Raw genomic sequence first — 143,544 nt, 5'->3', positions numbered from 1 at the left:
GCATTACAGGCCAAGATCACTGTTTACCACACTAAGGTTTACAGTTTTAGAAAATCTGAAAAAAATAGTTTTACCCAGAACCATTTTCCCTTTCTAGCTGACAAAGCAATGTTATTAGAAGAATTCCTAAGTTGGTTGAGAAATATACATCAGAGGTTCAGAGTCCTGGTGTTACTTTGCAGGGTCTGGGGCAGTGCAATGCTGGCTGTCCCTCTCCCTGGTGCCGCCAAGCTACGGGTAGGTCTTTCATTTTGTTATTACACAAAGGCACATGTCCTGCAAAGCCTAGCAGAGAGCATGCGTTTCCTTTCCTCTTTTTTGCATTCATTTAGTACCCTAAATATGTTTTGTTAGCTAGCTCAGAATACACATTAATTGGCTCTTAAATAGAAGCACGGTAACTATGAAATGATGGTGATGAAGCTGCCCCTCGGCGGTGTGTCCTCGCTCAGCGTGTGCTCCAGTCAGGGCCAGCAGCCTGGAGGACAGGTCACGTGCCTGCCCTGAGCTGGGGTTCCAGCCAGAGACCAGTTGTCTTCAGTGGAAGATCCGATAAGACTCAAGGCACAGCAGGAAGAGGGGCTGAGAGGAGAGCAAAGCGTCCAGGGCGGGCTGTGCAGCTGCTCTCCAAGGCGTGCGTGGGGGGCCAGCTGCCAGGAACTCAGGTGGCAGCACAGGCCGCTGCTCCAGAGCCTGCTGCGTGGGCCTCAGGCCATCTCCAGCTTCTCATCTCTGTCTCTGGCTTGCAGGACCCCAGTGTGGTCCTCACTGGGTCCCTGCACTTGCTGGGCTACTGGCATTACCTGGACTTGCTGCGGGGTATGCCAAGGCCATTGCCACTGGTGCCTCTGGAGTGCCCAGGCAGGCAGTGGCGGGGCCCTGCTGCTGCCCAGCCAGTGCCCACAGGTTGTGCTGTGTAGCACCAGCATCTGGCTCTATTTGCCTCCCCATTCTGGGCTTCCATGGCCTTCCAGCTCCTCCGTACGGTGTGGGCCACTGCAGTGCTACTGTTAGCTGCCCTTGGACAAGTGCAGCCACGCAGGCTGCCCGCTTTGCTTCCCCTGCCAGGGATTGAATGACCCCAGGTCTGTCCTGAGGCCCCGGCCCACCACAGGGCCCGTTGGCTCCTTCCTTGCTGTGAAGCCAAGAGAAGTGCTGTAGTGCATGAAGGAAGGAACTGAGGGTCCTGGGCCTCCTCTTACCCACCCCCAACTGCCACCCCCTCTAGGACAGCTCCTGAGCCTCAGAGGCATCTGAGAGAAGGAAAGCTGGCTCCCTCTGGGGCCGCTAGGCTGGAAGGGGACCTCGCCCATCTTGAAAACACAGGTTCTAGGGGCCTGTGCGGACTACCAGAGTTGCGGCTTGGTGGTCAAAGGAGGGAGTGTGTAGAAACCCCAGAACCATGGGCTTCAAGAACCTGGACTCCACAGAATGGGGGCACAGTAGGCCAGACCAGTAAATGGCTTCTAAGGGTGTCAGGAGTTGTAGATGGCCCTGAAGACAGGGCTCTGGGGCAAATAACCCCATCTCATAGGCTCGAGAACCAAGTTTCTCTCAAAGCTGGGGTGTCCCCAGAAAGCAGAAAGGCAAACACTGTCGCCACGGCATGTGATGTAGAGAGGAAGACTCACTTTTCACTCTTCTTTACATTTCTGCACCTACTGGACTTCGATGATAGCCTATTGCTCTTGCAATGGCCCATTTCCATCTGAGAATGAGATTATCCATTGTAAAAGGTCTTTTGTACGGAACAGGTCTTGAGTTCCTTGTTGGAGAGGTGGAGGGGCTGTGTCCCAGCCCTCCACCCAGGCCCAGCTGGGCAAGATGGCTGTCCTCCAAAGCTGGGAAGGCTGTTGTCTTAGACTGGCAAGGCCTAGCGATTAGCGGTGGGTAGAGGCTGAGTGGTCATGTGACTTGCCAGTCCCCTTTCTCTCCTGCAGGGCCATCAGGGTTTTTGCAAGGCCATATAACTTAGTCTCTGTACTTCGCGATCTTGCTGGAACTGTCTTTTCTGGCAAACCGCCTGTGGAGAAGCCGCTCGGAGGCTCACCCAGTTCCACAAAGACCTTGGAAGATGATTTGTGTGGTTGTGGAGACAGTACTGAGAAGGAATTTGGAGCTGGGGCTACTTCTGAGGGCCTCTGGCTGGGAGCTTGGGGGCAGGGCACTGTCCTATCTGGGCCATCAGAGAGCAGGTGACTACAGCGATGACTCAAGGACTTCCTTCTCCATAAATTGGTTCAGAGCCGGCTCTCTCCTGCTCTCCCAGTGATACCAAGGTTTGGTCTCGGAGCCTATACTTGCTAGGCAGGTGCTCGACCACTTAAGCCATGGCTCCTGCCGTTTTTAAATTAGTTATTCTTCAAGTTGGGTCTGGTTGACTTGGCCCCTGATCCTTCTGTTTACTCTTCCTGAGTAACCGGAACCCCAGATGTGAGCCATCATGCTTCACTCCAGAGGCTACTTTTTCTTTAAAGTTTGCAGGACAGAAATACGTGACAGAGTAGGAAAAGAAGCACAAAGACCTTGAAACCTGAAACCCTGCCCCTGGCTGGGGAGATGAAGGTGGGTGGCAGGCAGAGCCCAGCTCCGTCCTGTAGGAAGTGGCGCTTGCAGGCTGCTGGCAAAGCCAGCGCTTAGACTTCCCATGCACGCACGACACCCATCTCCGGCAGCAGACGCACGCCAGCCACCCTCCTCTGCCAGGACCCGCGGCAGTGCCAGTGCCCTGCGGAGCGTCCCAGGGGCTGACCTGCCCTTCGGGGCCAGCTGGAGGCTGCCCTGGCCGCTGAGCCAGGCAGGGACTCGGAACTGCTGACAACCCAAGTGGGTGCCACAGGAACAAAAGCCTGGCTGGTACGCGATGGGGCATTGCAAGCAGAACTATGAAGGGGAAGTCAAGCAGCGCGTCAGGTGCTGTGGTTTGCTGAGCCCATTTTAAACAAACTGATGAGCTTTGCTTTCATTACGTTTTTTTCTAAAGGAACCTGGGTCAACACAGAGTAGGAAGAGGCCTATAAATATTATTTTGGAGAGCTTCCAAGGCATTTATAGCAACTGTCCAGTTCTTTCCAACTGACACAGCTACTCTCATGTAACAAAGTGTTTTTCATCTTCAGGACAGGAAGTGTGATGCTCACGGGCAGCTCGGCTCTGCCAGCTAGACCTCACGCCCTTGGAGAGGTCACAGGCACTGAACCAGCCAATGCCCGAGGCCTGGCGTGCCCCCTCCTGCGGAGCCCGAGGCCTGGCATTGGAAGGAAGCTGGGCAAAGCCATGAGCCGAGAGCTCAGACAGAACTTTATTTTTTCTGTGTCCCCGAGTCCAGAAGTCTAGTGTGATTGTTCCAGGGACAATGCTTTCTAACCTTACAGCTTCTGGGGTCCAGTATCTGGGCTCTTGCGTGCACGGCCTGTCCTCTGCCTTGCACACACAGTGTCGTTGTCTCTCTCCCCTTCTGTAAAGACACTCCTGTTGGAGAGACCCACAGGACCTGTCCATGTCCCCTGAGTGTTCTGGTGGTGGATGGGCAGAGCTGGGCGAGACCCACAGGACCTGTCCATGTCCTGTGAGTGTTCTGGTGGTGGATGGGCAGAGCTGGGCGAGACCCACAGGACCTCGTCTATGATGTCCCGTGAGTGTTCTGGTGGTGGATGGGCAGAGCTGGGAGAGACCCACAGGACCTCGTCTATGATGTCCCATGAGTGTTCTGGTGGTGGATGGGCAGAGCTGGGCGAGACCTCGTCTCCCACAGGATCTCGTCTATGTCCCGTGAGTGTTCTGGTGGTGGATGGGCAGAGCTGTGTCTCCTGCAGTGGGGTGGCTGGACCTGGCTTCTCCTCTCAACCCCGGCCCTGGAGCTGCCTGGCTGGTCTGTCCTTGCATCCAGGGAAGAACAAATGTGGCCTCTTAATCCTCAAGTCCTGGCTCTTGAGAATGTGCAAGTGCTGAGGACTTCCTGGCTTTAGTTAATGGAGGAAGCAGAAAGCAGGTACAGCCAGTTCCTGGGGTATTTAATGAGCAGAGTGCCCTCTGGCACAGGTAAAGAGGGTGAAAGGGTCACAGTGCTTGGCTGGACTCCACAGCCTCTGTTCTTCAAAACATTAAATGGCTGGGACAAATCTTTTAGTAGCTATCTTTCCTTATGTGCCAACGTGATTTGCCTTTTCTCTGGGAAAATACCTGTGGGCTGATGTTAGCGGGTAGACTCAGGGTTAAAAATCATGGCAAGTTGCCAGGGAACATGGCGCTGGCCGGTGGCCAAGTCCATGGGGAGGCTTTTGGAGTTGGGCAAGGCATGCCTCCGGGTGCCCCACCCACTCCTGCCTCCTCACCCAGGAAGGGCTTTCTCGATGGGCACCAAGGTTGTTTTGTAAAGAGACCATCACACCTATCACAAACTACATTTTGTACATGTCGGGGATTATGGGAGTCCCGTCTGTATCCTGAATGATGGAATCAAGAATTCTAGACAAGAAAAGACTGTTCACAGAACAAATTCCCTCACAACAGAATTCCTGATGTCCAAGTCTTAGGACTTGGTCATCCACTTGGTAGGTTCAAGCATGGCGAGTCTGGAGATGCCCCTGGGGGCTCCTCCACTCATCATGAGATTCTTGGTCAAAATCCCTGCTGATAGCTCTGTTGGAGACCAAGGCAGACACAAACAACACCTTAAAACAAAACAGCAAAACAACTGCAGTAGGAAGTCCAGGACAACTTGACTGGGTCAAGATCTCAGGACCCTGGGCAGCCAGCCCGCTTGGTGGGCACACAGCTACCATGTGGCAAAAATGTTCCCTTGTGTTTGTGGAGAACGAGGAGGAGAGAGCAGCTTCCATTCACTCAGCCTCCTGCCGCTGTGGACACCTCGCCCCTCAGGCCTGATTCCCCCCAGGATCTGTCCTTCCAAATTTTCTCAGCTGGAAGGGAAGTGGACAGTGCCCTCGTGGACTTCAGAAAGAGAACGTTCTTCTGGGAAGAGCACCTTCCCCTCCCCGCAACCTCGGGGCCCAGTCTGCGGCTGGAGCTGTCCTGAGGACGTGAACACGTGGAGCAGGTCTAGCCGGGACAGTGGACCTCTTCTGTCCGTGTTGGTAGTGCAGTCTGCCCTGCCTCAAGCCACCAGCACCAGTCTGCAGGGAGGCCTGCAGGTAGCCATGGGTGTGGCAGCAGCTGTGCGCCGGGCGGTGGCCAGGATACATCCTCCTCGCTCAGCTACCCGCAGAGATCAGTCTTGGCAGCCACCCACCTGAGTCTTCGTGGGTGGAGATGACAGGGACTGGTGGGCTGATCTTGGCCACGGCTTTCTTACCTTCTCATCCACAGCCTCGGCGACACTACCAAAGAGGGGCCTGAGAGAGGAAGAGCGGCCGGCCAGGGGCCAGACTAGCATGATCAGTGGAGCAATGACCCCCCCAAACCCGCATCTCTGACCAGCATCCGAAAAAAATCCAACTGGGTGCCAGTGGCTCACGTCTGTGATCCTAGCTACTCAGGAGGACCACAGTTCAAAACCAGCCCAGGCGGAAAAGTCTGTGAGATTCTTATTTCTAAATAACCACCAAAAAGTCAGAAGTAGATCTGTAGCTCAAGTGGTAGAGCACTAGCCATGAGCAGATAAAGCTAAGGAACAGCACCCGGGCTCTGAGTTCAAGTTCTAGTACCAACACAAAAACACAGAAAGGAAACATTCCTCCCCCCAGAAGACTGTGTGTGAGGTCTTTCCCACTGGCCCTGACTATTTGGCGACAGGGCAGGGGAAGGAGCGCGGAGGCTCGGGGCTGCTGCCCGGGTGGACCCTGGGGAACTTGACGCCCCCAGCTCTCATCCCGTGGCCAGCAGCCGGGGCCCACCTTGCTGGCCGGCTCATGGGAGTACCCCAGCCTGGGCCGAGCCGCCGGGCAGCCTCCACCGGGCCTGCCACGACGCAGCAAGGCCGGCCTTGGATGCATTGTGCCAAGTGTAACTGAAGTCCTGTCTGTCTGCAGGTGCTGCAGACATCAGAGCTGCATCCTGACCCATCTCAGACATGATGCTTCCTGCTTCTGTTCTGAGACCAGGCTACGCCCGTCAAGGGCCTTAGTCCAAGGCCATGTGACATCTGCAGGACAGGTGACATCTGTCACACTCGGCACAGCAGAGGAAGGCAGGGCAATCTCCACAAAAGGCCATAAAGGCTTTATGGCTTGATTGACACTGTGGGTGAGGTTTTTACAGCCGTGGTGGCAGGAGCCCATGGTGGTCCTGGGACTGGGCCCTGACAAGAGCTGGACCACATCCTACTAACAACCCACAGCTCAGCAGCTGCACACCCTGCGGTCACTCCTGGAAAACGAAGTGGCGAATGGGTAGAGGAAACTGGGGATAAATACAGCAGCTTCCAAGAGCAGTTCTGACAACCCAGAGAAATGAATTGAATTTACTTCTGAATGAGACAAACCAACCAAGAGGACGAGGCCTAACAATTGTGAGCAGGTGTCCAGCCCAGTGCTTTGCCCTCAGGTCCAGCCTCTGTGGTGGAGCGGCTGGGCTGGAGTCCAGTCAGAAGGCTGGGGCAGACCTGGCAGCTGGCTTTGCTGTGAGGACAAGGTCAGACATGGATCGCCGGAGGCTCAGCCCTCTGGTGTGCCGCCTGGAATGTAGACGTGAGGCAGGACTTTTTATGCTCCACGGGAGGCCTGGACTCTTGTCCCAATGCTCTCAGAGTGCGGATGCATCCTTGCTCATTGGTTCTCAGGCCTCAGCAAGGCAGAAGGCTGCTTTATCAACCCCCACCCCCACCCCACCGGCCCTCACTGGAGGAAGGTGAAGGCAGCTCTGCTGAGACAGGAGCCGCAGCCAGAGTCCAGCTGCACAGCCTGCCTCAACACCTGCCCTCAAGATCAAACTCTGATCGCACTGGCGGGAAGCTGTTCACCCCACCCTCCACACGCCAGGCCCTTCTCACCACCCCAGTCTCTGCAGAACCTCAGGGTTGTTTCAGGAAGAAGAGTGAACCAAGCTGCACAATCTATCTAGCAGCAGTAAACCCTGAGAATCAAGCCCAAGCTTCCAGAAAGAAAGGCATAATATGATCCCGTGTCTTTCATGGCCTCTTTTCTGCTCTGTGAGTGGACCGACAGCAGGCCCCCGGTGGCCTGTGGTGCGCGGCTGAGCTGTGGGCTCTTCCTGCAGGAAGACAGAGCCCTTATCACCTCCCGGGGTGCCACTGGCCAGGTGGCCCAGGTCACCCCTGTGCCATCCCGTGCCCTGGGCAGGACTTCAGGAACCGCGAGATGCTGTGGGGGACTTGGGGGCTTCTTCCTCGCCCTCCTCCAGTCCCAGGGAGTGGGAACGGGAGACTCGCTAGGCCCCCTGGTCCTTTGCCCTTTAGGGGATTTTGTCCTGCTCTTCCTCCCAAACAACAGCACAACAGGACTGTTGTAGTGTCTCATAAATTTAGGGAACAAACTGTAACATCTCTGTAATTCAGTTTGATAATAATAAAAAAAAAAAAAACAAGAAAAAAATTTAGGGAGCGGTGGACTCATGCGAGGCTGGTGATCGTACTTGCCAGGAGTCCTGAGGGTTGTCTTCCCAACCTCTCTGCTCTGGGAATTGATCCAAAGGAAAGAGTTCAAAGTGTGGAAAGAAGTCCTGCTGCCTCCAAATAGCCACTCTGGTTCAGCATTGCTTGTCTTGGTGAAGAATGTAAACAAGCTGGGAAATTCCTCGTGGGTAACCATAAAGAAATGAAAACCAACAGTTATCAAGCATCAGTATGCATTTATCTACCCATATGCAGGGTAATGCAGTCTGTGTGGTAACTGCTCCAAAAGATATAAAATTGTATATACAATGTGAGAACTATTCTTTGAATTACAAGAGACTCTCAAAATATTATGGCAAAAAAAAATCTCCTGGTTTCCTTGAGCCATGTAGCTCTAACCATTCCCTCTCCTCTTCTCTCTTTTCTCCCCTCCCCTTTCATCCTCTCTTTTCTGTCCCTCTTCCCTCTCTCCATCTTGGCCTGCCTCTTTCCAAATCGTATAATAAGCATATTATAGAGAAAAGTAGATATTGGCTTCATTGCACATATTGTTTTCTGCTTTATCCTGTTGAATTCCATCACCCCATTATTTCCTGTGTCTGTTCTACGTGAGAATTCCTTGAGAAAACGGGCGACACCAGAACTCTGAGCCCTGAGCCTGCCTGGGCCCCACAAGCTGTGGCCAGTTGTTGTTCTACGCATTGAGACTGAATTATCGCCTGGCTCACTTAGCTGCGGAGACAGACCGGAGGGCTGCCCTGCCTAGCACCCAGCCTAGCCATGCCTGCTGCCCGTCCCTCTTGATGACTGAGTCCAACGGGTGCAATCACCATTCTTTCTGAGCAATCGCTGCACTCCCAGGAACAGTGTGGGGACTTCCAGGCATGTCCAGGGTTCCAGTCACATGCTCTTGAGACGCCCATGGAGCCACCATGCTGTACGCACAACGGTCAGGAATTTCTTAGCCTTGGTGCTTAGGGTCTTTGGCCCTGGCCAAGAACAGACCTTTACAACTGGGGTGCTTTTTCCCCAGTGTGAATGCTTTCCATGACAGTCACCTGCATGGCTTCCACGTGGGGCCTGAGAGAGCATGACACTCCTACAGCAGGTGAGCAGAGGAAGGACACCTGGGGGGGGGGGGCAGTGAGACACACCCCAGGAGATGAGGGGCACACAAGGACAGGGAGCCAGCCAGGAACCCCGGACCTACAGGGGGCAGGCCGAGGCCTGAGCAGGACCCCAGTGCCTCAGGGCAGGAACAGTGACAGGTGGCTGTTCCAGCTACCCGCTGGTCTACATTGAGACAAAGAAACATGCCTGTCCATAGATGAGACAGGTGAACGCATCTGAGATGCCAGCCACCATAAAGACGTGTGTGAGGACCCAGCACAGGGGCCGTGCTGGCCAGTGCTCTCCGAGTGTGGAGACTATGCCCAAGGGCCACCAGAGCATGGACAGGCCCCACGTGGAGGCCCTGCTGGGGAGTGTGGGGGAGGGGGTACAACGATAATGCAAAGGGTAGATGCAACAACAACCCATTCCCAAAGAGAGGAGACCGGGCACCGCACCCCTCATAATCACAGCTCCCCAGGAGGCTGGGACCTGAGGATTGAGCTTTGAGGCTATCCTGGGCAGAGAAGTGCATGAGATTTCTTATCTCCAACCAACCAGTGGCAGGTCAGAAGTGGAGGTCTGTGGCACAAGCGGTAGAGAGCCCTCCTTAAGAGAAAAACCCAACCTGATTCCAGGCCTCAGGACAGGCACAAAAAATAAACTAAACAAAAAGAAAGCCAGGCCGCATTCAAAGATCAGCTATAATGCCAAGCCTTACCAGCTGTTTGTAACTAAACAGCTGCTTCTAGAAAGCTCCCCGACAGTGAGTGCAGGTGTCATTGTGGCAGGCAGGACAGACAGCGGCCTCACCAGAGCCATTCTACAGGACCGCTCCACCGCCCACCACATACCTGCTGGTGGGGCTCTAACTTCCCCCCGGGAGGCATGGGGCGATGTCTGAACATTCTGGAATTTGTCCCAAAGGCTCAGAATGAGGCTGTGTGGCGCAAGGGCAGGTTCGTTGGTCAGCAACTCTTCAGTAGCCCCCTAGGTACGAGAAGCATGGCAAATCGAGCCATGAACCCTTTGGACTTCTGACAGGAGAGCTGGCGGTGTGCTGGCGGGGCACCGTGTTTTCCCGGTGTCTCCTCCAGCAAGGAGGTCTCCAGATCGGCAGGCTGTCTATTCTGATGGCCCGGGAGCCCAGTCGTCCCCATGGGATAGAACCCTTGGACCTGCAGAAGCAGCCTGTGGCAATGACTGGGCTCAGCTCCTGCTCCTGGCCAAGCTCTGGAGTCCCCAGGGTGTGTGGCCTCCTCTGCACTCTCTGCAGCCACTCCCTGCCTCAGCCCCCTTCCTCCCTCCTCCCCAAGACCCCAGGCCCTAGGAGCTCCGGCTTCTCCTATTCTGCTTTAAATAGAAGTCGAAAGGATGCCGTAATGTGATGGGCAAAAACAGAGCCTGTCTTCACTCTGGTTTAATGATGTATTCACCCTGGGTTAATGTCCTCACACTGCGTTAATGACGTGTTCACACTTAAAACAGCAAAGCCAACAAAGTTCCTTTATTTCTAGCTATCTTTTTGTTTTGTTTTGTTTTTTTTGCCAGTCCTGGGGCTTGGACTCAGGGCCTGAGCACTGTCCCTGGCTTCTTTGTGCTCAAGGCTAGCACTCTGCCACTTGAGCCACAGCGCCACTTCTGGCCATTTTCTGTATATGTGGTGCTGGGGAATCAAACCCAGGGCTTCATGTATACAAGGTGAGCACTCTACCCCTAGGCCATATTCCCAGCCCTCTAGCTATCTTTTTGTAGGTAAGGTTTTACATTCTTTTAATACCGTCTTAGTATTAGGTAACTGTTTTCTTTCTACTGATTTACTTCCTGTTTCATTGTGTGACTATAATACTCATATTCTTCTATTGAACCAGGCTTACCATCCCAAGGTAAACACAGATTGGTTTTATATGTTGTTCTTTTACTATGTGATAAGATGAAGCTTGCTAATATCATGCAATAAAATTTATTTTTTAAGTTGGTTTACTGATTGATACTGGGATATATAGCTCAAGCTGGCTGCCAGCTGCCCCTGCTCCTGCCTGAGGCGCTCTGACGTGGGAATTGCCGTTCTACATGACCACTAACCTTTTAAAGGTATTTACAACTCTACTGAAGTATAATCAATGTACAATCAACTCTATCTCTTTGGTGTGTGGCTAATGACAACTGTATGTGCCCCTCAAACCACCATCCCAGCCGAGACAAAGAATGTCTCACAGAACCTGCTGACCCATCACTCCCTTTGCCTGGTCCCTGAACCGTGCTGGACTCTGCTATGTGTTGGACTGGATTTTTCCACTGGCTCCATTGCATTCTGTTTGTCTCTTTTCTGTGGCAGGCATTTAAGTCTCTCTAGGTTTGGACACTTGAGAATTTAGACATTGTAACCATCATATGAACATACTCAGGTGAATGAGTCCTTTCACTGCTCTTGAGAATAAACGCCATGAACAGAATTAGCTGATCATTTAATAAGAAACTTCCAGACTGCTCTCTAAAACTTCTATACCTCCTGCTGTGATTTATAGCTGCTCTATATCCATGCAAATACTTCTTTGATTCGTATTTTCAGTTGTGGCCACTTCTGATGCTTGCAGTGGCATATTCCAGTCGGTTTGTGTGTGTGTGTGTGTGTGTGTGTGTGTGTGTGTGTGTGTGTGTGTGTGTGTATTTCATAGCCCAGATTGGCCTCAAACTTGTGGTCCTACTACCTCGGGCTCCTAACCTTATAGCCATGAACCACCATATCTGGCCTTAGTGATGGTTTTAACTATTATTTTTTCATAACAAATGTGGTTGATCATTTTTATGTTTATTTAGCATTCTTATATCTTTTATGACTATTCAAATAATTTGTTTCCCCCATTTTTAAATCAGGTTCATTGCCATCTTGTTATTGATCTATGAGCATTCTTTATCTGAACACAGGTACAGATCCACCTACAAATACTTTCTCCACAGCCATAATTTCTCTAGTATGTTATCTGTCTTTTGCTTATTTGATGGTGTCTTTCTCAAAGCAAAGTTTTACATTTCCTTTTGTGATTCATATGATTTTTGTCTTGTTTGGCTCAATGAAATAACCCTAATTGATATGTCAATACTGAAGCAGCCTTGTTTCCATAAATGAATTCTACTTGGTAATAGCATGTCCCCCTTTCAATACACTATTCATGTCAAGTTCTAATGCTTACTTTTTTGTGGTGCCAATGATTGAACCTAGAACCTCAACAAGGATAGGTGAGCACTACCACCAAGCCACCCTGCCTCAAATGTACTAGTAAAGAGCACCACTTAGTAGCTTTCTTTTCTTCTGTATAATCTTTGTATGTTTGGTATTCTGGTACAACAGTTGTTCACTTTGGGTTACAGATTTCTGGCATGGTTCTGTTGTAGTCTGTATGTGTTTTGGTTCTTACAGGCCTGCTGAAACTTGCTTTACAGCCCAGGGTATGGTCCACCAGGGCACTTAAGTGTGTCATTCGAGTGGGTTCGGTGGATGTTCTACAAGTGCTGAGCCCTATGTCATTGCTGATTCCCTGGCTTATTTTATCAACTTGCAAGAGAGAGGTTTTGAAGCCTTCAGCTATAACTGTATATCTGTCTACATTTCCTTCAGTTCTGCCTATTTTTAACTCACATATTTGTTAGCTCTGTTGTCAGAGCTAAGGATTTCTATGTCACTGTAGTCAGTTGAGATTTGTATTGCTATGTGAAGTCCCTCTCTGTCTCTGACAATTTTTTCTAATCTAGAATCACTGTTATCTGATGTAATATACACTTCCAGTTTACTTTGGTTAAATGTTTCTGAGAGGTCCTATGGCATTCTTTAACTTTCAACTTGCTCATGTTGTATAATAACAGTGAGTTTCTATAACTACCATATAGTTGGGGGATTGTTTTTAGTCCATATTGCTAATTGTTATATTCTAATTTATTTTATTTTATTTTTTTGGCCAGTCCTGGGCCTTGGACTCAGGGCCTGAGCACTGTCCCTGGCTTCTTCCCGCTCAAGGCTAGCACTCTGCCACTTGAGCCACAGCGCCGCTTCTGGCCATTTTCTGTATATGTGGTGCTGGGGAATCGAACCTAGGGCCTCGTGTATCCGAGGCAGGCACTCTTGCCACTAGGCTATATCCCCAGCCCCTGTTATATTCTAATTAATATATTTAGGTTGTTTATATTTAATGTAGTTACTGATACATTAGGGCTATGTCTTCCATCTGACTTTTTATTTTTGTCCTTGCAAAGAACTAGCTTGCTTTCTTCCTTTCTCTTCTCTTTTTTCTTTCTTCCTTCCTTCCCTTCTTCCCTCCCTTCCCCTTCCCCCTCCCTCCCTCCCTCCTCCCCCTTCCTCCCTCCCTCCCTCCTTTCCTTCCTTCCTTCCTTCCTTCCTTCCTTCCTTCCTTCCTTCCTTCCTTCCTTCCTTCCTGCCGTCTTTCCACCTTTTTGTCTTTCTTTCTGTCTGTCTGTGCTGGTCTTGGAGCTTGAACTCAGGACCTGGGCACTGTGCCTTAGCTTTTTTGGGTTTTTTTTTTGGCTCAAGGCTGGCACTCTACTCTTGAGCCACAGCCCCACTTCTGGCTTTGGGTGGGTAATTGGAGATAGAAGTCTCACAGGTTGGCTTTGAACCATGATCCTCAGATGATGGAATTTGGGGTGGTCAGGAAGGAGAAGGTGTGAGAAGCAACAGGAAGGTACCAAGCAAGTAGTACACCATTTATGTGGTCTGTGGACCACCTAGGGGCCTCTAGTGTCAACCCTAAAATATTTCAAAAGAATTTAATTTGGCAATGGTACTGATAGTTGTACAACATTTCCAGTGTAACTGAAAACTGTACATCTACAAACTATAAAAGAATGCCACATCGACAGTACTAGATCTTGAACTCAGAGCTCTCACTCTCCCTTGAGATGAGAGTCTCGTCTCCAAAAAACTGGAGACAAGAGGGCCTTGGGAATATGTCTGCCTGGGCTGGGTTCAAACCGTGATGCTCAGATCCCAACATCCTGAGCAGCTAAGATGACAGATGCCCAGATAAGATGGTACATTTTATGTGGTATATATTTTGTTTTAAAACATAGAAAACAGATTATTTGAAGTAGTTTTGCCTTATCTATGAAAAATAAACAGAACCAACTTTAGAATGACCAATAAAGGTAATGTGGAAAAGCCAGCAGGAGAGAGAGGTAGATATGTGTGTGTGCGCACACGCGCGTGCACGTTTCCCATCTATTTATAGGCTTGTTTTATTTTTGTTTTGTTTCTTCTGTTTTTCTGCCTTTGTAGGCAAATTTTAGAGTTGTTTTGTCTATAGAGGGGTGTGTGTGTGTGTGTGTGTGTGTGTGTGTGTGTGTGTGTGTGTCCTTATGGCTTTCTTGGTGGTTGCTATAGACACAGGTAGACTTGACAGCATAACCCAACAGGAGGGTTGCATACCTTAAAAGCAAGGTTCATGGAAGAATTTGAGGAAAATGTGTGGCTGTGAGAAGCAGCTGGGCGGCAGAGATGTTACTTGGTGGCCAATTCTTCTTTGTCCCACCCCTTGGTACTGAGTTCTCACCTGAATGGCTCTTCCTGCTTCTGATAAATCTTCTGCGTGGCTCTGCTGTTTCCTGGCCAAACTTCCTTGTACCCTTGGATTGGAGCCCACTCTATTGCAGGCAGCCTCCTGCCAGTGATGAACCATGGAGTCTCTCTTCCCAAAATAGACAGGACATCTGGCTTATCATTGCTTATTGTTGTTAACCTCTGGCATTTTGTTGTTGGACATACGATATGCTGTAAGACAATTCTTTCCTTCTAGGTTGTTTTGTGTTAGGAAAAGTCCTCTGGACAAGTCTAGGCTGTAGTTCTCTCTCACACACAAATGTGCCTCCTTCTGTTCCAGAGCCCATGTGTTCACAGCCCCTGCAGAGGAGACCAAGGACAGCAGTGTCAACATTCATTCTGACCCTGGCCAACACAGGCCCAGACCTCTGGCCCTGGTTCCCTGCACAGGCCCAGGGGACAGATCCAATGGACACCCCCCCACACACACCCTCTGGCCCTGGTTCCCTGCACAGGCCCAGGGGACAGGTCCAATGGACACCGCCCCCCCCCCGCCCTCCCGCAGTGGCCACATGCCAGGAGAAGGTCTGAGTTTGATTAGGACTTTGAGGCTACTGTTTATCCACTGGGTAGATTACAAGGAATGCGGCTGGCTCTATCCTTCCATTCTGTCATCTTAGTGTCTTGGCATATCAAAAGTTTAAAGCTGGGGCTGGGAATATGGCCTAGTGGCAAGAGTGCCTGCCTCATATACATGAGGCCCTGGGTTCAATTCCCCAGCACCACATATACAGAAAATGGCCAGAAGCGGCGCTGTGGCTCAAGTGGTAGAGTGCTAGCCTTGAGCAAAAAGAAGCCAGGGACAGTGCTCAGGCCCTGAGTCCAAGGCCCAGGACTGGCACAAAAAAAAAAAAAAAAAAAAGAAAGAAAGTTTAAAACTATCAGCTTTGAGAGCCACAAAGTCAACACTGCATATTTTCTTAATCCTTTCTACCATGTCTGTGCAGTGTGCTGATCGTGTTCGATGGAAGAAGCCATGCTGGATTCAAGGAATTCTTAGTTGGGAAGAGTAAGTCTCTACAGGGCCGGCGGCCATGCTGATGGGCTGGCTGAGCGTGGCAAGACCTGTCCTTCATACAGCCACAGAGCCCCTCTGTGCTGCGCCCCACATTCTCAGAGGTGTGGGCCAGGCCTGGGCCTGCGTGGAGGTTTGGGCACAGTACCTCACGCTCCAAGGAGGCAGAACTACAGTCAAACAAAGGTGACATCAAGCTAACTTCAAAATGTGGGCCTGAGAGACCTTAAGCTGTTCCTGCTGTTTAAAAAGTACTCCTAATTTTCAAAATGGGATGTGAACTTCTCATCCTGCCAGGAAGCTCATACGAGCCCTCCTTGCATGCTCCTATGAACTTTAGTGTCAAAGTCCTGGAGCCCCAAAGCCTGGAATCACCTGGGTGTAAAAACTACTGTGTGCTGGCCACTGCCTGTGCTCCCTGCCACGTGTGCTCCCTCCCATGTGCTGGTCACTGCATGTGCTCCCTGCCGTGTGCTGGTCACTGCGTGTGCTCCCTGCCATGTGCTGGTCACTGCGTGTGCTCCCTGCCGTGTGCTGGTCACTGCGTGTGCTCCCTCCCGTGTGCTGGCCACTGCCTGTGCTCCCTGCCACGTGTGCTCCCTGCCATGTGCTGGTCACTGCATGTGCTCCCTGCCGTGTGCTGGTCACTGCGTGTGCTCCCTCCCGTGTGCTGGCCACTGCCTGTGCTCCCTGCCACGTGTGCTCCCTGCCATGTGCTGGTCACTGCGTGTGCTCCCTGCCATGTGCTCCCTGCCATGTGTGCTCCCTCCCGTGTGCTGGTCACTGCGTGTGCTCCCTGCCGTGTGCTGGTCACTGCGTGTGCTCCCTGCCATGTGCTCCCTGCCATGTGTGTTCCCTCCCGTGTGCTGGTCACTGCGTGTGCTGGTCACTGCATGTGCTCCCTGCCGTGTGCTCCCTGCCATGTGTGCTCCCTCCCGTGTGCTGGTCACTGCATGTGCTCCCTGCCGTGTGCTGGTCACTGCGTGTGCTCCCTGCCTGTGCTCCCTGCCGTGTGCTGGTCACTGTGTGTGCTCCCTGCCATGTGCTGGTCAGTGCGTGTGCTCCCTGCCATGTGCTGGTCAGTGCGTGTGCTCCCTGCCGTGTGCACGTCAGTGCGTGTGCTCCCTGCCATGTGCTGGTCAGTGCCTGTGCTCCCTGCCGTGTGCACGTCAGTGCGTGTGCTCCCTGGCATGTACTGGTCAGTGCGTGTGCTCCCTGCCATGTGCAGGTCAGTGCATGTGCTGGTCGGTACATGTGCTCCCTGCCGTGTGCAGGTCAGTGTGTGTCCTCCCTGGCATGTTCTGGTCAGTGCGTGTGCTCCCTGCCATGTGCAGGTCGGTGCATGTGCTCCCTGCTGTGTGCAGGCTCGTGCGTGTGCTCCCTGCTGTGTGCAGGTCCCTGCTGTGTGCAGGTCGGTGCATGTGCTCCCTGCTGTGTGCAGGCTCGTGCGTGTGCTCCCTGCTGTGTGCAGGTCCCTGCTGTGTGCAGGTCGGTGCATGTGCTCCCTGCTGTGTGCAGGCTCGTGCGTGTGCTCCCTGCTGTGTGCAGGTCCCTGCTGTGTGCAGGTCGGTGCATGTGCTCCCTGCTGTGTGCAGGCTCGTGCGTGTGCTCCCTGCTGTGTGCAGGTCCCTGCTGTGTGCAGGTCGGTGCATGTGCTCCCTGCTGTGTGCAGGCTCATGCGTGTGCTCCCTGCTGTGTGCAGGTCCGTGCGTGTGCAGGCTCGTGCGTGTGCAGGCTCGTGCGTGTGCTCCCTGCTGTGTGCAGGTCCGTGCGTGTGCAGGTCCATGCGTGTGCAGGTCCATGCGTGTGCAGGTCCGTGCATGTGCTCCCTGCTGTGTGCAGGCTCGTGCGTGTGTTCCCAAAGCACTGACTGTTTTTGAATTGGGTGTTTGATTTTCATGGAAGTTACTTTGCACTTTGGACACACTCTCATTTTCTCCCATTCTTCTGGTTTCATCTTGATGACTTCTTAGATGCACAATGTCTTTCATTTTTACACAGTGCAGGGTATCAGTCTTTGATTGCCTGTACCGTTGGTGTCAAATATAAGGGTCCATTGAATGCAATGTTATGAATGTTAATCCTTATTTTCTTCTAATAGTACTGTGATTTTGGCTTTTATGTTTAGCATCGGTCCATTTTGAGCTCATTTTTCATATGGATTGTGGAGGATTCCAAATCCACTGTTTTGAACGTGTCCTGGTGTCCCAGAACTATTCTTCCCGTCACATGGTGTGGCTGTACTCGCTGAACATGGCTAGGCCTGGCGCACGTCTGTGTCTGCGCTCTGGATCCATTGCCTTGGTCTCTTGGCCTTTCCTTAGCCAACACTGCACAGCTGCCACAACTTCAGCTTTGAGCTTGGAAAGTGTGAGTTGTCTGCTGTGGTCTGGAAGCTCGAGCCTTCCCAGTTTTCAGAGGCGGAAACCGCGCCTCGTGGTGGTTAGGTCCTGAGCTCCACCTGCTTCTGGCCGTCTTGTGCTCATACTCAGGTGTGGGAGGCCCTCTGTGCCGTTCCTCCATTGAGGGCACGCGGAGGCGGCTATCACAGGAAAGGCCCTCACCAACACTCAGTCTTTTGGTGCTTGGCTGTTGGTGTTGAGCTTGGGTACTCTTCGTTCCACACTCCCTTTCACGCCCTCTCCCCTAGTCACCCGGCCCGCAGATGAAGCTAGGGTGAAGCGGGGGAGTCAGCATCGCCTGCCGCGCGCGTGGCCTGGCCGAGAATGTGTGCCCGCCTCCTTACCAATAGACAAAGCCAGGCGTACGCATGTCTCGGGGTCAGCTTCTTAGAGCGAACTAACTTTATTGAGACAAGGGTAATGGGAGATGATTCCGAGGGGACGGGATTGGCCAGGATGCTGATAGGCTGAGAGGTATCACCTGGTCCCCGTGAGCTATCATCACTCGAGAGCGCTGAGCCAGGGCGGGGCTGGTAGGCGCCGTGCCTGGGCTGTCTGGAGAGTTGGGGGCTGGGTGCAAGGGAGGATTCAGGAGAGGGCAGCCTGCTTCCGCATTCCCCCAGGGCTTGGGGGAGGGGTGTCAAGCCTAAGGGCCAGATCCCAACATGTTGGGTTTCACAGTCTCCAGACCAAGGCAGGCCTAGTAGTTGGGATGTTCAGAACTCTACCTTTGGGAGGGCACAAGGACATAGGGGAGAAAGCTGAGGACTGAGTTAATCATGAACAGTAAAACACTTCACTTCATAATGGAGTCACCCTAAGCCTTCTGAATGTTCCCGGTTGGTGTACCACATGCCAAGAAGGTGGCCGGACTGGCTCCCTGGGACAGACCCAGTCCCACTCTATGGGCCTCTTCATTGACTTTTCTGTGTCCTTTGTGGAGACCCAGTAAATGTGAGTAATGCTTCTAAATGTGTGAGCTATTGTAACAAATGATTGGAACTGACTGTAGTTACAAGTATGGGGCCACTGGAGACTCAGGCACTGGGAACAAGGCCCCTTGGCGGGAATGGGCCCTTATCCTTGCAGCAGACAACTCCAGGGATTTAGTGCCACGTTGTACTGAATTACAGGATATCCAGCAATATCCAGAATCAGAAAACTCGTTGTTCAAGAGAAAGAAAAAATCCTATACAAATGGTATCATAAATGTTGTAAGTATAAAAATAGAATGGTAGAACAGGTAGTAAGGATGTGGCGAAGAGAGAGATATGGAGAAAGGAGAGAGGAGAAGGCCTTTGGTGTCTCATGGGCCCCACCCTCATGATCTCATCAATACTTTTATCTTCCAAGGCCACACCTCTTGCCAGGATCTCAGAACATGAATGTGGGAGGGAAGCCTGTCATGCAAAACAGTGCTCATGCTCCCACGTGTTGCTTCCTACCTCAGGCTTTGAGTCACCACGTCTCATGGACGGGTTCACTGTGAATCTCAGTCCAAGTCCATTGCCCTAACACAAGCTGTCAGTGGTCCACCGGTCCCCACTCAGGTGACAAGAATTCACGGAGTACGGACTGGCCCCCCATCCAACCCTGGGCAGCACAGGGAGCAGGTAGACTGCATTCCCTGCACCTGTGGGCTTTTCCTGCTGTAATTACACCCTGCAGTGCCAGACTATAGGGATGACTGCCATCTATGATGGTGAGTCCAGTAAGGGCTTAGAGATTCTTCTTAAGGCTCTTCACAGGGTAAGTATGTAATTTAGCCTTCATCCTCCAGCTAGTTCAGCTATGTTATCAGACTTGCTATGGTCTGCTCGGAGGTTCCCCGCAGGGGGCTATTAACCTTTGGGAGACAAATGAGGCCTTGTTGTGTCTGCCTCAGGTCCTGGGTGGGGGCTGCAGAGGTCACCTCCGCTTTTCTGAGCCCTTGACAAAGGAAGCCTCTCTGGTGTCATCACTCTGTACCCACTCCAAAGAGCTCTGTGGGAGAGATGTCCCTCTCCTCATAGGGGTACCTATGTGGGTGTCAGGATGCTGAGACAGGTGGCCTGACACCCCCATCTCAGTGTCCCATGTTCCCAGTGTTGGTGCACTGTTTTGACTTGGTTCAGCCTTGGAGCAAAGAAAACAAAGCGGATGATGTGTCTCAGGGATGGCAGGAAGGGACTAAGGAAGCAATGCCCACTGAGAATTCCTTAGGTGACCAGGGATCCATGTAGACAAACAGTCCCCCCCCAGCCCCTAGAGAAGATGACTATGCCCAGAAACTGGCCTCAGCAGTAGCCCACTACATACTCATCCACATACATTCTGGTTGCCCAGGAAAAGTTGCATGTCAGGCTTAGTATCTGGAGAGAAAATCAACTTTAGGCTCAAGGCAGAGGAAAGAAAGCAGACAACGAACGAGCAGAGGCTCTAGGAGGCAACGTCTGACCAGAGCACACTGAGTGTTGGCCAGTGATGGAACAGAGAGCCCAGAACAGGAGTGGAAATGGATGATGAGCTGTGGAGGCCAAGACCAGGAGTTCTGATGCTGGACTTGTCTTTGCTGTGGTGGCTCCAGACTTTATGCATCCATCAAAATTCCCATGCCTTCCAATGCAGGATGAAAAGCCAAGAACTCAACTTCATGTGGAATTGTAAGGGATCCAGAATCACCAAACAATATTGGAAAGAAAGTAGAAAATGTCTCAGCCCATTAGAAAGACTATAACAGAAACCTCAGACTGGGTAATTTATAGTGGTGGAAATATATTGTGCCCCGTTCTGGAGACTGAAACCCAACAGCCAAGCACCAAAAGACTGAGTGTTGGTGAGGGCCTTTCCTGTGATAGCCGCCTCCGCGTGCCGTCAATGGAGGAACAGCACAGAGGGCCTCCCACACCTGAGTATGAGCACAAGACGGCCAGAAGCAGGTGGAGCTCAGGACCTAACCACCACGAGGCGCGGTTTCCACCTCTGAAAACTGGGAAGGCTCGAGCTTCCAGACCACAGCAGACAACTCACACTTTCCAAGCTCAAAGCTGAAGTTGTGGCAGCTGTGCAGTGTTGGCTAAGGAAAGGCCAAGAGACCAAGGCAATGGATCCAGAGTGCAGACACAGACGTGCGCCAGGCCTAGCCATGTTCAGCGAGTACAGCCACACCATGTGACGGGAAGAATAGTTCTGGGACACCAGGACACGTTCAAAACAATGGATTTGGAATCCTCCACAATCCATATGAAAAAATGAGCTCAAAATGGACCGATGCTAAACGTAAAAGCCAAAACCACAGTACTATTAGAAGAAAATAAGGATTAACATTCATAACATTGCATTCAATGGACCCTTATATTTGATACCAAAGGTACAGGCAATCAAAGGCTGATACCCTGCACTGTGTAAAAATGAAAGACATTGTGCATCTAAGAAGTCATCAAGATGAAACCAGAAGAATGGGAGAAAATGAGAGTGTGTCCAAAGTGCAAAGTAACTTCCATGAAAATCAAACACCCAATTCAAAAACAGACAAAGGGCTTTAGCAGCTATTTCTTTACAGAAGACATGCAGATGGCCAACAAGCACACAGAGAGATGCTCAACACCATAATTTTCTAGGAAATGTAAATAAAAACCACAGTGATGTATTACTGCATACCATGCAGACACCATCACTGCTTGTTAAGTGTAAAAGGTGAGACATAGAGAAATAGAATCCTCATGCTTAGGGATGCAACACGGCATAGCAGCTGTGGGAAAATTTGGCATAACCTCAGAGCAGTAGATACCCCAACAATTCAGCTTCTAGATATGCCAAGAAAGGAAATCATGTCCCCAAGAAATGTGCACATATTTATAGCATCACTACTCACAAAAGTAAACTCTACCAACAAATAGCTGAATAAACAAATTGTTCAATTCCAACTCTACCAACAGGGCTGGGAATTGTGGTCTAGTGGCAGAGTGCTTGCCCAGCATGTATGAGGTCCTAGGATTGACTCCTCAGCATTATATAAAAACCTCTACCAACAAATAGCTGAATAAACAAATTGCTCAATTCAAACTCTACAATGAAAAGCTGAGTAAACAAACTGCTCAATTATACAATGGAATATCATTTCTCTAGAAAAAGGAATAAATTCCTACTAGTTACAACTCTGATGAACTTTGGGAGTACTATGCTCACTGAAGAGGCTAGACACAAAAATTTACTTTGCACAAACCTTTTATAGGATATATACAAAACAGCAAAGCCCATGGAGATGAACAGCAATGGTTTCTGGTGGCTCAGGAGGCGGCTTAAGAGTGCCAGGTGTTCTCCTGAAGTGATGAAAATGCTCAGAACCTCAAGAGAGGCCATGGTGGCGCCTGTGGAACATGCTAATGTGGCTGGACATTGCACTGAAGGTGTTTACGTGGTGTTGTGAACTTCACCTTGGGAAAGAAGTACGACACAGCATCTCTCCAGCCGAGCCAGCCTCTCATCTGCAGTGGAGGTGCCCAAGGTTGCTTCTACCTCCAAAGCAAGCTGATGGCTCTCACCTCTCTGCTCTCTGTACTCTTGCTCTGCTGCCCTAGCTGGAGCTTGCAGACAGCCAGGGCTGTGGACAAACTTACCTTTCTACTTAGCACCCTCCACCCCAGTGTCTCCTCCAAGTCTTCACCCTCCAGGTCTTGAGCATGCTGACTTTGGGCATTTACAAGGTCCTGACTGACAAAGCACAGCTCCACTTGCCCGTGGAGGAGCACGTGACCCCAGGGGCCCTTGTTCCACAGGAGGACATCAGTTTCCAGAGAGGATCTCACGGCTCGTGGCGCTGAGCTGCCTGTGCCGAGGGTAGCAACCATGAAGGTTTGTAGTAGAGTCCTTCATTGGGCCAGTGGTGGGTGGGACTTCCCTGGGGTGAGCAGTGTGGTGATGCCACTGCTCCAGGCCTACTACCTTCAGTAGACCTGTCAAGCCACTGAACAGCAAATGGGGTCTACAGAGCTCTGCCTGCTCTGCTCATCCTATCTTCAGGTCTGCAGGCCACCCCACCCATCCTCCTTTGCTCTCCAGACCTGGAGCTCAGCCCTTGCCTTCTCTCCTCTGCGTCTGTCCTTAGGGGCTGCTTGTGGGAACTGCTTGTCACTCCCCACCACAGACCAGGGCTACTTACTGGGACCCACCTGTCCCCAGCCCACCACATCTCTTGATCCTTCAGAGGGGTGGAGTGCTCACGAAGGCATGCGTGTACGTCAGCAAGCACAGAATCGTTCATGACTGTGACTCAGAAGGCTCAGTCATGTCTGGATCTGCCAGACTTTCCAGCTCACTGGCCAAGTGTGAGATGAGCTGCCTGGCTCATGTCTTTCTTTCCTGGGGGCCTTGGATAGACGGAGCCACTCTGGGCTTTCAGCTCTGCCAGCACCCCAAGTTTCAAGTACACACACAGCCCAGCCTGCATGAGTGCCTCATGCGACTGTGGCAGTCCCTTTCCCTTTCTGCTGATAAAAGAATGTGGTGAACGATGGTGACCCACAAAACTCCACAAGATTCTTGGAAAAGAAAACATTGTTCTCCTCCAGATGTTTTGAAACATTAACTCTAAAAGTAGCCAAAGTATTTTGAAAAGAAATGGAGTTTTTGTTTTTCCTTTGAAGCAATATTCACTGTGTCAATTCCAGGACGAGTGAGGCACAGGGATTCTGTCCCCAGTCTCTGAGGAGACACACTCGGCCATCCGAGGAGGCGATTGCATTCCTGAAGTGGGAGGCTGGGACTTTTGTTTTATGGGCTGTATAGAAGCCAAGAATAAATTTTTGTGGATGCAGGCAGGTGCCAGAGGAGTGGGTGGAGCCGACTCATGCTGAGGCCATGGCCCGCTGTCCTGGTGAAGGGGCTTCATGGTGGCCCCTTTGTGTGGCAGATGAGCTGGGCCCTCCCCAGACACTGAGGCGTGAGCCTGTCTTGCTCATGATGGACAGAGGTGAGGAGTCTAGCGGAGAGGATCGAAGCTGAAGAAACTGGAAGCTCCTGGATGCCATCCTCCCTTCCCCACAAGGGTGACTGGCACGGCAGTGTCTTCAGGCTGTGGCTGTCCACACAGGCAACTCACATCATTGTAGCAGTGGTCTGCAGCAGCCTTCGTTTCCCCTCTGTGATATGGGATGGAAAGTATAGTTACACCACCCAGTGTGCCTTGAAGTACTCCTGGCACAGAAGAGGGTCTCTTTGGCAAGCCCTATTTTCATGCTGATTAGCGTGCTTCCTTTTACAAACCTTCACACATCTTCAGTGCCCAGGAAGGCCTGTTTCCAGTCTTGATACCAAACTCTCTGCCCCAGCATGGGGCAGGCCATGCTCTTGGCTAGAGAGAACTCAGGACTGGGGCTTTGGCAAGCTTCAGACAGTAGATGTCTGCCTGCTGCAGGTCTGGGGGAAGCTTTGCCAACCTGGGTGTCTGTCCTGCAGCCATCTCTCATGGAGCTTTCAGAGACAGAGTAAGCTGAGAGCATCTGACCCTGGGTGTTTGGGCAATGGTAAGCAGGCCTCAGGGGAGGTAAAGCCTTCCCTGTCCACTGCATTCCCAGGCTGCCCAGCTCTAGAACTGGCTGGCTATCCACATCCTGGTTCTATCTGCACAACCCCTGTTATTGCACACAACCACCCACCTCACACACAGGTTCCTGCGCCTGCCTGGTGTCTTCCCAAGCTGGGAGAGGCACTGTCCAGGCTGGGCTATGGCCACTGTGCAGGGCTGCCTCTTCCTCACAAGGAACCAGTGGGTTTCCAGGAGGGCAGGAACCAGCTAGGAAGGCAGAGTCCAACAAGACATGGGAGCAGAGGTCCGTGTAGTCCATCACTTGGCTGCCAGATGTCTATACAGAATAAGCCAAGTGATTTTCTGTTGCCTTTTGTGTGACATCCAAGCAAGATGGGTCTTGGTGAGTCTGCCTCTTAGTCAGGGTGCCCATGTCCCAGGACTGAGTCCCTGGAAAGCCCAGGCCTGACTAGTATGGCTGGAGAGCCTGTATTCTGCTTGTTTCCAGGACCTGCTCCTTTCCTGCCCCTCCTTCCTTTCTGGCACCTTATGGAAGAGTGCTTTAATTTCCTGACATTGTTTTGAGATTCATCTAGTAATGCATTCCTTTTTAAATGCTGTTGGATGGGCCACTTGTAACCATTAACTACTAGCCTGATGCTGGACATTTGGGTCGCTTCCAGATTTTAGCACAGTAAAGCTGCTGGGAATATTTGTGGTGGTCCAGTCTCTGTGTGGACAAACCCAGAAAAGGAATGTGTAGGTCAGAGGAGAGCTCCTGTTTACTTTGGTTTAAAAAAAAAAAAAAGCTTCCAAGTTATTTTCCAAGTGTTGTTGCTTCACACCCAGCCAGCAACATCCTGGTCAACACTTGCAAGGTCCTGTTTCCAGTGGATTTGGAGTTCTATCTTGTAATAGATTACCTTTGCATTTCCCTAATGACCAAATGACATTCTGCATCTTTTGTGTGCTGCTCTGCTATCCAGACATCCTCCCTTTTGCCTTCTTCACAGAGCAGTCTACCTTATTACTGGGTTATGACTTCATAGTCTAGATAAAAGCCCTTGTTAGGGACATTCTGCAAATATTTTCTCCCATTCAACTGCTTTTTCTTTCTTTTTAGAGTCTCTTCAAAGGCCAAAGGTTTAAGTTAATGAAATTCAGTTTATTGGATATTTCCATGCTTTACATTTTGTGTCCCATTAAAAAATCTTTCCCAAGCTGAAAGTCACTATGATTTTAGATCCTAGTCACTTTAGAAATTATTATTTTAGCCACAGGTTTAGATTATGCTCATCTCAAGTTGATCTTCACTGAGGATGGGGTTTAGAGATTTCTTCTGCACTTGGCTGCACATGGATGTCTAAGTAGTCAGCCTCTCAATGAGTCGGCTGTTCTTCCTTCCAAACTGCCAGCTATGTTTGCTAAGTTCACCGGCCATGCACAGGCAGTTCTATTCCTGGGCTGTCTTTCTTTCTTTTGTTTCTGTTGCAGTACTGTGGATGGAATCCAAGACCTCACACATTCTAGACCAGCACTATGAGTCACACCCCAGCCCCACCTTTGTCTCCATCTATGGTAAGCCTTCAAGTACAGTAGACCCTTGCTATCCACCATATGTACATGGTCACAGGAGTTGGTCACTGAGGGAAAAACCATGAGTGCTCAGGACAGAGTTCATTCTGTATGGTAGATGGATTTTTCCCCAAAGATTCCGAACTTCTACTAAAGATATGCCACCTAAAACGTTTACTTCGTTTGAATTAGGTATGCAAGTGCCCTTTGTTCATTGGGAACATTACCATAGTTTTGTTTTGCAGATGTTCACAAAATAAAGGGCAGGAAAACACTCAGCAGCTCGCCCCTCAAAGTGAGCACAACTGGTAACACGTGATCGACTAAGACTGTGCAGCATGGACATGGGGAGATTTCTATTTATCTTTGCCATGCTTGGTCAGAACCATATGAAATCTGTGAATGTCTTACTCTGATGTACTTCAGTTCTGTTCTTCCTCCTGCTAGCTGAGTCATCCCTAAGCCTTTCCCACTTTTGATAAACCTTGGAAATAGTTCATCACTTTCAACAAGGCTTGCTGAGATCTGGGTTGGAATTGTGTTGCTCAGAGATCAACTTGGGAAGATTTGGTGCCTTAATACCCAAGTTTTCAAGTCTTGAACAAGGTATAGCTTTGTCTTCTCAGCCACCTTCTTAGTTCTTAGTGTGTGGACTTTGTGTACCTTCCAAGAGTTATTTTCTTTTTGGTGCCTAGAATGGAGCTTGAACTAAGGGCTTGGGCAGTCTCTGAGCTCTTCTGCTCAAGGCTAGTGCTCTACAACTTCTGGCTCCACAGCTCCACTTCTGGCTTTTTGGTGATTAACTGAAGATAAAGAGTCTCATAGACTTTTCCTGCCTGGGCTGGATTCAAACCATGGTCCTCAGACCTCAACTTCCTGAGTAGCTAGGATTACAGGTTTGAGCTGCCAGTGCCCAGCCCAGTGTTTTTTAACTCTGTATTTTGCACTAGTGACTTCATGATAGCAGCAGGATATTCCAGACAGGTGCTGTACACCTGCCCTCCGTGCAGCTTCCAGACAGGCCCTCTCACAGCCCTACTAGGAAGAGGTCTGACCAAACAATGGATTGGGGAGCATATTTGTATCTCACCAGGGCTGTGTATACTCACTGCGTTTACTAGTGTGTCTCTAACACCATACCATGTGCGCAGGTTCCTGGAGCCTTGGCATGAAGCCAGGACTGGGTGTGGGGCATGTGCCTTTAATACCAGCTTAATACCAGCTTAAAAGGAAGCATAGGCAGGACTTTGAGATCACTGAGCAAAAATATATGAGTTCCTACCCGAAAAAGAGGGCTGAGGTGTGGCCCAAGTGGTAGAATACCTCTCTAGAAAGTGCAAGACCCTCAGCTCAATCCCCAGTAAGGTAGGTGGAAGGCCAATAACCCTCCAGGACAGCCCAGTGCTAGGTGTTGGGCATTACAGCCTATGCCCCACAATTTCTCATTAACTTGAGGTCAAATTCCTTTTTTTTTTTGGTCTGGGACCCAAGGCTTGTGTGGTCTGGCAGGGCCTCAGCATTCCACTCAATAGTCTGACTGCTCCCCAGGAGACCCTCCAGCCTCAGCAACTAGTTGGCTCCTTCAGCTGTGTTCCCTGTGGGCCTAGCCATCTTGTCCCTGGCTTGACCAAAGTGTAAACGTTGGCATTCTGTCTTCTCCAAAACCCTAGCAGAGAGAGCACGGCAAGGGCCTCCCAGGCCTATCACCTGCTATGGACAAGAGCTACCATGGTCCTGAAGGTCCACTCATGAGCGTGGCATTGCAGTGGGGACCCCACCATGGGCCACCATGGCTGAGAGTCTCTGGAAGACTCAGGCAAGGGCGTCGCACAAGGGGACCCTGTGTCCCTGGAGGGGCCTTGCACTCCTTGTGGGGACAGCACACCCCACAGGAGCTGACAGGATGGTTGCCTTTTGAGGAAAGCAGGCTTTCTACACTGTCCTCCCACTAACTCCAAGGAGTCCCTCCGAAAAGCCACTTTCAGGAATACACACAGGCAAAGGCCTCTGGTCCTGACGGTTATTTTTGTATGAGCAAACTTGGCAGTCACTATTAAACCAAAAATGTTTGGCCTCTTTGCCCCCTGCTGTGAAAGGCTGGGCTGGAGATCCAGGGCAGCCAGCCACAAACTGGCCTCGGGCTGAGCCACCACCTGGCTCTGCCAGGCCCAGCTTCCCATGCGCTCCAAGAGGTCCCTTCCAGTGTCCCCAGACCTCAGGCTTCCTCCCCGCCGTGGGAAGCTGGGGAACGTCTCCCTCACTGCAGGGCGGGAGTAGCTGCTAACAGCACCCCAGGCTTCCTGTTACCCTTGGAAACCACTGTTTGGGTAAACTGTGTCCATGCCCTGGGTTGGCAACAGCTTCCAGCTGGAGCTCAGCATATCCCCTTGCCTTGCCTTTCCTTCCCTCTGCTCTGACCCCGAGGGCAGCAGCTGCAGAGTAGCTCCTGTATCTTTGAAATGGGCATTTCCTACCTGCCTCCTAGTGTCATCTGTGAAACAACTCAAGCCTAACAGGGCAGGGAACACTTGTCATCCCATCCCTCAGGAAGCAGAGGCTGGGGCATTGCAAGTTCAAGGCCAGCCGGGACTACATGGCAAGATCTTAAAAACAAGCAACATTAAAAAGGCAACTTTGTAAATCATGGTCACAGAGAAGCCTAGTGGCATGTGGCTCAGGCAGTGCGGGCTGACAGCCTCAGAATTCACAGGTACTCAGGCTGAGCCGCCCTCCCATGGCACTCCCAGTTCCACAGGGCTGGACAGAGGGCACTCAGGAGTTGACATGCAAACATAAAAAGGAAAAATGAAGGGCCAAAAAAATAGGTCAAGAGATAGCCGGGTGTCTGGCTGCTTCTAGAAGCAGGAAGAACTCTGCAGGTACCTAGGGGGCCCCCGTCCTTGTCTGTGAAGCTTGGTGGTGAGCAGCTCACATATCTTTCCAGGTGTCAATGTCTTGCTGGTGCACAGGTTCTCCGAGGGTGAACAGGGCAGCAGGGCTCAAGCGGCCTCAGAACCATACCAGGCCCATGCATGGCTGAGGGGCTGGGCTCTTTGGAATTCTCAACAGGTTGTCTGAAGCTCTCAAAGACCCATTAGCATTTCTCAAAAACTCTTGCTGATACTTCACATAGGCCTCATGCTCGTAGAGGAAGCAGCCCCAGACCCTCAGTGAGGCAGGCAGGCAAACCACACAAGAATTCATCCATCCGTCCTACTGTCCAGTGGTGAAGGAGGGGAGAAGAGCCTTCCAGCAGCTGTTCCTGGCTTCGAAGTCAAATGTTGAGGGATAAAGCTGGCAGTAGATGGGATGTTTGCAGTAGAAAGATAACTGAAGTTTACCCCTTAACTCTAGGAACCACCACTGAGAGAACTAAAGATCTAGATGAGCTGACCATGTAATGAATCTGGCCTTTGTGACCAGGTCCAGACACAGGGCTACAGGAATGTATATTTCTTGAGTAATAGGGTGTTGCCACAGCAAGTATGGAGGCTGTATTTGTCTAGCCTAATGAGGTGATAGTGGGGACCTTGAGATTGTTTGGGATGGAAGCTAGCTTCCAGAGGACCCAGCCTGAGCAGGATGAAGCAAGCACAGCTCCCTGGGCACTGTGGGGCAGTGACAGCTGCTGCTGTCAGTACAAGGCATGTCCCCGTGTGCTGAGAGTTTAATGAACCTAAGGGGACTGTGAATATGTAAACTTTAATGTCACCGTAAAGCAGCATGGGTTTGGGGGAGGGGGGGCTGTGTTTGCATGTTCAGCGTGAGTGGGATGGAGTCCCAAGCTTCTGGATCTGTAGTATCTACAAGAGGATGACAGGGCTGTGTGGGGACCTGGTCAACTCTCAACCAACTCGGCTAACGGTGGCAAGGGGCAGGAGGGTGAAGCCTCCAGGATTGGAGGGCTGGTAGCCCCATGGCTCACTCTCCTCAGCATGTTGGGCCAGCCTGATGCTGGCCCTAATGTCACTGAGTCCTTGGTATACACCCTCTGATAAACATTTCCAGGGGCCCAATGGGGTATGGGCAAGTGGGAGGGGGCCCCTGGCTACATTCATTCATGGGTCTGTGCTGGTTACTGGTTTGCCTTTTATGAAGCCAGCTGAAAATTCTCCTTAAGAAATCATGGTGACAAGTAGAGCCGAGCCAAGCCTCATACCCTACAGAGCACGATCTGATGGACCGGAGTCCAGCCTCACAACAGCAGACCCCAGGGTGGCAGCACTGGAGGCTTTAGGATACCCTGCCTCATCCCAACCTCTCCTCCCAGGCTAAGGCCCAAGCCACTTCCTGAAATGTTTCCATCTCAGGGGCAAACTCATGTGGGCCACATGTGGGTTCCCTGCCAGTTAGTCCTCAGTCTCAGAGGTGGCAGCCTGGGGAGGCGCTGGGAGACTAGGCAGATCCTGGGCACACCTAGGCCTGTCCTACAAGTTTCTGCTGACTTTGAGAACGCCCCTTGCCCCTGAACACCTGTTACTCTGCTCTGAAGCCTCCAGCTAGATTCTGGGGAGCAAGCAGGGGATCCTCTTGGAATGGTACAAGGCTCACCTGGGCTGACAGTCTGAGAGAGCACCTGGTACTCAAGGGTGAGGCCCTTCCTATCTCACACATAGCCTGGTGCTGGGTCTGGCCTCAAGACCCATGGTCTCCATCTAGTGAGGGCACTGATGATCTCATACTGATTTCACTCCCAAGAGAATGAAAATATGTGCTTAGGTCTCAGTCCCTGCCCCCTGCTTGGACATTCTTTGTCAGAACTCCACATAGCTGTGATGTTCACTGAATCCTAAAAATGTGTCCCAAAGCTGACACAGAAGATACTGAGATGTCAGCCCTTTTGGGCCCCCAAGGGTCAGCTTGGGGTCATCTCTTCTTGTGGTCCTCTCCAATTCAGTATTAGGTCTTTTCTCTTCCTACATATGCCCTGGTCCCATTCTGTCATCCCCCAAGCCACAGACCTTCATTGGGCCCAACATGTCTCCCAGTGACTCAGTACCTCCTCAAGGCCTTCAGCCCCCAGGGCCTATCTTGGGCTCTAAAGCCCTCCATACCCACCACATCCCTGAGGCGGCCACACAGGAACCTTGGATGTCCACATTTAAAGGTTTTTTTTTTCTTTTTCTTCTGTGGGGTTCAGGCAGGAAAGTGCTTTGGGGGCCCCACACCACCAAGCACTATCTGAGGACAAGGGTCCCCCAATGAGAGTCTGTGTCCCTCAGGGTACCAAGGATAGCACGGTGGAGTTGTTGGCTGCCCCAACCTCCAGCTACAGCCCAGGACATCGTAATTGATGGCTCAGCAATGCATGTTCACATTTCTAGCTTGTCCTCTAGAGAATAATTAGCCGAAGGGTTTAAGTTCTGCGACGGTGATGAAGCTCCAAGCCACCAACATCCTGGACGGTCTATTCCTAGGACTGAAAAGAGAGGTTTGGGAAGTCTGGCCACCAGGTGGCACTGTGGGAGAGGTGAAAGGGGCCACCATCCCTGCTGGGAGTGCACTCATCGTCTGGGGTGGTGACTGCTGCACAACTCCCTCCCAGAGCTGACAGAAAAGACTAATATGGAGCACGTGCCCTCTCTGGCTGAGTAACCTCCAAGTCCTCATATGTACTCCATGAACACGCAGGGGAACAGCTGACATGCAGACATGCAAGTCACCTGTGGCTTCTAACTTACCTGCCTCTACTCTACACACAAATGTAGGGACTGCATGGTTGTGGTAATGTCCGAGACCCTGCATACTTGAAACTGTGTCACTCTGCATATGCCAACAAGTATATGTACACCTGTGCACAGGTACACAGACTGCTGTACTCATGTGGCCACACATAACTGTGGACATGCATGAGATCATATGTGCACACCCCTATGTACACATGTGTGGTTTCTGTATGAGTTGTGTGGCTATGCATGCGTCCCTCTGTGAGTGTGCTTGTATGCATATGCTGTAAGCATGTAACACCCCTATGTGGGAGTGCCAATGTGTGCTTGCCTCTGAAGGGTGGGTCCAGAGTGAGGCTCATGCCTCACTGATAAGGCTGACTCAGGATGGTGGTGCTAACTTGGCGTGTTAAAGAAGATGGAACCCTGTCCCATCTCTTCATCTGTAGCCCTCTTCCTTTGGATCATTGGTTTCTTAAGTGACCGTTCTGGTTCCGTCGTGTCCAGGGTCCCTGTACATCCTGCCATTTCTCATTGGGGCCACGACTCCCTGGTTGCAGCCACATCATGACTCTGGCAATTGCTAGGAGAGGAGCTGGCTCCAGAGCTGGATTGACACTGGGTGCCTTGGCCCTTTTCCCAACAGGAGACTGCCAAGAGCATTAAACAACGTTCCTGAAGCCACCTAGCTCCTTCATCACACCACTATCTGCCCCTTGTTATTCGCTCTACCTCTGGCAATTTCCATGAGATGAACATGGGAATCCTGGGAATGCAGGTAGAGGGCTTTCAGGTGAGCACAGGTGCCTGACCATCCCTGTGCTTCGTCCCTGGCCTTTCCCTCTTCTCCAGATGCCAAGTACCTTCTCCAGGGATGCTGGGTTCTCTCTTGCCCTCCTCCTCATGGGGTATGGGATGCAGCACACCCAGCTGGTCCTTGTCCTAGAGGTCAAGAGTGCAAGGCGGTAAGCCAGGCCACCCTGGCACCATTTCAGGTGCCTTACCAGGAACCCCGCCTAGTGTGCGCTCCATCAGTGCTTCTCCAACTTCTGCCAAACCTACCCCAGTCCCAGAGCAATGAGACTTGCCCCCAGATAGCCTGGGGGTTGTAGATTTCTTCAGGGTCAGCCAGTCTTCTCTTGTCCTTTGTCCTTGTTCTCTGACCAGAAAAACCCTGAAAACACTAGCAACTAACTGAGCAGCCCATTCCTGCAGCCTCAAAGCCTTGAGTGCAGGTGAGAACCACTGGGAACATGGTAGCCCATACTAGGCCACTTTGAGGTGGTGGGTCCTAGTTGTCTGTGCAGTGAGTGGTCACCCTAGCTCAGGGCCAAATCTGCCCAAGTGGGCAGCAATGGGACCACTGACACACAGCTGCCAGAGTCCACCATCTAAGCAGGCCCTGATGGAAACAGAGCACATAGATGGTCAGGGTAGAGGAGCAGCAGGTGAACTAGTCCCAGTATCTGTCCAGGCCAGCTATAGACTCATCCACGTGGCCTCCAGTGGCTAAGGATATCCCCTGCCCCACCATATTGGACAGTTTCCCTGCAGCAGTGAGTCCTGAGCCAACTCCGGACCAATACAGAAGATCTGGCTGTCCAGCCTCTGCAGCAGAAAGCAAGTTCCCCAAGTTGTACCCTGTGGCCAGCCAAGAAACAATGTGAAGCGTGCTTATTTGGAAGAGGCCAGTCAATCAAGAGGCCTGGATTTGGAGAGAGTCGATGTCCTGGTGAAATCTGGTGTGGCCTGGTCATATGCCAGAAGCCAGAGACAGGGGCCTTCTGAGTGATGATGGAACTGTATATCCCCACTGAATTGCCCAATGATGATACATAAGTCTGAAGCAAAGGTAGTTTAAAAAAGTAATAACTTCTCAAAAAGTGAGGACTGAGCAAATGCCAACCCTCCCAGGGATCAACATCAAGGACATCTCAACATCCAGAAGACATTGCATTCATCGAAGACAATGTACCCCATTTGTTTCTAAGAAGTGGATTTGGGAATGATTCTAACATTGTCTTCATTGGGCTACTCCATACAGCTTCAGTTCTTTATAAAGATGTATCAGTTTTACAAACCCAATAGAGCAAATTTTCTTCTGAAAAATCTGTAAGAAAAACTATGAATATAGCTATTAACTCAGAGCTATTAATTTGGATAATTCCAATTTTCCCCTTTGTATGTAAATTATTTGAAATAGAACAAAACACATCTATGCCTTTCTTTGTGGCCAAGGCCCTGGGGCTTCAGGAAGTCTTGGAGTTTTGCTAGTACATACAGGGTCTGCTTTAAAGGGGTCTGGGACACCAACACTGGCACATTCTCCTATCTTGAAAGTCTGAAGCCTGCCTCAGGAGAGCCTAGGCATCATGGATACTGCCTTCCATAGCCTACAGAACCCTTGGGCTGGAGCCTCTGGGCTTCAGCTAAAATCCCAAACTAAAGATGCTAGTGCCACACAGTCCCTTTGGCTTATTCTGTCCCCCTCTCCATTTAGTCATTTGCTAGCGGAGGGCATGGGGAGAAGGAATGGTATGGGGTTCCCGGAGAATGTCCTTGAACCGTGGAAGCTTTGCTTCCCTATTGCCTGCTCCCAGCCTCTTCACCCCTATGAATGGTGGATCTCTGCACATGCCCAGGGGCCACAAGAAGGAGGGAAGCTCAGTGCTGCCCCAAGCATCACTCACTCATCCTCTGACAAGTCCCCTGTGTCCATCTCAGGCCTCTTCTCTTCTCCTGTGGCACAGATGACCTCCTGTCGGGAGTGGCAGGAGAGGTTCAGGGGGCTGAAGGTGTCAATCTGTGGCATCTGCCCAGGTAACAGGTAGAGAGACAGACGAGGCATGGACTCCATCTTGGTTCCAAGCATCCCACCACCACACAGAGCTCTGCTGAGCCGTAAGGTGCCCTAACTAGGGACTAAGAATAAAGAACCTACACATTTGTATGGGCCTCCACCTCTGCCACTGGCTGACTTCCTGGAGTCCTAAGAACTCAGAGCCATCTTGAGTAAGCTCTGGGGAAACTTAATAACAAGTCTTTTCATCTGGTCTGATCCAAGGGCAAACAGGGATAAAAGTTTTATCTGAAAAATAACCAGCCCTTGGGTGAGAGCAAGAACCTTGCAGGGATGTGACGGTTCACTACAATGAGGAAACAGAGGAAGCTAACAGTTCATTGTGCTGGAAGGGTCCAGACAAATCCTCAGTCAACCTTTTCTTAAATATATAATCATGATGGTGATGATGTGGTGATGGTAATGATGGTGATAGCAGTGATGGTGGTGATGTGAGGATGGCGGCCATTGTGATGGTTGTTGTGGTGGTGTGCTGCTGCTGCTGGAGGTAACAATGAGGGCAGTGAGGATGGTGATAATGGTGGTGGAGGGGGGAGTAGTGATGGTGATGGTGATGTGAGGATGGCAGTCATTGTGATGGTGATGGCTGTGATGTGCTGCTGCTGTTGCTGATGCTAGGGTAGCAATGATGATGAGTATGGTAGTAATAGTGATGATGGTGATGATAATGATAGTGATACATAATACTAAGGCTTTCAGGGCACAGGGCACCATTCTAAGAGGTCTTTGAAACAACCCTGGTCTGTGGGTGCTATGAGCTCCATTCTACAATGAAACAGCCCACGCAGAGGCAGTACATGAGCTTTTAAGCAGTCACTGCTCTGACACTGCTCTGATAGCTCCACAAGTCAAAGCCTGATCTCCTTGCAACCCAGTGTACTTTGTCTTCTGTCCCAGCATGATCCCATAAAAGACTCTGGGGCTGGCACATCGCTGCCAGGATATGCTGTATGTGTGTGAAGGGAGGGTGAGGGCCCCAAGGACAGACTTCAACACCATGGGTATCCTGGAGCCATGGCCCTGACTGAGTCTTGGCCTCAGCCTCTGGCCCTGCCCAGATACTGCAACTGCTTTCCTGGTGGGTGATCCGGGGGGTGGGGGCGGGGGTGGGGTGGGGGCGGGGAGAGGGAGTTTGTCTATACCTCCTCCACGTGGTCTCCCAGGTCAATCTCCACAAACACTGATGGTTTCTGTGGGCGGAAATGAAGAGGTATGAATGAGTGGAAGGAAAACAGACTCCTTAGGAGGGACTGTAGTCTCAGGACTGCAGAAAGCCAGGTTTTGTGTTACCAAGTGGCCCCGGATGCTGGCGATGTGGGTGATGTGTGTGAGGGATGAGGTCAGGTGGAAGATCAATGGTGACATGCAGTCTGGAGAAGGAAAGGGAGAAATATAGCCTTCCCACTCCCTCCACTCACAGGGAGCACAGTGTCCCTGAGACGGATCTCTTCCAACATTTGAGGGCCAAGGCCTCCAGGAGACAAGGCAACACTAAGACTGGAAGAAGCCTCCACCCACCAGGGGCCCGTTCCACAGTAAAGCACTTAAGATTCTGCCTCCAGACACCTTTGTTTTTTTTTTTTTTTTTTTTTTTTTTTTTTTTGGCCAGTCCTGGGGCTTGGACTCAGGGCCTGAGCACTGTGCCTGGCTTCTTCCCGCTCAAGGCTAGCACTCTGCCACTTGAGCCACAGCGCCCCTTCTGGCCGTTTTCTGTATATGTGGTGCTGGGGAATCGAACCTAGGGCCTCGTGTATCCGAGGCAGGCACTCTTGCCACTAGGCTATATCCCCAGCCCCTCCAGACACCTTTGTGAAGCCACTTGGCACTAAGGTGGTGGAGACCCAGGCTGGTATGGGGCAGGCCTGGCAACATATCATGGGCTTCCCTGTGGTTTCTATCTGGGCATCTTCACTGACCCAGAACCACAAGGCCCCTATGTTGTAAACACTGGTGAACAGTATGCCCAGCTGTCTCCACCCCTACCGGACTGTCTGAGAGGGAGAGTCAGAGCCACATTCCTTTGTAACATGCTGTAAGAACTCCTAATGCAGTGTGATGTGTCTGTGGCCAGCACACCAGGGTGAGCAACTCCACGGCATGCTCGTGGCTGCCTGAGGGGAACCCTGCTTAGTGGGCCTATGCATCTTACTCCTGCTACTATAGAAAGCAGCTCTTGCCTCCTTTTCCAGAAGGCTGCTCAGCCTCACAGACTCTGAATCTTGATCCTGTTAAGTCAAAGAAGATGCCAATAGGTGAGTACAGGGGACTCCATTCAGGAGAACAGAGTTCAGAGCTGATGGTGGTAGCCTGACCTCAGCCTCTGGGGCACATCTTCCCTTGAGTTCTCCATCCTGCTCCTCCTTGGCGCTGGCTTCAGAATCATTCTTCTCACTCTCTGGCTCTATTTTCCCACTCTTGTGGTCCAGCTTTCCCAGTGCATCCAGACTCGTTTCCTTCTTGTCTTCCTCTAAGTTTGCCTGGCTGTGAAGTATAGAAGGAGTGGCTTGGAGCAGATGACACAGACAGGAGGAATAGCTTGGAGAAGATGACACAAGACAGAGGAGTGGCTTGGAACAGATGATACAAGACAGGAGTGGCTTGGAACAGATGACACAAGACAGGAGGAGTGGCTTGGAGCAGATGATACAAGACAGGAGGAGAAGTGGCTTGGTACAGATGACACAAGACAGGAGGAGGAGTGGCTTGGTACAGATGACATAAGACAGGAGGAGGAGTGGCTTGGAACAGATGATACAAGGCACTCCCACAACCAGGGATGTGACCTGGATGGTTGCCAGCTTTTGACTTGGTAGGTAGATGTTTCTGGTGGTGCCACCAGCAGGGCTGGTGGTCCTCTCAGGTTAACCATGGGGTTCCCTGCTCCCGACCAACCTGGGAGGATGCGCATGTGGTGTGTGGGCACCTAACTATTGTAGTCAACAGCATCTTTGGTGGTGTTTTCATGGACCAGACACTGCTTGGTCTCCACTCAAGAAAGACCATTTGTGAGTAACTGCTGTGGCCCATCTGGTCCGTGGTGGGGTTGAATGGGATTCTAGTATCTGAGAAAAGCCCTTGTGCCATTCAATGACTTCTAGCCTCCTTGGTGACAGGAGTGAGTAGGTGGCTCCCATCTGGGGCTGGTCCTCCTTCTAAACCATCACTGTGGTTATATCCACAGTACAGCTCTGCCTCCCTTCTAGCTGGAGGTGAAGTCTGCACTGAATTCCCCCTAAGCCTGGGAGAAGGCTTGGGGGCACCTGTAGTTCCAAGATGCACACAGGTGGCCTCTGTTTCTCTAACAAGTCTTTTGGACCGTCCTGCCCTCCCATAGGGTCCTCAGGCAGATTCCTTTGGACTCTCCCTCCTGTGAGTCCTGAGGGAGGGCTCTGCTCCCTGGTCCTTCTGTGTTGAACCACCTCTACCGCTTACCAGATGATGTCGTCTACTTCACTCTTTGGGTCTTTCCCCTGGTCTTCAGACTCTGAGAGGAAAAGACAGCTGGTCAGTACCATCAGCACTTCAAGCCGCGCTGTTCCAGCCCTAACGCCCACTTTGAGCTACACAGCTCACCATCCCATGGTGCACTGCAAGGGCTGCAGCCACTCAGGGCGGGCCTCACAGGAGATGGAAGCAGCAAATGGGAGCCTCTTTCCTCAGCCACACTTGTCCCCAGAAGCACAAGTCCATCCCTCTCCATTCTCTCTGCAGAAGTCAGGTTAGCTATCCACTGCATCCAATAGCTTGTGCAAGACCCCAAGATCACAAATGCCACTGGCCCATCACAGCTGACCGAGAAGCAGAGCGGGGTATGGGGAGAAGGAACCTGTTCCTGATCCTCCGCCATACAAAGACAGAGGGAGGAGATGGCTGGTGCAATGTCTCCTGGCTCCTCAAGGAGCACCACATAGTTCCTCTCTGTCTTAGGGAGCAGAAGGAAATCTGAACCAACTGTCAAAGGGTGAGGGTACCCTGCATACAAAGCATGAAGCATGGAGCATGAAGAAGAGTTCTTCCCTGGCTTCTCCTGATAATCCTGGGAGACAGAGGCCTCTTTAGTCACATGGCTCCCCCAGGGTGGTGTTTCTGCATGCTCAGAGCACAGCAGCATCTCCATTTCCAAATCTGGGGAAGAGCCCTACCCAGGGGACCTCAGGATCTGTGGAGAGCCTTGGGTGGTCCTCCCCTACTGGACACCCAGGCAGAGCTTCTCCTGCGCCCATGCTGCTGCCTGGGCCAGACCTGAGTCTAGAACAGCTGGTATCACCTGCTCCCTGCAGTGGCTCTGGTATTCAAATGGAATCTGGGAGTTCCAAAGTTTAAATGGAAGTGCTTGAGAAGGAAACGCACATCTTGGAGATGTCCTGTAAGAACTGGCCAGATTTTTTGTCAGGCTCAGTCTGGGGACAGTGTTAGCTGTCTCCCACTCTCCAGTCCATCCTTGCCCATCTCCCAGCATCATCCTTTGTGGGGCCCTCCTCCTGCCTCTGGAGAAGCACACCTCCTCACATTCCACACTTTGCCCTGTGCCATTTGTCCCCTGTCTTTCAAGACCTAGTGCTGATTTCTTTGCTGACTGTGGTATTGGACTCGGGCTTGTGAACTCCGGGTGGATGGTAGCTTCTAGCCCACAGAGAAGACAGAAGGCGAAAGTCTTTTGCTGGGGCAGTTACAGGGACTTTTTGCTTCCCAGTAGAGAAGCTTTAGACTTTGGTAGCTCTCAAAGTCCCCGAGGGAAAAAGGGCAAGTTGCAGTCCAGTCCTGGCCTCAGATAAGAGGTCCCTAGAGACTCAGAGTCATTTCCATGTAGGGGTTTTAAATTAACTTCTAGAAGATCCCAGAAGCAATCAGTCTGAGTGTGCACAGTGTGGATGTGTTCTTAAACTCATGAGCTGTCTCCAGGCTGGTCTTCCAGCCCTGCCCCTTCCTGTAAAGTACATCTGGCAAGGAGAGGGTGTCAGGATGGGAGGCAGGAGTACTGCTTTAAGGCAGTGCTGGAATTAGAAGCCACCCACCTGCTCTTCACTAGAATGCAGTTACTGGTGTTTAAGTTGCCAGTGCCCCTAGGCTCTGTCCCTCCCTGAGGCAGGGCTGGGCCTTCTGCCTGTCCTTCTGGCTCTCCAAGTGGAAGTCTCCTACCTGGCTCTTTGTGCAGCTTCCTGACATGGCTTGGTGGGTCCCCTTTCTGGTGCAAGCCACCCATGCTCCTGCTCCTGTGGAGCTCTGCCCCCTCACTGGCAGCCTTAAGGTGTCCGGGGGCCATTCCTGGGGGCAGGGTCCCGGGGCCTGGCCGGTGTCTCCTGTGAGTTGTGGCATCCTTCTCCATCCCGACCCCACGTGGAGGAAGGAGCTCCCAGCAGGACCACCTCAGACCAAGGGCATCATGGCCACCTCTCACCCTGTCTCTTCTCCTAGAATGTGCTCTGTTGCCATGGCACAGCTATGACATCACCACAGGCTAGAGGGTCAAAGGTTGACTGACCAAGGTCCCCTGCAGCCCAAGGGTTGGGAGATGGTTTGAGTGTCTCTTCTACCTCCCCATACTTATTGGTTTCTTCAGCAGAAAAAGGTACAAAGGCCAAGCCCAGCCTGGGGCTTTTCAGCAGAAACACAGCTGTGTTCTACCTATAAGCTTTGAGGACTTGAACCCAGGGCTTCATGTATGCGAGGCAAGTGCTTTACCACTAGGCCATATTCCCAGCCCTGTTATTTTCATTGTTGAGGAATGAGTGCTAGGGATAAAACTCAGAAAAACAAATGAGGGACCCAGAGGAGGCTGTGGTCAGACTCTGGACCTAATCCAGCACTGTGCAGGGACAAAGTACCCCAGAAGGGTTTTGGCTTTCAGGCAGATTTGAACTGTCCACAGTCATGAAAACTAATCCATGGAGGACCACAGCCTGGCTGGTCCACATTCATGGTGTCTTGGCCTCTCTCAGCCTATAGACACCATCTTCCCTGTGTCCTTATATGGCCATCCCTGGTGCCTGGGCCTGATCTTTCTCATCCGGACACTGGCCACAGTGGGTCAGGCCCTCCCTAATGATCTCATTTGTTTCATACCTCCTTAAAGCGGCCCACTCACACCTCCCCCGCCCCACACACAAGTAGTGACTGTCTGTGATGCAGCTGTTGGGACTACAGCATATGACTTTTAGGGTACAATTTAAGTCCTAACAGAATATTCCTGTCCACTGCTCTAGCTCATAGTCATCTAAAACAAAGAGGCTGAATTTTACCTTTATGCTCTAGGGTTTTGGTTGGGGAAAGAATTAAAACTGACTTAAACATAGATTAGCAGGAAAAAGTTAATACAAATTCAATGTTTTGTTAGGCATAGAAGCCTCATAAGAAATGTGGCTCAAAGTGACAAAATAAATGCTTGTCTACTCATTGGAGAAAGTCTTTGGACAGTACACAACAGGTGTGTGTATGGGGCTGGGGGTAGCATGCAGAGAGTGGAGTTTAGTCATCAAGGTCTGTGTGCAGAATCCCTCCTTCCATGGCTGATAGTGACAAGCCATTCTTCTGGCACAGGTAGGGTGTTCATGGGGGGTTTAAAATCCTCTGTGGAGGGCTGGGGATATAGCCTAGTGGCAAGAGTGCCTGCCTCGGATACACGAGGCCCTAGGTTCGATTCCCCAGCACCACATATACAGAAAACGGCCAGAAGCGGCGCTGTGGCTCAAGTGGCGGAGTGCTAGCCTTGAGCGGGAAGAAGCCAGGGACAGTGCTCAGGCCCTGAGTCCAAGGCCCAGGACTGGCAAAATAAATAAATAAATAAATAAATAAATATAAATAGAATCCTCTGTGGAGAAGAAAAGGGGCAGTTGATAACTCTCTATATGCCTGCTGCATTTTCCACTGCCTTTGCTCAAAAAAACTTTTGGCCAAAGAGGTTTATTCAGTGTGGAGGGGCTGTTCTGTCCTTTCAGCGTACCCACTGATGTGTGTCTGTGAGTGTGTGTGTGTGTATGTGTGTGTGTGTGTGTGACTTCCTGACAGCAGCTTGCCTCAAGTACACTCAAGGACATCCACAGACAGGCAAGGTAGCTACCCAGACATACCCTTCTCTTTCTACCTGTTTGTTCCTTGGAGTGGCTCTAGCATCTAAGCCAGGAGCTGGCTCAGGGACCCAACAACCAGTGTTGGGTGGCAACCCTAACCCAAACTCAGATTACTGTGGGATGGAGCCCAATATGAAAGCCTGGAGGTGGTATGTGGAGACAGCTTTCTCTCTTCTGAGACATACAGGCTGTATAACAAGAGGATACATCACTCGCTGGGATCTTCAGAAGCCTACTGTGACCACTCACCAGGAGACTTGCATTCCCTGGAACATGCCTCCTACCACCATGTGCAGCCTCATCAGGCTCCCAGTTCCTTCCCACTTGGCCTGCTCCCTGGTGAACTCAGTGTGCACTAGGCCTGCTAAAATGTGATCAGAGTTAACTAGGCATGTTCCAGTGAGATTCCAGTGTAACTAGGCCTGCTCCCCTACATGATGAGTGCTAACTAAAACTCCTGCTGCAGTGTAAGTCGAGTATTAATTTGTCATGCTTCATTGTGAGCTGAGTATTTCTCAGCATGCTGCTATGTGTACCTTCTGCAGTGTGAGCTCAATGCTATCTGTGCATGCGTCAGTGTGACCTGAGTGTTAACTAGGCCTGTGACAGTGAGTTAAATGCTAACTAGGCCTTCTGAAGTGTGACCTGAGGGTTAACTAGGCCTCTGACAGTGAGTCAAATGCTAACTAGGCCTGCTGATGTGTGAGCTGAATGTTAACCAGGCCTGCTCCCCTATGCTCAGTGCTAACTTCATTTGCCCCAGTGAATCCTCTGCCAGAGCTTTCACTGATACTCAGGCCAAAGTGACTTGAGTCAGGACAGGTAACCATGGGCAGAACAGCTAAGTGCTACTCATCTCCTCACTTGAACCACAGACCAGGAAGTGGGTATAACCTTCTGTGCCCTACTCTATGCCCTTCTGTGGATGGAGGAGGCTCACGAGTCCACTCCAGCTTCGTCTTACCTGGTGCAGCCTGGTGCCTTCGTCTTTTTCCTTGGTATGCTCCTAGAAATGTTTACTTTGGTATTAAAACCAAATCCCAGGCTTTCCTCCCAATGAAGGTAGCTCTAGATGGAATCAAAAAAGAAAAAAAAAGTGTAAACCAGATGGAAGACAAGATGAAACCTATGAAAGACACTAAAGTAACTGAAGAAATGGGAGGTACTTTGGCTTGAGCATAGGGCCTCTGCCTGATACTCCTTCCACCTTCCCTGCCCAGACATGCATACCCAGCCTTGGGCTGCTACTCCTTTCTGCTCAGTCATGACAGCCCATCACATCCTTGGGGATGGTGGTATGGGTGTGGTTTGTCTTCCTTACCTTCTCTGAGCCATCCCCAGCTGCACAGGAGCTTCCAATAGCATCTGCCAACACAGCTCTGAGGGCATTATGGGACTGAGCTCCTTCCCAGAGCCCCACAGGTAAACACCACCTGTCATCAGAGATGTTATCTGTCATAAATGTTACTGACAGCCTTCGGAGATGCCACCTGTCAAAGTGACATCATCCATCATCAAAGAGATGCAATCTGTCACCTAAGAGATGATGCCATGGGTAAGAGTGAGATCACTTGTTATCAGAACGCAGCCACCCCTATTCCTAACTGTGCCCTCCCTGCACAGGGACACAGCCCCTCCCCCCCCTACAATTCAAAGCAGGTCCCTCCAGAAAACCAATCCAGCCCTCAAAAAGAATAAAACATCTGTTTTAATTGGCCAGTAAAATACATCGCAAATCATTAGTATTTTATAAACAGAAACATTAAGTTACAAATCCATGTTAAAAATTGCAGTTCAGTGCAGCAAACAGCTGTGTATCCCAAAGTGTTTATCGCACTTCCCTCCACTACTGCGCGACAAGTACTGTTATAATATGCCATCTAGACTAAGAATCTGGACTGCACTTCTAAACAGGAGTGGAGAAGCTGGTACCAGGATGAGTGGCATGTCCTTTGGCAGCACCTTCCGAGTGCCTTCGGCCTCCACCCCATGGTGATACTGTTTGGGACAAGATTGCAGCAGCAGTGTGTGATTAAGCTGAAGTGATCTGCCTTGCCCCATTTCAGGACCCTCCCACCCCAATAAAAAGTGACCCAGCCATTGCCCTGCCCAGCTTCCTGGGGCTCAGAGATGTGGGTGGACACAGCATCAAACCCAGAGATCCTCCCTCTGAGGACCTGCAGTCAGCTGGTGAGACACACCATTCCCTTTATATTTGTTCTCTGCAGCATCTCCTTTAATGAGTACATTAAAGAGCTAATTAAAAACAATCCTTTAAAAATATTACAAAAAACAGCTTGAAATATGAACATTTCTGGTTAAAAAATCCTCCCCAAGTTTCTGTTATGTTGGCTAGCATATGAATTCTAGTTTTAAAGACACCGTGTGCTCCAGCTGCGGGTTAATGGTCATCTACAGAAGACTAGACCTGCTCCCCCCACCTAGGGTCTCTGCAGAAAGGAGCTCATGTCCCTGAAGACCAAATTTGTACTTCTCTGCTGTGTCCATGCCCTAATATTGACCCTTCAGGCAGGAACAAAGCCAACACAAGCTGAATGGTGAGACTACCTGCTCACGGCAGCAGATATAGCAGGTTTTAAAAATACTGTTCTTAAGGTACCAAATATGATAAAACAGGGCTAGGGACGGAAGGCTACATAGGTGTAGGCCAGACCAAAGGGCAACAGCAGGAGACAGAAGTGCACACACTGCAGAGTGCACACTGCTATAACTGGACCAGCTGTATTCCCCAAGGAGGGGCTAGGCAGGGTGATGGGAAAGTCCATGCTTCCCCATCAGCCCATGGGTCGCTGGGTCCCCATGAAACCAAATGAGTAAAAGGATAAATGACTGCATATTCCTCAACAGCTCAGGTGGCCTGCCTCCAGCAAATGAGTAAAGTGAGTAGGGTGCAGGCCCCAGCAAGGGCTCTCACAGGGGAAGGGCTTGCTCGGCTCACAGATGCGCCCGCTGGGGCCTGCACAAATGGGCAAATGTGGAGTCCCTCTGTCCTCTCTTCTCTGTTCTCTATGTCGTGGGTTTCCTGAAGCCTCTGGTGGCATTGGAGACTTTAAATGGAATGGGTGGAGACCTCAGACTGCTGCCTGATGTAGTTCTGGAAGCTCTTATCTCCGATGGGGTGCTCCCTGGAAAAGCAAGAGAGAGCAAGCATCACACCAACACCTGCAGTGTCCCCATGTGTTTCAAATGGCACTTTTACTTACTTTATAAATGTGGAATATATGCATTGTAATAAATATGGAAAACGTAATTTTTTTCAAAAAGAACTAAGCACAAAGCCCTCTGTGAAAATATCCACTACAACTGTGATCTATCATGCATGCAATTGCACATAGCACATTGCACACATGTGCACATGCACATGTATAACGCACATGAATGTGTATAACTGGCAAACCATGTGTCACAGTCATGCATAGATAATGTGCACACATGTAGAAATACATGTGTATGCAAACACATAGCGATTGTGGGTGTGTGCTGCAGGGTGTGCATGCTCTGAGAGGATGTAGTCCGGTCCCCCCATATGCTGCAGGATGCTCTGCACTGAGGACAGTGCCTGGGGAATCATAGCACCCGTCTGCTGTTTGGGACTGTAAGGCTGGTATGTGTTTACTATCACAACACAAGGTTTTTACAAGGTAAATCTAGGTTCCCCAGTCAGAGGCTGTCCAAAGAGAGCTGGTGTGATGCTGTGCTAGTTAGGAGCCAGGAACAGGCAGGTCTGGGATATAGCCTCACCCAGAGGCTCAGTCCTGAGTGACCTGGTACAGTTGGGATGTAGGCGTGTTTGCTCCTAAGCCTCACTGGAAGACTCCTGAGGGCTCACTTGCAAGTCTTTCTAAGGCTGTGCCATGGCTCTGTCATGGTGGTCCCTGCATACCCACTAGCTGGGGCCAAAGCCATGCCACCCACTGACTCGGGACCAGGGACTGTTCTAGCCTTCTTTGTAAAACTCCACCTTAATTTCCCCCCATTCTTCCACCTACTGAGGTTGATCTTCCCAAGACCATGATCTAGATGTGGTAGTGACTTGGAATGCTTGAGCCCTCATCTTTGCACACCCCACATTTCCCTCTCAGAGGACAAATGTGCAGCCAGTGCAGAGCTGGCCTTGCCTTTGGCACCTTCGTTGGCCTGAGGACAGTGGCAGGGTACATGTGACACCAAAGCAGACAGGGCTTGGGCCTGCAATACCATGGATGCTGGATGCCCAAAAATAGTGGAGATGGGGGCTGGGGATATAGCCTAGTGGCAAGAGTGCCTGCCTCGGATACACGAGGCCCTAGGTTCGATTCCCCAGCACCACATATACAGAAAATGGCCAGAAGCGGCGCTGTGGCTCTAGTGGCAGAGTGCTAGCCTTGAGCGGGAAGAAGCCAGGGACAGTGCTCAGGCCCTGAGTCCAAGGCCCAGGACTGGCCAAAAAAAAAAAAAAAAAAAAAAAACAAAAACAAAAACAACAAAAAAAAAAATAGTGGAGATGGGGGAGGGACAACTCCCTGGACACTGGCTAGTGGGCTGATGGTTCTAAGGAGAGAGCAACTCCTAACCCTGGCTGCCACACAGTACCATCAGGCCTGTTGCTGGGCTTACCTAGCAGCCTCCTGCTCAGGTGGGTACTCACATATGAAGGAAGGCCTGGGGGGGCGGGGCGGATCTGGCCCCAGAGGGAACAGCCCACATCACACCCTGCTCCCACAGCCTTGCACAGCTTCACAGCACTCACTGGCTGCCATATCTCGTCTTCTTGAACTTATCCCTCCGGTACTGGGCATGCTCCTGCTCCAGGGTTCCCACCCCGGCAATGACCTGCTTCAGCGTCTTGTAGGTCTCCTGGGGGTCATCGATGATGAAGGTTGAGTATTCTTCCTGCTCTGGGCCATCATACACAGACTTGCTCCCACAGGCCTCTGCAACCACAAGGTGAGGGTCAGTGTGGCGAGTGGCCCAGGGCTCCAGTGCCTTAGCCCTCTCTCTTGTCATTTGTACAGCTCACCCAGGGCTCCCTAGATCAGCCCTTTCCTGAAAAGGCTAATCATCCACAGCCTTCATGTGCAGACAGAAATAGAAGCCACTTGATGGGCAAGTCTTCCAAATGGAATCTGGGGGTGCCTCAGGGAGCTAGACAGCCAGGGCCTGCCAGCCACCCTCCTGAGACCTAATGGCCCCAAGCCTCAGTCCCTCCTCCAGCTAGCTCTTCTCACAGGTGACTCACACATCTCTCTAGAGCCAGGAGAGAAGATTCTACACTTAGAAGTTAAGCTAGCTAGCTTGAGGGCCCTGAATGAGTCCCAGTGGGACATTCATCTTTCCTGTAAAGGGCAGAACTTGGCACTCTTACCCACCTAACCCTTGGGTATGCTCATGGCCAGGACACCACTGGCTCTGGGGACAGAAGGTCAGATAGACAGCCTAGCAGTGTCCCAAGACCTGTCACTCCCATGCCCTTACCCCACCCAACTCCAGAGAACATCAATGCTGGGGAATGCTGTGTTGTGGTCTCTTGCCATTCACACAGTCCATTCAGCATGCCGGGGCCTCCCACAACCTGTCCCTTAAGACCTGCTCAAAGCCGAAGGCCTCTTTTACCATCCCCAGACACTCAACCTAGGCCCTCACCTATCTCCAAACATCTCAGCAGCTGCCACCTGTACCAGGAATTGTACCTAGGCTCCAGTACTCAGGCCTTGCAATTCCGAGCATCTGTTGTAAATTGAGTGTTTCACCACCAAATTCATATATTGAAATCTTAATTTCCAAAGTCCCATAGTTAGGAGGCAGTTGAGCAATTAGTGGGGACTAGGAGCCTGCTTGCTCCTTTTCATATATTAAGAATAAAATGAGAAGTCTGCAACCAGGAGACCTCACCAGGGCCAGGGGTGCTTGTTCTGGTCTGTGATGTCCCAGCCTCCAGTAACCACAACACCCAGTGGAGGGCACTTTTCAGTGGCATCCCAAACCAACTAAGGCAGAAATGGGTGCCAAGAAGCAGGCAGCTGTTTTAAGAGTGGCCTAAGGGTGTGAAAGTAGTTTTGGAACTAGGTAGTGACAGTGTGCAAAGAGCCTGGAGGGCCAGGCTAGCAAAAGCCCATGTTTTGAGAACAGACTTGGTGAGGACAGGACAGCAGTAGGGGGCTCTGGTGAGGAAAGAAGGCAGTGAGGGACTCTGGTGAGGGCAGGATGGTGGTAAGGGACTCTGGAGGACCGAACAGTGGTAGAGGACTCTAGTGAGAACAGGACAGTGGTAGGGGAGTCTGTTGAGGACAGGATGGCAGTGGGGGGACTCTGGTGAGGACAGGATAGCGATAGGGGACTCTGGGGAGGACAGGATGGCACTGGGGGATTCTGGGGAGGACAGGATGGCAGTGAGGGACTCTGGGGAGGACAGGATGGCAGTGGGGGGACTCTGGGGAGGATAGGATGGCAGTGGGGGGACTCTGGGGAGGACAGGATGGCAGTGGGGGGACTCTGGGGAGGACAGGATGGCAGTGGGGGATTCTGGGGAAGAAAGGATGGCAGAAAGGAAAGCCCCAATGTTCCTGGAGAATAATGTTGGTACCAATATGGACAACAACAACAACAAAAAAAAGCCTTTCTGCTGAGGTCTTACACAGAAGTGAAGGGTGGTTCTCAGTTGAGAAAAGGTAGTCCTTGTCAGAAAGGATTTGACAAGACTGTGCATTCTGTTCTACGTTCTGTTCTACGAAGGGCAGAACTTGCTATTGAAGGTATGTAGTGAAGACTTCTAAGCAAAGCAACATGGCTCCTCTGGACTGCTTACATCGAAGTAGTAAGAGATGTTCCTATCGGTCTTCCCTCCCACTTGTCCATCCATCCATTAATCACCCACTCCATCCATCTTTTCCTTGCCATCCCTCCATCCATCTGTCCAACAGATGATAGCACCTTTTCTGTGCTAACATAAATAAACTTGCTCTTTACTTTAAAAAGGTCACAGAGTTTGGAAGGTGAATAAAATCAGAGGCAGCAGTAATATGAGGTGATAGAAGTAAACCCAGGCTATTGGGATGGAGAAGGCAGGAAGTTTCTGGGACGACAATGCACAGGAGAAATGTTCACCAGTCAGACTGGAGCAAGGAGAATGTTCCTGGCAGAGGGAGGTGAGTGTAGGCCACGCTGGTCAGAGCTTTGGTTGACCTCACCCCTCACGGGACCTTCATAATGATCTCAAGCTCTCCTCCTGCTTTGGTCAGGACTGGCCAGATCTTCTTTGCCTCCTTGAGGCCTTCTGTAGCCTCAGGACCTGGCTTCATGGCATTGTAAAACTTTAGAGCCATGGACTATGTGGCATGCTTGCTGGAGGAAAAGATGCAAATAACATGTGTGCCTTATGTATACATGTAAACATGGGCTGTGTTCAAGAGCACACATTGACAGGTACAGTTGCCTTCTGTTGTTCATGCATGTGCCTGTTGCTTGTGCATTTCCTGGGCCAGTGAACTGCAGCTGGATAGGGCCTGGAAGGCAGAAGTGGCTAGGCTTACATATGGGCAAAGACACAAGGCAATCCATGCAGGACTTATAAACTGGCAGCCATAGCACAGGAATGCTTCTAGGTTAGAACAGAATTAGAAGACATCTAAAAAGGCTTCTTTCAAGAGCAGGTGTGGTTCGCTGGCCTCCAGGGAGCTTTCTGTCTGCCCCTCCTGAATCAGAAATTCAACCTGGCTCCTGTGGCATCTGATCCATGCTATCCCCAGATTGAGTGCTTTAACTTTGTAATACAATGAATCATCAAGGATGAAAGAGCTGCATGGATATCTGAAACAAGTGGTGTGCCTAGAGCTGCTGAGCATGTGGCACACACGTGTCCATATGCACATTCAGGTGTTCACACTAACACATGTCCACACGCACAATTCACACATTTGTCCACATGCATACATGTCCATACATATCCACACACACCTAATCATTCACATGTGCCTACATACTCACATATCTATATGTACACATGTGCCCAAATACACACATGCCCCCACACAGCATGTGCCAACATGTACAACACACTTGTCCACATGCATACACTCACACATGTACCCATACTGTACTCCCACAGTCACGGGTTCAAATGTCTGTACACTAACACATTTGTCCATATGCACACACTGACACAACACACCCACTATCACACATTCAAATGCATGCATACTCACAATGTACACATACAGTGACATGATGTCTGCACACCCAAGTGCATGTGAATCTGCTTATACTCACACATCTTTGGCTACACATGAATATATGTGCCCACATAATGCTCACTTACATGTGTCCACACCTGTACATACTCACATTTGCCTACATGCTCACATATACTCACAAAATGCACCCACTAACATGCCCATCCATTCACATACATGTATATACACATGCACACATATTCACACAGTGCCCCATGCATCCATATGCCCCACACATACACACAAGCAAGTTTCCACACTTATACTCACAATGAATACTCACATATAATTCACACTGAACACATGCCTAGTGTCCACACACAAACAATCCACACATATATGTCCATGTGTGTTGGGGTCCATCCTCCCCCCTAGATGGAAGGGGCCTGAGGCACCTCCCCCAGCTGGGGAATGCGGCCTTTCCATCCTCTATACATTGGAATCCGGAGAAACCGGTCAGGCAAAGAGACCCCCAACTTAGCTGGCAGCCAGCCTGGCGCCTACCAGCCCCGCCCTGGTTTGGCGCGCTCAGAGTGACGTAGCCCCTTGGAGGTCAAGTGACCAGCCCCTTGGAGGTCACCTGACAGCTCGTGGCCTATGGGAATCCTGGCCAACCCCCTTCCCCCGGATCATCTACCCTTGTCCCTTTCTCAATAAAGTTAGTTCGCTCTCACATGTGTATACACACGCACTCACACATGCACCATACAAAGCATACTCATATACATGTTCAGTCATAGATAAGTACATATGTGCATATATACAAATGTATATATGTAAATATACAAAATGCACATGCATGAAGATCAGAATATTATGATTCATGTGTACATCCACACATATATATGCACCATGCATGTGCCTAAAATATACATGCATGTCCTCCCACTCATTTGTGTACCCTCCTACATATACACATCTACAATATGACCACACACTTGTATATACATTTGTGGACAAACACGCATGCATACCTATACATGTCTACATATCCATGTACACTCACACATCTCTCTATAAAATAAGAAAATTCTGTCTGGTGGTATAAAAAGTTATTAAGAAATAGACTCTGAAACAATATGGCACCTTAGAGACTGAGCGTGAAATTCCATCTAAAAATCTTCAGTATAAGAACATGTTGTCAAAGTACTTTTCCCCAATCGATGCCTAGCCTGTACAAAGCTTTCTACCCTTCAGTGACATAACAGACACCTGCAGGTGCTGCAGGGCCCCGAGGCTTTGGGCAGTGTCCTGTGTCCCAGGACCTTGCCAGAAGCCATGGCTTGTGGCTCCCTGTGGTTATATGACCTGGGCTGCACTCACCCTGCATTTTCTCTAGCTTGCTCATATACAGGTTGAAGAGAGAATAGATACGTTCTGTCTCTCGGTCCCCATCAATGTCCAGCTGGATGTTTGCAGGGAGGCCACTGTCCAAATATAGCAAGAATAGAAAGATAAAAACATTTACTTAAGCAATGCTTTTAATAATGTTGTTTAAAAGAGAATCACTGAAGAGAGAAAGTGGAGAGACCTGAATTAAAACCTCACCCCAAGCTGAATGCCAGTAGCTCACTCCTATAATCTTAGTTACTCATGGTTCAAAGCCAGCCCAGGCAGACCAATATTTAATTAACTAGCAAAAAGCCAGAAGAGGAAATGTGACTCAAGAGATAGAGCATGAGCTATGACTGTGGGAAAATTCTCAGGCACAAGTCACCAAAGGGTTGGCTGTCCCAGGAGGCAGGTTATGATTTCTGTCCTCCCTGGAGGCCATAATCTCCAGCTCCTGTGCTGGGCTGAGGATAGAGGGGCCCGTGATCCTCTCCTGACAGGTGGCTTCACTTAAACTTTGGCTTCTGTACCTAAGAAGCTGAGTACAAAAGCGCCTCCTCCTCAGGCTTATGACAAAGCCTGAAGGTTGAATGACCAACACACATGAGGGTGTCAACACTGCTTATCATGTATACAAGTCACATGAGGTATAACAAGGGTACCACCAAACCCCAGGGCACCCAAGGAGGCTTGAGCACCTGGGTCACCTTCCAGGACTGGTAGAAAGGGCAGAATCTCAATAAGTGCAGCAAGCTCAGCTGGTAACAGGGCCAGGCAGGCACCAGCTGCCTCTGTCTCTGAGGAGGGGAGGATTAGAGCAGCGTGGGTGAATAAACCAGGTGTCTGTGAGCAGGTGGCACTATCAGATACAAGAGCAATGTGCCCAGGCTCTTCTTAGAAGGAACAGCCTCTGCCCTGGGTCCTCCTTGGACCAAGCCCCTTCTTCCCTTCCATCTCCAAGGATAGCTATGCTCTCAAAGGACCTGCTAGCCTATGTGGAGCTTTGGAGAGAGCAGGACCCAGGGGTTTCCTAGGCAGGGCCACTTACAAAACAGCAAGCGTCCTGGACCACAGTCAGTATTCATATAGCCCCGTGGCTAAACTTCCCTTATAGCTCACAATCTAGATGACCGTGCCTGAATGAATACGGACTGCAAAGGCACCTACCCAGTGCAGGGTGTGCAGCCGGTGGCTGTGTCAGAGGAAGCCCGGCAGCATAGCCAGTGGCCATTCAGGTAGGCAGATGGGTGGAAGACAGTGAGGCGCTTCTGGTTACACTGGCTCACTTTGGTGAGGGTGTCGATCCAGTCCTTGGCCTCCACACAGTTGTTGGCCTGAATGTATAAGGCACGCTCGGGCTGGATCACCTGGAACATCTGAATACAGAGGATGGGCTCAGGGGACCACAGGAACCTCTGGCTGGACTAAGAATCCAGCAGATGCCAGGCCATCATTGATACTGAAGCTGATGCAGGCCCAGAAGGCCTGGGTCACAACCTGATACTTGCTTGAGACTCTGCAGCTCTGAGAACAGGAGATGCAGCCTTGAGTGCCAAGGGTTTATGCACCCTTAAACTGAGGGCTGAGAGGGACGACAGAGGTAAACAGCACAGAGACAGTCTCAGGGTTCAGCTGTAGCAGGGAACTTCCTATCCTACCTTCACAGGTCTCCACCAACATGTTCAGGAGGTCCTTACCTCATCTGAGCTCTTAAAGATAGCTACAGGTGTCAGCAACATGTAGCATATTTCTGAGTCCTCTTGTTTAAGTGATCAAGAGAAGCACTGGGACCCGAGTGCCCATCTTCTTCGGCCTCAAAGCCTAGGCATGGACACTTTCACCATATAGCAGCTCTTCTCTCTCCCAGCTTATTCAGACTCCTCCTCACACCAGGTGTAACTTCCTCACAAGGCCCCTTAGGGACTGCACTGCCTTTGGCATTTGTTGTTCATTCAGCAAATATTGCTGAGGGCCAGGTACTGTCCTGTCCTAGGTCTTGAGAACAGTGTGGATCAGAGCGTTTGTCCTGATGAATTTCCAGCCAGCAGGAAGGCAAAGTGAACAGAAAGTATAGGTGGCTGTATAGGGGTAAAATCTTAATGGGGTCAGGGAGAAAAAAACAGTCCTGTAGCCAAGCTCATATGGGGTATAGAAAATTAAGCGGATAGGATATGAAAAGCAGGTGGTGGAAGGTATCCTAGGGAGAAGAGAGTGAGTAGGCATATGCTCCTGGGGCCAGAGAGGTAAAGTATTCCAGAGGAGCAGGCCAAGATGCACAGAGTAAGTAGAACAGGCCTAGTGGAAGTCAAGAGCCCCAGAAGGAGAATCAGAGGGGTAGCCAGGAGTTAGGACTTTCACAGTGGCCCTCCATAAGAGTACAAGACTTATTGGTGGATTTGAGGAGCTCAGACACTAGCTCCCCAGGGGAACAGCTGGGGTCTCACCTACAGGGCACCTCCCAAAACAGCCCATCAGGCCTCAAAACTCCCAAATTCACAATGTCCAGAAAGAGGTGTAGAGAAGTTACAGGCCAGGAACAAAGAAGCAACGTGCAGCCTATGCCTGTCAAAGAGCAGGGCTCAGCTGGAGTGACTGCAATGCATGGACCTGGGTAGGGTGGGTGGACATTCACGTGGTAATAGGGTGTGGACTAGGTAACAGCACTGTGTTTCTAAAAAGAATGCCCTTGTTTTAGGAATGTGTAGTGCTCCCACAGTCTGAAAGGACACAGACATACTGGGATCATAGAGGGGCTTGCTAGCTCAAGCCAATGGGACAGAAAGGGAACTGAGTAAAAAAGAGCCAGGATCTTGATTCTGATCCTATAAGTTACATTACATTCAGAACTACACCACAGTGGAAAACCTTTGAGGAAGGATCTTGACTTCAGAAAGCTGCCAGGGAGGCCCCAGGAGTTTGATGCTGGCTTAGGGCCTGGGCAGGGTATGAGGTTTAGATGGATAAGCATCCAGACAATGAGGAAATTCAAATTTGGAGATGCAAGGTGGTTGGAGGGCTACACTTGCAGCCCAGGTGGAAAAGAGTGTGAAGACCGGTGCCCAGAACAAGCTAGGCAGTACTCACATTTTTCATTCTGAAAGATTCCTCCTCCAGCCGCTCCACAGCCAGGATGTTCTCAATGGGAATGCTGCAGAGGGGCTGGTCTCCTGCAGCAGAGAGGGTGTGGAGCTGCACTTGGAGGCAAGCCGCCCTGCAAGAGCCCTGCAAGTATGCTGGGCTCTCCACAGCATGGGCCCCATCATTACCGCTGGCCCAAGAGGCATGCCTCCTGGCTCCACAGGGAAACTGACTTCCTGAAGACAGTCTTCTTCACTCATGAGAGGCAGAGGGGAAAAGAACTAGGTCCGAGGGATACCCAGCTCATGGGGCCTGCCTGTTCCCCGCCCCACCCCCACCCCGGCTGCAGGTGGCCTGAACTGAGCACCCAGGGACAGACAAACACCTTGTCTAGCATTTCTCAGAAAGCAAAGCTCCCCCAGTCTGGACAGGGCTCTTGACCCTCCGAGTGAGGTAGCATGGGAGACCTCATTACCTTTGCTTTTCTGGTAGGTGAATTCATGGTTTGTCAGGCGAAACCATCTCTTCTTGAAATTCTTCATCCCAAAGCGTTTTCTTCCTTGTGCCCTCTTAATCATAAACCTGCCATGAAGGGCACATGGTGATTAGTGAGCATCCTCAGCTGGGGTACAAAGCCCTCTCTTTCTGTGCCAAAGACAAGATCAGAAGACTTCTCTTTTGTGTTTGTAATCTTAGGGTGGGTGGGGGAGGCTCAATATCTTCTTTCATTTTCTGGTGACAAGAGAAAACTTGAAGGACACATGCTCTGCTTGGAGAAGTGTGGCCTCCTTTAGTTGCCAGCCTTAAGCTACCAGGGGACTGGCATGGACTTCGGCAGACCTCCAGTGTCTCCCTTGCCCCAGTTGCCAACAGTGCACTACAGAAATCACCAGTAGGCTCACTCAGGAGGATGTGGCAGCCCCAACCCATGGGGCATGGAAGGCTTGTTCTGGGAGCATGGGAGATGGACTGGAGGCCAGGGACAGAGGAGGACATGGCACAGCTGGGGGAGAAGGGAAACAGGAAATAAGGATGCAGACCTGCGGGGAGTGGGAGGGAGCGAGGGGAGAGTAGCTCAAAGACACAGACCTGCTTGTAGAATCTGTCACATGCTAAGAACCTGGCACACCTCTTTGTCTAGCCCACCTGGGCTGCTACTCCCAGACCTGGCCTTCCCTGCTCAGGGGATCAAAACTATTCCTGAAGCTCCATGAAGAATGAAGCTCCAGTTCTTCATTCTTAGTGTGGGATCTCTAATCAGATTTAGTATGTTGAGCAGAAGAGAAAGAGGGAGAGAAAAAAAGACCAAAAGCATTAGAGAGCAGGGGACAGGTAGAAGGGAACAGAAAAGCAAGGCTGCAGATGAATATTCTGCCAAGAGGAATATGGATGTAGGAAACCATATTAAGGAACTGTTCTTGTTTTCTTTTTCTTTCTTTCTTTCTTTTTTTTTTTTGCCAGTCCTGGGGCTTGAACTCAGGGCCTGAGCACTGTCCCTGGCTTCTTTTTGCTCAAGGCTAGCACTCTGCCACTTGAGCCACAGTGCCACTTCTGGCCATTTTCTATATATGTGGTGCTGGGGAATTGAACGCAGGGCCTCGTGTATATGAGGAGAGCACTTTACCACTAGGCCATATCCCCAGACCCCATACTAAGGAACTGAAAAGAGGGTTTTAGAAGCAATGGGGCCTCATAACGTAGGCTGGAAAACATCTTTCCCCTACACTCCCAAGGGCCCTGGAGGAAGTCAAGAGTAGCACTCCCAGCCACTGTTGGGGACAAAAATGAGGTAGACTCAGCTTAACATGAGCACAAGCAGAAAGCTGCATATCCTTCCACATATGGAACCTGGGGGCTATGAGATCTGGCAGCTGGAGCCCAGCCCAGAGGTGTTATCTTCAAAAGTGAGAAGATACTTCTTAAACAGATTCCAGATCATGTGATCATTGAATTGGTAGGTAGAGGGTCTTGCAAATGTTTTTACTGCAGTATTTCTTGGAAAAAGTTTTCTTACAGCTGTATATAAATGAAGTTTTATAAATTCTGGACTGTACACTGTGAATTCTGCATTGCTACGAATTCTAGTCCAGTGCACAGGGAGGAACTGCATAGTGTAGAGTTACATGTAGAAAATTTGGAGCTGTCTAGAAAAGGGATTCATAGGAATTCATTTGCTCGAGACTTGGCTCAGGCCGAGTCACTCATTCATGAATGACTTGTTTCTGACTGCCATTACACTTCCCCAGTAGGAAAGAGGAGAGCTGCTGTTGCTGGTGCAGAGCACCTCTGTTTGCAAATGAGGCATTCTGATCCCATGTTCACATTACTGGCTGAACCTGGCACACATGCTAAGCATGCAGGGCAAGCTCTATGGCTTTATGTCTTGCCAAGTGTGGGTGTATGTGGTACATATATGTACCTCTACTAACATCATTAGCACCTTGAATAAAACTGGATGGTCAGGTAAGATGTGGTGATCCCTCAGAGCCAAGATGACCAGTTTCCAAGATGCCCCTGCAGGTTGCGTCCCTGAGCTGATCATAGTTGGGGACACAGTTGGAAGGAAGAAGAATCAACAGCTCAATCTGAGGTAGAAGCTCAAGGGTGTAAATGACCAGGACCTCAGCAGGAATGGCATGTGGCGCCACCATTTGGAAAACTAGTAGAATTTCAGCTGTGTTGGCAAAGGCCCAGGAAGAACCATAATCCCCTGTGTTGGCCAGTCACTCTGCAATGTATCCTTGCATGTATGCCCATATTTTCATATACTGGATGGTTAGAACATGCCTATGGTTAAAAGGAGGTTATCTGAGTCTGGTGCCAATGACTCATGCCTGTAATCCTAGCTACTGAAATCTGAGAATTGCAATTTAAAGCCATCCAGTTCAGGAAAGTCTGTGAAGCTCTTATCTCCAATTAACTACCAAAGAACTGGAAGTGAAGCTGTGGCTTAAGTGGTAGAGTACAAGCCTGAGCACAAAAGCTCAGGGACAGCATCCAAGCCCTGAGTTTAAGCCCTAGGATAGGCGCGTGCGCACACGCACACACATACACCACCACCACCACCACCACCACAACAACAACAACAACAAAACCCAGAGGCTTAGGGCAATCCAGTGCTGAGCCAGGATGGCCCAATAGGGCCCTATAGGAACACTGGCCAAGCTAAGTGGAGCAAAGCCCTGCTGGAAGATGGGAGCTGGGCCATGGGACAGGACTGGCAGTCACTGGGCAGAGCTATCAAAATGTATGCAAACAAGGGGCAAATGTATTCTGCTGTTCTGGAAGGAAACCTCAGTGCTCAGAGGCAGGGCACTGAGTGGTCATAGAGCATAGAATGCCCATCAACAAGACCACCAAGGTTCAGTGGAAGACCTCAGGGAGCAGGAACCTGGCGTGGCTCCCATTGCCCACCAAGCCTCAGACAGGCCTCAGGAACACAAAGTAGAGGGCAGGCAGCCAACCATGTGGAAGTTCTCACCACAGGCTGATTGAATGGACCACACCCCAGTATTTCTCCACTCTGAAAAATCCACAGGCCAGCAGAGAGCCATCAAGGGTGTGGGACTACGCTTCCTTCAGTAGAGTCCTGGTAAGAAATGGATGAAGGATGCTACACTTCTCCTACACCCACAGCTAATGGTAGGAAAGGGTCTAGGCTGCCCCTAACCTGGGAGCCATGAGGCATCTGACCAGGCCAGAACTGAGGGCATGATGCAGTGGCACTTCAGTGGACTGGAAGCCCACCACCTTTCCTTGGCCTGTCCTATCATGTCTCTCCCCTGCAGCAGGGCCCATCATTTCCACTGCTTCTCCTCTCACCAGTGTGACTCAGCTTCCCCATGGCCTCTCCCCATCCAGCAGGACTTGCAGCTTACCCTTCTTTAAGCAGGATTGGGTGCTCTATACTCTTGGGGTCCCTTCTCCCTGAAGATGAAATCAAATCCAAGAACTGAAATGGGAAAAGGCCAGACTGTTAGGTGGAAAGCATACAGGTCCCTTTGTTCCAATAGAACCCCTTCTCTGACACAGCGGAGGATTTGGGGATCTGAGTCTCCTGAGAGTGATAATAAGTCCTTATCTCCACCCCAGAAATCCACCCAAGCCTGGCCCTACCAGATCTCTATCCCCTAGGGCTTCCTGAGGAGCTGATGGTACCAGCCAGGACTTTACAGGGAGCCCAGGTTGGCCTCTATTGGTGCAGCCAAGGTCAGGAGCAAGGGAACTGATCCCACCAGCTCTCCAGGGTCTGGGGCCCCGTGGCTTGGCCCAGGACTCCCCTACTCTAATCAACTGTCTTGAGACTTCTTTGGATTCTCCCACAAGGGCTGTTCTGAACCATAATCCCTTCCTTCTCTTCACTGTACAGTGCTTTTCTGAATTCTGGGCGAAATTGTGGAGACTGCTTCTGATCAATAGAGAAAAATAAAGTTTGGGGTCAGAATCTCTTCCCATGCACATCCCTAACGCAGGCCCCAGAGTGGGTATTTGGGACAACATCTGGGTGGGAACATAACACATAGAACAGTAGGGTTGCTTGGATTGGAGCAGTGCACATGGGCCTTAAGGCCAAGTTGGCCTAAGGCTTTAGCCATAGAGACCTGAGGAGGAGGAAGCCTCCAGACACTGACTCCAAAAGGAGCCACATCTCAGGGCACAAACAGTGCTGGGTTTGAAGAAGGCATTTGGGACCACAGAAGCTGTCTAACCATACTCACTAGGTGATGAAGTCCTGGGGGGAATGTTTGTATAGATGGTCTCAGACTTACATTTTTTACAGCATCAGCATACTTCTGCTCATTGAAGAATTCATAAAATGCTGCCATGTATGACTCCTTAAAACTTGCCTAAAATGAAACGAGTAACTGATGATGGACAGCTGGACCTGAAAGAGCTAGTGTATGCAGGAAGACAAACCCAGTTCATAGCAAATGAGGAGACGCTAGTTCTTGTAGATAACCTATAAGTATGCAGGCCCATCCCTGCCTGAAACTGAGCCTCTGAGCCAGGTACACCATTAGATGTTCAGACACGAAAGTTTCTGGCAGCATGTGTTAGAGCCCTTTGATAAAAGGACCCAACATGTCCCTGTATGTCACCAACATCTGGGTTCCAGGTTTACAGGAATCATAAACAACCTGCAGATGTTTGCTAGGGTCTGGGGCCATGAGCCAGGCCAGAGCTGACACAGGGCCATGGGAGTAGGTGGTTGGTAGGGTGGTGCTTCAGGGGACCTCCTGGCCTACAACACCAACTGAGTTGAATGATAATGAAGAGGAAATGAAGATTCATCACCAAAGAGGGAAAGGGTGCACAGCCTTCCCAGCACAGAAAGTAAAGGCTGCATGCAGATGAACTGTTGGCTGTCTTTTGGCAACTGGCAAATAGCCTGGGATGCTTAAGGTCAAGGTGCCCTCCCCAGTTGGCTGTGGCTAGGGTTTCCTGGAACAAAGTCAACTTAGGACAATATTGAGGAGGTGTAGCCACCCTGCTCATCCACTGACATAAGTCAGGTTGGCCAGTAGCCCACCACAGGGAACAACATGGCCTATGCTCTTTCCCAGGGCAGAAGCAGCTGGGAGATGCTCCAATGCTCTGCTTCTGTAGCTGGATGCCTTTTCCTCAGATGTGTGTTGAGTACACACCCTCTTTATGTGAAGTACTTCATTTAGAGTTTCTGAAGAGATACATAAAAATCAGTGTTACTAAAGAGAGAGAGAGAGGATAGACTCACCGACTTCGATTTGGACAAGCTGCCAAGAGTTTGGATTGTTTTTGAGATAAGTGTCAGGGTTCTGGATGTCTGTGGATCCTGTAAGATGAGAAAAGAGAAACATTGGACTTGATTCAGTCCTACAGAAATGCTGTAATCAATCCCAGAATCACAGATAAAAAAGCTGTTACAGTGTGAACACATGGACTAAAAGTAACTAGGATTCTGAAAAGGTCCTTGGGCCAGGTCACACCCCAGACCAGCCTACTGCAATAAGACTCTAGGTTCTGCTCAAAGTGAGCAAATTGCTGTCCGGCTCAGCCTTATAGCTGACACACAAAGGAATGAGAGGCATCTTGCAAAGTCACAACTGCCCCAAGTGAGATGCTAAGACCCAGGCTATCGACGAGCTTGGAAATTTTAACTAAAATCAAGGAAAACACTAGCCTTGAGCACAAAGAGGCACAGGAACTGTGCCCAGGCCCTGAGTTCAAGCCCCAGCACTGGCAAAAAAAAAAAAAAAAGGATGGATTAGCACAATAACCTAGCTGCCAGAGCAGAAAGACTGCTGAAGAGAGAAAGGCTAAGCTGGCTGGTTTACAGGCTGGTTCACTTACCGTGTGGTGAGGTGTCAACTGGAAGAGGTTTGGGGACAAAATAGCAGGAGCAAAGAATCTCAGGAAGATGAAGCTACTCACAGCAGTGTACCTCACATCCAGGTCATCTGTAGATGGAAGATTCGGCTCCATCAGGAATGGCAGTGGCCATGTGTGGGAGCTTCCATGGAGAAAGACTCTGGTTTTGGGGCCCCACCCCTTCTCGTCTAGCTCTCCATTTTTCCCCTGGTTCTGTTTCTCTATACATGCCCATATTTCTTCTTGTGTCTCTGTATATTTTTCTTCTATATCTATGACAGTATTTCTCTGTTTCTGTCCTCAATTTTTTTTTTTTACTTTTATTCTTAGAAGGTACTGAAGTTTAAAGTCAGGCTTTGTTTTTTCTTTTCAAACCATGACTCCAGTGGCTGTATAGTGAGGTCCTGGAAGTCAGGGAAGCCCATGAGGTTGGACGCCTGCATCTCCAGGAGCTAGCATGTCCAAGAAGCAGGTTCTCCAGGCAGATATACAGGTCACAGAAGCCCTCCTTTCCTAGTCCCTCTAAGGCCTGAGTCACTTGGTAAGGGAAAGGTTCCCTCTGAAGGGAAAGGTCTTTCAAAATGGGTTCTTTTTGACAAGCATGGTACAGAACTCATAATCCTGTAAGACAGTGCACATGGGGAACAGGCCCACACAAGGGGACTGATGTTCCTCCCACAAACTAGCAACTCTGGTGCCCTAGGTGGCCAAGTGGCTGTCTGCCAGCTTAGGCCCTGGGGAGGGTGTAAGGGGTGAGGGCTTACCTTGGAAGCGCTTGGCAGCTGCCTCCCTTAAAGAGAAGAAGATGTCACACATGACAGTGGGGCAGCTCACCCCAGACTTGGTGATGACAGTGAAGATACGGTCCACATATTGCCGAAGGCTCTCCTATAATGATTGCATGATTGGTATAGTCTCCCTAGGGCCATAGCAGTGCCATCACCATGCCCAAGGAGTGGTGGTTCAAAGAGTAAGCAAATATAAACCTCCATGAAATCTGTAAACAACCTCCCTTTAAAAATGCGCTGAACAGGGGTGAGAATGCCACTTAGTGGTAGAGTGCTTGACTAACATGCATGAAGCCCTGGGTTTGATTCCTCAGTGTCACATAAACAGAAAAAGCCAGAAAAGGTACTATGGCTCAAGGGGTAGAGCACTAGCCTTGAGCAAAAGAAGACGCTCAGAGACAATGCCCAGGGCCTGAGTTCAAGCCCCAGGCCCAGCAAAAAAAAAAAGATTTCAATGAACAACTCATGGTACAATAATCATTCCCTTGGTCTGGGAGAATGGGTCCCTCTTCCTGACAGCACAGAGTGGATTGAAGTCCACTGGCATACAATTCTGAGGGTTAGAATCTGCCTTTCGGCTTAAAAGTATGACCCAAATGGAGCCTGAGCTGCATGAAGATATCACAGGATGAAAATACTGGTTTTGCTGTTATGAAAAATGGAGGCCAGCTCAACAGCAGTCTGAGTGCCTGGTTTGGAGACATGTGTTTTTTTTCCCCCAGAAGGAAGCTACAGGGTACACTGGTCAGGTCAAGCCCTCAGAGGATGGAAGTAGGAGGTGAGTGAAGACACAGACAAGTGTGTTCAGGATTGCGCCCAAGGCTGAGTGTCAAGGAAGCAACTTGGTGCCCAGTGGTCCTCCCCCTTCTCTCTGCCCCCAAGATCTCAGAACAGTGTCCGTGTGGTTCGTGGTAGAACCCCCTGGAAAGCAGCTTTGAGAAGTGGCCTCACCATGTTATTCTCAAGGTTTTCACCATCTCGCAACTTGACAGGGTCGATTTCACAGGACCTGTGGCTCTGGCATATCTGGAAGATGTGAATGAAGATGGCATTGCACATGGTGCAGAAGCAAAGCCTCAGGATTCTGGAGAGGGTTGGCTTGCCTGGATGTGGCTGCCACAGAAGACCCTGTCCAGCCAAAAGCACCAGAGTGTGTTTCAGGTCCAACTTAGACTTCAGTAGTATAAGGCAGGCAGGCCTTGCCTAATGCAACAAATGCAGCAAGACAGAGCTGGTCACTTCCATCCAGATGACTGAGAGGAACTCAAAAAATGTATACACAAGCCAGGAGGCAGCACTTCAACAGAGCCAGCAAGTTTAGGGCCTTAGGACATATAAAGTACAGAAAACGGTCCCTGGGAAGATCAGGGTTCTCTTGAATGTCCTTCTATCTTTGGTAGAGTAAGGGATTTTCTTGACTATTTTTTTCAATTTGAGAAGGTAAAAAAGATTTTGGAGTTCACGTAGAATATTCCCTCTACAAATCCAATAAAGGTCTCTGCAGCGGGACCTTTTGCCAACTTCCCTTGTCTGTCTCACAAAGAAACCCATCCACCACACAGCGACAGACTGTCTCACCTCCTCTATGGTAAACTTCAACAGAAGCCCCATCCACCACACAGCGACAGACTGTCTCACCTCTGTGGTGGACTTCAACAGAAGCCCCATCCACCACACAGCGACAGACTGTCTCACCTCTGTGGTGGACTTCAACAGAAGCCCCATCCACCACACAGCGACAGACTGTCTCACCTCTGTGGTGGACTTCAACAGAAGCCCCATCCACCACACAGTGACAGACTGTCTCACCTCTGTGGTGGACTTCAACAGAAGCCCCATCCACCACACAGCGACAGACTGTCTCACCTCCTCTATGGTAAACTTCAACAGAAGCCCCAGCTACCACACAGTGACAGACTGTCTCACCTCTGTGGTGGACTTCAACAGAAGCCCCATCCACCACACAGCGACAGACTGTCTCACCTCCTCTATGGTAAACTTCAACAGAAGCCCCATCCACCACACAGCGACAGACTGTCTCACCTCCTCTATGGTAAACTTCAACAGAAGCCCCATCCACCACACAGTGACAGACTGTCTCACCTCCTCTATGGTAAACTTCAACAGAAGCCCCATCCACCACACAGCGACAGACTGTCTCACCTCCTCTATGGTAAACTTCAACAGAAACCCCAGCTACCACACAGCGACAGACTGTCTCACCTCCTCTATGGTAAACTTCAACAGAAGCCCCAGCTACCACACAGTGACAGACTGTCTCACCTCCTCTATGGTAAACTTCAACAGAAGCCCCAGCTACCACACAGTGACAGACTGTCTCACCTCCTCTATGGTGGACTTCAAGGTGACATGTAGGTAGTGCATGCCTGCCAGCTTCATCGTCTCATCTATGCACTTGGATGTCAGTGAGTTTCCTCGGAAGATTGTGTTGGGGTCTCTGGAAAATACCATCAGGGAAGGTATTTGTCTCCTAGAGGTACTGAGGGAGAAGAGCCTTCCCTGAGCGCCTGCGCATCCGATGGGGACTCGAGTCTCCAGTGTGTCTTAAGTAGAACCCAAGGTCCAGGACTGTGCTGCAAAATAACCCAGTCCCAGCAGTGTGCTACTGAGTGTGCCATGGGTCAGCTCCCAGCTGTCTCTGCCCTTTGAAGGATGTTTTCTGCAGTGAATTAGGCTTCTTCATACCAATGCCTCAAGCAGGAGGAACAGTGTCCCCTTATGCTGGTCACTGTAGGAGCCTTCACTAGTGACTATCCCTGACAAAAGGCATCCCAGAAGCAACCTCAAATCTGGAGGAATCAGCACCCACCATACAGCTTTTCTGTTAAAGATGTGGGCTCTGGAGTTCTCTAGAGGTGACAGGGCCAGTCTCTAGGCCCCAGAGCCTATTCCCTTTGCATATTTCTCCTCTGATCTCCTGAGAAATGGTGCTTTCTGAAAGAACTCATAACTGCATCTGTGCAAAGACAGCAGGAATCTATGGGGCTCCTGGAGAGCCCCATCACTTCCCACCAACCTTATACTTGAATGTGGTTTTGGAGGGAAACATGCTACCTTGACAGCCCCCCTCTTGAAGCCCAGCTTCTCATGGTGGGAGAGGGGCAACAGGAGGAAAGGGAGCGCCATAGGGTGGGATATAGACAGAGTCACAGGGGGAATAGGGCTGTGAAGAGTGTGCAGCTGAGACATAGGCATGGAGGAAGGGAACAGAGCAGGCAGGGTGGGGGTGTAGTAGTGGGTGCGCACAGGCACAGAAGGGGAAGGGAAAAAGTGTGTGGCAGGGCATACTCACTGGGTCCTCTTCACCTCTGCACTGGCGATGGCACTGATGAAGGGCACCACCTTGCCATAATGCAGCAGCAGCCGCACCAGTGGAATGGCTGCCTCTTGCTTCTCTCTGCACACCTCACCCAGAATGTGAGCCGCTGAGGCTGAGACAGGCTGGGCAAAGGATGGTGTGAAGGGTCAGGCCCTTGGGGGCACTACCTAGAGAACTCAGGCCACTCCACAGGGGGTGGGTCAGTTTAAGTGGGGCACAGCAGGGCTACCTACCAACCATACTAAACACTCCATAGCTCTCTGGTAAGACAGGAAAATACCACTTCATGAAAGCTACACCAAGACCTCCAATGTGTACCCTGTCCATCTGTGCCTTAGGGTGGGGTTTTTCTTCCTCCTGCTAACCCCAAAATCCAGTAGCCCTGGTGCACCTGGCAGACAGTCCCGTCATGCTGAGCCACAGCCAATCACATTGAGAAGTCTGAGCAGGTTCCCATGGCCCTAAACTGAGTAGGACACGATGTCCCTGCCTAGCCAAGGGCAGTAAGCAGGACAGGAAAGACTCCAGGGGGTATCACCAAGGCATTCAGGGGCCATTAGCAGGCAGACGAGGCCTGGACAGGTGTCAGGTGAGTGAGTGGTGATAGAGTAATGACTGGATAGGGTCTGGTTTGTGAGTGGGCTTGATAGGACTCTTGGCAGCTGAGAGAGAGCAAAGCAGTGAGTGGGCATGAACATCCCTCCCCCCCTTACTGCCACTGGTGAGTATGATGCCCACAAATACCTCCACATCTGCAGACTTCAATAGCAGGTCCCGCAGCGGGCTGTAGTAGTCAGAAGAGAAGACATGGTCTTCCGTGTAAACTACATTCAACCTTAGAGAGCCAAGGTCATCAGGCTTCAGGCTCTTGCCGCCATTGTCCCGTGGCTGGAGGAAGTACCTGGGATAGAAGGACACAGGGAGTACTGAGAATAGCCCAGTACCTGTGCATGGCCACCCTGCCTCAGCACTGCCATCTGGAAAGAGGCCGTGGCAACAGGGCCATTCTGCAGGATACTCCAGGTGTGATCACCTTGGCAGTTCACAGAACCACAGACTAAGAAGCCAGCTGATGGCAGGAGGGATGAGAAGTAGGTAAAAAAAAAAGAGCAGAATGAACCTGGAACCTCCCGGGAAGAAAGACGGGTAAAAGGCTGGGGAGCTGTCAATGTGATTAGTTCCAGACCACAGCATCCATCAGCTCAAAATCTGAGCAACTCTAGCAAAAGTGTGGGGCAGGTCAGCTTGTACAGAGGGCCAGCAGTCACTCAGGCTTATTCTGAGTAGAACTCTTCCCTCCTCCTTCTGCCCAGTCTGGTCATTCCTCTCCACCAGACATTCAGGCCAGGAGGCTCAGGCAGAGCCTTACCTGAGGCCCTTGGCATGGTGCTGTTTGGTGATTTTCAGACACGGCTTCTCACAAGTGTCATGGCTTATAAGCACTGTTGGGAGATGGATTTAAAGGATGAGCCTGAGGAGGGTGCCACCATTGTAAATGGGAAAATGATTTCTAGGCTGTAGGACACTCCTTCAGTACCCAAAGAGACACAACAGCATGCCAGGCCATTGACAGGACACTCAGCTCCATGTGCCTGTGTTATGAAGAAAATGTATGGGCTAATCACGAAATGCTAATGCAAAATCTGGAGGAAAATTATGGTACAGAGTTGAAAAGCAAGTTTTTCATGCACTACAGTGGGCCCCAAGGCAGAGAGAGGCTACACGTGAGGCAAGCCTAAGATGCAAGTATGGACAATCCATACCCACGAACCCACGAACACTGAAGACCATCCATACAGTGCCTACCCTGATGACAGCCACCCACTGGGTGGAGCCAGTTTCTGCCTTCCCAGAAGAGACCAGCTATGTCCAAACTTGTGTTTGCCTTAAGACACTGAGTGTCACTTCCCTTGCTTTCAATGTGCTTGCCTGCCACCTTCCCTTATCTGCCATTTCTAATGTGCTGTAAGAACAGAAACTTGATTGACAAGGTCAAATGAGCCCTAACTACCAATGAAGTAAGAGCAGGTGGTGCCAGGTGGGGCCGAGGCCAGTGCAGTAAAGCGTCCTCCTGTGGCTCGAGGCTGCCCGTGGATACTCCATCCCCGACATGTGCACCTACCATGCTTCGTAGGAACTAGACTGCCGCAGCACTTTGAGCGGGATCCTTAGCTCCCCTAAAAATTCGTCTCCAAACTTCAGGTTGCTGGCATTCCAGAGGTCAACTCTGAAAAAGATGCGTGTACTCAGGTCAGCCTGATGGGTAGGATGTGGACTGTGCCTGCCTCCAGGCAGAGTAAAGAGCAGAGGCCTTCATTTCCAGAAGTCAGTGCCTGTGAGGATCTGCCCTGAGACGGGGCAAGTTAAGCTATGCTCTGGGACAGACAGGCAGTGTCTGATGCGTTGGATAGGTGGCAAGGGACAGGGCTCTATGTCTGGGTGGCGGGGGGGGTAGCAACAGGGACTCTAATGACCTGGCAGTGGAGAGAACTGCTTGGAATGCTATGCACAAAGAAGCCAATAGCTGGTCCCACTCTCAGCTATGGTGGCTTGGGCTCCTTCACTCAAAATCAGTGTATGGTCCCGAGGTGGACAGGTGTCAGGGATATACCAGGGTCCAGGGATGCCTCAGCTCTGCTCCAGCACACAGCCTGGCTCTTTAGTGTGTAGGCTCAGCACAGTAGATGGGGAGAGCACCTCAGAACCCAAGCAGCTCCCTTGCATGAAGCTGGTATGTGGTGGAGATGGTTACCACCCTCACTATGTTTAACAATCATAGGAGGACCAGTGGGTTACCTTGATGCACCTGTCAGGACAGAGCCCTGCCTCCATTGGCTCCTAGCCTAGACTGCTGGGGTGAAGCATGATTCTAGGGGTATCACCCACAGGTAGGCAGACTGCAGCTGGATTCCAAGGATCCACAAGCCATACAGCTGTGGCATCTTTGGGAGAAGTCCACACAGGCATCTGCAAAGTCCAGCCCTTCCTAGCAGGACAGGGCCAATCATCTGATACTTTTTACTCTCCCATTTGGGGCCATAAAATTAACAGTATCTGACTGGCAGTGACAGATGCTGTCTGCCAGTGTTCCGAAGTGTTTTGCAGGTCCTACAACACTCTGACTGTCAAAGTACCAGTCAGTCTAGAGGACTCAGATGGCTCTCCTGCTGTCCTTCCCCATCCCAGTGACCATAGTCACATCACAGAGCATAATACTCCACTAGGAAGAGGTGCCTATCTGAGGGTAGAGATGGCTGCTGCATCTTTTGTCTTGATTGTTTTGCATACTGAGAAGCCTGATCATGTGATGGCTACCACATTCTCTAACAACAGACCAGGGCCAGGCCACAAACCAGGCATGGAGGGAGGCCAAGAAAGAGACGGCCAACATGCTCTCTGATACCTCCATCCTTTCTCCTTTCTCCAGTCCCATTCCTTTCCTTTCCTCTTTCAAATCCTCTAGATGATGAGTGGAAGGCTTAGACCTGAGCTAACCCCAACGTCATTGCCCTACAGGTCCAGCTACTGGGAACTAGGATGTCACAGAGAAGGGCAGAGTGCAGGTGAATGCTTAGGAGAATCCTGTTTCCATAACAACATGCTTGAACAAGACAGGAAAAGACCTGCAGCGCTAGACAGGACAGGAGCTATGCTGAGTCATCCAACCCCACAGAGGCCGTGCTTCACGGATCCATGGGGCATTCTGCACAGAGCTGCAAGCAACAGACGGGCCGGCTCTCAGTAGGATTCCCCTGGGGCAGTACTCGGACCCTTGATGGTTTCAAAACAAATCCTGCATCTTGGATGGTAGCAAGCCCAGGGTGCACACTGAGGGTTTCAGGAGACCCCAAACTACCCATGGCTGTAGTATGCTAAAGCATTACTTTGACAGTTTAGGTGGACAAGTATGGAGTCTCACAGATGCCAAATTATAATCTAATGCTCACCTCACCTATTAAATGGTACAAAGTGAACCATGGTGCTACACTGGCCCTTTGATAAGCACCAAATATTTAAGTGTACAATTCTTAACACAGAACACTGGATTCTAATTGCTACCAATTCTGGTGTTGAAACAGTCAAGAAAAGGACATTCATTTCTATCTGTACCTCTACTTTGAGAACAAGATAAAAAATAGATGACAAAAGCTGAGTTCAAACCGAAACTTTTCACTGGGAAGCATGGGCCCTGAGTGCTCACTCACCGAATTTCAAGTTTGTCTACATCTTCCTCTTCAAAGTCAAAGTGGGACTTTTTGCTGTAGCTGCAGGGTCTGGTCACCTGAAGTGAGACAGAAGCTGAGTCAAAGGACAGCAGAGAGAGGGTGGGCTGAGTGGCAAGCACTCGGGGTCCTGGCTCTAGTCATCATCTAAGGTATTACATTAATCAAGGGGGTTGGGACCACTTCCTTGGCAAGCACAGAAACACCGGGCCTCATTCATGATACGAAGGGCAGAAGCAGATGCAGGCAGCTGGGATAGGAGAGAAGCAAGCAGGGCCTGTTTCTTATTTCTTGCTGTATTAAAACAGCATGGGGGAAAGAAGATGGAAGAGATAATATTGATCAAGACACATGGACATTGATCAAGATAAACTGCCATGCTGAACTAAATCCTTTTGTATAACTACTTAAAGATAATAAAAATATAAATAAAAATGAAAATGAAAACTCCAAAACCATGGGATTCTCTGGCCTAAACCACTCCAAATAGCCCACACAGGAATATGTTGCTGGCTTTGATTCACATTTCTGACTATGGAGACTTTCCTGTTTTGGAGATACTTGAGGCTGGAGTGAAGCCCAGCTGCTTCCTGTCTGTCCCTGCTCTATGAAACCTTAGTCTCAGCTTGGCTATGGAGTTAAGATTTTTGTAACTACACAGAGCACAGCTCCTTCCTGCAGTACCAGTGGGCCTTCTCTGAAGACCTGCCTCCAGACTTACCCACTGTCCAGCGTTTCCACCTGGCCTCCTCTATGACCTGACGCTCGATCTCCCTTCCATAATTTAGCCTGTGGTCATCCATAGGCAGACCACAGGGCTTTCACAGCTGACACGCACCTTTCCTGTGTTCTTCCCTCCTCGATGTGCTGGCATGAGACGAGGCCTCATTTGAAACTCACCTTAATAATTATGGTCCACATGCCACTTGTGCTTGTGGCTTTCTCTCTCTGTATGGGGCAGGTTCTGAAGAGCAGAGCTGAGGTCTTGCCCACCTCCCCTCCCAACTCACAGGGTCACTAGGAAGAGCGGAGGCTCAAAAGAAACGTGCCTGCCTAAATCACAAGCTCATAGTTGTGTGTCTCCAGCCTCACCTGCCTGCCTCACACGGCTCCATGTCATATGAGGCAGCTGCCTAAGGAAGCTGGGGTGAATAGCCAAAAAAAACCAAAGAATCCAAAAAACCCTAGCACAGGGCCCCTGTCTAGTGGTTTGGATGACCCTGGCCTCCCCTTTGGGTTTACAAAAGTCCCCAAGGAGGAAACCCTAGGGAGCTGACCGCCTGTGGAACCCCACACTGGGGGGCACAAGGGTTCAGATGGAGATTCTGTCAGAGCCTTGGTGCCGTATTTTAGCATCACCACCCTACAGCACTAACCTCAAAATAAAACACCTCATCAAACTGGGGGTTGTTGGTCTTCTTCTTCACTTTTGTCTTCTTGGCTTCTGACCTTTAGTCAAGAGAGGAAAGGTTAGTGTTAAAAATAACCCTCAGCTCCCAGAGCTATTGGAAAACAGAGCTAACTCAACATAGAAGTTTACTGCCTTATTTATCTCCTAAGTATTTCTGTTTGTCTCCTCCTCCAGATGGTATGCAAATCAGGAAACTTTATGGAGCCCAAAACACCCCAGTGAAGATCAAAAAGCTTTCTGTCTCACAAAGCTATTTTAGAGCAATGAAGGAAACAAATAGGAGCTAAAGAACACATTCCATCCCACCCCACATCATCCACACACCCAACAGCCTCACGGGTTCTGAGCTGGACCAGGAGAATCCCATGCCTCAGACCAGACACAAAACCCTGCAGAACAGGAAGGTGACTTGCCTGAAGGGCCCAGCCAGTGTCACTGTGGCATAGGGGTCACACTGCCCATTCACAATGGGGAGTCCTTGGCACTCCAGGATGCTGAGGGATAAAGCAAAGTCATGAGGGGCGGAAACACATGGGCTACAGGGAACCCAGCACAAGTCTGTGGCTATCTATTGCGATGGAGATGAACAACCAGGAAATGATGGAGAGGGAAGGAAGGGACTACCACAGGCACAGTTCCCCCACAACACCTAGGCTACTTGGCAGTAACATGGCATCACTCCACAGTTGGCACTGCCTTGCTATGTACAACTCCTCACACACCTCACATATATCTGCTGATTCCCTAATTGTGTCTGCAGTCAGGACCAAGGTTGAGGCTCACAGTTGCCCTACACTCTGGAATAAAGTCCCCTTGCTACTTCCCATGCTTGCCTGCTAAGACCATCTCCCAGCTTACTGGGTTGCCTATTCGTTCTCCAGGTTTTAGATCACACTTCCCACTTCTTGGCATGGGGTTTGGACAAATACTGGATATTGTGAACTTTATGTCTCCTGCCCAGAACTGTTGGTTGCTATGTAGTAAACAATAAAGCTAACAGGAACAGCCTGTCAGCTAGGCCATAGGTTAAGGTCCTTTTGGTTTCAGCTAATCATATCAATTCCTGTTTTAAATTACCTTTCCATATAGGGATAGTCTGGCCCCTGCTACAAAGTTGAGCCCTCCTGCTGTGTGCTCTGTATGCCCTGGGTGATAACAAGGCTCTCCCCGGTGTAAGAGAGGATTCAAGTGGCCCTTTGGTGTTGAACTCATACCCAATGCTGCAGACCCCTAAATGATGGCCATTTTGCTGTGTCCTAAACCTCCTCCTTTCTGGCAGGAAGAAGTAAACCTCAGAGGAGCTACGTCCCTTCTCAGAGGGACCAGAGCTATGCCGAACAACCCACATCTGAAACAGTTCATGCACACAGAATTCTGTGTTTTGCTGTTTGTGAGTAAAGATCTAGTGTGGTGACTCCACTACCTGGGAGGAAGAACCTCAACCCTGAAACCTGTCTCCTGGGTTCACCACTATTTCTATCAGCTTCGTCCTGTACTTTTCAACTCTGTCCCCTCTGATCTTTGAAATAAGGCTACTCATCTTCCACAATGCCTAAGTATCTTTGGTTACTTTCTATCCTTTCATTAATTTATTTACTAGATAATACTCACTTATCCCCTAAGATACCCACTGGAGACATATCTGCCCCGCTCTACCACTTCTAGGCTATTCTGGGAATAAAACAGAGCAGAGCAGGTCAAAGCCATCTCTATGAAGTTCGTGTCTGCTTGGCTACCATGCTAAATGTGAGAGAGTTGTAAAAAAATCACAGGGGGGAAAAATCACAGAGTTATCCATATATCCACATCTCCACATAGAACTGTGTGTAATAAGCACAAGGGAGGAAACAGACTAAACAGCAACAGTGGTGGCCAGCTTCTCAGGGTGGCTCAGACCTCTGGATGAGAGGAGGAGGCCCATGGGTATCTGAGTCCCTCTCAGTAGGTCAAATCTAAATAAACATGCTTCGCGAGACTCAGCTGTCAGACATGTAACTGGGGGCAAGCTTGGGCAGTAGGCATGTCCGAATTTGATATCTAGGGAGGGAGTAGCCTTCACACCCACTAGTGTGGGTGGTACTACTCAGCTCTCTTCATGTGGCCTGCCCAATGCTAGCACCCAGGTATGTCTGCAGAGTACCTCCTGCTGCTACAGAGAGCCCCAATCACCCATCTCTTCTCTAGTCCAGCATAAGCTTCTGCTGTGGCTGCATAGACATCAGAAATCTCAGAGCAGAAAAAGGACAGTCCCGAACAGCCAGCAGAGTGTATCCACTGAATCACATCTGTGCTGGCCTCCTTCATGGTGGTTGCATGGTATCATGCAATGGTGCCTCTACCTTGCAGCTTTAGAGTCCATGAAGATGTATACAGGGACCACTTGAGATCATAGAAATTCAAGTTTTATTACTTGAAAACAGGGATATTCACCTATAACTCTACATAAAATAAGTTCCATGAACACAGAGGCTGTCAAACACACAAACAGGTAAAATGCCTACTACATTTCTTCTCAGTCGCTCATAAGAAGCACCTGATGTCCATAAAAGGAAACTCAAGTCACTGGATCTGGACTCTGAAGTACAAGTATAATATTTTGTATTTCACATTTAAAAGTGTTGTTAGGGCTGGGAATATGGCTTAGTGGTAGAGTGCTTGTCTAGCATGTACAAAGCCCTGGATTTGATCCCTCAGCACCACATAAACAGAAAAGACTGGAAGAGGCACTGTGGCTCAAGTGGTAGAGTGTTAGCCTTGAGCAAAAAGAAGCCAGGGACAGTGCTCAGGCCCTGAGTCCAAGCCCCAGGACTGGCAAAAAAAAGTGCTGGTATTCAGCCTAAGCCCCAAACAGTAGAGCTGTTGCTGCTGCAGTGGCAGCAGCAGCAAAGGCAGCAGTAGCTAGGGAAACCCAAGTAGACTTTCCTCTCTTCCTCATCCAGGAGTCTGTGCTGGTCTTTTCCTATCCACCAGTAGGATATGGTGACTCCTGCACTGAGTCAGGACCTCAGGACCAGTGAGCACATACTGTGTGGAGTAATATGCTACCTGTTACCTCTCCTGTCACTGCCCCTCCCCTGGTCCTGTGACATCTCCCTGGGCTCAGAAAGGAAGTCACAAAGCCTCATCAGCACTCCTTCTCTTCAAAATAATAGGATAATAATAGGAAACAAATATTTGATAACATTAGGAAACATACTATTTTGTTAGAAGTCTGAAAAGAGACTTCTTATTTTGTCTCCTGTTCACCTGCACCCCAGCTGAGGTGCTCTCAGAAGCACTCTGTTCTCTAGTTCAAATGTGAGAGTGCTTTCTTGTAGGGGATGGCTATTCCTTTAAGACCTGGGGTGGCTGGTTGCTGGCCCGTCCCACCACCTTACGGGTTCTGCCGGAAGAGGCAGCCAAACCAGCCCCCCGCCTCTCGGTGGTGAGCACGTGTGTCGTGATGGCGCCAGGCTGAGCCAAGAGGCTGGACCTCTGCGGAAAGTTCCGTGACATCACCGTGATGGACATGCTCATTAGCCTATCGTTAACACCTGGCCAGTCCCTCTCCTTCGCGTGTCATTACTGCTATAAGACTGTTAGCCCCTCCCCTGAATAAACAGAACGCTCATTGAAGCTTCTCCAAGAGCCCACGCGCCCCGTGTCTTCCTTGGCAGGTATAGGGAGGGGGAGGACTTCTCGCAACCACACGCTGACCGAGGCTGCTCGCCTCCGCAGTTAATTCCTACTGGCCAGAGGATATGCGTTGAGGGCGATAGGGGACCACACGGAGGGGCAGATAGGCCCAGGATCTCTACACGGACGGAGGTATAGAGCTTAGCCCAGCAGGTGGTGGCCAGGGGTTAACTCCATAACTCAGGATTTCCCACAAGACTCTAGCCTGCAGGTCAAGCTTGCACGGAGAACACAGTAGACCTTAGTTCACAAGAAAGAGGGTCAGGGTGTCAGGAGAAAGACCAAGCCATAAGGAACAGCCAATGGATAACAGAATCTCTGTTCTCCAGGTCCCTGGTCCAGGAGGGTGGCATGTGCAGCTGCTGCCTGTTTCTCCCACACACATCACTTGATAATGGAACCGTAGGCTCACAGCAGTGTTTATAAATAAAGTCCCTGTTATTATTTGCCCAATGTTCTTTTTACTCAATTGGAAACAGACATCAGAAACAGGCTAATGTAGCCTGGATGGGGCTTTATTGGGGCTTGTACTTGTACATAGGGAGATAGCACAGGGAACAGAGTTCCCAGTCAGGCAAAGAAGAAAGCTGTGTAGTCATAGGTGCTCACTGTCACCACCAAGAATAGTTAAGAGCTGGACACTGTGCATGGCAAGTGTTGAAGGAAACTGGTTAAATAAACAGGGCCGTCCTAGGATAGATAACCTGAAAAATCCTACTTTTTTATTATAAAAACAGAAATGTAATTGAGAAATGAGCCTTTGTGTCTCCTCTTCTTGTACCCTCGTGCAGGCCAGCGGTCAAGGACAGATCTGTGCATTGAGCCACGATCGTCGCCTGCAAATGGCCTCCTCATTCAAACCCAGGCCACTGGTTTTTCTGTGCCTAGAAGCCACTGCCCTGAAGACTTTCCTGATAATTTCCAAGTCCAGCATGATGCATCTACATGCAGGCCCAGTATGAACATTAGCCCCAGGAGAGTTAGCATGTGGGAAGGTCCATTAACAAAGGCTAGGTCTGCTCAGTCAACTATCATCCCCCTGAGTCTATCCCTTCCTTAGTCCCTTCCCCTTATATAACCTCATCATATAAAATAAAGTCTGGCCTCTGTCCACTATATGTTTTAGTGTTATAAGAGTTGCCTCTCATTGGGCACTGGTGGTGGGCTCATGCCTGTAATACTAGCTACTCAAGAGACTGAATTCTGAGCATCATGGTTCAAAGCCAGTCTGGGCAGGAAAATCTGTGAGACCCTTAATCCCCAATTAACTACCAGAAAACAGGAAGTAGTGCTGTGGCTCAAAGTGGTAGAGTGCTAGCCTTGAGCAAAAGAGCTCAGGACCAGCACGCAGGCCCTGAGTTTAAGCCCTATGACTGACAAAACAACAACAAAAAACAAAACAAAACACAAAAAAAAACAAAGCTCACTCTTGAGATATCATGCTGGTCACTCTCACTTACAGACTGTGCCTGCTGCAAAGGCCACAGGCCAGAGTTCTCAACATAGCCTATACCCTGTATCAGCCAGGCTCTTGTTCTGAGGGTCCTGGGCCACCCAAGTCCTGGAACTAGCCCCCACACTGTCCTTATGCTCTTGGAGGAATCGTGAGAGTTACCAAGGTGAAGTACCATGGTTGGGGTGTTCAGCAGGTATTTATTACTGAACAGATGAGATGGCTGACCTTTAGAACATGTTGTCATTGCTGATCATCACCTAAAGATGGCATCCTGTCACATCAGCTTCTCTCCCCCACCCCCCATACACCTGCCTTGCCTCACTCACTATTCCATCTCTCCTGCCCTCCTAGTTGATCATTCTTCATGATAGAAGCAGGAAGCACATGTTGCTGAGACAGAAGACTTCAGCATTATCCCTACCATGAGCATATCAACACTTGTAAGAATGCTACCATGAGCTTATCAATGCTTATAATAATGCTGCCTTCTTAGTGAGACGCTGTTCTCCAGGAGGGTGGTCTGAAGGTGGTAGAGGTATCTATCCTTGCCTAGATATGTGGACAGACAGCAATGCATGTATCAGTAACTGCCACTCAGGCCTACTGGGACAATGCTGTACATAGAGGTGGGCACTGGACTGAGGCTACCACAGGAACCTGCCTGGCCCGCTGTTCTTTCTCCCTACTATTGATGTGGACTTCTATATGAGGCCTGAGTTGAATATTCTATAAATAAACACAGCACCCAGGCACAGCAACCCTGCAGAGCAAATGGGCAGAATCCTCAGTGAGAAGTTGGGTCATTTCACTTGTCTTGCTATATAGAATGCCTCCTCCTCATTAAGACATAGCATAAGCATAAAGTCCTCACCATACAAGCCTCTATTCTTCATAAATCACCCAGTCTCAGTTACTTCATTATAGCAACAGAAAGTATGTGACAACAGTCCCCATCACCACAACTCATTTCTGTTTGTCCAATAGCAAGATGGACTCCAATTTCCCATTCACCAAAGCAGTGACTCCCTTACACACACACACACACACACACACACACACACACACACACACACACACACACGACATGTGTAAGGACAGAGAGTCATTGAGAACCGATGACAAGGCAGAGGTTATACGTGCCCATTCTGCAGAGGGGAAGCAAAAAACCTGCCAAGCACATTTGGGGCCATCCACACACATGCAAAATAAAGTATAGGCATCAGCACTGTCCTGGAACCCACGGTTTCCACCAGATTATTACAGGGGCCTGCACAGAAGGAGGCCAGAGTCCTGAAGTAAAGTCTTGGAACTAACTTTAGCCAGGTATAGCACATGACCAAGCAACTCTGCCCGGGTGGAAGACCTTAGTTCCAGTCTCCAGGCCCCTCTTCTCTAGCACCAGGAAGTAGTACTCACCTCTGCTGAAGTGTGGCATGAATAACTGGACCATTTGTGGAATCACATACCATCCTGGGCATGACTTACCGTGCTGCAAGCTTATGGCAGACAATGCCTGTGTCTGTGATGACCTCACTCAGCCTCAGCTCCAGGTGGACCTTGCCCTGCAAGGCACAAAGACAGTTTGATGAGATACAGAACTTGGAAGAGCTTACCTGGTCCAACAGGTGGTCAGTATTTCCAGGGTACTAGGCTCCAACTTGGACTCAAGCACCAAGAGGGCCTCTTTTAGGAGACCTGCCATACCCCACTGGCCTGGTCCTGCTTCAGAGGTGAGGTACTCCAAGTGTTAGGAAATGATACTGCCTACACTAGTGTCCACTCACAACACCATGGCTAGGCTCTGCACCCTATAGCTTCAGCAGGGAAAACCCTTCCGCAAGGTTTCCTGAAATCATGTCCTCCTTGGGAGGTCAGGGAACCTGGGTCCTGTTCCTCATCCAGGAAGTTGACTACCACAGATGCTTCAAGAAGGGCAACAGATGAACAGACTCAAAATTCCTGCTGAGTTGAGATAGCCCCATCAGTCTGGTACACACAAATGCAGAAGAGTAGTAGAAAAAAAAAAGGGGGCTCAGCTTAGAGGTAGGACACACAGGGGACTTGGGACTCACCAGGTATTGTGTATACTTACATATTAAGACATCTGTTACTACAAAAGGGGAAGGTAAATTGGAAATTTTCTGAGTTCCCTTCCAGCTAAAAACCCTAGACTCTTTTCCCACTGTAGGCCTTCAAACATAGCCTTCCCAGGAGAATCAAGAACCCAAGGGAACTACCAGGGAAGAGGCACAAGCCTGTTCATAATAAATAACTAGTAGGTTGAGCAATGCCTGCTAACAAAGACTAGGCAAACCACTCACATGCCTGCTAACAAAGACTAGGCAAACCACTCACTACCTAGGGACTCCAAACCTGTATATAACATTGCTGCTATTTGGCACTTTAGGGAAGGAGGCTGCCTTCAGAAATATGTTGTGACTGAAGGGCTGCAGAGCTGGGCTACACCAGCCTGATCTTAGGAGAGAGAATACTGAAGCCTCAATCTCCTCAGAAAGTAGATGGCATATCAGATTTGGTGCTGAGCCTGATATTTGGTGCTAGAGCAAGGTCTCTCCCATTTCTGATCTAAATACACCTCCTCTTTCCGTGGTACCCTAAGACCACTGTGCCTCTCAGCATCACCCTTTTCTGTCCCATGCAAATTAAAGCTCCAGAAAGCAGAGGAAACTTAGGCCAGAAATCAGTGAAACCACAAACAGTAAATCAGAGAAAAATCAAAACCCACATCAGATTCTCTAAAAAGATCAGTGAAAATGACAAGCCCCTTTGCCAGGCTGATCAAGACCAAAGCAGAAAAGGTCCAGCTTTCTACTGACCAGAATGAAGAGGTGCCGACCCTGGCCCTGAGACTGGGCTGTGGCTGGCCTGCATGGCAAGTCAGCAGCCACAGCTCCCACACACACTGAGGGCAAATCAGAGGCAATCGAACAGGATTCCAGGAGCTGAAACCTGGCAGTGCTCAATGACCCTACCTTAAAACTCTCAAAAAATATATAGTTTATTAATTAAAACAAAAAAACGCAGGTGGTCCCCATCTATTTCTCACAGAAGGCCTTACCATCGAGACTACCCTGCAGAGCAGGGAACAGTCCTCCAAGGGGAGCTTGGTGATAGTGAGCACCATCTCTCATCCGCCCCCAGTAGAGCACCGACAGGCCTGGGAGGCCACAAGGTCAGGGAAGGCTAGAGGAGTCTGGACCCAGGAGTAGAAGAGACTCAGGCCAGGGAAGACAAAGGAGAGGAAAACTGAAGACAAGAATGGCAGACAGGCAGACAAGGAGGGAAGAAATCCAGCTACGATTTGGCTTCTGAGATACTCCACAACCTCAGAAATCAGAACTCCAGGCTCTAGGTCACAGATTACACACTCCTGCCCCAACCTGGGAGCCATGTGACAACTGAGTCTGTTCCCTGTCCTGAATACAGCTTACAAACAGAGCATCCTAGAGGGGAAGAGGAAGTGAGGGTCCAGGTCCACTCCACATTCAGAACCACAAGACCCTGAAGACTTCAGAGACTAGGCAACCCCAGCCCCTACCTCCTGGGTGGGTCCTTGTACCCAGTATTTGTGCCAAATTAAGTCCAGAGGCAACGGATTATAAAAAATAAATTGGCTTATCAGAGCCCTTTAAAAGCTCCTGTTCCAGAGGAGAGCCAGTTGGCTCGCATCTATAATTCTAGCTATTTTAGGAGGCTCAGATTTGAGGATCATGGTTCAAAGCTAGCCATATCTCCAATTAACTACAAAAAAAAAAACAAAACAAAAAAAAACACCTGGAAATGGACCTCAGGCTCAAGTTGTAGAGTTCCTTGAGTAAAAAAGCCCAGGGACAGCATCCAGACTCCGAGTTCAAGCCCCCTGACAGGTACGTAAACAAAACAAAACAAAAAACATACCAGTTCCAGAGGAAAGCAAGATGCTTCTAAACTGTCTTTTCTCTACTTCTGTAGTACAAATTTTCTCAAGTGGGCCCTGTTTGCAATGCTCTTTCCTGATACATGTATCTTTCAGAGCCAGTTACAGAGCAGGTGGACCTAGGAAGCCCTCTGTCCTTCTGAAAACTGCAAATACGACATTTCAAAATGTGCAGTAGCTGTTAAGTAGAGATGGTGATTAAAATATGAAGGTCAGACTAGAAAGGGTATCTGCCTCCCTGTCTTAGCCACTTTGTAGAAGAGAAACTTCCAGAGCTATGCACATCAGAGCAGAGGTAAGTACAGTGCCCACTGGGGCCTGCAGGCATTGTAAACTCTCCTACCTCAGCCTTTTAACAACAGCTTCATTTCTCTGTCACAATCTACATTTTTCTGGAGGCTAGACAGAATCTGAGGTCAGGATCTACATTCACAGACATGAAAGCCATACTTCACCAGGGAGGGACTTGCCCCTGCACTAGCTACCTTCCGGCACGTGTTAGGAAATTCCCCTCCAGCCACAAGACTCACATGTGCATCCTTATTTATAGCTTTGTAGTGACAAAACAGTTTTGAATCTTGATCATGGTGGCGGCAGTTACACAAATTTACACATGGGATAAAGCTGCAAAGAATATCCAACAGCCAAATGGCAGTGGAGATTACTCAGCTTCATGAAGGTCAGAAAAGCCTGACACATACTACAACACTACACTGAATGAAATGAGAACCTGCTGGTATTTTTTTACTTTTATCACACATAGGAAGAAATAGACTACAAGGTCCACTCAAGGTCCTGAGAGTAGCAATCTGACAGACAGCAGAGTGGCAGGTAATAGTCGGCATGTAGTGGGGACGGAGTTTCAGTTGGAGAAGATGAAAGAGTTCTAGAGATAGTTGCACAACAGCATGAATGCATAGGCCTCTAGATTATACTTGTGAGTGTTTAAAATGGCATTCTTATTAAACATGTATTTCATCACAAAAAAGAACCACATATGTGTACATGTAAACTCGTGAGATCTGAGTCTATGTTGTGCAGACATCAGCATCCTGGCTGTGACCTGTACCCGCCACTTGAAATGGAGCCACTGGGCAAGGCCCTTGCTGATTGTTAGGTACAAAGAGAACATACAAACTTTCTGATCTCTATTCCCTGAGAAATTAAAAATCAAGTAAAAAATATAAATAAAAGAAACGCAAAGGCTAGACAATAAAATCAAACAAACCCATAGAACAAAACCAGAAAAGGTCTAGGTGGCCTCTCTCAGGTAGCTGAGAGGAACAGATTACAGGTCTGCAACCAATGGTGGACGCCGTTCATCACCACTTCTCAGAGGAGTTTGTGGAGCAGGGGTGGGGGGTGTCCTGTGCTGATGTGCTAACATTGTGATCTCTGGTGCAGGCTCTGCTCTCCTAGCTGGTTGCTTTTACTTCTTCTGCCAATGATTACAGAATCTTTTAAATTCCCACAGCACCTGGGGCTCCTGGGAGGCAGAGTTAATCAAGTAGGGAGTGCAATTAGATGCATCCCTCCAGGACCAGGGCCATCCCGGGGCCCCTTCTTGGTTCAGGCTCCACACTTCTCCAGAGTGAGGCACATTGCCAACTCTGTAACATGTCATTTGACCTCTGCATGTGGAAACTCTGCACCCCTGACCTGTGTTCAACCTGAGGAGGGCCTTGAGGGTGTGAGGTAGGCAGGCCTGCCAAGCCTATAGCTTAAGAGTACCTGGACATATGGCACAAAGCTCTGTCTGGCTCCAGCCATGGAGCAGTTTTTCGGGATTTAAGGTCATGTCCTCCTGGGGTGCTTACTATGAGGAATTTTCCCATGACTCCCCAGACCTGATTTCAAAACACTAGCTATTCCCACCACCCCAACACGTACCCATGGCTGAGCTTTATGGCCACACCTCTCCCTGCCTGCTGGAAGCTCACTTCACAGGTGAGGAAACATTCTTGCGAGGAAAACCTCACTACTGCTGCCCTCACCTCTCTACCAGTCACTTCCCCAATGCCTTTCCCTATCTTCTGCATTTTTAAAGCTGCTTCCATATGTTTGAAACGTATATCAATAATCAAAAGAATGAACAGAATTAATAAGCCTACAGAGTTGGAGTTTGGACAAGAGTAAGTGAGCTTACAATATGCTGAGCATCCTTCCCTGTTGAGGCCCCCAAGACACCATTGCTATATCCTATCCAGGACAAGATTCTCACCTCCACCTCTGAGTCGGCCTCACCTGTACCTCTGAGTCGGCATCTACATGCTGCAGTTGGAACCATGTATCCCTATTATGGTACTTCTGCAGGTCCTCCTTCTGGATGGCCACCTTCCCTGTGACACAAAGGCAAAGCAGGTACATCACATAATGGAGACAGGCGTACAGACCCTGCAGACACCGCTCAGTGAGATAAAGAGGTCATGCTCTATACTTCAGAGTTTGCTCATATCAGGGTTGAATGAGGTCATGAACCTCCCTGCTTGCATGGGCGGTGCTGCCTGGCATGCTGGAGGAACACAAGACCCCATTTTCACACAAATGCCCTTCCCTGCCTCATGGGCTCTCTAAGGCTGTGGTGCAGGCCAAGAGGAAGGGGTCAGCCTCGTTTTCTGAGGCCAGTAGCTCAGGATCGGAGCAGGACAGCAATCACAACTTCCCTTTGAGCTAGTTTTTCCTCTCTACAAACTACAACAGATAGGATCAAAACTCACTTCATAGATTTGTGAGGCTTTGGTAACACATGAATTTACTGTCTGGAGCTTTAGCAAGGAACATGTGTGCAGCTTTGGCTCATGAGGTACACTTGTCTGTGTGTGCGCAGTGGTTTTAAAGGCTCATGTGGGCACTCAGATTGTTTCCAGAGATAGGGAGTGAGGGTCAGCTAAGCAAACTACCATTGCCCCATGGTGGTGGGGATGTTGTTTATATCCATGCCTCACAAAGTGCTTGGCCCCAGGGGTCCTTGGGGTGATAGGCAAGTGTGCTCATGAGCAAGGAAGGACAGCACTAAGGTCACTAGGCTGCACTGATATCCACTGAAGGGAATGTGTGTGTGCCACAGGGCTGTGGCCTGGAATACAATAGACCAGCTGCCCTCCCAGGACGTAGGTGGGCACACCTGAATCTGAACACAAATAATCAGGATTCCTTACTCACTGCAATGCACCTCAAAACAGAAACCCCAAAATGAAGAAAATACGTTTAACGTTCTGATGCTGCTTTCTGTACCCAAGGACTTCCACCTTCTGCAGGATCACATCCAGCTTCCACAGAGAGAAACCCTGAGTCCTTCTGGCCTGCTTCCCTCAAAGTGTGACCCTGTTCTTACACCAACAGCCACCCTGCTAACTTCAACCTGACAAGGGATCTCTTCTCATAAGAAGATTATATTTTTTGTAATGCTTCAGAAGCCTCAAGCCTTCACAGGCCCATCGGCACAAGTCTAGCAGCCCCCAGTGTAGCCTGTCTCTCTCCAGCCTAGTCTGTAGTTGCTAGAACATTCTACCTGCCATCTCCTATCATCTTGCAGTGGTACTGGAAGGGCAGAAGTTATTATACAAGCACTATAGTGAAGAAATGGTGGCTGAACGTGGAGAGGTCACCACTGCCTCTTTCCAAGCATTATCTTACACCTTATTACCTCTAGGGCCTGGATGGCACCACAAGGCCCAGACCCTTTCTGTCTCAAAGGCTAATTGGTGTAAGCCCTCACAGAGACTCCGTGTCTATTCCTCCACTAAGGAAGCCTCCATAGTAAGCTTCTGCCTTGTTTGAAACTTGATTGGTCTTGTGACAGCCATCTGCTGTTCTGGCTCCAGACCCCAGAGATTTTGCCTGGTATGAGGGTCCTCATGCCCATATGGCATAGGGGAGCCTGGAGGGTGAAAAAAAGGGCAAATAAGCTTTCCAAATACCTGAGAGAGGCCTAGATGGAGCACCTGCCTTCAGTCTTGGTGTACCTGACACTTGTGTCACTGTTTACCACCTCATTCACATTCTGGCACATTCTGGAGAGAGGCAGCTGAGCCCCACACTTCTCCACTGGGACAAACTCTGTAACAATCTCCTGTCTCAGAGATTCTAAGATCCATGGCTCAGTAAGCAAGGCTAGTCATTCACATGCCTAGTCCACTAGGAACAAGGGGCATCACAATTGGCCATGGTGAACTCCTCAGCTCAGCTGCTGCCACACACAGATTCTGGGGCATGGAACTCTGACAATCACAGCCACTAATGAGACCACCAGGCCCCTGTGAGCCATCACAACTGTGGGAGAGCTGAGTGCGAGGCAGAAGCAAGGTATAGGTAGGAGAAAGATACCATTACACCCATACAAGCCCAATCACCCACCATACCTCATTTCCACCCAATAGCTTCATCACAAGGACCAAGCTTCGCCATGGCCCTACTCTCCTTCTGTCATGCTTTCCCTCCTGGGCATTCCTTGGATTTCTCCATTACTGGGCTCCATGACCTCTTACCACCGTCTAGGCTATTCCAGAAGGCACAGACCAATCCCTCTTCCCTGTAAATAGCCACATGTCTTTTGCACAACACACTTTTATCCACAGTGGGACACTCTTCACACAATGATCACAGGAATCTCCTTGAAGAGATTCCCTCCTTGGAGGGAAACTGAGGCTCAGGGATCAAAGCGGCTCAACTGACCTTGGTGCAAGTCTGCCTGGGTCCAAAGCCTCTCATAGCTCTTCTGCCTTTCGACTACTAGGTTGGAGTCAGGAACGAGAGCAGCCTGGAGGCAAAGAGGATGAGCTCATGGCCTTCACTCAAAGGCTCTCCTTGTGGGATCTGGAAAGGAATCTACCCTCAAAAGTTGTCTGGAGACAGTTTGGGACATGCTAGGCTCCAGCCTTGGAAGTGTTGCTTGGGAATGTTCTGAACTGAACTCTCTGACTTGAAATTTTGGTAGGTGGCTACCAAGATTCAGGAAGACATGGGAGGCCACACACACTAGGATAAGACAGCAGGCACCTGGTCAGGGGTCATTCAACTCCATACTCCCACCCCAAAGGCTCCAGACTAATGCTAACATTCCCTTTAGTAATAGAATATAGGGTACTTGGGAGGTTATAGAAGAATGAGAGGAGAAAAGCAATAAAGGAAACAGCCATTTAAGTACCTACCTATGATGGAATCCCTCCGGAAAACGTCTCTATCAAAAATGTAAAACGAGAGGTGACGAAAACTCCGAGGAATTTCACAGTAAAAGTCTTCTCCATAAAAGGGACTGGACAAACAAACAAAATGAGTATTGTTAGAATTCATGCTGTAGTCAACTTGTGCTAGACTGAGCAGTGGCCTGGTCATTGCTAAGGGGCCTCCCTGCCAGCACTGTTCTCAGAAGCACATCTGTGGTCCTATTTTCACATGTGCCATGGGAACAACCCTTCTGAGTTCCACTTGTGAGACATGAAACTGGCTCAGTAAGCAGACTGCCCAAAAGCATGGTGGGATGAGGTAGCTGGGCATTCTTCTCAAAAGCTGTCATGTCCAGAGTGCTTGCCACACATGCATGAAGCCCTGGGTTCTATTCCTCAGTGCCACATACACAGGAAAAGGCAGAAGTGATGCTGTGGCTCAAGCAGTAGAATGCTAGCCTGGAGCAAAAGCAGCTCAGGGACAGTGCCCAGGCTTTGAGTTCAAGCCTGAGGAGAGGAGGAGAGAAGAAGAAAGAAGAAGAAGAAGAAGAAGGAAGAAGAAAGAAGGAGGAAGAAGAAAGAAGGAGGAGGAGGAGGAGGAGGAGGAGGAGGAGGAGGAGGGGGGGGAGGGGGAGGAGGAGGAGGAGGAGGAGGAGGGGGAGGAGGGAGGGGGAGGAGGGAGGGGGAGGAGGAGGAGGAGGAGGAGGAGGAGGAGGAGGAGGAGGAGGAGGAGGAGGAGGAAGAAGAAGAAGAAGAAGAAGAAGAAGAAGAAGAAGAAGAAGAAGAAGAAGAAGAAGAAGAAGAAGAAGAAGAAGAAGAAGAAATGTCCAAAGAATGGATGTCTGCACTTGATTTAGATAACAGCTCAGAAAGTCAAGAGTTCAGTGTGGATCATGGCTTTTAACCAAGTACCCATGTTCAGAACAGATCCTCAAGATAGCTATGATGTTTTGAAGGCAAATGGTTTAGGTAGAGGGTGGCAATACTCAATTACACATTTAAAGAAAAAGCATACAATTCTAGTCTCAGACACACTCCTCCCTACCCCTGAGATCTAGTGTAAAATACCCAAAGCACTGTCTTTGATTCTTATGGGGAAAGGCCCCCACTGTTCTTGTGGTTCATAGCCTATGTGTGAGTCATTCCACAGCTGTGAGCCTCATACTTAAAATAAATGAAAGCTCTAATCAAGGAGCAGAAACCCAGTGGGCTGTCACTAAACAAACCTCCCTATTGTCTTGGAAGGGTACTCGGAAACACCAGCTCTTGGCATCAAAGACACTACTGAACCTGGTGAGCTGCTTCAGAAACCAAATGACCACTTCAGTACAGACACTGATCTAACTTGCAATTAAACGCTTCATGTACATTTCTGGCTAAATTCCAAAACAGAAAGCATGATTATTCAAGGAGGAAGTAAAGCAACGTGTCATGTTCTGAGGCAGAAGCAGAAAGGCACACAGCACTGGGACCAGTGGGTATCCACATACCACAAGATAGCCAGAGCCTAGCCACTGTCATAAACAGAACTAACTCAAAACAGATCACATGCCACATGTGAAGGCTGGAATCATAATGATCTCAGAAGAAGAGGGATAAATCTGTAACCTAGAATTTTACAAATATGTCTCAGATAAGACACCATAAGCACAAATGCCAAAAGAAAAAAGGTAAGTCAGATGTCATCAAACTTTTAAGTATTAAACACTTATGTTTTAAAAGATACCAATAAAGACAGGGCTGGGAATGTGGCTTAGTGGTAGAGTGCTTGCCTAGCATGCATGAAGCCCTGGGTTCAATTCCTAAGTACCACATAAATAGAAAAGGCTGGAAGTGGTGCTGTGGCTTGAGCAAAAGGAAACCAAGGACAGTGCTCAGGACCTGAGTTCAAGCCTCAGGACCGGGGAGCGGGGGGAAAGAAGCCAGGGACAGTACTCAGTCCCTAAGTCTAAGCCCCAGGACTGGCAAAAAAAAGTAAAGACAGACTTGGGAAAAATATTTGATAGTTAATTATCTGTCCAGAATATACAAAGAACTTTTACAACTCAGTAAGATAGCACATAATTTTTAAATGGGCAAAAGATTTGAACAGACACATCACCTAAGAGGATAAATGGGGAAAAATATAAAAAGTGTGAGTGTCAGATGCTGATGACTTAGGAAATTGAGATCTGAGGATCATGGTTTGAAGCTAGCCTAGGCAGATAAATCTACAAGACTCTTATCACCAATTACCAAACAGCTGGACCTGAAAGCATGGCTCAAGTGGTAGAACTCCAGTCATGAGTAAAAAAGTTGAACAACAGCATCTGAGTGAAAAAGTGAAGAGAAAGTGTAAGACCCAAGCCCTAGTACCAACGCACATGTGTGCACATGCACGCACACACACAGTGCATGAATATATACTGTGTACACAGTTTGTGGTTCTGTGTGTACAAACATACACATGTGTGCATAAAATGTGTGTGGGTGTGTGAGGGTGTCTTGAACATATTTGTGTGAATATATACCAGCTATGATAGAGTGTAAATGCTACAGGTACCTGTGTATATGAGTGTGTAGGACTATTTGTATTGTGGCCTTGGGTACTGAGGTAGGGGTGGGGTGTGTGTTGCCAAGGACATCAGGTGTGTACCCACACATATGCAAAAGCTCCCTTGGATCCCTTTACTAATCCACTCAGCAGCTTCTACCCAAGACCTCCCTGTAGGACCTCCCATTGTAGGGCAGTTTCCCAGGGAACAAGGGACTTGCTCAGGGCCCTTCGTCAATGAAGCTCTCTGGATCCAACTGCCACCAGAGATGTGCATTCCAAGATCTGCCCAGATCTTGCCTGGCACTGTCTCTGGAGAGCCCCCACAGAGAACTCCACAGATCAGCTTCTCAAACAGGGAGGAAAGGGAGGCTAAGCACCCAGCCCCATCTAGCTTCCCAGGTAGAATTCTCTCCAGAAACATGGGAGGGAAAAAAGAAAATAAAAAAGCCTTGTTCCTTAGGAACCATTGGGAACTTCACAATTAATCTCATGTAATTTTTGCATTGGCAACTAAGAATCTTGGAGCCAGAATTGTGACTCAAATATAGAAGATAGGTAAGCCGCTCCTGGGTCACTCAGGTGTGATGATGAGATGAGACCCTCTGGGTAGCTGGGTCAGTTCTTAGAATTACCTGTTTGTACCTACAAAGAGATACCCATAATAATATCTGCCTACAGGACTATGGTGAGCATCACTAAGGTGACACAAGACCTTAGCCATGGCCCGGGTTCTGAGGCCATCATTATTATTCACATACCTATCCAGAAAATTAGGCTTGAATGGGTTACTCACTGCTTACATTCTTCCCATCCCACCTGTCAAATAGTTCAAAAACTAGACTTCTCACCCTCTCTTGGGTGAGCTGTGCTTTCTAGTGCGTGACCAGTAGCCACACCTGGTCATGGATGGGATCTGGCTTGAGCTCTGAGTTGGAGTTTAATCCTCATTGTGAGAAATTAGGAGGGCAGAAATTAAATCCAACTATGATGTTTAGAAGGGTGTGTTTGGGAGATGATCAGGATCAGATAAAGTGAGCTAGGCACCATGCATGGCTCATGTCTGTAATCTCTGTTTCTTGAGAGGCTGAGGTGGGAGGACTAAGAACTAAGGATAGCCTGAGCTATAGAGAGACTATGCCTCCCAAAATGTAGTTAAGGTTCTCAGGATAGATATCCATTGCTGAGTCGTGGTTACAGAAAACATACACAAGTGCTGACACACAGGGATACACATACACATGCTTACATGCTCACCACTGTCATAAATGTAACCATATATGCACACACATCCTGACATACATGTCGACATGCTCCCATTCTATCCCTACTTGATGCCTGTACCACCCCCAGGACCCTGCCAACAAGATAGCTATCAGCAGATGTGGCTCTTGACCTTGGACCAGAATGATAGTCTGCCTTAAGTATTTCATAAAACAGTAAAAAAAACAACAAACACAATGCAGCCACTTACGTCTGAAGTGATTATAATGAATTACATTTAAATTTTAGTTCCTCAGTTGTGCCACAGCCACATGTGACCAGGGGCTAGCAGAGTGTACAGAACAGGTAGAGGCTTTGTGAAAAGTTCTGTAGAATCTGCTGGTCCTAGAGAGAAGGGGCTGTGTTTATTTAAGGTCCAGATCTGATTCCACCCTCAGTGGAACAGTGGCTCCTCCTCACTCTGGGTGATTCTAAGCCTTGCCACCTTCCACGAATCATGCCAGGTGGTAGCAGGTAGGCCACCTTCTGGCCACTCCTCTTAGTCCCATCAAACATCTGCATTTCAACCACATACCAGGGTGCCCATACATAGGCTGCCCCTGTCCCCAACTCAACCCAAGATCCACACAAATCCTACACAGGAAGGATGAAAACCTCTGAAATGTAAGCATTAGCAAAGACCCTCACAGCCAGACCAGGATGCGGGAGTCCAGGGCGAAAACTTGCAGGAGGCATTATGTCCATGTCTTCAAAAAAGAGGAATGATGTTCATTGCTGCATTGTTCACAATAACCAAGATAGGGAAACAACCCATCTACCCCACTACAGATGAATGGATCCAAAAAATGGCTGTATACAATGGAATTCTACACCGCTATTAGAAATGATAAAATAATGGCATTCACAGGGAAATGGACAGGACTAGAACAAATCATGTTGAGTGAGACAAGCCAAGAACAGAGACAAACAGGGCATGGTCTCCCTGATATGCAGGTGTTCAAATTAAATAGCAAAAAGATATGACAAAGAAAATAGGACCCAAGATACCAATTCACAGCAAGACCAAAAAAGGACAATCTTGGGAGATATGCACCAAAAAGTAAAACCCAAATACTACTTCATATGTACAAGCAAAGGACCTCTTCTTGATTAATCTTATAGCATTTACAGGACCCTACATTCTTTACCTCCATATGGTATATACATGTGCACATTTGAGGGAAGCTGGGAGGAGGGCACAGAATGAGTGGAAAGTGGGTGAAAAAAACAGTAGAGGGGCAGCCCAACAGCTGCAATGGAGATTGATGAAAGCAAACTAAGCAACTCAAGGGCAGTGGGGGAGGGAAGAAATGAGAGAGGGGGAAAGGGAACAGATCACACTAAGCAAAAGGAAAGAAATGTACATATCACTAGACCTGGAAGGAACTGTTTTATTGTTAATATTCATAGAGTTCATAAGCATTGTAGATTAGAATGACAATGTCCATCATTGGGAAGGTTACAAAAAAATGATGAAAGCAAGGGGGGATTGGGAAGAGGGAAGCTGGGAGAAAAATGAGGAAGGGGGTAACAAGTATGATAAGAAATGTATTCAGGCGCTGGGGATATGGCCTAGTGGCAAGAGTGCCTCATATACATGAAGCCCTAGGTTCGATTCCTCAGCACCACATATATAGAAAACGGCCAGAAGTGGCACTGTGGCTCAAGTGGCAAAGTGCTAGCCTTAAGCAAAAAAAAAAGCCAGGGACAGTGCTCAGGCCCTGAGTCCAAGCCCCAGGACTGGCAAAAAAAGAAAAAGAAAAAAGAAATGTATTCACTTCCTTAAGTATGTAACTAACACCTCTGACCATCATCTTGACAATTTAAAAAAAAAAAAAAAAGAAAGAAAGAAAGAAAAAGGAGGACGGAGCCTGACAGTTGCTTCTCTTGGGCCACTCTGGGGTCTCTACAGGGTCCCTGAGTACAGGTCTAAAGTACTACCATGGCTCAGAATTCTGTTTTATGATACCTAGAACTGCATTAGCTAAGCTTGTTCTTCCTTCAAGGAACATTTATGCTGCCAATCCCTGCGAAGACTCTAAGGACAGCACAGGGAGAAGCCAACAAGTCAAGGCTTTCCAATCTCGTCTATGGGGAGAGATGAGCAAGACACTGACTTCTCAGCACTGCAAAATGGTGATGAGCACTATGAAGAAGCAGGACGTGGCAGGGCTGCTTCCTGAGGTGGGTGGTAAACAGACCAGTAAGCATTCACCTCAGCATAAACACAAAGAAATAAAGAGAAAGGTGCAAAGGCCCTTGGGCCACAGGGCTCATGAGTGGCAATCAAAAAGAGAAAAAGAGGGGGCTGGGGATATGGCCTAGTGGCAAGAGTGCCTGCCTCGTATACAAGAGGCCCTGGGTTCGATTCCCCAGCACCACATATACAGAAAATGGCCAGAAGTGGCGCTGTGGCTCAAGTGGCAGAGTGCTAGCCTTGAGCAAAAAAGAAGCCAGGGACAGTGCTCAGGCCCTGAGTCCAAGCCCCAGGACTGGCCAAAAAAAAAAAAAAAAGAGAGAGAAAAAGAGCAAGGAGGAGGACAGAGTGTCAGCGCTGTATTGGACAGGGCCCTCACACCCCCACACAAGGGTCAGGGTTAGGGCAGTAGGCAGCCCTCCACACCTAGACATACACAGCAGGAAGCCCAGGATCATCTCGGTCATTCGTGGGATGAGTTTTCTCCAGAAATGGCCCTGTGATGTAATCCTGCACCAGCTCCCGGCAGGATCATGACAGAAGCACAGGGGCTCACTCAAAGGATGAAGGGAGCTGGAGGTGACTTGACACAAAAGCAGACTGAGAGTGAGAACTACCTCCTCTCCCACTTCTGTAGTGCTGAGGTGATATATCAGACAAAAGCTGTCCCAGGACCTGGTCACAGAGAGGATAATGGCACTTTATGCCCTTGGGAATACAGAGCAGAAAAAAACAAAAATCACCCTGAGGTTTCTTATCCAACAGCACTTCCATCCCTTTATTTCTCCAGCACCAAGGATTTCCCAGGAACACAGGAAGACAGGAAGTCATCACCAGATCCTCCAGCTCCCTCTTCTCTTTACCTCATCATGTCACCTGCTTAGTATGAGGGGGTCTTGATTAGAACTGTGCTTACCCTTAGTATGCAAATAAAAGCAGCATTCAAAGGCTCTGCTTAGATCTCACCCCAAAGGGCTCCTCAGGTAGGATGAGGGTCATGCAACAGAACCTGACTTACACACAACCATCCCTCGGAGTCCACAGGGAATGGGGGCCATGGAAGATACCAACATCCAAGGATGCTCACTGGCTACAAAGATCCTACACCAAGGAAGAGGGTACAGAGTAGCCAAGGATTCCCTTGACTTCGCTGCAGCTGAGTGGGTTTGACATGACATTTGACCTCTGTCTGTGGGTCCTCAGTGACTTGGGGCTTCCACCTTCTCCCTCCAGCACCCCACCAATGTATATGAGACTTGCTACTGCTAACATAGAGGCATTTGTACACAGTGCTCCTTGCAGGAATGAGATAGGCACCTAGGAACAGGGCACATGAAAGTTGAGCCAGCCATGCCAGTTCTGGGCTGAGAGGTGGCTCACAGGTCAGGAAGGATCCAACTATGCTGTAGGTACCAGGGGGAGATCAGGGCTAGACACATTTGTCTCACAAGCCAGCAGTCTTCCATCCACACCAAGCTGTGCCTGGTCCTCCCCCTAGACTCAGTATCCCATAAGACTTCTTATTTTTAGTTAAAATGAAAGGAAACATTCTTTGCCATGAATGCATCTTTTTTTAAGAAAAGCAAACTAAATTCAGAATATAAGAATGAAACCAAAAAAGTTTTAAGTTTTGCATTAGAATATAATGAGTCACCTTGTCATAAAAATGAAAAATGCTCCTTTTTAAGAATGAAAACTAATATAGACATACTGGGATAGCTTTGACCAAACCAGACGAGGTGAGGAGGAAGGAAAATTGTGGAGCTAATCCACTTTCCTAGGAAGGCAAATGTGTAGCAGCTCTGGAGAGGCGTCTTGCAGCTCCTCAAAGTGTCTACAGAGAGTTGCCAGGTAACCCAGCAATTCCACTGAAGCACACACTCAAGCAAACTGAAAACAGGCACACAGAATGCACATGCAGACATCCAGAGTAGTATGCGTAAATGGCACCAAAGTGGAAACAAATAGCTTTTTTATTGGCTGACAGGTAGAAGAATGAAGTGCATAGCTGCAATGACAGGTCAGCCATCAAAAGGAATGACACTTGAGCAATGCATACTGGTAAATTTCATTACACCTGGCTCAAGAGACCAGGCACAGAGGCCACGTGAGGCCACGAAATGCTCAAGTGGGCAAATCCATGGGAACAAAGAGCAGGGAGCAACCATAGTTGTAGAGGCAGGAACGGGGGTGGTGGGTGGACATGGTGACAGTTATAGGGTCTGGCTTTGTAGGAGTAAAATGAAATGTTCTAAAATTGCTGTGGTGGCTGTACAACTCTAAATATACTGAAAGCCAGTGAACTGTACTTTCAAGTGGCTCAATTATATATAGACCTGTGAATTACATCTCAATAAAGTTATTTTCTCAGCTGAAATTCATGTCAGAAATTAGAGATCAGAAAACCAGAAATCAGAATTGACATTCTAAGATATGCCCTCAGTGGTGGGTGCCAAAGCACCCTTACAGCCTTATAGCTGTGAGATGTATCGCACACTGGGGTCTAAGGATTTTTTTTTAGCACTTCATCCTAAGTCATAAACACCAGGCACAGCTGCTGAGAAAGCCCTAACAATGGGGTTACAGGTGGGAGAATAGTCACTGTTCTAAGGCTTTGGGGACACACTGTCTTAGAGCACTCCAGAAGTCTGAACTGATTCACCTCTCACCTCATGGTACATTGTGCTTGGCTGGGGAGTGGCTCAACGGTGGACTGCTGGCCTAACATGCAAGAGTACCTGGCTTCTACCCTCAGTGCCACAGCTACATAAATAGACTTTGCTATATGGACACCAGAGAAGGAGGAAAGGAAAAAGAAGAAAGGGAGGGAGGAAGCAAGGGAGGGAAGAAGGAAAATAGTCTTAGCTTGCAATGTGTAAGGTGAGTCCCAGTATTCCTTATATGTTTACAAGCTTTTAAAAACATTACCTTGGGCTGAGAATATGGACTAGTGGCAAGAGTGCTTGCCTCGTACACATGAAGCCCTGGGTTCGATTCCTCAGCACCACATATATAGAAAACGGCCAGAAGTGGCGCTGTGGCTCAAGTGGCAGAGTGCTAGCCTTGAGCAAAAAGAAGCCAGGGACAGTGCTCAGGCCCTGAGTCCAAGGCCCAAGACTGGCAAAATAAATAAATAAATAAATAAATAAATAAATAAATAAATAAATAAAAACATTACCTTCTATTGAAATGCCCTTAGCTGTTTTCTATTAGCACCACCAACTCTTCTTATACTCAAGATATTAATTCTCTGGGAAGTTTCAAATTTGTGATGCAACTGGATAGACAATTCACCGGGCTTGAGGAACTTTTTCACACTAAAAACTCCACACATTCACTCAGTTACCCTCACCAGCAGGCAAGTATACACAAGGGATCCCCGGATTCTGAAACAGCTCCCCTAGCAGGACAAGAGTCCTTCCACCTGACAGGCTAGGGCTGCCTCAGCCAGGATGGCCCAAGTGACCTTAGCGCTGTACCTCTGGACAAGGTGGCCACTGTGCCCCAGCCTTGCATAGTGTACACAGGGGGGTGGCGGGGAGCAGCAGGATATGGCCCCAACACAACCACGGAGGTTGGGCAGAAACCCTCCAGGCTAGGGAGGGCAGTGCACCAGGTCTCCCTCCCCAACTGGGACTGTGGCAGGTCCAGGGACTGGAAGTCAGACACTGTCACTCCCAGGCACACAGCCAGTCCCAGGTCCGCAGTCCACAACACTTTGTTTCCTCTCGTCACAGAAACTCTGCATGTCTTTCTAGGCAGCAGAGTTGAAAGCATATTTTCACATACAAAAATGAAGAGTAGCTCAATGCGAAAGACATTTCTCCACCCTGTCCTTCCCTCTGGCCTCAGGCTGCCCTGCAAACAATGCCCCTTTCTGTAGAACTCAAAGGGACATAGAACACCACACTTTCTTTCCCATGAGCAGCTCAGCCTCGGGTGGTCCAGCACAGGCAGGCCTTGTCCCCGCTGTAGCCAATGGCAGTAGATGCATGAGTAATGGGGTGGACATGCGGCCCCTATCCACAGGGAGACAGCAGCCAGAGGGCTCCAGAACCTGCTTCCAAAACAAGATGATGTCTGCAGGGAAGGGCTTGGCTCATCTCAAATACTGCTGTTTCCCAAGAGGAAATCAATGCAAGTAGCAGCCCTGCCCCAAGGCTGCCAGGGTGGCAGATGAGCTGTCTTTTCACTTTGTAGTGAAGCAGCCAGAGGAGGCTCAAATGAAGCTTCACAGAATCAATCAAAACTTTCATAAAGAAAAAAGAAATGCTTTTAGAAAATAGTGATCTTTAACTGATACTTTCAGTACCCCTAAATTTCCGGCCCTCATTTCTGCCCCTCCTACAGCCCTCTGAATCCCTCCTCTAGGCAAAGCTCTCTAAATCCCTTCTCTTCCTCCAAGAGACCTCTGAATTTCTCCTCCCTCTTTTCCCAGAACCCTCTGAATCCCTCTTCCTCCTCCTCCTTCCCCTTTCCTCCTCCAGAGCCTTCTGAATCCCCTCTCCTCCTCCTCCTCCTCTTCCCATGAGAGCCCTTTGAATCCCTCCTCCCTCCTCTTTCTCCACCCACTGCCCACAAGAGTTCCAGGCCCCACTTGGGTCCTGCAGAGAAACCACCAACCCATCCTTGAGTCATTTCCTGACATCTGCTGGAGGCTGCTGCTGCCCCACCCCACCCCAGCTGCTCAAGTCCCGTGACAAGCAGCACCAGTCATGAGAAAGTGACATGGCTGGGTCCCTAGTGTCTTGCCCTGCTGCAAGCTCCCACATCTACTTCCCAACATCGAGGGTGTATGGTGGGGAGATTTGGGGAGAGGGCGAGAGCTGTGTGAGAGTGATGAAACCCAAGGACATTTCTGTATGCCTGGTCTTTGTGCTCCAAAAGCTGATAAGCAAGATAGAAACAAGGTCAGATTCAAGGCCCGAGTCTGGGGCAGAGGACATGAGTGGTTCCTGATGGCCTCCAAGGCAGCAGGTGGCCCTGCAGGTGGGGAGCATCTCAAGAAAAGGCACCATGTTTCTCAGCGGATGAATATTCAGCTAGTGAAAGGTGCACATGATAAAGTCATTAACTCAAAGCTTGATTAAACTTGCAGTAAAGCAAACACTATATCAAATGTCCATAGGAGACAGGCTGCTCTGGGACATCAGGCAGCTGTTGCCACACTCCCCAGAGCAACTCTGGGCTACGAGATGTCTGGAAGCTTCTCCCCAATCGGCCTCCTCCCTCCTCTCACTGGCACCCTAACACTGTTTGGGACTCCTGCCTGCACAGCCTCACACTGTGAGTTTCCACTACAAACTGCCAGGAAGACTGCCATCTTAGATTCAGAGGTGGGTGCGGAGCTTGACTCACCAGGGAATCACTGCCTGCATGTCCCACCAAGTGTCCTCAGAGCAGGGAAACTCTTCTAGGGGGAGACTGCTCTGTCATCCAAAAACGACACAGTTAAAAAGAAATGTACCAGTTAATCTTGGGTTCCTAACAAACCTGCTAGGGAGACTGAAGAGAATTTCTATGTTCTCCTGAGGCAGAGGGAACCTGACCTGAGGTCGGGTCACAGTTGCTTCTACCAGAGCAGGTTTCCTGCCTGGGGCCCCTGAATGTCATGACCCAACAACCCGGGGTTTGAGCAGGAAGCCTGCAGCACTTGCTGGGCTGTAGGGTACCTCAGTGTGGTTTAAGACACAGGGTGGGGTTATTTTGAAATGTGGGCACACAGAGCTCCAAATTTTCAAACCAAACCCAGAGATCTGGTGAGAAGAGTACAAGTGCTGAGTGGTACAAGATTCGATGTGGCCCGCGCTGAAAGCATCCTTGGCCCAAGGTCCAGCAGGACAAGGAGTTCTGACCAGGCTGCTGTGCCAACCTGTCCTCAGGGCTGGGAGGCATCTACCACCTGTGTCACTGCCCTTGAGAGCCTGATATCAAGCAGGTTTCAGGATAGAATGGCCCAGCCATGGCTGGGACCAAAAGTGCTAGTCCTCATCTAGAGACAAGGTCAGTGCTTCCTGGTCTGGATCTCAAGCTCATGCAGCCTTGGGCAAATTACCTCTTCCCTCTGAGACTCAGCTTCCCCATCTGTTCAAAGGCAGCAAGAGTCCACTGGGTTCAGAGACTTGTGGGTACTGAGTATAGCAATAACCGCACCATGTGGTGCCTATAGTGCATAAATCTCAGTTTTGCCTTTCATTCCCACAGCCTCTTACCCTACTCCACATCCCAAGTCCCTATCAATATATTAAAATTGGACTGGATCTTTTGAGGCTTAGCTATGATGCTCAAAAGGACAGAGAGGGGGATTCCTGGGAGAAAATACAAAGCCAGATGTTGGTTAATCATGCAACCAAAAGGTTCCAAACTCCAGAATTCCTCAAAGGATCCTGCCAGAGGACATGAAGATTGGTCCAGCGTCAGGAAAGAACTGCAGTGTGGGAAGAGGTGCTCCACAGCCCCCAAGGGGAGCATCAAGAATCCCAGGACAGAGGAAGATGACAGAAAGCGGGCCAGGCTTCCTTGCGCCTCCTGGAAGTAGACCTGCTATCCCTCTCTACAGCTTCCCAGCCACACCTGTGGGTGCTACATGCTGGTAAGCCCCCCACCTAGTCTGTAGTGACTCACTGCATGCAGCAGGGTCTTACTAAGTAAAAAATAAATAAATAAAATAAAACATACAATAAAACCCATGCTCTGGTGTGTGTTCCTGGGTTGGAAAAATCCTCAGGATGCTCTGGCTGAGTAAGGGTTGAATGAAGATGCTTCACTGGCTACCGTTCAAGGTCTGACAACAATACTCCACAGTTCAGTGTGAGGGCCAGCTTCATGCAACACGAGAATGATGTCCCTTGGGGGACAGACACTTGCCAAGGTCACTTTCCTGAGACAGGGACAAGGCTAGAGAAACAGGCTTGTTCTCCACAATATGACCCTCAAGGAGTTCTTAAACCATACCTCAATGGGCACTACCTCTTAACTCTGCCCCACACCAGGAGTAGAGACAAAGGGCAGGAGGACTCTCTCAGTGAGACACTGAATCAGCCACAACTGATGCTACTGACTCTGGTAGTACATATCAAAGGACCCACCAGGCCTGGCCCTTACAGTGACCACACAGCACACATATGAACCCTAAGACACCCTTCTGTGGATGATAAAGAAAACTGGGTATGCCTATCTCCCACATCATTCTTCTGCAGCTTCAGGCTAAGTTCAGACAGGGCAGCAAGAGTGGGTAGACTCTACAAGTATTGCTCTACAAAAAGACTCCTGCAAGTCCCTACTCCTCTGAATGTCCATTTCAACACATTTATGCCTTCTTATTCAGAGACTTCTGCCAAATAAACATCAAACTTTAAGGGCAGAACCAGAGTTAGAAAAGCAATTTCTGGAGGTTGCTGCTGGGATGCATGGTGAGGGCCACAGCTGCTTGCACAGAGCAATGGCTACAGTCAGGATGTAGTTTGGTGTCCAGACCTAAACTGAAGGCCTGGGCCAGGGACTCTACTTGTTGTCCCTCAGTTGTTCTTCATACTCTCAAGCCATCAGGACTGGTCCTCTTGTCCTTTGCAGTGACTACAGCAGATACTCCAATTGTCTCTGCTTCCTTCCACCAAGGCCATATGGGCTGTCTGAGAGCATCCTTGGCATATGATAGTATCCCTGGGCCCTCTTTGTACCTTGCCACTGCTTCCTAGAGTCCCCAAGAGGTGAGCTGTAACATTTTTCTATCTCTCTCTTGATCTTCATATTTCAGGTTTACCCACAGTTTCCTATTTGGCTATGGCTATCAGCTTCTTAACATTTTTGCTGAGTCTTTAAGCCCTTGTTCAGTTTTAGAAATTTTACTTTTGTTCCACATTGGCTTGGCGATTCTTTATGACTTCTGTCCCACTCGTGTTTTTAATCTTCTGTCTTATTACTTTAAATATAATCAACTTAAGCCACGTACCAGTGGCTCATGCCTGTAATCTCCACTACTCAGGAGGCTGAGATCTGAGGACCATAGCTCAAAGCTAGCCCGGACAGAAAGTCCATGAAGGCCAGAAGTTGAACTGTGGCTCAAGTGATAGAGCACTTCCCTTGAGTACAAAGGCTCAGGGATAGCACCAGGCTCTGAGTTCAAGCCTCTGGACATGGACGAACAGACAGACACACACACACACTCGACTTCGTTTCTGAGAAAGGATAAAAGCTTAGAAACCACAGTTCTAATTATCTCTCTCTCTCTCTCTCACACACACACACACACACACACACACACACACTGCTTAATTTATTTGTGCACTTTCTCCTCTGAGCTCATAGTATTAGTAACTTTATATAGGAAAATTCTTTAAGACCTGAACTGACAGATGACTATAGAGATTTGCCTTGTTGGTACATCAATGGCCTCAGCAGACACCCACTCACTATTGACTCAGGACATAGTAAGACACATAAGCTGAGGTTCTGGAGCACACATGTGTGGAACCAGGCTTTTAACTTAGGAGCAAATGCTCAGCATCAGGCTAGACAAAGGCTGTCCTGGTTGCTGTTGTACTTGTATCACAATGGAGAGTTTGGAGTGCTAGCTTTCTAACCCCCAATAAGGGGAGGGCAAATGGCTCCAAACTATAGCCAAACACACATGCACTATTTAAAGCAAGCTTTAACAGGTTCGTCTGTGTGTATCTACTCCTTTGCTGTCAGTTTTAATTTTCTACCTGCACAGCCTCTCCTTACCTGGCACATTCAATAAGCACTCAGGCAAATACATTAACAATCTAGGCTCTGTGTAGTATGTTTCAAGGTTCAGGGGCTTCTTATACTGACACTTTGGGGAGCCCTGGGTCTAGGGCTCACTTGGGCTGTTGACTCCTGGAGGCCAATGTTATGGCCCCACTGTCTTCCTTTGCCTGTGCTCTAGAGGCACAGTGCCCAGTACCTCAAACAAGAAACCATAACTTCTGCTTTTTTTTGGTCTGGCCCTGGAGCTTGAATTCAGGGCCTGGGCACTGTCCCTGAGCTTCTCTGTGCTCAAGGCTAGCACTCTACTACTGGAGCTACATGTAGCTCCACTTCCAAGAAACCATAACTTCTTTTTCTAAACTTGCTGATGTGTTGAGACATAGGGCCCTTTCTCATCTCACTGGATGGGGTGCCAATAGGTTCCCTTCCACAGACTCCAAGAAGGACTCTGCAGGAGCCAAGCCTAGAGAGATAGCCTTACTTCTCCAGGGCCCTATCCACAAGGATAGGCTCAAACCCACAAGGGATTACTTGGGTGACACCAGGAAACTTTGAGGGGCTAATTTAACATTTTGTTCCTCTTTTGCTAAGCAGAAATTATCATCCCACTGTTATTTTCATATTCCACAGACATTCTTCAAAAACAAACTTGATTCCTGACAATATTTCTGTCTACTCACTCTCAACAATTTATTTGAAAGGATCTAAGAGTATATTAAGTAACACAACTAAGTTATTACTCAGCCTCAATGGGCCAAGTCTCTTTCCTCACTAGGGGTAGGCTTAACAGTTTTCTAAAAATTAAACTTACCAGGTCATCAGAACATGTTGTTTGTTCCCATGTAGAAATAGCAATAGGCAAGGATATAATTCAACTGCTAAAAATGTTTTCAAAATCAGAATAGCTGTTTTGAACCCACATAAGCCTTAATTGCAGACCTGAAGGTAGAGTTCTCCTCTGATCCACCAGCTGGTTCACCATACAAAACCAGCGAGGAAGCTGGTGTGCTCCTTTTAGACAACGGCTCAGCACCCTAGTACCCAGCAAGCATCCAATAACACATTTGCTATTTCCCCACCTCCTCTCTTTTTTTCTCTTCTCTTTCCCAAAGCAACTTCTGTGATGCCTGAGGCACTGCCACCCCCTATCCCACCAGCTGCCAGCAACCATCTAGGCTCTTCTCAGATCACAAGTTCATGTGGAAGGCAAATTCTCCACCTCCCAGACACCTGGTGAATCCTCCGGTCCTCAAATCATACCTACAAACGTTTCTAAGTCTAGCTCTTCAGTAAGAAGTTAGCTCAGTTACCTTGGTGCCCAACTTTAGAGCCCAGTGCAGTGGCCCAGGCCTGTAATCCCAGCTACTTGGGAGGCAACAGATTGGAAAGACTGCAGTTCAAAGCCAGCCCATGCAAAAAGTTAGTGAGACTTCATCCAACAAACAAGCTATGGAGTGATATTGTGTGCATATGATCCCAGCTACATGAAAGGCATAGATAGAAGGATCATAGTTCAAAGCTTGCTCTGGACCAAAAGCAAACAAACAAATAAAAAAAAAAAGTAAAGGAAAAGGACTAAAATTCCCGTCTAGCAAGCACAAGACCCCGAATCCAAAACCCCAGAACCACCAAGGGAAAAACAACAATAACAACAAAAAAATGGTTTAAAAGTTTAAGTTTTAAAAAATATTTCCTCTCTAAAACTTTAACTTGAACTCCTGTTGCAGTCATCTCTAAAAGAGTTCCTCGTGCCTTTTGGGGGAAGAAAGTGGCTGTGGGTGCCTGGACATAAGCAGCACCAGCAAATGTCAGCTCCCCAGGCCAAAACATAGAACCACTCACAGTGCCCTGTGGTAGTGCCCTGTGGGCACTACCTCATCACTAAGACATGGAAAATGGCAACTGCCACATACGTGCAGGGCTTGTACAGACAGAGGGACACCAATTCAGAACTGAGGAGAGCATTGGCAAAGGTTACCAGAGTGACTTTTCCACAATCTTGGTCCGGAAAACCTCCTCCTGGTCCAGGTTCACAGTACAGTAGCAATCTCTCATCTTGTTTGGCCCCGGATAGGAGGGAAGATTCTTGGCTTCACCTGAAAAACAAAGGTGACACATATATCATCAACTCCGCAGAAAACACTCTGCACTCTGCCAGTCCTGGTGCATTTTCAGACTATGTATCTGCCTCATAACCTCATGTACCTGCTCTCACATCTGTACAGTCACTTACTCTTCACAGTCTTGATTGTCTTGCTACTAGTCAAAATACTAACAAAACACCATCAGTACTGCTAAAGCACAAAACCACACACATTAACTTCTGGAACAAACTGATGAAAGCAGAGTTCAACCAGAGTTGGAATTTTAGGGTTATTTGATTTTGGTTTTACTACCCACATTAGTCCCTTTAGCTCTCAAAATTTTAATTGTGATAAAAAATACACATAAATAAATTGCACCTCCCTTACTACCTATAAAGACAGTTCATGGTAAGCACATCCCCACAAGTGCACATTGTCATCTCTATCCACAGACATCATCATCCCACTGGAGACCCATCCACAACTCAGTACTAACTTGCATGCCCTACCCCAGGTATCCCCTGATCTGCCTTCTGTCTCCAGGACATTGGTGACTCTAGAGACTATCTGCTCTTCTGCACTGGTTCGCCTCACTTGCAGCAAGGTATTCTGCATACAGCTGAACTCCTAGGGGAGGTAGAACCTGGTGGGAGGGTCAGGTCATTGAGGCCAGGCCCTTTAAGGAGTCCATGAGACTCTAGCCTTTCTCCCTCTTTTGCTTCTAGGCTGTGAGTGTTGAACAGATTGTTCCACATATGCTCTTACCACTATCACTAGCAAGCCCACCGGATGCCCAAAGCATAGGTCCACCCAATCTTGGACTATGGACTGCGACCTCCAAATCTATGAGTCAAGATAACCCTTTTCTGTTTATAAGCCAATTACTTCATTTAATTATTGTTACAGAAAACTGACTAACACACAGCAGATATCAGAATTTCCTTCCTCTTAAAACTGAATAATATTTCATGTTTATACAGAGTATATTTTCTTTGTTCATCTATCAAGTGCCTTTTTATTTTGAATTTAATTTAACAGTATCAGGTCAACGAATGATATCAAGGAGGACTCTTCTGCACTGGCAAAATTAAACTGTAAGTTCTGGCTGCTGAGAGCACAATGTGACTTGCTAGTTGGGAGAAAAATCTAGGAGAGACCTATGCTGGGTCTCTGCGTTTTCCCTATAGGCCCCTCTTCAGTGGAGTCTCAGAAAGTTTCTGACCATATCTGGAAGAAGTGGGAGATTCTGATGTGGCCAGTGTCTGATGGACATGACTCTGTCTGGTAGTCACTGCAGAACAGTGCATTAGCACTGCCTACAGTGGACCGTGCAGCTTGGCATGGTGATGGCTTCCAGCTCATAAGTACTTCCACATGAGTGAGCTCAAGGAGGAAATGCCCAAGAGGTCTCATTTATCTCTGAGCCATTCTGACTTTCAAGGCAAGGCATCTAGCACTAAGTGGTTAAAAAAAAATACACAGAGGCACAGGGAGGAAAGTGTAGAGACACAGGGGGCCCATATGCCAACAAAACATAAGACAGGCCTCTGGCAAGTTTTCTTATGTATGGATCCTGCAGAGCAAAACAAATGGCCAGATCCCTATGGCCAGAACTGGGGCTAGACCAAGCACAGCTGCATGCCTCGCAGGCACAACCAATGGGGGGCAGAAAACAACCCCTACAAAAAGATGCTGGTTTGCAAACTAGATGACCAGAAACACAAACAGCAGGGTGAACTCATTTTTTAAAAACTTTTCATTAATGTTGTTATCCTGACACTGAGTGCATGAGCAAATTAATAGAAATCTTTTTCAATAACTGAGTGATGTCTTCTGTGTCAGTAAATTTCTGACTGCCAAAGTGCTGGTATATAACAGCACCAGCATAATCTGCTAGAACTATCTGCAAGTGTCATGTGACTAATTCTCACACAGAGGCAGTACAAGGTCTGACAATAGAACATAGCTATTTGGGGCCTCTGCTCTGGATGCATCAGGTTTATAGGCCCTGGGGTTATTTGAAACACAGAGAAATCAGGGACTATAGGTGGTGAAGGTAGCTTAGCCATAACCTTGGAAACACTTCACATTATTGATTTGTAGAATATCCATCTCTATCTAGGTAAAGTGGAGACCACAGGGCCAACCTCAAGAGAGGTGGTAAAGCTTAGGTGAGTGTCAGAGCTTCAGAAAACAAACCTCTGCCAGCTTCCTCAGACAGGGCAGACTGTAGAGGTTGTAATGAATTCACAAGCACACAAGTAGCCAATGGGGCCCGAAGGACCAACCCTACAGGGAGAAGAGACAAGATGACTGCTGCGGTCCGGGCTGTACACATCCACTCCTGCAGTTCCTCTGAGCAGTGCAGCAGCCCCTGGCCATGTTGAGAAACGCTCTCAACCCGGTTCTGGTTGGGGACTGGCATCTCTCATAGCATTCACAAATCCTAAGCCTCCAAACCAGCCAGACTTGGCTTATACCTTTTCCACAATCATTAGGACAGACCCTGACCCTAATCTTTGAATTCTACCTTATTTTCCACTTTTGGTTTTTGTGAGAATTTGTTATTGCTGCTGTTTTGGGGGTTTTGTTGTTGTTGTTGATATTGTTCATTTGTTTTGTTTTGTTTTTTGCCAGTCCTGGGTCTTGAACTCAGGGCCTGAGCACTGCTCTGGCTTCTTTTTTGCTCAAGGCTAGCACTCTACCAGTTGAGCCATAGCACAGCCTCTGGCTTTTTCTATATATGTGGTGCGGAGGAATCGAACCTAGGGCTTCATGCATGCTAGGCAATCATGTATACCAGGCATGCACTCTACCACTAGGCCATATTCCCAGTCCATGCTGCTTTGTTTTGTCTTTTAAACATGAGTGTATGGTGCTGATAACTCAAGTGCCTGTTCCTTTCTTTTTTTCATTTTGGATATTTTATTTATGCCTTTTGTCTTTTGTCCTGAAAATCTTGGTTCATAATAATAAAAGTGCTGATTTGCAGATCTTACCACATCCACAGGATAATTTTTTTGTTTTGTTTTGTTTTGCCAGTCCTGGGGCTTGGACTCAGGGCCTGAGCCCTGTCCCTGGCTTCTTTTGGCTCAAGGCTAGCACTCAGCCACTTGAGCCACAGCGCCACTTCTGGTCATTTTCTATATATGTGGTGCTGGGGAATCGAACCCAGGGCTTCATGTACACAAGGCAAGCACTCTTGCCACTAGGCCATATTCCCAGCCCCCACAGGATAATTTTTAAAATAACATCAACAATGCCAATTCTTCCAGAGGGCTAGACATACCAACTCATTTTCTTTTAATTTTTTTATTACTAAGGTGATGTAACAGAGGGGTTACAGTTACCTAAGTCAGGTAAAGAAGACATTTCTTTTTGGACATTGTTACCCTTCCCTTGCTCTCACAAAATTTTTCCCTCCCATTCCCATCCACAAGTTGCATAGCTCATTTCCAACATAGTGTCTAATGAGTACTACTGTTGCCATTTGTTCACCTTTTGGTGCCTGTATCTTGAAGGGAAAAAAATTTTTCAAGAAGTCTTTAATTCCCTGATTCTAAAGCAAAAAATAGTTCTCTCTACTTTAACTCTATTATACCTAAATAAATCCTTGCTAAAACTTTAAAAAAAAAAAACAGCCCTTCATTATTTTGAACCTGTCAGCTCTATTTTGCTGGAACCCTGATAAATGTTGGTGATCCAACTCAGAGCCTTGTGCATGTTCAGCAAATCCTCCATATCACTGAGACCTTTCCTGATTAACCCCAGTGGGACTGTAGACATCCCAATTACGGACAGAAAGTTCAAGGCCAAGCTGAAGACAGATTCAGAAACAAAGATGACCAGAAAGAGAGCTGACAAGGTTCCTGCCAGTCCCCTTCCCTAGCATAAGTCAGACACAGCTACATTGGGAAGTGGAGATCCTTTGTGGTAGGAGGAGGAGGTATGTGCCAGAACTCTGCATACAACATTCCAGTGGCTGGGAGAAGAATGTGGAAACCTGCCAGGTCCCCCTGAAATACTGAATTATTACAAGGCCAAGCTTCCCACTCCCCTTTAGGGAACAGAGAGGGAAAGGCAGTGGACAGTCAATACACAAGCCTGAGGTGAGAAGCTGGAGATTCTTGAAAGTCTTATGAGAGATGGTCTTTGGTAGAACAAAACTAAGATTTTGTTCCTCTTTATCATCCAAAACACCTCAGAACATGAGAAACAGCAGCTGACACTTGGTTGAAGGCAGGGTCAGGTCAAGGAAGGAGGATGAGCCTCCCTCAAACAGTTGTGACGTCTACTGGTACTGTGATGTCTAGTCCCCCCACACACTCTGCACTGCACCAGATCACCTTTCCTGAGTGACAGTGGAAATATCTTGGTTGCTATGACAACAGCAATACAGAAATGCAGTTGCTCAGTCTGAACCAGGGTGAAATAGGCCACTCAGACCCAGAGGACCAAACAGCTGCCGATGTGTCCTAGGTCCTCCCCTTGCTGAGTTCCTAGAGCTGGGAGCTCCATCTGGAAAGAGCCCATAACAGTGTCACCTCATTCAGCCACTCTGGCAAGCAGTATGGAGATTCCTCAGAAGGCTAAATATAGAACTCCCCTATGACCCAGCAGCCCCACTTTTGGGTATCTATCCAAAAGACCACAAACAAATTCACAGTAAAGCCACCAGCACAACAATGTTCATCGCAGCGCAATTTGTCATAGCGAGAATCTGGAACCAACCCAGATGCCCCTCAGTAGACGAATGGATCAGGAAAATGTGGTACATATACACAATGGAATTTTATGCCTCTATCAGAAAGAATGACATTGCCCCATTTGTAAGGAAATGGAAGGACTTGGAAAAAATTATACTAAGTGAAGTGAGCCAGACCCAAAGAAACATGGACTCTATGGTCTCCCTTATTGGGAGTAATTAGTACAGGTTTAGGCAAGTTACAGCAGAGGATCACAAGAGCCCATTAGCTATACCCTTATGAACACATAAGATGATGCTAAGTGAAATGAACTCCATGTTATGGAAACGATTGTTATATCACAGTTTTAATTACTTTCAACGTACCATGTGTATCTGTAGCATCTATTATAGATGATGTTCTTGTATCACCTTCCTGTGGTTGTACCTAAACTATCTCTGTAACATTATCTGAGTATATTGGAAACCATGTATACTGGTATTAGAAGTAGGAAATTGAAAGGGAATACCAAAATTGAGAGACTCAGGGTAAAAAAAGAAAAACTACTACAAAAGCAATACTTGCAAAACTGTTTGGGCTAAGTGAATGGAACACCTCATGGGGGGAAAGGGAAAAGGGATAGGGGGAGGGGGTATGAGGGACAAGGTAACAAACAGTACAAGTAATGTATCCAATGCCTAATGTATGAAACTGTAACCTCTCTGTACATCAGTTTGATAATAAAAATTTGAAAAAAAAAAACAAAACAGTGTCACCTCAAAGACCTGGTTGACTGGATCCTAATGGAGAGGCCATAGGACTAAGGCCTCCTGGAGTGCCAAAACCATTTTGGCTGCAGATGTGTAAGTCCCTTCTCAACTGTATATCACCAAACATCATGGTGTCTCCTTAGTTCCCTCCTGACTGCACTTTGTACGTTTCATTCCCAGATCCAATTTTATTTCCTGTATTATCCAGTAAGAAATCGGTTTTGCCTTTCTTTTTTCTTTTCTTTCCTTTTTTTTTTTTTTTTTTTTGGATAATGGTACTAAAGTTTGAACTCTGCCTTGCACTTACTAGGCAGACACTCTATCATTTGAGTGATCCCCTCAAGCATGTTTGCTTTATTTTTCATGTACAGTCATGAGTTTTTGCCTAAGACCCACCTCAGACCAACATCCTCCTACTTATGCCCCCACCATGGGGAGGGGTAACATGGATAAGAGGTGTGCACCATAGTGCCCAGCCTAAGAAACACAGGTTTTGAGCTGGTAGCCAGGTCCATCCTCAGGGCACTAAAGGAAACAGTTCTCAGTTGCTCAGGTCTGAGAGGTTCTAGAAGACAGGAGGTCTTCTGGGGACCAAGCCTCCTTGAGGGGCTCTAGTGTTAATATGGTCCATCCAAAAATCTCCCAGGCACAGGGACCAATACCTTTTACATCTCAGATAATGATACTAGTGTCTACTAATATCATTAAAGTATTTTCCAGAAAAGAACAGTTTTGTGATTAAAATATCCTACCTCCTCGAATAGTTTTACTGCCTTACCATTTAGTGTTTACTATTTAAAGTTGAAAAGTTTATAAAGCTAGATTAGAAAGAATTTCTAAGTCACACTGCGCACTACTTCCACCCATGCTAGATTAGAGAACTCTTCAGAGTCACTATCCTCCATCACAATCAAGGTGGTTGGCCTAGGAAGAACCGCAAAGGATGGTCACTGCCTATACCTCAGACTCCTCCAATTTCCATAAAGGACCAGTAGCACATTACAGTGTAAAAGACAAGTATAAAATAAGGCTGTTAGAGTGGAAACAAGAAAATCAAAACATGACAAAAGGAAGGAAAATTACATCTATCCAGCCCCAACATGTGTGACTCAGCACTCAATGGACCAAGTTTCCCAGGAGCTAACAGTGGAAATATGGTGGGAACATACAACTTTCATAATTTAATGTAAAACAGAACACACATCAGTTCTCCAGAAAGAAAAAAACAACTTTATTGCCAGATGGCGTAAGCAAGAACTAATGAGTGATTAATCAAACCATCTTCCATGATCATTTGCAAAGATTCACAGTGTGCTTCAGGAGGCCATGCTCCCCCTTCACGAACCACACTTACAGAAACAATTTCACAGCCTAAGAGCTGGCACTAGTCAGAAGTTCAATGTTTATAAGAAATTCAGATGCATTTTCCCACTAGCACTTCGTCTCTTAGCTAGGCTAAGGACATCAGTAGTTAGTGCTCTGCTAAGGTGGAAATGATATCAGCAGACCCCCCTCGGCCTTACCCTGCCACAGCAAATTCCTCTTCAGGTCTAGCATGCTGGACCCTCTGCCAGCTCACCTCCATCACTCCTATCCCTCACTAATCTTCCTCCTGATTGAGAGTCCTGGCAACATGACTGGGCCTCAGCTCTTCTTTGCATTCCACCACCTGAGCAGCATGTGGCAAAGGAAGTGCTTCCTGCCCATGGGGAAATACTGCACTCTTTAGATGTGGAATCAGCACCACTTTGGGGAATCCATCAAGGAACTGGCATGACAAGCACGTGGCTACTTCTAACTGTGCTGGCTCTTATGCATAAATATACATGATATCTGTCCATGGCAATAAATGAGCAGCTAAAATAATGGAAAGAGCCAATCACAGAACCCAGCACTTCCTCACAGATGGTGCCTAGCAGGAGACTCAAATACAACATGAATATCTTCAAACACAACTTTGCTGCAGGCCAAACTCCTGGGGAATACCAAGAAAAGAAGACGCAATATAAACCAATCTGAATTCACAAGTACACAAGGGAGCAGCCTGGCACTGTTGATAGAGTTTTAGGACTTTGTAGTCATAGCACTATCTGAAGTTTCATACTAGCACATTCCACTTTACAATGAGCACATGATCAACTCAGGCTCCACAGGCGTCTCAGAGACTTAAGTGTCTACCCGCACTGGGATTGGAGTCCTCCCATCCCACCACAATATCTAGGCTCCATGTAGACCTTGCCTGATCTCATCAAGTAATGCGGTTCACCCACTAGATCAATGCCCAATCCATGTCTTGGTTTGAGGAGCAGGAACAAGACATGAGTCATTTTTTAAGAGCTCTAGGTTGTTCGTAGTGCAGCCCAGGTTGGAGATAATGATTTTTGTCAAGAATCAGGAAGTTCTCAAAATGTGCTAATTTAGTAGCTCATGTATACAGGCAAGAGACACCAGATTCTGGATCTGAGAACAGAGGATTTTGTTGTGGAAGCTATGGTTCAGCCTATTCCTGTTCCTAGCACTAGCATACAGGGACGTGGCTGAAAGCCACAACTAGAAGTCCCTGCTTAGACAGAGAGTAGAGGACAAAGGGAACAGGGTCTCCTGTTCCCTAGAATTCCCCAGAGTTAAAAGAAAAATAGCTGTATGGCTGCATCAAGCCTTAGGAGTCAGTGAAGAGAGAATGTTCCTCAACCTACGTTGAGAGGCAGTAAAGAGAGTACTTTCCCCAATCTATGTTGAGGCCTAACATGAACCAATGCCTGTTGGAAAGGGAACCATTTTCTGGGCTACATCTCTAGTCAGCAGGCCAGCTGGTAGTGGGAAAGACAGGCATATGTGGATTTCCACAATTTATCATAAACTGAAAAGAAAAAAAAAGATTGCAACATATAGTTCACAAGTACTCATGAAATTCCATTACTTAAATTCACAAGGCTAATTGGTTCTCATGATGACTTTACTTACTTTTCTCCATGGCCAACCTGGGGCTGCATGTAATGGAAATTGTACATGGAGCAGACAAACCCATCTGCTAACACTTTCCAAGAACAGGTACCCTGAACTTGTGTTGACCTAAAATGGTGTCAATTCAACATAAACCTTTTCCAGCCTCACCACAGCAGTGTTGGGACTTTACTCATGTGTCAAGGTCCTGAGTGCCTTTGGGGAGTGGATGCTACTACTGGGGCTTGAACTCAGGATGCTGTTTCTTAGCTTTTTCACTCAAGCTGGCATTCTACTACTTGAGCCACACCTTCACTTCTGGCCTTTTTATTTTCACAGTTCAGACAAGAGTCTAACAGACTTTCTTGCCTGAATGGGCTTCAAACCACCATACTCAGATCCCAACACCTCCTACGAGCTTGAGTCTTGAGCACCCAGCTCTTTCAGTGGCTCTTGAGTCAAAGTTTTAAATAGTGGAAGAAGATTTCCTCAATTTTTGGGGCTATACACAATGTGACAGCATCAGGCATGATAATTAATTCACATTATTAACATTTTCTTGGTTGTCTTCTTCAGCTTAGGCCATAAGCAAGCAATCTGCCTAACAAGACCCTGGTTTGCCCCACTCCAGCACCTGCTAGACTTTGTGGTGCAGATGTTCTTGATGGGCTTCAAGTTGTCACTATGGCTCAACAAGAGCAGACTATGCTGTCTGCCACCTTATGGTGTAATGCACACACAAAGCCTCAAGATAAGCAATGATGTCCAGAGGTAAAATCACTAAGGAGCACCTCCCTCAATATAATGTGTATGATTTAAGGCTATACGGTATGATCTTGAACACAAAAAAAATTCCTGAAGATACTGACTGGTGGAAGCCACTTGTGATCAACTGATCAAGTTGCTCATCACAACCCTAAGTACAAGAAGAGCATCTAAGTGAGAAATGAAGTACATGGTGTATAGCAAAGACAAGCATGCTGAGAATCATGCAGAGGTGATACCCCTATGGACAACATTGGAAAGCCACAAGGTTCTGTCATTACCAACCAAGTGGTAGACCAAAGGAGCTTATCCTACTGAATAACCAATACCGCGACCAGCTGCCCATAGGAAGAGGATGGTAACTTCCCTTCCTGACACGGCAACATTGTCTTCTTCCAGTAAACCTTACACTGTCAAGCTGACCACTCCAACAGGCCTCTGGGCAGGCAATGGGGATCACAGACGTCCTGACTTATGACCCTATATGGAGGTGCCAGGAGAACACTCTGTCCAGCTGTCTGCACAAGTGGTCCAACAGGGCAGTGTTAGCACAACCCATTCTTCTGGTCCTCATATCCCATCTACTCACCTCCTCCTTAGCTCCTTAAGTCACAAACCTGACTATGGAAGGCACTGACCCAAAGGCCTCCACCTGCACATATAGAAAATGTCCTGACCCTGAACTCCTCATAAAACTGTCATGAGTATTGTTTTACTCTGCAAAATAAAAAATAAAGGATAGAAAACTAGATAACGTTTATTTTTTTTCTGGTCTGGTTACCCTGTATATCTCCTGCCACAACACCCAACAAGAAAATCACAGGTTTCCAAGACCTGCAGCCAGGAAAGTGAAGCTGTTACCAGTGGTCCATGAATGCTCACGGGGTAGGGCTCTAAGCCAGCTGCCTGGCCACCAGACTCTAGGACTGAGAGCCCAGTGATGAAGCTGTGTCACTTCCTTGGGCCTCAATTTTCTCCCCCACACAGGGGATAGTGCCAGGACCTGAAGTTAGCCCAGTGAGTATGTGAAGCCCTCAAAACATATCCTGGTACCTTCTATATCCTCTTCAAGCATTAGCTATTGTCAGTGCTGCTATGATGCATGAGGAATCCATGTGCTGGCAAATCCAAACCAGTTTGCAAGGGTCCACATAACCCTTCTAACAAGGAAGAATGTTTGAGCTGGATGCTGGTGGCCCATGCCTGTAATCCTACTCAGGAGGCTGGAATCTGAGGATTGAGATTTGAAGCCACATTGGGCAGGAAAGTCTGTGAGACTCTTTATCTTCACTTAATCATCAAAAAGTCAGAAGTAGCTGGGAATATGGCCTAGTGGTAAAGTGCTCATCTCATATACATAAAGCTCTGGGTTCAATTCCTCAGCACCAAGCATATAGAAAAAGCCGTAAGTGGCACTGTGGCTCAAGTGGCAGAGTGCTAGCCTTGAGTAAAAAAAAGCCAGGGACAGTGCTCAGGCCCTGAGTTCAAGCCCCAGGACTGGCAAAAAACAAAAACAAATAAACACAAAGCCAGAAGTAGAGCTGTGGCTCAAAGGGTAGAGTATTAGCCTTAAGCAAAAAAGTTCAAGGGCAGTGTCCAGTGACCTGAATTCAAGCCCCAGGACCAGCACAAGAGGGTGGCGGGGGAGGGGAACAGGACTGAAACTATCCCTTTTTGCAGATGATATGATGCCATACTTAAAGGACCCTATAGATTCTTCCCCCATGCTACTAGACCTGATTTAAATAGCTTTGGTAAAGTAGCAGGATATTAAAATTAACCCACAAAAATCAGTAACTTTTTTGTACACTAACAAGAAGATCAAGACTGAAATCAGGAAAGCAACTCCATTTGCAATACCAATAACTTTAAAAAAAACTTAAGAATTCATCAAAGATATGAAAGACCTCTATAATAAAAACCTTAAATTTTTAAAGAAGGGAAGTGAAGACTTAAAGAAATGGAAAAACTTTCTATGCTTCTGGATTGAAAGAAATAGCATCATGAAAATAGTATATTTCCCAAAGCAATCTACAAAATCAATGCAATACCCATCAAAATCCCAACATCATTCTTCAATGAGATAGAGAAAACCATCCAAAAATTCATATGGAACCACAAAAGACTCCAAATAGTAAAAGTAATCCTTAGCAAGCAGAACAGTACTGGAGGACATCCTAGACTTAAAACTCTGCAATCAAACAGCTTGGTATTGGCATGAAAACAGGTCTGAAGACCAATGGAACAGAATAGAGATTCAGAAATAAACCCACAGAACTACAGCCATTTCATATTTGATAAGGTAGCCCAAAACATAGACTAGAAGAAAGACAGCCTCTTCAACAACAAATGGTGCTGGCAAAACTGGATATCTATATGAAGAAAACTGAAACTAGATACTTAAATATTGCCTTACACCAGCATCAATTCAAAATGGATCAAAGACCTCAATGTAAGACCTGAAAAACCATGAAACTACTAAAGGAAACTATTATAGGGGAAACAGCAGGGCTCCTAGGCACAGGTAGAAACTTTCTGAGTAAAGATCCAGAAGCACAGCAAATCAAAGAAAATCTGGATAACATGTATTCTAAACACTAATGTATCATAACAGGTACCCTAAAACAAGTAAGCTATAAAAGTATCCTGATATGTAAATGTACCCTAACACATGGCCTAATCTATGCCCTGACCTTGACATGGACCTTAAAAGTTTCTGCCTGGAAAAGGACATAGTCAACAAGCTAGAAAGACAGCTTACAGAACAGGAGAAGATTTTTACCAGCTGTGCATCAGACAATAGTCTAATAATCCAGAATATACACAGTATTTTTTTTAAAAAGTAAACCCTCAAAAAAACCAACAACCCAATTAATAAGTGGGCTAATGAGCTAAACAGAGTCTTCTCAGAAAAAAGCAGCCAAGAGACACATGAAGAAATGCTCTACATCTCTGGCCATAAAGAACATGCAAATCAAAACAACACTAAGGTTCCACCTCACCCTGGTTAGAATAATCATTATCAAGAAAACAAATGATAACATAAGCTGTTATGTGATACAGCCAAAAGGGAATCCTAATATACTGCTGGTAGAAATGTAAACTTGTTCAACCACTCTGAAAAGCAGTGTGGAGCTTCCTCAAAAAATTAAACGTAGAACTACTCCACAGAGTAGTTAAACCAGGATACAGTGAGACCGCCAGTAAACCATGCTTATTATAGCAGCACTATTCACCATAGCCAAGGTATGGAATCAGCCCAGATACAGTCATTCAATGGACGAATAGACCCAGAAAATGTACACACACACACACACACACACACACACACACACACACACACACACACACACACACACAAATGGAATTTTATTCATCTAGTAGAAAGAATGATATTGTACCATTTGTAAAGACCTGGAAAAAAATACGTTAAGTGAAGTCAGGCCCAGAAAGGATGCATGTTTTCCCTTATATGTAGAAGCCAGATTTAGCTTAAAACTTATAAGCAAATATGTTGGGTGGTATGCACGTGTATACAAATGTATTGACTGAAATGGGGCAGATTCAAGGAAGATCTCAAATACTGTAATTCCTTAGGAAGGCAAAACTGAAAGTTCAGCAAAATAAAAAACCAGGAAGTGGATACTGGAAAGGGGTAGGGTGGGGCCAAAGGGAAAGGAGTAGATGACTGAAAAGGAGTAGAATGCAGTCAATAATCCAATGTAAGGCTGGGATTGTGGCTTAGTGGTAGAATGCTTGCCTAGCATGCATGAGGCCCTGGGTTCATTCCTTGGTACCACATAAACAACAACAACAACAAAAAAAAAAAGTGATTAAATTGTAACTAAAAAAACAGAAGAATCTAATGCATATCCTATAAAACCAAGAAGAGTGAGGGAAGGTGAGGGCAGGGTAGGGATGGGTCAGAATGTTGAAACGAGTAACATTGATCAAGATATGTTGTATTCATAAACAATCTGGTAATGGCAACTCCTTTCTACAGCTACTTAAAGATAAATAACACAACTGAAAAAAGTAATGTTTTGGAAATACAAAGCATTAACTTGCCTTTGAGTTAGCAACAAGCTATTGTATGGTAGGCCTTGCTTTCCAAACCAGGATGCCCTGTGTGGCCTACTGGCATCCCTGCCCACACCTAGCCCCAGAGTAATAATTTGACTCCACTGGCCTCTTGGCTACGGCAGCTTCCTGACTACCAAGTGTACTTGCTCCTGTCATTTCTGAGGAAGGACCTGATATTGCCCTAAACTGCCTCCTTCCCTCTTAAAGCATAATCCTTGAAAGGAAAAAATGAACAGAGGCCTCCAACCCCCAGAGAGCCACAGTACATCACACTACTAGGAAACAAGCAGAAGACTGCAACTTCCAAACTAGTTCCTAAAATCAAGAAACAAGCATCTGAGAGAAAAGAGAGAAATTCATAAGAAATGAACAGGGATTGGAAGACAGCAACTCACTCCTCAATCAGAAACAACAGCACCCAGAGCAGAACATTTGTGCTCCTCTTGCCTCCTGCAGGGCTAGTACCTCTATGCATCTTGTGCTCTTCTAAGCTTTGGTTTTTAGTAAGGGCACAGTTGTTTCTAGTAGATTTATCATTAAAGGGGTGGGATGAGAGGCCCAGGGTAGCTGAGAAGGGTGAACAGAAGAAAAGAAACAAACATCAGGAGTTATTACAAGATTAAAAAGAAAAAACCTTAGCCAACTAAAGTCAGGATATTACAGGCACTCTTGAAAGACTGGAAACCCTGGAAAATGTGAAACAGACAATGATTTGAGTATCTACTCTGCCAGGTTAGTCTGCATTCCCCAGAAATGACTGAGTAGAGAAGGTATAGGAAGTGCCCCAAAAGCACAGACTCTAACAAAGGTAAAAATGCCAGACAAGAACAGAAACAATGTGTGTCCTTACAGTTGGACAGGAAATTCAAAGGGGAGATGCCTGCCATCACCCCACCAGAGGAAGCAGTGCAGTGCAGGGGGAGACAAAGTCTAGCCCCCCACAGGTACTGAAACCTTCTGCTCTCCATGATAGAGGTGTGTGTGTGTGTGTGTGTGTGTGTGCACGCATGTGTGTGTGTGTGTGAGAGAGAGAGAGAGAGCTTCTTAAGCAGCTTTACTGAGAAAGAATTTCAACACTGCACATCACAGTCCAATGGTTCCCAAAACACTCAAAGGGTTGTGCAACTAACACAGCAAACGTTAAGAACATTCTCATCTCCCTAAAAGAAAACAACCCTACTGGCCACCACTTCCTCTTCCCCACCCTGGTAGCTATGGCCCAACTTTCTATCTCTGCAGATTTGCTTGTTCTGGACATTCATGTAACATAAATGGGACCCTGTGACATGTAGTCCTTTATCAGTTTTCTCTTGTTTACTCAGTATTCTTGGGTTTTTTTGTTTTTTTTTTCTTTTTTTGCCAGTCCTGGGCTTGGATTCAGGACCTGAGCACTGTCCCTGGCTCCTTTTTGCTCAAGGCTAGCACTCTGCCACTTGAGCCACAGTGCCACTTCTGGCTATTTTCTATAAATGTGGTGCTGGGCAATCAAACCCAGGGCTTCATGTATATGAGGCAAGCACTCTTGCCACTAGGCCATATCCCCAGCCCAACTCAGTATTCTTAATGCTTACCCACATTATGGCTTTTGTCAGGAGAGGCAGAATGAGGCCCTGTCACATTGCCCACTACTGAAGTTTCTCTTCTGTGCCTACAACTGCCTTAAAAAGTCGTTTCTAAATTTTTTTTGCCACTGCATCAGATTGTATTATATAAAGATCAACAAACAATTCTCACAATCTAAACCCAGTGTTGTACCCAGAATGCCCCACGTCAGACATCCAGTACTCAGATGCTTTATATTCACATTTTTCACCCTTGCAAAACTTTCTCAATGTCAACAGGACAACTTTTCCATACATACTGCATGCACAACCTTCTTTTTTTTCAATGCCAGCCCTAGGGCTTGGACTCAGGATCTGAGCACTGGTTTCTAAATATTTTTAACCCCTTAAAATGTGGTCTACAGGGCTGGGGATATAGCCTAGTGGCAAGAGTGCCTGCCTCGGATACACGAGGCCCTAGGTTCGATTCCCCAGCACCACATATACAGAAAACGGCCAGAAGCGGCGCTGTGGCTCAAGTGGCAGAGTGCTAGCCTTGAGCGGGAAGAAGCCAGGGACAGTGCTCAGGCCCTGAGTCCAAGGCCCACGACTGGCCCAAAAAAAAAAAAAAAAAAAAAAAAAAAAATGTGGTCTACAACATTACCATCACAAAACCATTTGCTGAAAGACAGAAGGCTACATCTGGTATCTGGCCCTATCAAGGGTCCTCAGGGCCTAGGGGCAATCCTCAGATCTCAGCTCCCTGAGTAGCTAGGATTACAGACCTGAGTAAAACTGGTATTATTTAGGAACATGCTTTGAAGTGATTATCAATACACTTGAAGAATGACTTCCATTTTTATGGCTGCACGGTTTTCTGGTGTGTAAGTATCCCACAGTTTAGTGCTCCCCAATGACAGGTGCTTGGTTATTTCCAGTCTTTCACTATTATTAAGAAGTAGCATAAATAACTCTGTAGATTCCATTTGTATATGATAAACAAATTCCTAGAATTAAAACCTCTGGTACAAAGATAACTTGTAATTTTCATATAAAATACCATATTGCCAGACTGATGTCCTACCAGTGATTGGAAATAGCTACTTCCCCATGCCCTTGCAATGGTGTCTGTGTATGCCTACCACAAAGATCTATTTCAGGGGGATCCAATTCCATGTCATTTATTCAAAGTTAAAGGCACACTTACAGCAGTGATTTGAACTCTCTGTATGGGCCATCATCCCTTTCAAGTTCCCTATTTTCCTTCTTCCCTTGATCCAAAAGATAGGTCTGGATGGTGGCTGCACACACGTGGTTGTCTGGACAGAGATTGTGTATACACGAGGTTGTGTGGACAGAGGCTACACACACACTGCTGTCTAGACAGAGGCTATGTATGTAGCTGTCAGGGAAAAAAAAAACTAAGAACAAAGCTTAACAGAGCTTAGTGTAACAGAAACTATCTTTTGCTGTCAAAGTTCCAGTCTTTCCAGCCAAACCTAGACTTGCCTCTTCTGACTAACTAAAGAGCCCCCACACTCCAGCCTGTGCAGCTAAGAAACCCTCCTGGGGCTCCACAGTTCCGATTGTGAGCCAGCATCAGAGCCACAACAGATTCATCCCAGACGCCACAGCCATGTGCAGATTTGACAGCAAGGCCTCCATCATTTTCATTGTTCCTTTGGAGTCGGTGAAGGAAGAGGAACTGGAAAACACCAAATTTTAGAGTAACACTGCTGCTGCCACTGACGTTGTCACCACCCACCCCACAAATCAGGTCTTGGGACCAAGGACTGGTGCAAACCACCTGGTTCAACAGACGGAAAAGCACTGTCTTTGAGATCTCCATTTCTTTTTCTTTTTCTTTTTTTTCTAGTTTTGAAATAGTTTAACGAAGACCACAGATACCGTTTCTAAAGGAAAACAGAATACAGCCTTTCTGCAGTAGCAAGCAGTAGGTTGGGGGTTTTCAATGTCTCCATCTCAGTTTTTGGTGCTGATTCAGGATCTCAGGCCTCAGACATGGGATGCTTGTCCTTCTCTATAACTGCCAGCTGATCATCCACAAATCACCTACGTTTTCCAGATGAAGCACACACAGAATGCTTTGTATCCTAGGGCTGTAGCATGACAGATTCTTAGGGCACAGTTGAACTCGGCCTTTTCTTGTCTCGGCCTACTGGTCCAACTGGGCTAGGATACAGTCCCAGAGTCTATCCTTGATGAGGACATCCACAACAATCTTGAAGGGCGGCTCCTCCATCGTCTCTGGACTTGGATTCTCTGCTAGCTTATCAGCCAGGTCCACCACTGAGCAGGCTCGAGGCTTCACTATGTACCCCAAGGTCCAGATTTTCCGGGACATACTCCTCAGATCTATCACCTGTACTTTGCATCTGGGCCACATTTTCTGCTCAAGCAGCATATCATGCCCCTCCAGGATGACTTGTAACATCTCCAGGTCTTCTCTGCCCAGCAGGGCCCCCAGGGGGAGGCAGGGAAAGGGCCAGGCCTGCACCTTCCTTCAGTACCTCCATACATCTCTTGATAAAGGCCTCTTTGAACAGTGTAGGGAAGAGATCCACGGGAAGGATCCAGGAGTGGAGATGGCCAAGGGCTTGTCCTCCCAGCAGGCTCTCCATTGCTAGCTGCTACAGTGTGGGTGAGGCCATGGTGGTCAGTGTGATGGACCAGACATGGACCAGGTCCATGGGGATCTCTGAAGGCAGCAGGCACAGGCAGGGACTCCACTTACCAGGGTCTATTTTTCTAACAATTTCACACTGACACCTCCATACTCTAATTCTGACACTGTTTGCTTTCCTTCTTCCTCCCACATCATTCTCTTTTGAAAGGGTCCTGGCTAGAATTTAAAAAATGAAACCTCTTGGATGTTTAAAAAAATAGAAAAAAAATTTTATTCCTTATAACCAGAACTTATCCTCAACTCAGCAAATACAAAACACCTAAATTCTAGAAAGAATTTTAAATAAGTGGCATTCATTTGTCCATAAGCATCTGACAAAAAGAGAGACTTGCCTAAATATTTTCAAATATGAGGCAATATCCCGGGTCTGTGATTAGAAGAGTCCCATGGAATCACACATTGCTCATGCGCTATTCTGAGCAGCTTCTGGGACTGAAGTCTGACTTTTCATGGAATTGTCTTTCCTTCTGGCCAAATGTGCATCATGTTCGATTCTCAAGCATCCACCTGTGTAGTCCAGGCTGTCCTGGACTCTTCCTAGGTCTCCCAAAGAACAAGGGCAGAGGATGTGGCCAGCACAACACAAGGTCATCACACACATGCGGCCTCACCTCAGTGTAGATGTGCAGAGGCAGCCACCATCACTGTGGTCCTAGCTGCACCTCCATTTGTACAAAGCAGACAGGCCACACCTCATTATAAGCCAGTAATGCCTCCTCTCCCTCCCCTGCTTCTCAACGAAGGAGAGGGACCCAGTCAACATAAGCCTTAGCAAGTCCAGGGGGCTTTCAGGTGAACATGACCCTCGGCAAGGTCACACTGGTCTCTAGTGACCAGGCAGCTTCCTCTGGGATGACAAAGGCCAACCTGACTGCCTCCTCTCTTTGCTTTCTCAAGACAGAAAGAACAGTGTACAGAGGAAGACAGTAATCTAGGATCCTGAGTCCAGTATCTCAGATAATACCATAAGGACTAAAGGGGGTTAAAAAAGAAAAAAAAAGAAAGTACTTTCACTCACATGTCTGATAAGGTTGTAATAGTGTCTATAATATACTTTTTTAAATCTTTACACTGAATAACTACAAAAACCAGCTTAAAGAACCTGAAGATCCTTCCAAAGAAGACACACACCTTGTCAACATCACTAGTCATTATGAAAATGCAAATCAAAACCACAAGATACCACTTCCCACCCACAAGAATAGCTAAAACTTAAGAGAAAAAAGAAAGTAATGTGTTGAGGAGGCTGTGAAGAGATTGGAATGTCCCAGGTTGCTGGGACAGGAGCAACATGTTGCTGTGGGAATGTCAGGTGGCTTCTTGGGATATCACACAGGAACAACCACAGAATCCACCAGTCTACTTAGGTGTCTGCTTAGGAGAACTGAAAACAGGTGTTCAAACAAAAAACATGTATGAAATGTTTACGCCAGTGCTAGTCGCGACCACTTGCAGGTGGGAACAACCCAAGCGCTCATCGATACACAAACCGACAAAACGTGGCATGTCATCAGGGTGGAGGCGGATGTGGCCACTTCAAGGGCACAGGGTGTTCTAGAGTGCTTAAAATGTTTTAAAACTAGAAGCCTGGTGCCAGTGGTTTGTGCCTGTAATTCTAGCTACTAAGGAGACTGATATCTGAGGATCTTGGTTCAAAACCAGGTCAGGCAGAAAAATTCATGAGACTCTTTCTCCATTTAAGCACCAAAAAGCCAGAAGTGGAGCTGTGGCTCAAGTGGTAGAGTACTAGCCTTGAGGGAAAAAACCAAAAGACAAAACTCAAGAGACAGTGCCCTGAGTTCAAGCTGTAGGATTGGCATCAAAAAAAGAAACTTACAACTAGAGAAAATGGATGGTTTTACAACATTGTAAGTTCATTAAACATCACTGAAATATACACTCAAAAATGACAACGCTAATTTCATATTGTGTCTTGCTGCAATTTAAAAAAAACAGATAATCACCTATGTGTTGACTGAGGTAATCACTAGAAAGTCTGGTTTTACTACTGTCCACTACATCCTTGTAAGGGCACAAATAAACATTTTTTTAATTTATACCTAATTTTATTATTTCTCAGTAACACACTTTTTGTTGGGACATGACATGCATTTGGTAAACTCAACTCCAGGATTTTCACACATGCTCTCAGAAGTATGTTCAGAACAGCAACCAGGATGCTCACATCACCAGTGTACCTCTCTCTAGCTCAACACCCTGCAGAATCCTAATTATACTTTTGCTCTTCATATATCCAAACAGCATGTGAAATGGGACATTAATGCCACCTTTCATTTTAAGCTGAAGTAGTATGAGAAGCCACTCCTGTACCCACAGTGTGCCTCACAAAAATAGCCAGGATAAATGATTGACTACCCCCTATATTCACTGGGCTTGCTAATGAAGACTTGACTCCCTGTCACTCTTAGAAGGTAAATGATCTGGAGATTTGTCAATTTTCAATCTTTTCCCCCTGGTCCTCTGAGTCTGGCACAGTCCCTAGGCTCCTTTTGCTCAAGCACTCTACCACTTGAGCCACAGTCCCACTTCTGGCTTTTTCTGTGACTTAAATAGAGATAAGAGTCTCACAGACTTTCCTGCCCAGGCTGGCTTTCAATAAAGATCTTCAGATCTCAGCCTCCTAAGTAGCTAGGATTACAGGCGTGAGCCACCAGCACCCGATTAATTTTCATTTTTTAATGAGATATTTATTATCCATACATTTCACTCTTTTAAAGAACATAATTGAGTGTGGGGGGGGGTCTTTTTCTTTTTCATTGGATTATATTAGTTATACAGGGAGGACTTTCATTGTTACAGCTCCACATATGCTTATACTATATTATACTCAATTTCACCCCTTCTATCACATTCCCTGCCCCCTCCCTAAAAAGTAGCTCACTGTTTTCTCTGTGAGAGTGTGCATGTGTGTGCAAGCACAAATTCAAAGTGCTTAAGTCAGGGCCTGGCTGCTTCCCTGAGCTTCTGTGCTCAAATGTAGCAGTCTACCATTCGAGTAAGAGCCTCCACTTCTGGCTCTTTGGTGGTTAATTGAAGATCAATGAATTTCATAGACTTTCTTGCCCAGGATAGCTTTGAACTGTGATCCTCAGATCTCAGACTGCTGAGTAGCTAGGATTGCCGGCATGAGCCACTCACACCCAACTTATTCGTTTTTAATACGTCATGGAGCTATCAACCATCATTACAATTCCAAAAACCATTTGTCAGCTAAGAAAAAAACTCCATACTAGTCAGACCACGCCTGCTCCCCTCAGCCTTCAAAACCTCACTTCCATATCGTCCCTACAGATTTGCCCATTTGAACATTTCAAAAGCATGGATCAAACATGTGGACATTATATATGGTTTCTGTGCTAGGGCTATGTTTCAGAGCTTTTTGGTGTCACCACCTGATACATGCTTCACTTTTTGTGGATGAATGACACAAGACATTCATCCAGATAGCACCCACAATCACCATGGTACCAAGCCACAGAGAAGAGACATGAGAAAAACTGCATCTGATGCTATCTGCTTCTGGCTGGTCACTTGACATAGAGTTTTTCCTACCTCCTAGACACCACTACCATGTACCATGAGGCAGAGGATTCCCACCTGGAATAACCTGGTCTTCCCCGGCCATATCCCAAACTCCTTCCTCCTATTCTCAGTCTTCAAGTGTACATGTTCCTTGTTGACCTGCACAGGGACCGGTCAATCCTCACTCGCGCTGTCGTTTCCTGCCTCAGTCTCTTAGCCAGCTCCCCTGGAGCTACAGTCATCAAGGTCACCATGCTCCCATGTCCCACACAAGACAGTTGCAGCTCTACACAGTCACTGTCTCATTAACCAAATACCTATTTAAACAAAGGAACATCTCCAGAGCTAAGTGGGAGCATCCACAGGTCAAAGTCCTGGATAACCTTGGACTTATTCCCCATTCTTACTTCAGATGGCTAACATAGAATCAGATTATGGGTCAGTTCTCAGTGACCCACAGTGATGGGATGGGCTCCATGCAGGTCACTTGCATTATCACTAACCAACTTCCTACCAGGCAAATACCTCAGTTCATCCTATAGCCAGTCAAGAAACAAATCCAAAACAGAAGGCTCTACATCTCCAAACAAGGCTCATGAAGAGATCGGGAAGACAGCAAGTTAACACTCACAGGGATTCAGAGTCTAATGATTGACAAAAGGCATAACATGCCCACTAGGGACCTTTCAATGATATATCCATAGGTCGGTGGCTCATCTGTTACAAAGAAAGTACTGCTAGTTGACTGTCAAAGTCTTGTGAGACCTGCACGCTAACAAAGAAAACAGTCAGGAAATAATCAAGTAGGTCTAAGACTAGAAGCTGGTTGACTCCACTGGTGGTAGTGGTAGTGCTGGCGATGGTGAGTGTGATATTTGTGATGGTGGTGGTGTTAGTTTTGTGCTATAGTAAGAGGAGACCAGATGTGTCAGCACTATAGTTTGGAGACACATGGAGGTCCCCTCAGAGCCTATTGGGAATGTGTACAAATCTGCCTACGCAGGTATGCTTTGGATCTCATGGGAGAAGTCACCGTATCTCAGAGTCTGCTCCCACCACATCCCAGCACCCCCTCCAATTGCATTCCAGAGGCTTCTCCCACTATATCCCAGAATCTGCTCCCACCACATACTAGAACCTGCTCCCACAGCATCCCAGAGCCTGGTCCCAACCGCATCCCAGCGCCTCCTCCAATCGCATTCAAGAACAAGCTCCCACCACATCCCAGAGCCTGCTCCCACTGCATCCCAGTGACTTCCCACCACATCCCAGAGCATGCTTCCACTGCATCCTGAACCTAATCTGTATATTTTTAAAATAAATAATTGAAAAGCTACTTTATTTTATTTTTAATTTGTATAAAAACATATCCACTGAATCCAGTTGAGTTCATATAAGCACATCTAGTGACTACAAGTCTCCTCCTTTCAACTAGTTCCATACACAGGACAGTGAAGCTGACCAGTTGGTGTGAACACTATGTCCCTTTCTCTTTTAGCACACAACTATACAAGGAAGGAACTCACAAATGAGAAGGGAACTTCAGAGCTTTTTACTAAAGTTGTGTCATACTGATCTATTGAGGTAGCTCTTTGATCTCTAAATTATGAGGAAAAAAAGTACTATGTACCTAACTATAACTTGCTCTTAACATTTTTTAAGAAGCACTATGTCAAAGACCTCAATGTAAGAGCAGATACCCTGAAAATACTACAAGAAGGAAAAGGGGAATCACTGGGGCTACTTTGCACAGGTTGAAACTTCCTAAGTAAAGATCCAGAATCATAACAAATTAAAGAAAAAGTAAATAAATGGGATTGCATCAAACTAAAGAGTTTCTGCATAGCAAAGGACATAGCTAGCAAGATAAATAGAAAGCCCAGAAAATGGAAGAAGATCTTTATTAGCTATGCATCAGACAATGGATACATAGCTAAAATATACTTAGAGCTCAAAAAAATCAAACCCCCAAAAACAAATCTTCTAAGAAACAACCCAATTAAATGGACAAAAGGCCTAAAAAGAGACTTCTCAGGAGAAGAATGGCCAATAGACACATGAAGAGATGTCCAACATCTCTGGCCCTAAAGGAAATTCAAATCAAAGCAACATTGAGATTCCTCCTCATACCATTATCAAGAAAACTAACATTAAAAGATGTTGGCAAGGATGTGGCCTACACTGTTGGTAGGAATGTAAACTTGTTCAACCATTCTGGAAAGCAGTATGGAGGTTCCTCAAAAGACTAAGCTCCTAAGCATATATCCAATTGACTACAAACTAGGCCACACTAATGCCACCAGCACAACCACGTTCATTGCAGCACTGTTTACAAAGCCAAGATACGGAATCAACCCAGACGCCCCTCAGTAGAAAATGGATCAAGAAAATATGGTATCTATACACAATGAAATTCTATGCTCCCATCAAAAAGAATGGCACTGCCCCATTTAAAAGGAAATGGAAACACTTGGAAAAATTATATTAAGTGAAGTAAGCTGGACATTTCCCTCATTTGTAATAATAGAATGTATCTATAAATCTACAACTAAACTCAATGGATAGTAAAAGACAAAAAAATTACACTTGGACATGATAAATTAAACATTCACACAGTGAGACCAAATGAGGATATTCTTAGAAGAGGATCAAAAGGAATGAATAGCTATGTGCATGAGTTCATATAAAATGATGCTTTTCGAAATAAACTCCAAGAAATGGAAACAAGGATTTTTATTTTACTCTTTGTGGTTTTGTGTTTGCAGATTTTTTTTTCTGTTTTTCCCCTTTTTTTCCTGTTTTAAATTTCTGGACCCTTTGGCTTATAAGTTTATCTGATTTGGGAAGGGGAAGGGGAAGCACAGAAATGATGGGGCAAAGGATGAACTAATTCAGCAGTGACACTAGACATTATGTTAAAAATGAACTATAGGGCTAGGAATGTGGCTTAGTGGTAGAGTGCTTGCCTAGCATGCATGAGGCCCTGAGTTCAATTCTTCAGCAATACATAAACAGAAAAGGCCAGAAATGGCACTGTGGTTCAAGTGGTAGAGTACTAGCCTTGAGCAAAATGAAGCTCAGGGACAGTGCCCAGACCCTGAATCAAGCCCCAGGACTGGCAAAAATAAAAATAAAAAAAATTTAACTATACAACTTGTGGGGTGGGGGGTCAGGAGGGAAAAATACTGAGAGAAAACTAGAGGAGGTGACACTGTGCAAAAGGAAATGTACTCAATATCTGACTTATGTAACTGTAATCCCTCCATACACCAAATTTGCAACTTATAAAAAGCACTACATTCTATAGGATGATAGTATCAACCCCCATAGTATTCAGCTGATTTGTCTAAAAACAGTATGGCGCTCCCAGTATACCTGCCCTCACTTCCAGCAGTCCCAATGTTCATCTCTTCAACAGGTCTTATCTCAAAGGATGTGCTGGGAACTACAGCAGCCGCGCACCTGCCAATACTGAAGAAGTGTGCCAACTGTGCCACTGGAACTCCCCACAAACATCTCAATACATGCTTGGGGCATGTTTATACACAGTGTGACAGGGTCCTGGGTCAGAGGCTATATGCCCAATATTGTGGTATCTGGGCACAAACATTCCAGGGCTCCTTGTTTGAATGGCACTTCCCTTAGTGTTTCTAGAGTGTTTAGTGGGGTTGGATGAGTAAATCAAGGTTGTAGCTTATATTTTCTCATCTGCCTCCATAGGGCTTGCCTTGTGGAGGTTATCTGTCTCCAGTTTGTGAGACTGCAGCTACTTCAAGTCTGCAGCTGTCGGGGCTGGGAACATGGTCTAGTGGTAGAGTGCTTGCCTAGCATGCATGAAGACCTGGGTTCAATTCCTCAGCACCACATAAACAGAAAAGGCCAGAAGTGGTGCTGTGGCTCAAGTCGTAGAGTGCTAGCCTTGAGCAAAAGGAAGCCAGGGACTGTGCTCGGGCCCTGAGACTAAGCCCCAGGACTGGCAAACAAAAACAAAAAAACAAGTCTGCAGCTGTCATTTAATATCTTGCAATACATATATTTTTAATGTTTGTGTCTGTGTCTGTGTACATGAATACCAATACTAAGAATTGAACTAATGGACATGGAATTGTCCCTTAGCTTTTTTTGCTCAAGGCTAGCATTCTACAACTTGAGCCAGACCTCCACTTTGGCTTTTTGCTGGTTAACTGGAGGTAAGAATTTCTCAAACTCTCCTGCCTAGGATGACTTCAGTCTATAACTTCAGATCTCAGTCTCCTAAGTAGCTAGGATTACAGGTGTGAGCCACCAATACCCTCCTCTGTGCATGTATTTTTAAAAGTTATATATAATACTCCTTCAGTGTCCATTTGGTACATTGGATTTGGGGGCCCAGTGCATCTTCCCTCCAGATACCAAAACCTACAGATGGTCAAGTTCTTCTATAAATTGGCATAGTATTTAAAAGTAACCTACCACATTCTCCTGTATACTTTAAAACATCTCTAGAAGACTTATAGTCTATGCAGTACAAATGCTATGTAAGTAGCTGTTACATTGTATTATTTACGGAATAATGACAAGAAACGGGTGTACATGTTCAATATAAATACTTCTTTTTCTTTAATCTCTAGTATGTAGAACCCATGGTCAGTTATAGAGACCAAATCTGCCATCCTTTCCTCCTCTGCTTTCTAGTTTTCTCTTTCTTGAAGAAAAGTTTCTCTATGTCCAGAGGCTCTGCACAACATTCTCCAGTGTTTTTACTTATATTAGTTTTGTACTTTTAGACTGTCACCTTTAATCCCATGGGGTTTGGCGGGGGGGGGGGGGGAGCTGGCGTGAGCATGCACATGCATGCCTGTGCGCACATGTGTACCTGTCTTGGGGACTGAACTCAGAACTTAGGCACTGTCCCTGAGCTTTTGTGCTCAAGGCTAGAGTCTACCACTAAAGCTACAGCTCCACTTTGGGGATGGTTAATTGGAGGTAGGAGTAGTCTCATGGATGTTGCTGACTGGGCTGGCTTCAAAGTGCAATCCTCAGATCTCAGCTCCTGAATAGCTAGAATTACAGGCATGAACTGATGCCCACCTTTTATATACTTTAATGCCTATTTTACATGGAGGACATGAAGTCATCTCTGTTTATAAAACCACTCCTTTTCTCAGTGAGCTCAAATGCAATCTCCAGCATCAATTGGGCTCTATGTGCCTGTGACCTGCTTCTGCATCTCTAGCGCACCTGCTGATCACCTGTGGTGATGCCACACGGGCAACCCAGATGGAACACATGCTGCACACCTGCTTGTTTACTACTTATCCTCTTTAAGTTTCCCTAGAATAACCACCTTCACTTTTCCTTATAATAACCCTGTGTCAGGGCTGAGAATATGGCCTAGTGGTACCGAGTGCTTCCCTCGTATACATGAAGACCTGGGTTTGATTCCTCAGCACCACATATATAGAAAAAGCCAGAAGTGACTCTAGTGGTAGAGTGCTAGCCTTGAGCAAAAAGAAGCCGGGGACAGTGCTCAGGCCCTAAGTTCAAGCCCCAGGACTGGCAATAATAATAATAATAAAAACAAACCTGTGTCTACACATTAAGTGTACCCTTCATCTTCTGGATATATTTTTGTTTAAAATTTATCTATAGCTAATAACCAAACTTAAAACATTTGTTCCTAAATTACTGAAACTTAAAGTAGCCAAAAAGAACAAACAATCTAATAAGTGGGCAAATGAACAGAAAAAAGAACTACAAAAATGGCTAATAATCTCATAAAGAATGTTCAACCTCCTTAGAAATAAAGGAAATATACTGGCACCCATCTTCCCACCAGCTTTGTGCCCACAGGGCCATTTCACCTTGAATTTTTGCTCCTTGGATTTCCTCTCCCGTTTCATCCTTTTTTTCCCTCCACTTCTATTTTTAACTCCAAAAATCTGGGCCTTTAGCTGGTAGTTAACTGCTCACTATCCAACCGAGGGCCAATTCTTGATCTTCCATGGATTGAAATAAATTGGCCTCACAGGAAATCACAGTCTTCACTTCCACCATCATATCTTAAAAAATGCAAACTATACTGAGGCAACAAAACTTTCTCTGGCTCCTCTTTGAAGCCTAACATAGAAGCCTAAGCTGCAACATCCCTAGAGCAGATGATAGGAATTACAGTATATATGAAAAGAAGAAATTAGAAAGGAGATGCTACATCTAAGCTTAGGACCCCCAACTACCCAGAGCCCAGCATATCTCCCAGACATCCATGAATCCCTCCAAGTAACCCTGGTAGACAAGTGAGGATTCAAGTTCCATTTCCCCACCCTCCTAACTGCTAGATCATGCAAGTGAGTATAGCATCTCTTTTTATTACCAGGCCTCAGATTAAAAGGCCTCTGCTTCCTTCCCCACAGTCCCACCCTCAGCCTGCAATCCTTTCAAGAGGTTCAAATGGATGGATCCAAGGAAGCAGAAGCCAACTATAGCAAGGCAGGGTGAATCAGTCACAACAGCAGAGGAGCTTATATTACAGCTGCCCTTTCTAAAGGGAGGCACAAGAAACCAGCAACTCAGAAGCAAAGGTCTGCAGCCACTGCAAGGTGCTCAGCCCAGGATGTTAGCTGCTGAGCCACCATTTCAAAGCAGACATTGGCTTCTTTCTCAGCCTGAGTTCCTACCATTAGAAGGAGACTATCTGGCTGCTAGGGTCTCACTGGAGACCTCACTTACCCAGTAGGACCCAATAAACATGCAGTACTCAGAGCCTTTTGGCTCCCACTCAGACACTCACCAGCTGAGCTCCAACAGCTGCTGTTCCAAGGATATGGTTGAACTGTGCTGTTTCCTGGTGCTGGAATCAGGGTTGAGGCCTGCAAGCACTCAGTCTGGGTAGAGGCTATGTAAAATATCTCCCTCTCACCACTCTCTAAAAGATAATCCAGAACCACCCACAGTCCCTGTGGAAGGCATAGCCCTCTTGCTAAGCCCTGGCCCCACTGAGACATCAGAATTAATGTATGTGACCCAGTGGGGAGTTCCAGGTAACAGAGACAGCATTAGGCCAGATAGCCTCTAACCACATCAGCACTGGGAGTTATAAGAAGGGTAGAGTCAGGGTATGTGACAGGGCCAACTCAGGATTACAGAGACCTCTCCAGATGGCCACCTCTATCTGTTGCAATCCTGGACTGGGTCAAAATCTCAAGAGTTTCACAAGTGAGTGGTGTTACTCAAGTTCTCAATTCCAGGCCACAAGGCCACAGCCTCATAAACCGGTTCTGAGACATTCATAGCTTAAGTTTTGGCCAAGGACATGGGTTGGCTTGGTTTTCAACCTGCACTCCCAGCACCATGGACTAGCCTAGAACCCTGTGCTACAGCAACCACATAAAGTCTCACACACCTGTGCCTGCCTGTGGAAATTCAGGAACAGGAGAAATCCTCCTCAGTAGACCCAGAGCCGCAGCTTGGTGTGAGCACAATCTGAGCACTAGGAGTAAACAGTGGGAGCAAGCACCACCTGAGGTCTGGGAGGGAGCACCACCTGAGGTCTGGGAGGGAGCACCACCTGAGGTCTGGGAGGGAGCATCACCTGAAAACTGGGAAGGAGCACCACCTGAACACTGGGAAGGAGCACCACCTGAGCTCTGGGAAGGAGCACCACCTGAATAATGGGAGCAATCACCACTGGCACTGGGAGCAAGCACTGAGGATTAGCACCACCTGGCACTAGGAGCTGCCTATGACTGTACAACCGTTTGCAATGAACAGAAGGAGTATCAAGACGTATTTTACACGATGCAGGTCACTGATCAGTTCATTTGAAATGACAAAACTGCTTCTAACAAACCTAGGCAATGACAGCAACCTTTTAACAAGAAAAACATGCTGGCACAACCCACCACCTGAATTCCAGGTCCTGGAACAGTAGATGTGAGAGATCAGTCAACCTTAACTGTGCTCACTAATCCCACAAATCCTCGCCCTGCATTTCTAAGTCCTAAGCAGACGCTAAGCTAGGTGCTGGAGACTTTAAACAAATGAGATATTTCTTGTCCTCCGTGAGCTGGCTATTTTCTGTGTTATTAGTAAGTCAAACCACAAATTTATCTGTGGACCTTAAAATGAATTTCCTCTGGCCATGTGCTAGCTTTCTGTTCTGGATTTCCTGAGGTTTCCTTTATTAGACCCAAGTCCAGACCTATCTTGGAAAGAGCTCTAGTACATCTGGGCCTGGCATGTCTCCGGAGTGAAGAGAAGGAGGCCTGGAATAGACAGATGAATTAATCAGCATTTCTTAGTTCGGACAGCCAGCATGAGCGCCAACCATAAAAACTAGCTGCTCACTTGCCAAATGGTACACAGTGAGTCCTAGGCTTTAAATGTATAGATAACATTTTTGTGATCTTTAAGCCATAGTAGTGAAAAGTAACTGATCCTCATTAGCTATTTACTTATCAAAGCAACTCTGGTTCACTCTGACCCTCTAGTAGAATGTGGATATCAGTACCCTCACTTACAAAGCATCAACAATGAAGTGATCCAACTAGTCTTGGAGAGCAAGGGAACCCAGGGGTGCTTTTATTTCTGGGAGCCAAGTACTATTACCAGGTGCCCAACCCTAGCTATAAGCAGTCAACAAGCCTGAGCGAGAAAGGAGACTTCCACAGACAGGCTGCAGAATGGATCATAGCTGGAGCTATGATCTGGCAGCCTGAAAATATCTGCATTCATTCACTGCTAATGGGTAGTATCATCTTTGCCCCTGTGCAAGGAGAGTGTCCCAGGCATTTTCCAGCTAAGATAGACCAGTCAGCTTTGCTGGATTCAAATCCAGCAGATGAATACAACACCTCAATGGAAGGCAAGCCAGCATCCCAGAGTGTGTGAGGCTGGAACCAAGCAGCTGAACTCTCATCTGACCTGACTACATAATGCCCAGTGTTTTCTGAGGCCAGTTGCAAAATCACTTCCTATAGTTTGTAAGACAGTCCATGTTATATTCATACTGTTTTAATTACCTTATAGGGAGAAAAGGTTCATTTTAGTTCCATTTTGGAAATTCTAGTCCATGGTCAATTGGCCCACTGCTTTCAGCATGCTGCTGCACGTTGTGGTAGAAGTGTAGGAGGCACAAAACTATTCCCCTCAAGGCTAGGAATGAATGAGCAAGAAGAGGCTGGATTCTCACTACCTCCTTTGAGAGAAACCCCCAATGACTCCAAAGGCCTCCAACTCAGCCACCTCCTAATGGCTCTAGGATACCCAATAGTGCCAAGTTGGGGGGGATTCAGCATCTAACTCATGAGCCCTTGGGGAACATTCAACATCCCTACAACAGCACATACCCACTTCCTGTCACAAGAGCCACAGAATAGAGCCACTGGAAGGCCTAGCAAAGGGCACAGAGCTGAAAAACAAGCTGATACCTCAGGGGCCACCTGGAGTGCATCCTGCCTAGTGGTACCTGTAGAAGCCTGTCTTCAGCCACAGTCTTGTGCACTGTGCTCTGCTTTACTGCCCCTATACCAAGCTGCAGTAAGAACCAATGCCAATTTCCCAGTCAAGATCTGGGGAAAGCAGCCAATGATGCCTGCACACCCATGCTTTCCCATGATGCTGCAATGCATCCATTAATGGACACTAGGCCCAGAATTATCTGCTCAATTAGTATTTTACTAACTGTCATAATCAGCATTTTTGCAGCCACTTATACATCCTCTGGGAGGAGGTGACACAGAAGCTTCCTCCAAGGCCCACTATATTCCAGACTTCCTTGTAGACTGCCATCAGCCCAGCAGAACAAGTAGAAACCCATGGCCCAGGTAGGTACATTGACCTGGCCAGCAAAAAATAGGTAGAGCAAATACTGGGCCACAGTGGCCCCACAAGCTCATGCCCTCCTGTCCCTATCTGATACACACTGCCCGAGGTCACTAATAAAATAATATATGCTCAAAAGAAATATTTTCTGTTAGTTAAGTAATGGTAGTCTTCAGCTCACCCAACAGGAGACTTGTGACTGTGAGCAAGGTCTACACTGTTCCTGTGCATGGGATGAGGAACTGAATAAGGGTAATATTCCCGGGAATTGGCATGGAATTAGTACCCAACCTTTTTAACCATTCTACAAAGGAGCAATTTTTATCAACCTCAATAACAACCCTAAAACCTAGGCACAGAGAGCTGAAATAATTCTGGCAAAGGTCACACACAGCTATAAGCTACAGGGTTAGAGTTTACACCAGGCAGACTGGGCCCCAGTGTCTCTGCCTCTCAGCCCTAAGATCAAGACATTCCAGTCTCACTGGAATGGTTAGTAGCAACTGTGCTGTCTATACCATCCACTACTTTCTCCAGCAGATATGCCTAGAATGTTTGTTCTCCACCCCTAAATTGTGACTGACAGCTCTTGGAGATCCCATTTCCTAAAGAGAAGTTGAAAGATCTAAAGTCAGACACACATTCAATATTCCCAGAGTCCAATGCTGTCCCCAAATTTCTCTCCCTGTCGTACATAATCCACAAATGTCATTCAACAAGGGCTTCTCACCCTCAGTGCCACAAACTCTGGGGCTCTCTGGGGGACTACAGTGAGGAGTATGGGATATTAAAAAATGCTTCCCTCCCTACCAGTGGGTGTCCATGATAAACCCTTCCCCTACAGAGTAACACAAAGATGTCCCAACCAATGCAGATGTCTGCTGGGGAAAGAAGGGATCTGCCTGGAGAGAACCTGTGCATAAAAACAGAAAAATGTATTAAAAAGTTGCTGCTCTGGAAAAGCTCCCTCCCTGGCGCAACGGTCTAGAAGACCAGGGCAGATGGCCATGCTTATTCTGCCATTCACAAGGCTAACTAGCTCTCAAGAACTGGGATAAGGAGCTAGTCTCCTGAGGACAAGAACCCAGAAGATACCAAATGGTCTTTCTCTCCTCTTGGTCTTCTTCAGTTCTTGACAGAAGGAATGACTTCTGAGGGATGTGTGCCAAAGCCAACAATCAGGGGCAATAGGCCTTGCAAAGCTAGCAAGCCAAGCAAGAGTGACAGGGACCTTGGCCACCTACTAAAGTTGCTTTTCCACCTCCCAACAGCATCAGCCTGGGCAATGACCCCCCAACACAGAAGCTTCTGAGGATATTCAACATCCCAACCACAGCACATGCCTTCTTCCTGTGGAAAGAGCCAGTAAGCCAAGCAAGGGCAACAGGGCCCTACAACTGCAGCTGCTCACAATCAGCCAGAGTAGCACTGTCCTATACTGCCCTTTAATTGCCCTTGTGACAAGGACCCTAACAAATAAGTGAGCACCTTAAGAAAGAGAAGACCAAGGCCAGAACAAAGGTGTTTATGTGTGGCCCCAAGGCAATAACCAAACCCTTTTGAGCCATGCCTGCCTGCTTTCCCTGGGAGACCAACAACTTTGAAGCACATCCAGAATCTGAATACACAGAACTACATCTGCAGCATCACTCCCTAAGTCAACAGGCAGCCTCAGTGTCCACACTTCAATTTTCCTACTGGCGTGTCATATCTGTAAAAACTCAAGAAACCTCCACAAATGCAGACCCTTCCCACATTACTAGTTCAAGGAAAGCTATGGAGCAGGTATGACCTTGACCTGGGGAGAATGTCTGGACTCTGGTGGAGTGGTGGCACAGTAGAGCCTTGGGGAGCACAATGGCTGTTCTTGGTGATATTGAATGGGAACAGCAAGGAGGAGGCAACACCAAATTTGATTCAGGTAGAAATGTGCATATCCCTTCAGCTTTACTCATTCCGCCAAACCCTCCCTTCTGCTGTCTAGAGGACCCAGAAAGAAGACAAGGAGGGAAGAGGATTCCCTGGAGAAAATATGGAAGTATACTTCATTAAACAAAATAATTTTAAATCAAGACATTCAGCAAAAGCACAGTGAAAAATATTTTTTCTTTCCACATGATCCTTTATTTCCGCTCAGAACATGTATAAACACATTCTCCGGTCCTGATGCTGAGAAAAGCTCTCCAAACACTGAACACAGTGCTGGCTAGGAGCAGGAAATGATGAATGGCAAAAGGAATGCCACAGATGACCAACAATGGATGGGTGGCTGGGGAGCAGGGGAGCTACACTGAGGGCTCAACCACTGCCTCTGCAAATCCTCTAGGGAGTCACCACAACCTATCTGCAGCCCAGGGGACACCAAAAAGCCTATGCAGCCAGCATGGCTAGAGGGGACTGAATATCTCAGCAGGGTCCTACATACTCTATTCCAGCAAGAGGTCATCTTCCAGCAGTTTGCATCAACAAATTCTGGCCTAAAACAAGCCCTGAATAGAAATCACCCACAAGCCTGATCCAAAGTTACTGATGTAGGAACATCCACTTGAATCCCAGTATGGTGTCCTGGGTACACAATCTGGGCACTGAAACTGGCCTCAGATCCTAACACACAGGTGAAAACCAAATACAGGAAAAATGTCACAAGAAAGACCCTAAGTGGGAGGTCTAAGGACATAAAGTCTGTTACACAAACACAAAATGTTTAAAATTCAAAAACAATTGGGGGCAGGGGAAGAGGAAATACTTAATGGCAGAATGCATGCCTAGCGTGCATGAGACGCTGAGGCCTTGGGTTCAATTCCCTGGCACCACATAACAAACAAAAAGTGTGGGAAAATATTTCAAGTGTGGACAGGAGAAGAGCAGGTGCACCACAGCTCCAACGCTATAGAAGCAAGAACCAAGATATCTTAAATAGGCTCTCAAATCCCAAGTGATCCTAAACAGACACCTACAGTGATCCTAAACACGCACACTATGGAGTCAAGATCACATGACTGAAGTGCTAGGTGGCCCAGCCTGTTGGAAAGAAAAAAAGATGAAGGGTTATACTAGAACCAGGGAACATTTTAACTCCACGTAGCTCAGAGAGCAAGGACTGACCCATTCCTGCTGCTGTGGATCTCAGCAAAAAGGAAAAGCAGTGGGAGCCACCCAACTACAACAGCACACACCAGGGTATGCAACTCTATCCTGAAAGTGGTCCTGAGGTGTACACATGTATAGAGTGTGCACTGCCTGAGCAGAGCCTATGTATGTTGCAAGTGGTATGTGCATATTCATATGTATATGTCTCTGTGTGTGAACGTATGTGCATATTGTGTGAAGTATGTGTGAACATGCACATGTATGAAGATTGCATGTGCAAGCACCTGCATATAAGGTACTGTGTGCTTATAATCATATCACAAGTGGATAGCTGGTGAAAAAGGAAAAAAAGAGTGACACTTGCCTTCACCTCGAGGCCTGCCTCAGGGGTACAGTCCAATTCTCTCTCCCCATTCCACTTCTTCACAAGCCCTATGAGTAACAGTCATCGGGCAATGCCAGGTGTGCACATGTGAGCAGAGAACACAGTTCCCATCCTTAGAACTCAGTCCTAAACTATAGATAAAGTGCCCTGTTGTGTGGTCCTAGGTTAAAACCTATTCACAGCTGTCAATGTCATTCCTGCAACTGGAGCATACAGAGGGTCCTGGAAACTCAGGTGCCTTTGGTGTTCTTCCTGCCTCAAGGTCAGCAATCTGCTTGCCTCTACTGTGCACTCAGCCCAGGTTCACCCGTGTAGGCTGGGCAGCAGAACCACATCCTCCCTGCAAGGAGCCAGCTGAAGGCACATAGGCCTGTGTTCTACTCCAGCAAGATTCTGCAGAGGTGAAGATTCAGCACACACCCTCAAATCCAGAAGGATGAATCTGAGAGGTCAGCCAGGGGAATAAGAGATAGCATACTCTCCAGGGTCCTTTGCTATAGAACTTTCCCAGGATTCTAGTCCCACAGCAGTCAGCCATCAGCCATCAGCTCCAGGCCAGCCCAGAAGGGCTTCCGGAAAAGGCCGAGTTTGCCAGCTGCAGTACTGAGGGTCTGGAATTCCCCAGCTCAGCCTCCAACCCAAAGATCATGGGAAAACCAGCCCCATCCTAGCACCCACTCCAGACTCAGAACAAAAGTCCATCCTGGTCGTGGCCCCTGGGGCTACACACAGATCAGTTGTGCAGAAGTTTTTTTTTGCAGTTTTGCAGTTCATGTTCTTGGATCTCTGCTAATATCCCTGAGCCTATACACCAGCTGAGTTACCCCGTACCCCTAACTACCTACCTCCCACTTATCAGAGCCATGTCTTCCTCTCGTGGGGAGCTGAAGCTGAGAGTGGATCATAATCTACCGAGAAGGATGTCAGAGTATAGAAGGAGAAAGTCACCTCCAAAGGAACCATGCCCTGTGACTCTGGTCTGAAGGCTGTCAATACATACAGCCCCAGGAAGCACTGTCTACCAGATATTGATCAGACATTCCAGTTGCTCCAAGTCCCTCAACCAGGGCAGTGTTCACAAGCAGTAACTCCTGAAACCAACTCCTCCTCAGTTCTGCCTGCCTGGAGCCACAAGAGCTAGACAACCTAAAGGTGGAGCTCTGCTGAAGGCTGTCTTCAAGATGCACCAAGAAAGATAGTATGATAATGAGTCACAAATGTAAAGGGGCACCGTCTGGAGGGCGAAGTGAAAGGACACCAAAGAGCAAAGAGGCTGGAAGTTCACTATCCATATGAAACTCACCTGACACTGTTTGGAAAATGGAAGAGAAGGAAATGATAATTAAAAAGGATACACATGCTCAAAGTACACTGTACACATGTATGGAATTACTACAATGAAATCCCCTAGTGTTATTAATGTATGTTAACTTTTAAGTAAAATATTAAAATTAAAAAAAGGATTGGCACTCAGTGGTAAGGGCAGCCACTCCTGTCTGAGGCAGGGACTTGGCTTGCTGATGACTAAGATACCTAGCCTCAGGATCCAAAGACCCATCAGAGGACAACTTAGTGGTATGGCCCTGGGTCTCTCTCCCTGACAGCAAATCTTTTCCTGGGAGCATGACACTGGGACAGCCACCAGGCTTCTGTCAGCCTTGGACAAGAGAAATTAAAAATACCTGTCCCGGGCTGGGGATATAGCCTAGTGGCAAGAGTGCCTGCCTCGGATACACGAGGCCCTAGGTTCGATTCCCCAGCACCACATATACAGAAAACGGCCAGAAGCGGCGCTGTGGCTCAAGTGGCGGAGTGCTAGCCTTGAGCGGGAAGAAGCCAGGGACAGTGCTCAGGCCCTGAGTCCAAGGCCCAGGACTGGCCAAAAAAAAAAAAATACCTGTCCTACACAACACAGTCTGGACCACTGCCAACTACGGCACCATACCACAAGATGTCTGCATGTCCATGGCTGACGCACCAGCCCCTTAAGGTGAGCCCCAATGCTGAGTCAGGGGAAAGGCAAGCAGGGTGTAAAATCAAAGCAAACTTTCCACAAGTGGATTTGGAACTAGAAAGAGAAGCCTCAAGAACTTTTTTAAACAGGAAAGTGATTTTTTTTTTCCTCAGAAAGATTTTTTTTTTAATGAAACCAAAGGAAGATTCTGAGGCACTGTAATATCCTCAACTACATGCGGGGTTTGGATGTCTTAGCAGCGAACACAGATGGAAGCACAACGGCAGACTGGCAGACCAGCAAAGCAGCAAACAACTGGTTTAGGTGCAACCCATGACCAGTTCTTGTGTCTGGCCTTGGCTTCACTCATTCCTCAAAAAGCAACAGAACAGACCACATGTAGATGTTATACCATGTGTTTACTCTTTCAGCCTGCATTTACATTTACTTTGTTCCTACTTTTTGCTATGTGGCCACTTAGTTTTGGAAATGAGTAGGCCACAGGGCCTATATCCTGCCGTCCAAATCCCAGCTGAGTTCATATGCCAGAGGTCTAGGGAAATAATGGCCATGCTCAAATATCCCTGACTCCTGTCCCAGCCCTGCACTTGCTGGGGCATGAGGCTCAGTCCCAAATCTCTTCAACCAATGCTCAGCCTACTGTCCACAACTATCAATTAGTGGTCCCTTGCAACCGTCCTGCTCCCTAGCAACCCTTCTCTTTCACAGAGAGGAGCAAGCAGTGCTCTCCTGACAGGCAGTGTTCAGAGGTAAGGAAGGCAGGAATTCCAGGCCACATGAAACTGGACAATTCCTGTAGTCTTTAAGGCAAATTACATTCTATGGGTTTCCCTCCCTCCATCTCAATTTCATGAAGTCATGAGGATTTAAAACAAAATGAGATGATACACAAATCTCTCACTTAAACCTTGCACTTCTCACCACCCCGGAGACATAGCAAACCCAACCACCTCCCAGGCTGAACCTGAAGTCTCAGGCTAACACCACCCTGTCAGAGCCTTCCCAGCTTCCACAGAGGCCAAGCTCTACACTCTAGTTCTGAACAGTTAAAAATAGTGCAGACAGCTTAGCTAAGCTCGGATAATGGAATACTCAAGTTAATTTTAGCATCAAAGAGGGCAGGAGAATTCAAAATTTCTGATGCCAAGGACCACACATGGCTAGCACAGCACTTCCACACCCCTGGACACACAGGAAGCTGTCCCATGACTGAGGCAACTCCATGGATTCACAGAACATCTCTCCTCTCTGAATCTAGCCTTGGCCAGGAAGACACTATTCTGACAACTGACCATGTTAACCTACAAAGAAGACTTGGCCTCTATAGGTCCACTGCCTGCCCTCCAGCCTGTGATCCCCATCTCAGCCCTGGCACCATGCATGGTGGCCCCATGGGATCCAACTGTCACACTCCAGGTAGAGTTGAATCTGAAACCTGTGCTTCTAGCCCATAACCTTGAGCTCTGTCACTTGCCACCTGTTTACCAGTTGACTGGCCAAGACAGTGCAGTCTGGGTACCACACAATGACCCTATCTTGTACTTGTGCCTGGTAACCACCATGTCTGTCCTCTTCTCTCTGGGTACTATGCACTCTTGGTGAGATTTTGTTTGCCATCAGGCAAGGAGCCTGCCAGGCAAGAGGCCACCAGTCCTGGCCCACAGCTCCCCAAGTCCTGCTGAAAGAAAGGAATAGCTGTTCTGATGCTCTGGCCACCAATGTCCTTCCTCACCACCAAGTTCTAACCATTCAATAAAGGAACAGAGCAGCAGATGCCAAGATCCACAAAAAGCTTACAGAGGTAGCTTAGGGTCTGATAGCAAAGGAGATAAAGCCTGGCTTTCCAGAGACCCAAAGGCTCTCAGCAGACCTGACTTCTGATAGCACCTCAAAAAAAAAAAAAAAAAAGGAAAATAGTCACAGTTCTTCAAGGAGACTTTTCTGCTCTAGGAATGCAAGGCTAGGAGTTTTAAGTTTTACTTTTAACAGTATACCTTTTATTGAAAGTGTTTATCAAGATAACATGACACTTTTATAAACAAGTAGTAAATATTATACAAAAGGAAAGTATGAGAGGAAAATAAAGCTATACTGTAAGTCTCAGAAGTGCCAGACCCAAAATAATGCTGCTGAGCAGAAGCATTTTCACAGTGGCTTGTTCCCCAAACCATGGGTCAGTGTCAATGGTGGAGCATCGGACCACACACTTCCTCAACACAGCAGCCTTAAGGAAGCAAGGATCGGTCACACACATGACAGCTGAGCCGTTGCTGTAACAAAGGAGTAATTGTTACCAAAGATACAGTGCTTAAGATTCTAAGTGTACAGAAGAACACATCCAAAATAACCCTGCAAAATTTAAATGGGGAAGTAACAGATTCTTCAACACAAGTAACTCAAAATGGTCACAACAGAAACACTGTACTTCTGTTTGCCCACCCCCCCCCCCACTATCCTATTTGCAAAATGTAGAAGGAACAACAGTTTGGAAAGGAGGAAGAGGAAGATTCCTCTATTTTCTCCAACTAGCCTCTGAGGAGACCAAATCTCATACTCCAAAATCAAAACCAGAAGTAACCAAGCCTCATACCTGAAACTCCCCTCCCCCCCCCCCCAATAGCCTGCCTACTTTCCTAGCAAGAGTGTAATGATGCTGTTTATCTGTAAGATTTTAGGGACAGTTTCCCCCCCACCCCTGAGGGTTGCGGAAGGCCACCGATGAAGCCTGAACAACACTGCCTTGTAAACTCCCATCGGATGAAGCAGGCAAGGACGGCCTGCCTTGTGCAGATAAGAAGAGGTTTGCCTACATTGTCCAGCAAGTCACTGGCGGACTTAGCCAAAAGCCAGCATGCCTGGAGGCAAAGCTCCCAGGTGAATGCCACAGATGCACCAAGGGGCAACTATGGGGGTGGGGGGGTGGAGATTCAAGTCACTTCTGCTATCCTTAACTCCTACACCACTTAAGGCCAGGAGCACTCAAAGAGGACAATCTAAGAACAGCTACAAAGAGAACTACAGAAAGAAACCTAGTTGGGTGCCCGGTGGCTCACACCTATAATCCTAACTTTCCAGGAGGCTGAGATCTGATGATCTCAGTTCGAAGCCAGCCAGGGAAGAAAAGTTCCCCTTAGACTCTCATGTCCAATAAATGACTCCAAAAAGCCAGTAGTGGTTCTGTGGCTCAAGTGGTAGAGTACTAGCCTTGAGCACAAAGAGGCTCAGGGACAGTGCCCAGGCCCTGAGTTCAAGCCAGAGGTGGTGGGAACCTAGAAGCCTGGCCTCCTGTGTACAGAGAGCTGTGCTGCCCAAACACCCACGGGTGTCCCTCCTGACTAGCTCTGCAGGTGAGAACGCTTGAGAGCACCAATGAGGGATCAAGCAGCTGGAGCTCAGGCATTTCAACCCATCCTCACTACCATTGCCCCAAAATTTCAAATGCTAAAATGCTACCCAGCCCTCCTCCTAAGACATGGTGAATGTTACAGTCACAGTGTTTCAGCCCCTTGTTTAAAATGCAGCACAGAGCGGGGGAGGACAGCCTCCAAAAACTGCTTCCTCCCAAGCTGCTACTGCCTATGGGCACAGACTCTTCTTTGGCAGGCCAGTGCTTCTATACTAAGCACCAAGGCCTTTCCTCACCCTTCTGTCTCTCCATACGGTTCAAGAAACAAAGAAATCATTTTCGCTTGATTCAACAAACACACAAAAAGGATTCCACATGCATACTGAGGCGCAGATCTCTGGACCTCTTTGACCTGGAAGCTTGGCTTCTACGAACTTCAGCCCTCCCCACCCAAAAGGCCCACCTTCTCCCTTTGAGGCAAAAGGCATTGCACTCCTCATGCCCAGTGGTCCTATTCCTCTTCAGAGAGATGTTGGCTGAAGGAAACTACAGCTAGGAACCTCACAGGAGTGGCCTTTGTCATTCCTACAGGAGGGAGGGTGCTAGTTGATGTACCCAGTTTGAAAGTGACAGTGGGTTCCAGATACGCAAGCAAGAAAAATCCTTTCCACGCACACTGCTATAAGCCCAAATGTCACATTCCACCTGCGGTGCTTCTGAGCTAAAGACCAAACTGTCTCCCCGATGATTCAAACCAAAATAAAGCAGACAGGAAACAACATGCTGATGGAAAGTAGCTGGAATCCCTCCGCAGCATCGAATGTCATCAACAACTGGCACTCCAAGCAGTCGCCGGGTGCCGCTCATTTAGGGCCTTTTCAAGAGGGACAGGCCGGGATGTGCAGCGCAGTTCGGTGGAGGGAGGGCCGCAGGACGGGCCCTCGGGGATCCAGAATTCCTATCCCAGGAAGGCTAGACATCAACGGGGCCGTGAGGGGAGTCCCTCCAGAAAGCCACCCTGATTGGGGGCCGCCAGGCACATCATTCCCAAGGTAGCCACCGGGCGGGCAGGGCAGACAAAACCGGGAAGTCCTCCCCAGCCCACGACGGAGTCCGCTTCCCTTCCCCTCCCCCAGCCTGGCTGCGCAGTCAGGCAGAGCCCAAGGAGGGCTGAATGGCTGGCCTGCGGGCCAGGCTCCCACGGTTGGTTCTCAATGGAAGGAGGGGGAGGTGCGGCGGGCTCCGGAGGCTCCCGCCGCGCAGCCGGCGGCCGGAGGCTCCCTCCCCGCCCGGGCCGCGCACCGCCGCGCAGCCCGCCGCGGAAAACCGGCCCCGGGAGGGGGGGGCGGGGTTCTCCTCCCCGCGCCCCGGAGGAAGTTTCCGCGCGCGCGGCGGGGCGGGGGAAGGGATGCCAAGCGCGACGAGGGCTCGGGCCCCCGACAAGCGAGCGCCCAGACTGCGACGCGCCGGCACACGCGTGGACACCGGCGCCCGGCCCCGTGCGCCCGCTCCCGCCAGCAGCGGCCCAGGCACCCCAGCTGCCGTCCCGCCGCCTCCGCCGAGCCCCGACCCCGGGCCCCCTCCAGTAGGCGCGGAGATGTGCCGGGAGCCGGTCCGGCGGAGCAGCCCGCCCGCCCTCTCGGCCGGCCAGTCCCCGGGACGAGGGCGCCTCCGAGACGCCGGGCCGCCGGATGCGCGGACCGCGGCGGGCGCTAGCCGGGAGCCCTCCAGAGAGCCGCCCGCGTCGCCCGCGTCGCCCGCGCCGCGCTGCCGGCCGCACTCACCGATCTTGATCCTCACGCTCTGGAAGACCCGGAGCCCCTCTTCCTCCACCGCCATGCTGCTCGAGGGAGCTCGCCGACCCTCGCCCAAGCGCGCCGGGCCCCGAGACAGCGCTGCCGCGGCGGGCAGGGGCGGCGGCTGAGGCGCTCGGCTGAAGCCAGCGAAGCGGAGCCGACCGAGACAGAACCGCAATTCCAGACAGCGCGGCCGAGTCCCCGCGCTCCGATAGCCGCTCCCGCCCGCCCACCGACCCCGCCCTCCGGCACCGCCCTCGCTCCCTCTCATTGGTCTGGAGAGCTAGAGGCTCCGCCCTCCGCCAGGCTCCCCCTTCCCATTGGCCGAGATACAGAAAAGGATGAAGCGCGACGGTTCCGCCCACAGCCTAGGTCCAGCTTTCCATTGGCCAATCCTCCTAGTGGGGCGGAGCCTGATCAGGAGGCGGGGTCGGAGAGCTGGACCTCTGGTGCGCGCGGTGTGGCGACCCGGGTTGCGGTCTCTGACCTGGCGGGAGCCCTCGGGGTCAGCCCACGCGTCCGAACGTCCCTAAAGCGGTTGCTGCCGGCAAGGTACCCCCTCTCTGCAGGCTTCCAAAGTTGGTCCTGCGTGCCCGTCGGTAACTACCAGGCTCCAAGAGATTAGTTCACATTGAGATTTTTAGAAAGGGAAAATCAAGCATAAAGATATAAAAAGTCCCTAAGAGATTATCCAACAAAGGTCGCCTGCATGTCTCGAGGGATATTTCCCTCCGTTGGGAGGATATTGCTCCCCAAAGAAAAGCCTGGGGGTCTGCTTGGACCCAGCGCCCAGTAGATCTACGCCATCTCCCCCAGCTGCCTTGTCGCGGGCCTCTGGCTACACTGGCCTCATTGGCCTCCTTTCAGGTCCTCAACCTCCCTCTGGACTTCATCGCAGGGCCTTCCTATATAGTTTAACTTGGAGTGTTAGCTTCCTGCACCCACTCTGGGACTGACTGGTAGGTTTCTGGAGTGAGTACTGTG

At 48.2% G+C, this 143,544-nt stretch overlaps 2 protein-coding genes and 1 long non-coding RNA gene across 4 annotated transcripts; 1 reads left to right on the top strand and 2 right to left on the bottom strand.

The window, feature by feature from the left end:
- Positions 1-28,458: 28,458 nt before the first annotated feature.
- On the bottom strand, positions 28,459-39,906 carry C3H13orf46 (chromosome 3 C13orf46 homolog). 2 transcript variants are annotated; one of them, XM_048341035.1, is made up of 7 exons: positions 39,415-39,906; positions 37,708-37,759; positions 36,588-36,756; positions 36,453-36,500; positions 35,418-35,465; positions 34,106-34,173; positions 28,459-32,357 (listed from the first exon to the last, which is right to left on the bottom strand). In XM_048341035.1, exons 1-7 carry the CDS (start codon positions 39,599-39,601, stop codon positions 32,144-32,146), a joined length of 786 nt encoding a protein of 261 aa, XP_048196992.1. In that variant the 5' UTR covers positions 39,602-39,906; the 3' UTR covers positions 28,459-32,143. The 2 variants fall into 2 exon arrangements, with proteins under 2 accessions (XP_048196992.1, XP_048196991.1); XM_048341034.1 differs by lacking the exons at positions 36,453-36,500; positions 39,415-39,906 and having other exon boundaries at positions 34,106-34,227; positions 37,708-37,943.
- Positions 39,907-43,032: 3,126 nt separating this feature from the next.
- Rasa3 (RAS p21 protein activator 3) lies at positions 43,033-142,752 on the bottom strand. The gene is made up of 24 exons (XM_048341033.1): positions 142,549-142,752; positions 101,025-101,142; positions 84,309-84,412; positions 81,403-81,497; positions 76,707-76,783; positions 70,504-70,584; positions 70,056-70,128; positions 68,662-68,738; positions 66,579-66,683; positions 65,201-65,357; positions 64,430-64,578; positions 63,460-63,574; positions 62,068-62,142; positions 61,093-61,216; positions 60,311-60,417; positions 59,715-59,792; positions 58,750-58,827; positions 57,859-57,932; positions 54,456-54,562; positions 53,987-54,069; positions 52,070-52,278; positions 50,894-50,997; positions 46,093-46,276; positions 43,033-44,488 (listed from the first exon to the last, which is right to left on the bottom strand). The coding sequence occupies exons 1-24, from the start codon at positions 142,601-142,603 to the stop codon at positions 44,413-44,415; spliced, it is 2,505 nt and encodes an 834-aa protein (XP_048196990.1). The 5' UTR covers positions 142,604-142,752; the 3' UTR covers positions 43,033-44,412.
- On the top strand, positions 54,655-62,766 carry LOC125348085. The gene is made up of 3 exons (XR_007210296.1): positions 54,655-54,666; positions 55,204-55,208; positions 62,338-62,766. It is a non-coding gene; the product is annotated as an uncharacterized LOC125348085 (long non-coding RNA).
- Positions 142,753-143,544: the final 792 nt, after the last annotated feature.

Source organism: Perognathus longimembris, chromosome 3 (genome assembly GCF_023159225.1).
Source record: "Perognathus longimembris pacificus isolate PPM17 chromosome 3, ASM2315922v1, whole genome shotgun sequence".
Classification (NCBI taxonomy): Eukaryota; Metazoa; Chordata; class Mammalia; order Rodentia; family Heteromyidae; genus Perognathus; species Perognathus longimembris.
This window is presented reverse-complemented; position numbering and strand designations above follow the sequence as displayed.

Excerpts from the sequence above, each read along its gene's own strand:
- C3H13orf46 (XM_048341035.1), bottom strand. The coding sequence starts at position 39,601 with ATGGAGAAGGATGCCACAACTCACAGGAGACACCGGCCAGGCCCCGGG. Across the intron at positions 37,760-39,414 it reads GAAGCTGCACAAAGAGCCAG|AGTCTGAAGACCAGGGGAAA; the intron begins GTAGGAGACTTC and ends TTTTCCTCTCAG. Across the intron at positions 36,757-37,707 it reads GAAGTAGACGACATCATCTG|CCAGGCAAACTTAGAGGAAG; the intron begins GTAAGCGGTAGA and ends TATACTTCACAG.
- Rasa3 (XM_048341033.1), bottom strand. The coding sequence starts at position 142,603 with ATGGCGGTGGAGGAAGAGGGGCTCCGGGTCTTCCAGAGCGTGAGGATC. Across the intron at positions 54,563-57,858 it reads CCAATCCTGCTTAAAGAAGG|GTTTATGATTAAGAGGGCAC; the intron begins GTAAGCTGCAAG and ends CCTTCATGGCAG. Across the intron at positions 50,998-52,069 it reads GGCTGCACACCCTGCACTGG|TGGCCTCCCTGCAAACATCC; the intron begins GTAGGTGCCTTT and ends ATATTTGGACAG.